The sequence below is a fragment of the Haematobia irritans genome, chromosome 1 (assembly GCF_050003625.1).
Source record: "Haematobia irritans isolate KBUSLIRL chromosome 1, ASM5000362v1, whole genome shotgun sequence".
Taxonomy (NCBI): domain Eukaryota; kingdom Metazoa; phylum Arthropoda; class Insecta; order Diptera; family Muscidae; genus Haematobia; species Haematobia irritans.
Genome location: NC_134397.1, coordinates 68,167,015 through 68,311,193, shown reverse-complemented (window position 1 = coordinate 68,311,193; position 144,179 = coordinate 68,167,015). Strand labels below are relative to the sequence as shown.

General features: G+C 33.7%; 4 protein-coding genes and 2 long non-coding RNA genes across 9 annotated transcripts; 2 read left to right on the top strand and 4 right to left on the bottom strand.

Moving 5' to 3' along the window:
* Nucleotides 1–12,250: 12,250 nt before the first annotated feature.
* Nucleotides 12,251–16,794, top strand: LOC142225697 (uncharacterized). Its single transcript, XM_075295541.1, has 2 exons — nt 12,251–12,345; nt 15,957–16,794. Exons 1-2 carry the CDS (start codon nt 12,251–12,253, stop codon nt 16,792–16,794), a joined length of 933 nt encoding a protein of 310 aa, XP_075151656.1.
* A 3,725-nt stretch (nt 16,795–20,519) lies between these two features.
* Nucleotides 20,520–21,741, bottom strand: LOC142238933 (uncharacterized). Its single transcript, XR_012722868.1, has 3 exons — nt 21,409–21,741; nt 21,013–21,344; nt 20,520–20,948 (listed from the first exon to the last, which is right to left on the bottom strand). It is a non-coding gene; the product is annotated as an uncharacterized LOC142238933 (long non-coding RNA).
* Nucleotides 21,742–67,366: 45,625 nt separating this feature from the next.
* Nucleotides 67,367–68,616, bottom strand: RpS3 (ribosomal protein S3). Its single transcript, XM_075290686.1, has 2 exons — nt 68,477–68,616; nt 67,367–68,170 (listed from the first exon to the last, which is right to left on the bottom strand). Exons 1-2 carry the CDS (start codon nt 68,504–68,506, stop codon nt 67,469–67,471), a joined length of 732 nt encoding a protein of 243 aa, XP_075146801.1. The 5' UTR covers nt 68,507–68,616; the 3' UTR covers nt 67,367–67,468.
* A 12,127-nt stretch (nt 68,617–80,743) lies between these two features.
* LOC142238928 (uncharacterized) lies at nt 80,744–81,139 on the bottom strand. The gene is made up of 2 exons (XR_012722865.1): nt 81,015–81,139; nt 80,744–80,957 (listed from the first exon to the last, which is right to left on the bottom strand). It is a non-coding gene; the product is annotated as an uncharacterized LOC142238928 (long non-coding RNA).
* A 732-nt stretch (nt 81,140–81,871) lies between these two features.
* Nucleotides 81,872–102,897, top strand: Saf-B (Scaffold attachment factor B). 3 transcript variants are annotated; one of them, XM_075290682.1, is made up of 11 exons: nt 81,872–82,156; nt 82,217–82,427; nt 83,295–83,564; nt 83,741–83,811; nt 83,871–83,898; nt 95,694–95,820; nt 95,967–96,001; nt 97,975–98,935; nt 99,463–99,612; nt 101,510–101,947; nt 102,018–102,897. In XM_075290682.1, exons 1-11 carry the CDS (start codon nt 82,037–82,039, stop codon nt 102,370–102,372), a joined length of 2,766 nt encoding a protein of 921 aa, XP_075146797.1. In that variant the 5' UTR covers nt 81,872–82,036; the 3' UTR covers nt 102,373–102,897. The 3 variants fall into 3 exon arrangements, with proteins under 3 accessions (XP_075146797.1, XP_075146796.1, XP_075146798.1); XM_075290681.1 differs by having other exon boundaries at nt 83,738–83,811; XM_075290683.1 differs by having other exon boundaries at nt 81,873–82,156; nt 83,738–83,811; nt 101,528–101,947.
* On the bottom strand, nt 102,642–123,695 carry niki (nimA-like kinase). Of its 2 annotated transcripts, XM_075290685.1 has the most exons (15): nt 123,142–123,695; nt 122,895–123,083; nt 117,661–117,928; nt 117,383–117,451; nt 117,242–117,327; nt 116,985–117,179; nt 116,801–116,925; nt 114,088–114,205; nt 113,747–114,013; nt 113,342–113,510; nt 105,882–106,070; nt 105,690–105,815; nt 105,507–105,619; nt 105,290–105,445; nt 102,642–105,232 (listed from the first exon to the last, which is right to left on the bottom strand). In XM_075290685.1, the coding sequence occupies exons 1-14, from the start codon at nt 123,633–123,635 to the stop codon at nt 105,310–105,312; spliced, it is 2,544 nt and encodes an 847-aa protein (XP_075146800.1). In that variant the 5' UTR covers nt 123,636–123,695; the 3' UTR covers nt 102,642–105,232; nt 105,290–105,309. The 2 variants fall into 2 exon arrangements, with proteins under 2 accessions (XP_075146800.1, XP_075146799.1); XM_075290684.1 differs by having other exon boundaries at nt 102,642–105,445.
* Between the last annotated feature and the right edge of the window lie 20,484 nt (nt 123,696–144,179).

The window sequence follows — 144,179 nt, the reverse complement described above, 5'->3', positions numbered from 1 at the left end:
CAGAAAATTTGAATAAAATGTAAATTTGATTGTAAGATTGGTTGCTCAACTAAACTCATTACCATTCGGATAACTTGATTTTATAATGGATAATTGTCCACCGCCGAATAGACAAATTTATATCGGCTTAGCCATCAAGCCGCCGCCGAAGGCAAAGTTATTAACCATATTAAGAGCGTTTTCCCAAAAAGTTTTGAGTTAATATGTCATAGAATTTATATCTTTGAATTTATATCGTCCCTCTGTCAGCTTGCCCAGCTGAACCTATCCGATTCACCACCAGATAACTCTGGATACATCCCATCTTAGCACGGTTGTCACTCGAGCCAAAAATAATCCACCAAAATTTTGGGAAAATTCTACCAAAAAAAACTACCAAACAAAAAACCTTCTATAGAAAATTTTTTCAAAATTTTATTTCTATAGATAATTTTGTCAAAATCTTATTTCTATAGAAAATTTTGTCAAAATTTTATTTCTATAAAAATAAATATTTTATTTCTATAGAAATTTTTTGTCAAAATTTTATTTCTATACAAAATTTTGTCAAAATTTAACTTCTATAGAAAATTTTGTCAAAATTTTATTTCTATAGAAAACTTTGTTCAAATTTTATTTCTATAGAAAATTTTGTTAAAATTTTATTTCTATAGAAAATTTTATCAAAATTGTATTTCTATAGAAAATTTTGTCAAAATTTTATTTCTATAGAAAGTTTTGTCAAAATTTTATTTTTACAGAAAATTTTGCAAAATTTTATTTCTATAGAAAAGTTTGCCAAAATTTTATTTCTATAGAAAATTTTGTCAAAATTTCATTTCTATAGAAAAGTTTGTCAAAAGTTTACTTCTGTGGAAAATTTTGTCAACATTTTATTTCTATAGAAAATTTTGTCAAAATTTTACTTCTATAGAAAATTCTGTCAAAATTTTATTTCTATAGAAAGTTTTGTCAAAATGTTATTTCTATAGAAAATTTTGTTAAAATTTTATTTCTATAGAAAATTTTATCAAAATTTTATTTCTATAGAAAATTTTGTCAAAGTTTTATTTCTATAGAAAGTTTTGTCAAAATTTTGTTTCAATAGAAAATTTTATTTCTATAGAAAATTTTATCAAAATTTTATTTCTATAGAAAGTTTTGTCAAAATTTTATTTATATAGAAAATTTTGCAAAATTTTATTTCTATAGAATTTTTTGTAAAAATTTTATTTCTGTAATATTTTTTTTGCCAAAATTTTATTTCTATAGAATTTTTTGTCAAAATTTTATTTCTATAGCAAACTTTTTACTTCTATAGAAAATTTTGTCAAAATTTTATTTCTATGGAAAATTTTTTGTGGAGGAATATTTTGCAAAATCCACCAAAAACTCAAGAATTCTACCAATCTACCAAACAGTAAAAAATCTACCATTTTTGGTAGAATTCTGGAAATACCAAGCGCATAACAAAACAAATGGATAAAATCACAATAAACTGTTACAACAACAACAAAAACAACAAACTCCTTAAATTATATTTTATCTACATTTAAAGACATATATTTTTGTTAACAACGCAGTTGATCTCAACTCAATCATATGATACAATATCAATAGTTTGCCTTTCAGTATTAAAAAAAAATAGTTTGAAAAAATAATCAAGGATATAAATGTCAACAGAATTTTTTCACCACAAACTTGTTACACATTGCGATGTCCATGGACCTGATCACAGCAGCCATAGCAAACAGTGAGTGGTTGGTATTTATAATCGTTTCATAAGCCGGAAATTATTGAGCGGTGGTAATGATAGGGGGCCAAGGAAAGATTTGTTGAAAATATTTAATTATCTGAGAGACTACAATCAATTACCACCATCAAAAGTTGTTGTACTGCTGTATTAAATTGCTTCGCAAACTTCAACACATTTGAGAGCTTCGGTAAAACCGTGACTATGACTATGTTGCCAGCCAGCGAGCCTATAATGGGCGATATGCATTTCTTCCGGAGATAAGTGTTACCTGTGCTTGATCTTCCATATATCGCCTTATGAGCTGTGTGGTATAATTTTCCTAGCATATCCCTAAGAAGATCTATGCACATGAGATGGAGGATATTTCTCCTAGTTTCGTTTCGTTTGGTGTTAAATACATATTTATGGGTTGTAAAATAAAATAGAGTGTAAATTTAATATAATTCACCATGTGTGGGCTTTATTGAAGAATTTATTCATTTTTAGCTGTACATTGGTCTGTTGCATCCCAGGCGATGTTTGCTGCGAAGGCCATAGATTTTTCGCCTTAACACTTCACATTGGAATATTTGAATGATATCTATATAAAAGTACACAATTCAAAACTGAATTATATTATATTCAATTAAGCTAAACCAAATTTAATTATATCAAATTATGCTTAAAAACAAAAAATATATTTAAATTAAACTTAATAATTAATAATATACATTACAATGAATTAAAAATTATAAACATATTAAGTGTACTTAAATATTTATAAACTAATTTAAATTAACCAATTTTGAATTGAAAACAGAAATAAGACCGAATTAAATTAATTTAAATAAAAAACTAATTAAACCAAAACAAATTAAATTTAGTAAAGCTATTAAAGTAAATTCCATATAATATATATATATATATATATATATATATATATATATATATATATATATATATATATATATATATATATATATATATATATATATATATATATATATATATATATATATTGGAATATTTGAATGATATCTATATAAAAGTACAAAATTCAAAACTGAATTATATTATATTCAATTAAGCTAAACCAAATTTAATTATATCAAATTATGATTAAAAACAAAAAATATATTTAAATTAAACTTAATAATTAATAATATACATTACAATGATTTAAAAATTATAAACATATTAAGTGTCATTAAATATTTATAAACTAATTTAAATTAACCAATTTTGAATTGAAAACAGAAATAAGACCGAATTAAATTAATTTAAATAAAAAAATAATTAAACCAAAACAAATTAAATTTAGTAAAGCTATTAAAGTAAATTCCATATAATATATATATATATATATATATATATATATATATAGTATATATATATATATATATATATATATATATATATATATATATATATATATATATATATATATATAATATATATATATATATATATATATATATATATATATATATATATATATACATATATATATATATATATATATATATATATATATATATATATATATATATATATATATATATATATATATATATATATATATATATATATATATATATATATATATATATATATATATATATATATATATATATATATATATATATATATATATATATATATATATATATATATATATATATATATATATATATATATATATATATATATATATATATATATATATATATATATATATATATATATATATATATATATATATATATATATATATATATATATATATATATATATATATATATATATATATATATATATATATATATATATATATATATATATATATATATATATATATATATATATATATATATATATATATATATATATATATATATATATATATACATCGCGTATCAAATTTCAACCGAATCGGATGAAATTTGCTCTTCCAAAAGTCTAAAGTCAACTTTGGATATCGCTTTAGGGGCTACATATAATTATGGATCGTGAACCACTTTTTGCACGGTTATTAGAAAGCAAATACAAACATCACGTACAGAGAATGAAGCCGACCCATTTTTGTCGGCGGCGGCTGACATTAAATTTTTGCATCCGGCGGCGGCGGCTTGACGGCTAAGCCGATATAAATAAGTCTCTTCGGCGGCGGACAATTATCCATTATAAAATCAATTTGAAGTTATTCGAATGGTAATGAGATTAGTTGTACAACCAATCTTACAATCAAATTTACATTTCATTCAAATTTTCTGAGGTAAATTTTTGCAAAATTATTATAACACTTTGAAATAGATTGATTGGGGGTGAAAGGCTCAAAATTTTGACTAAAATTACTACAATTATTAATAAAGTTTTTTGATTTAAACTAATATTTTTGATTAATTGGCGGCTACATTTGAGTCGAGATGAGCCGACATATTCGGCGGCGGCGTCGACTGGCAAAAAATGGCCGGCGGCGACTGAAATCGGCGGCGCGACTCGGCGGCTTCATTCTCTGATCACGTACCAAATTTGCTCTAGCAAGATGATCAGTACGATAAATCTTAGGGTCGGTTCATATGGGATTTAATATGACATCGAAAATGTGGATCTACAAAGTGGTGCAGGGTATAATATTGTCGGCGCCGCCCGACTTTAGACTTTCCTTACTTGTTTTCAGTTAAAGTTAACCGGAGAGAAGATATTGACACTTTATTTTCTGTTAACTGTCAGTTAAAGCCTAACGGAGCCACATGAAAATAACCGTTAGTTCGATCACATCTAACTATTTTAAATTAAATTTAAGTTAATTAAAATAAAGGATATTCAAATAAATTTAATTTCATTGAGTTAAATTAATATAAAATAAATTAAATGAAATGAAATTAGTATATAAAAATTAAATTTAAGAAACTAGAATTGCATTAAAATTAATAATATTAGATTACACAGGATAAGATGAGTTTATATATAAAAGAAATTACAATAAATATATTACATTAATTTTAATTCTTTATAAAACTAAATTGTATTACAGTATACAATAATTACGCTTTGAGTTATAACAAACAAATTTTAAACAAAATTGCAGGTTATTGAGTAAAATGTAGCTAAATTAAATTCCTAAACGAGTTTTTTTTTCTTAGCTATTTTTAACCCTAATCGACCTAATGTGCAAACACCTCACATTTTGGTATCCTGCATTGCAAATGGGGCCTTTCCTAAGTCACTTCACAATTACTGTGGAAAATGACTGCAATAATTTGTCCGAACCACCAATCTAACAATCCGACCATATATTACTCCAACTAAAATATATCACTCATTCTCACTTTGTGCTAGTATCTACACATAGAAATTGAATATAAAACCTCTGTTCATCCATGGAAAATATGAGACAATCAATTTTTATATTGTGAGAATATTACTAAGGAGATTTATGACCAGAATCCTTACTGCAAATGTAGTGTAGTTGATATAAAAGCGATCGTAGAATTGTAGATGGCAATCATAAAGGAAGCTCTTGGCGAAAGACTTACACATTTCGTGGAGATAAATCAAACGACTTATGATAGAGCATGCTAACCACAGCAGTGGATTTTAATTGTACATTTATATGAAAGGTACATTTATCTTTGGACTTTCTCTGACATCTTGATGGGAAATGATGATGGGAACCATTTCGATTTCACAACGCAGAGATACAATTTTAGAGATAATATTCTTCAATGGCTGAAAATAAATTTGGGGTGAACATTAACTTTACTACAGAAAAGATTTTGTGCTTCACACAATTCTGTGGCATAAGGTATTATAACTTCAAGTAGCTTCGAATCGTTGTAACGCATCGATGTGTTTAACGTATATTTGATTCCATAATGTCTATACCAAACCAATTGTGTTTATCTACTAGTAAATAGGACCGAAGCTTATGTGCCTTACACTATGAAAATCTCTCGAATAATTTGCTTTCTGATAAGGATCATATATGTGTAAACGCATATCCATATCTATTTTAAATTGCTTTCTAAATTGAAAACAAGTGAGTAAAGTAGAAAGTCGGGCGGAGCCGACTATATCATACCCTAAACCACCCCTTCTGAATTAGTAAACATAAGCATTTATCACAATGGACTGAATAGTCTAAGTGAGCCTGAATCTTAATCGGGCTGCCACTTTGAACATCATTGAAAGAGGTTGGGGAGATAACCCGCATTTCCATATTTAAAATATTAAGGGATACATTTTTATGGGAGTTTATGTCGATCTGAAAAGAAATGCCTCATATTAGGAACTGTACTTGATTTTGCACCCGCAGAGTTAGTATGCCACTAGCATTAAGTCTATTATTAAAAACGAGGAAATCGTGTGGCTAATGTATCCAAATTCGGGCAATATATTCATGTAAGTACAATACGTAAGTCTGAATAAGATCGACCAATACATCTAACTCTGAGATTTGAGTATCATTGGTTAATAAATAAATAAGATTATTATGGCCAAATTTTATAGGAGTTATATCTAATTCTGAACAAATTTGTATAATATTTGGCAGGTTCGATTGTGTACCAGATAAGGTTACCTTGTGCTAAATTTGAGTGAGATCGGTTAATATATAAGACTATTATGGTCAAATGGGAGCTATTTCTATATCTGAACCGATTTGTATTATATTTTAAAGGTTTCGTTGATATTACCGAAGATTACCTTGTGCTAAATTTGAGTAAGATCTTTTAATAATAATCTTTTTAGGGAAAATTTGAGAAAATCGGGCGATATATAGGAGCCATATCTAAATCTGAACCGATTTGGATTATATTTTGCAGATTTGATTAATATTACAGGAGATTGCCTTGTGCTGAATTTGAGTGGGTCGGTTAATAAATAAAGCCACTATGGTATAGTTAGTACTAAACAAGATTAGAGTAAGCCAACTTTGAGTAAAATCGGTTGATAAATTAGGGACTTATAGCCAAATTTGGGGAAATCGGGCGATACCTATATATGGGAGCTATATCTAAATTTGGACCGATTTCGATGAAATTTTGCAAACTTAAAGGGTGGCAAATTATATCACCGTGGTACAATGGTTAGCATGCCCGCCTTGCATACATAAGGTCGTGGGTTCGATTCCTGCCTCGACCGAACATCAAAAAGTTTTTCAGCGGTGGATTATCCCACCCAGAGATGGTCTGTATCAAACTTTTTAAGGTTTGCGATTGTCGCAAAGTTGTAAACGTCACATACACGTCGTAAATGTAGAAAACGTAGCAAACGTCGCAAACTCCAACTCCAGACCCTTCAGCTAGACAGCGAATGATATCCAAGATGATGATATATGTGAAGAAGTTTCAATGCTCAGGAATGTTCATAAAATTATTAACGAGTTTAAAAAAACTTGAGAATAGAGTTATTTCAATTAGAGACTCGAAGCCAAAACTGCTTGATGGTACACACGCAAAAAAATAATTCTTTCCTCCCAAACAAAATTTTAGACAAACAAAGTTCGTTTCTCATTTGCTTTTCGCTGTAAGGAAGTGTATTTGGAAGAAAAGTATATACTTTTTGTGATAAACGTTTATTCTTTTCTAGGATGTAAAAGCAATTTCATAAAGACAAACTCAAAAAAAATAAAAACATTGTTTTCTTGCTAATTGCATTTTCCCTCACATCTTTCTCACATCGTCGAGGTTTTTTAGTTCTTAACACCTTTTCCTGTAATACCAACAATGTCGAAGAAATTATACGATTTTATAAATTTTTAAAATTTGTTTACCTTTCGCCTGGACGGAGAACCACGGACCATGCACTTTGTAAGGCAACACACTAACCACTGAGCTATGTACCTGTTATGGTCATCAATAGATAAATATCCATATAAGTTATATTTATATAGCATAGCTTGCGGCGCCTACGAACCGAATAAACAAAGTTTATTTAACAGAAACAAACATTTAGTTTGGCACCGTGGAGCAGTGGTTGCTACGTCCGACTTGCATGCCAAGTATCGTGGGTTCGATCCCTGCTTCGACCAAAGTTTTTTTTTTTACATATATTCCAGATATGTCCGGAAGATTCCGAAAAAATGTTCAAAATTACATTGTAGTATATTAAATTTTGAACTGTAAAATGTGTCTTATTAAAGATCTAAAGTCAGAAAAGAACAGTGTTTGATATAAACGAAATGGACTGTGTTGTTGTTTCAAAAATAACTTTTTTTATTGAAAAAATAAATATTTTGTAACAAACGAATTTTTTTGGTGATAAAAGTTTAAAATTTTCGAAGCAATTCAAAAAACTCTAACAAAAGAAAAACGTTTTCGGTACACGTTTTCCAAACGTTTTTTTTTTTTCTTTGCGTGCAGTAAGCGTGACGGTAGGTACTCGCTCCTAGTTAACCTTTCACAAATTACTGCAAAAACTGGAAGGAAGGAAAACTATTTAAGTCTTTCATAAGTAATTGCTGTTTAGAGAGAATTTTATAAAATCACTTTTTTGTTTAATAGAGTCAATTTCCATACTAATTAAAATTTTCAAAATTGTACACTGAAAAAACAGTGAACCCACCAGGAAGAAAACTTTCGGTTAATTTTAGAAAATTTTGAATATTTGTAGAAAATTTTAACTAAACAGTATTACAAACGTTGGCATCACGCCGATGTCATAAAAATAAGTACATATTTTTCGACAAATTCAAGAAAATTTATTAGACATAACTAAGTTTTTTCACTTGCTAAAGAAAGTTTTGTAGTTTGAAGGAAAAACTTGGTGTTCAAAATTGCAAGAATGTCTTTAGTGACATACGAAGTTCATGATGGACGTATTTTTGGTAAAATTTACAAATTTAAAGAAATTCTGAACTATTTTGTGGAAGACACGAATTTAGTTCATCTTTATGCTTCATTGGAGTATATTTTTTCCTCGGGTTTAGTTAATTTAACTAACGTACACAAAAAATTATTAGAGTAAAGAAAACTTTCTCGAAACATAAGAATTCCATGAACTAAAATAAAGTTAAATTGGCTTTAGTGAAATAGAGAGTTCACTTTTTTTTTGAGTGTAGCTAAATAGTCATTCGTTTCTGCAACTAAAGCTTGGATGGACATTGTGGACCACGAAAACCAAGAATAGTTTGAAGTTGTGAATGAGAGATGTAAATCTAGTAGAGTTTTGAATAAATACAATATGAAGCATTTTTTGCATACACGCAAAAAAAAGCGTTTGGAAAGAGGTACCGAAAACGTTTTTCTTTTGTTAGTGTTTTTTGAATTGCTTCGAAAATTTTAAACTTTTATTACCAAAAAAATTCGTTTGTTACAAAATTTTTATTTTTTTTTTCAATAAAAAAACACAGTCCATTTCGTTTATATCAAGCACTGTTCTTTTCTGACTTTAAGTTTTAATAAGACACATTTTACAGTTCGTAGTAAAAATTTAACATTGTAGTAAATTATATTACAAACAGACTTCCTTACAGCGAAAAGCAAATGAGAAACGAACTTTGTTTGTCTAAAATTTCGTTTGAGAGGAAAGAATTATTTTTTGCGTGTACCTTTTATCGGGGAGCTTAACTAAATTAGATTAAAAAATATTCACAATCTCTTTAATTCAAAATTAGGTTTTCTACACTAGGTTTACTACTTTTGCGACATACGTATTATACCGTCGTAAACGTATGTCGCAAAAGTCACAGTTTGCGACAGGCCAACCTTGATCCCACCTCAGTAATGCTGGTGACATTTCTGAGGGTTTCAAAGCTTCTCTAAGTGGTTTCACTGCAATATGGACCGCCGTTAGGACTCGGCTATAAATAGGAGCTCCTTGAGCTTAACATGGAATGGGGCAGCACTCAGTGATAAGAGAGAAGTTCACCAATGTGGGATCACAATCGACTGAATAGTCTAAGTGAGCCTGATATATCGGGCTGCCACCTAACCTAACCTAGATTACTTTGTGGCAAATCTGACGCCGATCGGTTAGTAAATGAGCGCAATCTGACCCCATTTATCGAAATCGGGGATACCTATATATGGAAGCTATATCTAAATTTAATCCGATTTTCTCGTTCTTGTACCAAAACAAACGCCATATACCAAATTTCATCAAAATCGTTTAATAATTGCGACCGGAATCCTGCGAACAACAAATAAATGGACAGACGGACGGACACCAAGGGATAGATAGACTCAGGAGGTGATTCTGAGTCGATCGGTATATATTTTATGGGGTCTAAAATCAATATTTCTGGGTTTGTTCGAATTGGTATGCGTCCGTCTGTCCATGTATTTGTTGTTCGCAAGCTTCCAGTCGCAATTATTAACCGATTTTGAAGATTTATATAGCTCCCATTTATGAATTGATTGTTTATAAACTAACAAATCGGTTCACATATAGATAAAGCTCCCATACAATAAAAAAAGAAAAACCAATGCTTTTGTCTTTACACTAATAATTTGGCATTGATTCCTAGCCAAAAAAGTGGAGAATTGAAATAAGGATAACTTTTCTTGTTTAAAGTTTAAGTCGAATAGCAATAAGAACAAAGCAACTTTATTGAAAAATGTTTCGACTTTTGGACAAGGAAACAAACTTTATATCAGAGAAATGCGTCTTCTATGCTAAGCATGAGCAATATTTTTTTCAGTGTAAACAAACCGATCTTGGAGAGTATATAAATTATCTGTATAGCTTCTTAAAACCGATTCCAAGTAAAAACAATTTTTTTTCATAATTACGCATGTGTATGGTATTTTCTCATTGAAAAAAGAAAACCATTGGACTTCATTCATAAATGTATTTACATATGCCCAAATAACATGTATGTATATTTTAATGTATTTATGTACATCATAATAGTTATATGCAAAATCGTGCATTGCTTTGCTAGAAAAAAAATCCTCTAAAAATTTGGATTGTCTTTTGTCGAAAAATAGCATCTAATTGAACACGATTCTAAAACAGCAAAACAAAACAAATGCAACTTATGCAACAAATTTTTATGGCATATTGGGCTAAACACATGCATATGGGTCATTCAATCATCGCTAATTGAAAATTAAGAAGTTTCTGTTTTACTTTAAATTGAAATTTGGATTCATATTTGATATCTGTTCGTGAATAGCTTTGTTAATATATTCCAAAAAGTAAAAGTAGGAAATGAAATCTTTATCCTAATTTAAATTCAGTAGAACCTTCTCTAAATATGTACCCTCACCCTCAAAAAAATCGCTTCTCTAACATATGTTCCAAACATATTTTGCAGGAAGCACATATATTATTGGACATTGCCGAAACATTATTATGTTTGTTTTATGTGAACATATTATATGTTTGGAAGCATTTTGAAGAATTTTCTTCCAAGAAGATTGTGCTCATTCGCTCACATAATTTTCACTTCCACGAAATTTTTAGTTCTTGGCACCTTTTTCTGTAATACAAATAATATTGAAGAAATTATTCAATTTTATAATTTTTTTAAATTTTACCTTTCGCCTGGACGGAGAATCGAACCGGGAACCATGCAATTTGTTAGCTAACACACTACCACTGCACATTGGGGTATTTCATACCGATTTGTGTGATTAATTCAAAAATTCAAATCGAAGATACCCATTCATCATGGGTACCGTTCGAAAGAGAACAAAATTCTGCATCACTGTGTGAAAAAATAATTGGGAAAAAGCCAATGGTATATGTGCACTGCGATTGCAAATTTGACGTTTTCTTTACTTTGGTGCGCGCATTGTAAAAAACACAAGTGTTTTCATATTTAAAAGTGATTTTTCTTAAAAAATTAAACAAGTATAATTTTTGTTAACAATGGAACTTTCAACCTCAGGTATTTTTTCAAGTTTTAATGGAATATATTAGTACAATAAGTGTCTGTTTGTATTTTTAATAATTTTTTCCGTACAGGCGTATAAAATGTGTGTTTTTAGGTATATATGTAGGCATATAGTTGTGAATACCACTGAATTCAGTGGAAATGCATTTTTTTTCTTGAAACAGCAAATGTAAGTGATATGTTAACGAAAAAAAATTTTGCCCATACTTGCCCCTGTTAAAAAAATAATTTTTTTTTGTATGCCCATACAACTGAAAAAATGCAAGTAAAAACAGAAATAATATGTGTACGTCAAGTTAGTGTTACTGTTGTTGTAATTGAAATCGAAATAGAGAAGTTTCGACAATTTGCTTTAAGTACTGGCAGATTGTTTGTTAAAAAATATCCTTGGTATTGTATACCTCCAACGCTGCATAAATATTGTATACATGGACCGCAAATAGTGTCTAATGCATTGTTGCCAATAGGTCAATTGTCCGAAGAGGCTCAGGAGGCCCGAAACAAATACTTCAAACGTTTCAGGGAGGATTTTGCGCGAAAATGTAGTAGGCAGAAGGCTAACGAGGAAATTTTTAATAGATTTTTAATCACTTCAGATCCTTTAATATGTTCTCTAAGAAAGCTTCCAAAGAAAAAATTTCAAAATTTGCCTATTGCAGCTGTGTAGCTCCTCAAACCCCCAAAAGAGGATAATGTTGTATCTAATAACTGATGATATGGAAGATAATGATGATTTTGAAAACAAAGAAGAAAAAGATGATGATGATGTTTTTGCTAATGACTCAATGTCAGATGACTAATAATATAAAAAACTAAAAAGAAAATTTAACAACCGTTTCTTATTTTTGTATTGGATATGTATTTCATTTATTTTAACCCTTTCACTACCGAAATAAACCTAATGTTAAAAACTTTAATTTTTCTTCTGTTTTTACTTGTACTAACAGCATGTAGAACAAAAATTGCCATTTTGAAAACCTACTTCAAATACTTCAAGAGCTATATGAGCTTGTTTTGAAAATTTGATTCTTGAATTTTGACCAAGTGGCCTTACGAAAATAAGCGCTATTTGGCCTATAATGTCCTTCAAAGTGTGAGCAAAAGTACAAAAAAGAACCCGAAAAAGTGTCAGCTATAGTTTTCGTATGAATATCCATTTACTAGAAACATACAGTAGTCTCTAATTTTCGTATTTTTCGTTTATTTCTAAAAAAGTTTACAAAAATGTATTTTGGACCTCACCAATATGGAAAATATTTATAGGTTATTTAGATTAAAGCCTCTACTTTAAAATAACATCGAGAGATAAATCAAAACTAAGTGGAAAAATAGAATTTGGTGTCTTTTTCGAATGTCCTTCAAAGTGGACATCGGTAGTGAAAGGGTTAAGGAAAAAAAAAATAAAGTTACATTAAAGTAAATGATTTTATGACGTTTCTTGTATCTAATAACTGTTTCCTAACTAAAAAAAATATATATTGCGTTATTGAGAAGCTTGGCTGATTTAATCACACTTTTGGGTGTCAATTACCCCAGTGTGCACTGGGCTACGTAGCTGTTATAGTCACCAATAGACAATTATCGTTATAAGTTACATTTGTGTTATATAGCATAGTTTGCAGCGCCTACGAGCCCATGCAAACATAACATTATTTAACAGAAACATACATTTGTTGGTCACGTGGAGCAGTGGTTAGCATACGTTCCGATTTCTTTTAACGAACCAAGAAAAAATTGTGTCCATAATGCCAAAATGATAAACAAAACACATGTCCACACATACATAAAATGCTGCTCTCAAGGCGAAAACACATGCTGTTTTTTTTTTTTCAAATTTTGGTTCTTGGTTCCGAATGTCTAACAATTCTCTTTACTCCGAATACTCATTCTAATATTCAAATTAAATAATATTTAGACTTAAGCATATCAAATTTTTGGCCTCATCATAAAACAGTTTTCCGATACAACATACACTGAAAAAACAGTGAACCCACCATGAAGAAAACTTTTGGTTAATTTTAGAAAATTTTGAATATTTGTAGAAAATTTTAACAAAACAGTATTACAAACGTTGGCATCACGCCGAGGTCATAAAAATAAGTAAATATTTTTCGACAAATTCAAGAAAATTTATTAGACATAACTAAGATTTTTCACTTGTTAAAGAAAATTTTGTAGTTTGAAGGAAAAACTTGGAGTTCAAAATTGCAAGAATGTCTTTAGTGACATACGAAGTTTATGATGGATGCATTTTTAGTAAAATTTACAAATTTAAAGAAATTCTGAACTATTTTGTGGAAGGCACGAATTTAGTTAATCTTTATGCTTCATTTGAGTATATTTTTTTCCTCGGTTTTAGTTTATTTAACTAACGTACACAAAAAATTATTAGAGTAAAGGAAACTTTCTCCAAACATAATAATTCCATGAACTAAAATAAAGTTAAATTGGCTTTAGTGAAATAGAGAGTTCACTTTTTTTTGAGTGTACAAGCGGTTTCACAGAAATTGCTCTCTTTTCATTCTCTCCCTGTGTTATGATGATATCTTTCGTCAACCCTCCCGGTTTCCATCTCTATTTCTTTCCATACACTCTCTCTCTCTCTCTCTGCCGCTCTCTGAATAAAATATCACAACATATATATGTTTACTCGAAATTTGTAAATTTATATATGTTTACATTCACACATATTATGAGCAAATTCCAGTTTTTATACCTTCCACCATGGGATGAGGGGTATACTAGCTATGTCATTCCGTTTGTAACACGTCGAGATGTTGGCATCAGATCCCGTAAAGGATATATATTGTGGGTTGTGGAGAAATTCTGAGTCGATCCAGAGATGTCCTTCCGTCCGGTGAAATAACTTCATTCTCCGAACGAAACAAGCTATCGACTTGAAACTCTGTACAAGTAGTTGTCATTGATGTAGGTCAGATGGTATTGTAAATGGGCCATATCGGACAACCTTCAGGTATGGCTCCATATACACCGACCCCCAGATTTGAGCCGGAGCTTCTTGGAAGAGCAACTTTCATCCGATCCCTTTGAAATTCGGTACGTGATGTTAGTATATGGCTTTTAATAACCATGCCAAAATTGGTCCATACCGGTCCATAATTACATATAACCCCTATATAAACCAATTGGAAGAATTGATTTCGTGATTTAAAGCAAAACATATTTTTATACCCTCCACCATAGGACATCGAAATATTTCTCTAAGACCCCATAAAGTATATAAATCCCGGGTCGTGGTGAAATTCTGAGTCGATCTGAGCATGTCCGTCCGTCTGTTGAAATCACGCTAACTTCCGAACGAAACAAGCTATCGACTTGAAACTTTGCACAAGTAGTTGTTATTGATGTAGGTCGGATGGTATGCAAATGGGCTATATCGGTCCACTTTTACGTATAGCCCCCATATAAACGGACCCCCAAATTTGGCTTGCGAATCCTCTAAGAGAAGCAAATTTCATCCGATCCGGCTGAAATTTGGTACATGGTGTTAGTATATGCTCTCTAACAACCATGCAAAAATTAGTCCACATCGGTCCATAATTATATATAGCCCCCATATAAACCGATCCCCCGATTTGGCTTGCGGAGCCTCTAAGAGAAGCAAATTTCATCCGATCCGCCTGAAATTTGGTACATGGTGTTAATATATGGTCTCAAACACAACGGTAAAAGAAGGAAGAATCATTTTCCAAATTGTTGGCTAGTGGAGGAAGTGGTTTTGAACTATTGGTTTCTAAATTAGTTATTTGCAAACCAAACAACTAATTTAGAAACCAATAGTTCAAATCCACTTCCTCGACTAGCCAACAATTTGGAAAATGATTCTCCCTTCTGTTACCGTTGTGTTGATCAATATGAAGTTCTAAAATGTTTCCTTTCAATAAAGTCGAACGCAGAAGGAACTTAATCCAAAATTTATTAAACTAATGCTACCAATTTGTCTTCCATACTTTACACGGTACTTACCAAATCAATTTTTCCGGGAGCATGGAAATACACCAAAATTATTCCTATACCAAAAGCAAACCACGAATTCCGTCCAATTTCTATCTTGCCATATCTTTCGAAGGTTTTGGAAAAACTCATGTTTAATCAAATGAACACCTACATAAAATCTCATAACTTACTTACAGACCGACAATCCGGATTTAGAGAGCAAAGGAATTGTACTACTGTTCTTACAGACGTGGTCGAGTACCTACGATCAAAAATGGATGAATCTATTATGACTTCATACCTCAGTGAGAGGAAGCAATCCGTCTGTGTAAATGACGCAAAATCAAGTATACTGCCTACGCAAAGAGGTATTCCACAAGGATCTATCTTAGGTCCCCTTCTATTTTGTATTTACATCAATGACCTGCCTAATGTGTAAAGATTTTGTAATATACATCTCTATGCCGATGACGTCAAAATTTATGCTAGTGCATATATGAGGAATTTAACCGAGTGCGTCAATGATATAAACCATGATCTGGAAAGAATAGAAAACTGGGCCGCGCGAAATGAATTGAAAATAAATCCTTCCAAGTCGAAATGTCTGGTAATACACAAGAGTGGTATAAACCTTTCGCAGGAACTACATATTCATATAAAACACACCGCAATAAACATTGTTTCATCCGCCACAAACCTCGGTATAACGTTCAACGACCGTCTAACCTGGACTAATCATATACAACACAACATTGCCAAAACCTATGGTATGCTTCGTAACTTATGGGCTGTACAATCTTCAACACCTCTTCAAATCAGAATGCTATTAGCAAAAACGTACCTAATTCCCGATCTTCTACATGGAGTAGAAATATTTGCAAATTGTAATAGAGCCGATATGCAAAGACTAAACGTAGTTTACAACTCCATTGCACGATATGTCTTCAAGAAGAGACGTTACGATCGAATATCTGCATTCGCTTATCAGCTTCTTGACATGAGCCTGGAGAACCTAATCAAGTATAAATGTCTCGTTTTTCTTCAAAAAATTATCTATACCGCTGAACCAAAATATGTATATGAGAGATTGCAGTTTTCAAGATCCAATCGCGGAAAAAGAATAACTCAATTGCGATATAAATACACCAGGTCTGAACAACAGTTTCTAATACCCTCAATCCGCCTTTGGAACAATCTCCCAACTAAATTACAACTAGTCAGCAACACACTACAATTCAAAAAAGAGCTTAAAGAATTTTATATATTACATAATGAATAATTTGTCGAATTCATAATAAAAATTTTGTATTATTTAATATGTATACATTTTTATGTCTCAGAAATATTAAAATCATTGTTTCAACAGTTTTATACAAATCATGAACATACATGTAACTAAAAGTATATAACCTAGTGCTATAATTTATAAGATTTAATATCTTGTTGTGCTAGGCTGTTATAACCACAAATAAATAAATAAATAAAAAAAATGACCATGCAAAAATTGGTCCACATCGGTCCATAATTATATATAGCCCCCATATAAACCGATCACCAGATTTGACCTCCGGAGCCTCTTGGAAGACCAAAATTCATCTGATTCAGTTGAAATTTGGTACGTGGTGTTAATATATGGCCTCAAACACCCATGCAAAAATTGGTCGAAATAGGTCCATAATTATATATAGCCCCCATATAAACCGATCCCCAGATTTGACCTCCGGAGCCTCTTGGAAGAGCAAAATTCATCCGATTCGGTTGAAATTTGGTACCTGAAGTTAGTATATGGTATCCAACAACAATGCAGGAATTGGTTCATAGCAGTCCATAATTATATATAGCCCCCATATAAACCAATCCCCAGATTTGACCTCCGGTGCCTTTTGGAGAAGCAAAAGTCATCCGATCTGGTTCAAATTTGGTACGTGGTGGTAGTATATGATATTTAACAACTATGCCAAAAATGGTCCATATCAGTCCATAATCATATATATTTAGCTCCCATATAAACCGATCCCGCGATTTGGTTTTGGAGCCTCTTGGAGGAGCAAATTTCATACGAGTCAGTTGAAATTTGGTACATTGTGCTGGTATATGGCCGTTAACAACCATGCCTAACTAGGTCCATATCGGTCTATAGTTATATATAGCCCTCAGATAAATCGAACCCCAATCACATAAAAATTTGTCCATATCAAGTTCATAATTGTATATAGGCCCCATATAAGCGACCCCCAATTCTGGCTCTCTACGTATTGTCTAATACATACCACGTATGCACTAACTCACAATTTAGAAAACGATGTTAAGAAGTTTTAAGATACCGCAACCCAAGGAATTCGATTGTCGATGACAGTCTTTCGTAGAAGTTTCTACGCAATCCATGGTGGAGGGTACATAAGATTCGGCCTGGCCGAACTTACGGCCGTATATACTTGTTTATGTATAACACCCACAAAAAATCTGAAGAATACAAAATACAAGAAAAATATTCATATTGAAATATTCAAATGAAATGTCTCATATATGTATCATATTGATATGTGTCTCAGCAGAAGATGATCTTACAATTGTTCAAACAGAAAAAAGCTCTATTATTATGTGTTTATGTGATTACATTAACATTTGTAAAGAATTTCTTACAAAGAAAAAGATCAGACATTATAGCTTTTGAATTTTGACCAACATCACTGTCCTCATCGTCATCATCATCATCATAATCAGTTAGGTGTACTCATTCGCATATAAAGTTTAAACTAAGATTTCATAATGCAGCAGACTGCAGCCGTCACTACTGCAAATAAGCAGAGTAATAGACGTCCAAAGTACTCAGTCAGACGAGTCACTCGTGCTAAGAGTAGTCAGTCGAATTCGAGGACTTGTAACGGCAAACATGGTAAAATGTCATAAATGTTTAAGAAATATAAGGAAAAAAATTAAAATATGAACTCTAAACGAGATGTGACATAAGCACTCCAAGTCTCTTTTAGGCCACCTAGAAATTCGACAGCATGCTTGTACCGCTCTTGTTTGCTTTGTTCACCTCGAAACAAAATATTAGTTGAAATGATCAAATAAAAAATCACTAAATAAAATCAGTATCCTAACTAAAATTTAAAATTTTAACATACACTGAAAAAACAGTGAACCCACCAGGAAGAAAAATTTTGGTTAATTTTAGAAAATTTTGAATATTTTAGAAAATTTTAACTAAACAGTATTACAAACGTTGGCATCACGCCGATGTCATAAAAATAAGTAAATATTTTTCGACAAATTCAAGAAAATTTATTAGACATAATTAAGTTTTTTCACTTGTTAAAGAAAATTTTGTAGTTTGAAGGACAAAATTTTAGTTCAAAATTGCAAGAATGTCTTTAGTGACATACGAAGTTCATGATGAACGCATTTGTAGTAAAATTTACAAATTTAAAGAAATATTTAACTATTTTGTAGAATACACGAATTTAGTTAATCTTTATCCTTCATTTGTGTATATTTTTTCCTCGGTTTTAGTTAATTTAACTAACGTACACAAAAAATTATTAGGGTAGAGGAAATTTTCTCCAAACATAATAATTCCATGAACTAAAATAAAGTTAAATTGGCTTTAGTGAAATAGAGAGTTCACTTTGTTTTTAGTGTAAAGTGTAAATAAAAACAAGAAAGTAAAGTAGATAGTCGGGCGGGGCCGACTATATCATACCCTAAACCACCCCTACTGAATTAGTAAACATAAGCATTTGTTGGGTAACTTTGATATAGATATGGGAGATAAACCGCAGTTGCATATTTAAGAAAATTAAGGGGTACATGTTTATGGGTGCTTTGTATCAATCTGACTATAGCTCATAGTCAGTGTTGCCAGGGAAAATGTTCGGTTTACCCTACAAGGACAGAAAAAGTTTCCTACTTTCTCATACATTCCCAAACAATTTTCCCTACAATATTTTTCGTTAAATTTAAACAAATTTTACAAAACAAAAATGGTTCTAAGTACTTTATTATCTTAAAACATCAATATGCAGCGTATCTAACTTAGAATATAAATTTATATTACTCCACGGTTGCCACAGTTGGTAGAATTCTACCCAAAATAGTATTTTTTTTTTGTTAAATCTATAAATATTAAATTTTGGAAAAAGTTTCTATAAACAAATTTTTGTGAGAAATTTTTCTATAGAAATAAAATTTTGACAATAAATTCTATAGAAATAAAATTTTGAGAAAAAATTCCATAGAAATAAAATATTGGGAAAATTTTTTATAGAAATAATATTTTGAAAAAATTTCTGTAGAAATATAATTTTGACAAAATTTTCTATAGAAATAAAATGTTCACTCAAAAAAAAAGTGAACTCTCTATTTCACTACTAAAGCCAATTTAAGTTTCTTTTAGTTTATGGAATTATTATGTTTGGAAAAAGTTTCCTTTACTTTAGTAATTTTTTGTTTGCGTTAGTTAAATTAACTAAAACCGAGGAAAAAATATACTGAAATGAAGCATAAAGATTAAATAAATTCGTGTCTTCCACAAAATAGTTCAGAATTTCTTTAAATTTGTAAATTTTACCAAAAAGGCGTCCATCATGAACTTCGTATGTCACTACCCAATAAACACAAACGTTTGAAAAATACTAAAATTCAATAATTTTTCAAACATTTTTTCAAAGGATTAGGGTAATATTCAAGTTGAGAAATTGTTGAGAAAATCGCGTTCTCAACAAAAAACAGACATTACCCTCAACAGTAAAATTCAACACAATAGCAATAATTTCTCAATTGTAATCCTCAAATTGAAATGCATCGCTACTCAATAATTTCTCAAACAGTTTTCAATGTGAGAAAAATAAAAAACTAGCATTGTTGCGAATACTTTCAAACCACAATTTGTATGAAAGTCAATCCTAGTTCCAACTGAAAGTCAATACTAAATTTCTAGGGATTTTGTAAATTTTATTATTTTTTCGCTAACAAATATAATAATCTTAAAAATAACATTAATAATATATGAAAATAATAATATTATACCAATCAAAATGTAATTATCTTATTAAACGTATTAATAAATAAAACTATGAATACAACTTTAAATATCTTAAACATTTTTACATGTATAATTCCATTTCCTCCATAATGTTGGTGTCATTAATATGCTGGCAATTTGAAATATTTACTATCGAGGAACTTGCTGGCTTGTGTGTTAGAATAGATTCCAGCAAGAGGAAATCACAAAATATCAAACTGATGACGGTATGTAAATTGATGTAATGCACATTTTCATCCAGAAGTTCTTGATATAGGAATTGTTGCACTTTGTTTTAAGTGGTTGCACTTTGTAAGTTTTCTGAAAACTTTTCTTTGTTGTTTCCTTCATCGGTTTTTCATCGGCCAACATCTTCCAAGAATATACCATTCAATGATTTTAGTTTTCTGCAAAACAATCGAGTTTTGTGATTTCCATTATGTTTTCATTTCACTTTTTATTTTGACTTACCAACTTGTATTTCTTCCAACTGACCACGTACTTCGTGATTTCCTCAAGAACGTTGGTGTTACAAAATTGTTGTTATTAAAATACTGGCAATTTTCAGGAACTTGATGACCAGATAATTGGAATAAATTTCCAGCAATTTCAATTCACAAAATAACAAATTAAACCGATGATGCACATTTTCATCCAGAAGTTCTTGATATAGGAATTGTTGCACTTTGTTTTAGTTGGTTGCACTTTGTAAGTTTTCTGAAAACTTTTCTTTGTTGTTTCCTTCATCGGTTTTTCATCGGCCAACATCTTCCAAGAATATACCATTCAATGATTTTAGTTTTCTGCAAAACAATCGAGTTTTGTGATTTCCATTATGTTTTCATTTCACTTTTTATTTTGACTTACCAATTTGTATTTCTTCCAACTGACCAGGTACTTCGTGATTTCCTCAAGAACGTTGGTATTACAAAATTGTTGTATTAAAATACTGGCAATTTTCAGGAACTTGATGGCCAGATAATTGGAATAAATTTCCAGCAATTTCAATTCACAAAATAACAAATTAAACCGATGATGCGATATAAATTAAACTATCGATGTGATGCGAATTATCATCCAGTAGTTGTTGATATGGAAAAGCATAAATACCAAGTTTTTTTGGTTGCACTTTGATTTATGGAAACTTTCTCTTCTCGATAAGCCACTACCATTTTTCATCGGCCAGCCTCTTAATGTGTCCAAGAATCAGCATCCAAATATTTTAGTTGTCTGCAAAGAGATTTGAGTTTAGTGACTTCCTTCAAGTTTTCATTTCGTGTTTTAGTTTTACTTACCAATTATTATAAGCAATTTCAATTGATTATTAAAAAATTTCCACATTTTTGTATTTCTTCCACGAAATACAGGGTAGTGTAGGGTAGTGTTTTGTCAAAGTTTTCTCCAATTATCTTCAACACATTTTCAAAGTTTTCGTCAACATTTTGCCAAATTGGTTGTAATTCGCAAACAATTTGAAGATGAATTGAAGATGAGCTTTTTCAAGTCAAGTTGAATTTATGTTGAAAATGATATTTACCCTCAAACTGAAGAGGTGTTGCATTTGAAAAACGCTCATCCTGTGTTTATTGGGTAAAGACATTCTTGCAATTTTGAACTCCAAGTTTTTCCTTCAAACTACAAAAGTTTCTTTAAGAAGTGAAAAAACTTAGTTATGTTCAGGGATCCGGAGCGGTCCATTTTTTTCGCTCCGCTCCGCTCCCGCTCCGGAGAAAAAAAAACCGCTCCGCTCCTCGCTCCGCTCCGAGAAAAAAAAAATTGCTCCGCTCCGCTCCACGCTCCGCTCCGCTCCTCTTCGAGAAAATTATAGTACAAACATTGTATTATTTGTTCAATTGAGTTTTATTTTATTTAGAAAAATCGGGCGGTACATATATGGGAGCTATAGCTAAATCTGAACCGATTTCGATGATTTTTTGCACATATAGTTAGTGCTATAGAAGATTACATTTCGCCAACTTTGAGTAAGATCGGTTGATAAATAAGGGTTTTATGACCTAATTTGACAAAATCGGGCGATACATATATATGGGACCTATATGTAAATCTGAACCGATTTCGATGAAATTTTCAGACTTAAAGGGTGATACAGAAGATTATTTTGTGCTAAATTTGACGACGATCGGTTAGTAAAAAAAGTGCAACGTGAACCCATTTGTCGAAATCGGGCAATACATATATATGGGAGCTATATCTAAATTTGATCCGATTTCTTCCAAATTCAATAACGTTCGTCCTTGTGCCCAAAAAAACTCCCTGTACCAAATTTCATCAAAATCTGTTAATAATTGCGACCGAAATCCTGTGAACAACAAATACATGGACAGACGGACGCCAAGCGCTAGATCGACTCAGGAGGTGATTCTGAGTCGATCGGTATATATTTTATGGGGTCTAAAATCAATATTTCTTGTAGGCACATTTTTTGGCAGATCAAACTTATTATACCCTAACCACTATGTGGTTTAGGGTATAATGACTTTAAAACAATGTGTTGAAATATTTTATTAATTTTGAAGATTTTTTCAGAAATATTAAATCCATTTTGACTTCATTAAAACGAAATTTGCATTCATGTTAGGATACACATTTTTATGTCGAATCACTTAGCTATAAGGACAAACAGACTTCATTGAAAAGTTTAGAGACTTTTAGACAAGGAAAAACTTTTTTTCAGAGAAATACGTCTTCTATTCTAAGCAAAATTCATATTCGTATTTTAAGCATGTGAAATATTTGGCCTCCCGACAATATTCTTTGCTACTACTATTTAATATGTGATAGAAACCAAATTTATGAAAATGGACCAAAATGGACCAAATTTTGTTTGGTGTGACCATCGGACCAAATATAAAAATTAGAAATCTTTTGGACCAATTTTGGTCCGATCGGACCAAAACGGCAACGCTGATTGGAATTGAAAGTCTATACACAGAGTAGAAGTAACTACTCTCCGAAAGTTTTTTTTTGTTTTGCAACAGACGTAGAGAAGAGGTTTTGTTATATTTGTAATGTGTGTGTGTGTGTGTATATTTATGTTTGCAACAACCTCCATCGACATCAGTCCGTGGTATACCTACGAATATTCTTACTCAGATCTAGTGTTACCTAATTTCGCTTTTTTCCCTTTATTGTATAATAAATGTATATGCGCACATTTTTCAACCAAAATTGAAACTATCCATAATTTTAATTAAATTTTCGAGAACTAATATCAGAAATAAGAGAATGCTAGGATATAGTACAATAGTAAAGCAAATGTGAATGAAAAAAAGCATGCCCGGTTCCAAAGATTTTGTCTTTACTTTAATTCCGAGCCAAAGAAGCGGAGAATACAAGTAAGGATACTTTAAAGACGTAATTCTCTTTTAAATTTGGGGGTTATGTACTTGCTTCTAGGAAGCAAATGTTAATTTTTCATTTTTTTTTTAGATTTTTTTCGTCAGTTGTTATCAAAATCCTTTAAAAACGAGTTAACGAGTTATTTTTTTTTCCATATTAAGACTATTCCATATTCCATATTAAGTAAAAAGCGTCTTTAAAATAAAGTGTTGAAAAACATGTCTTATTTTTTAACGATTTTTTGCTTTGTAGGCAAGATGCAAAAAGGAAACAAATTTAAAGACAATTTTATTAATTTTAAAGAATTTTTCTTAATTATTAAAGTCACGTTGACCTTACCTCAAAAATTTTATCTTTCATGTTATGATACACATTTTTAAGTAAAATCACTTAATTATAAGGACATTACAACTTCATTCAAAAGTTTATTGCCTTTTGGACAAGAAAAAAACTTTATTTTAGAGAAATGCGTCTTCCATGTTAAGCAAAATTTGCATTCTTATTCTAAGGACATGGAATCTTTGACTTCACGACAATATTTTTTTCAGTGTAGAAAACTAAAAAATTAAATATAAATAAGATCGTTTAATTGCATTTATTTGACGTTCATTACAAACATCTTTGTAGTAATACGGGATGAAATTGATCGAAAGTACTGTTGTTACTTTTACAACATATACTAGATATATGTTTTGACATTTGCCGTTTTTGAAAACAATTACTAAAAAACACGTTGTGTTTTCCCCAATGTACGTACGTACAAAAATACATATCGTACATTTTAAACGTTTACTCACACTACGCTAAGTACTAGCTAAATTTGAAATTACCTACACAGTGTAATTTCAAAGTTACACATTTCATTCAAGTAATATTTTATTCGGAGCGGAGCGGTTTTTCATTTGGAAACCGCTCCGCTCCCGCTCCGCTCCGGATTTTAGAAATACCGCTCCCGCTCCGCTCCCGCTCCGGCAAAAAAAGGGCTTGCTCCGCTCCGCTCCACGCTCCGCTCCGGATCCCTGGTTATGTTATGTCTAATAAATTTTCTTGTATTTGTCGAGAAATATTTACTTATTTTTATGACATCGGTGTGATGCCAACGTTTATAATACTGTTTAGTTAAAATTTTCTACAAATATTCAAAATTTTCTAAAATTAACCGAAAGTTTTCTTCTTGGTGGGTTCACTGTTTTTTCAGTGCATAGAAATACAATTTTGGGAAAATTTTTTATAGAAATAATATTTTGAAAAAATTTCTGTACAAATATAATTTTGACAAAATTTTCTATAGAAATAAAATGTTCACTCAAAAAAAAGTGAACTCTCTATTTCACTACTAAAGCCAATTTAAGTTTATTTTAGTTTATGGAATTATTATGTTTGGAAAAAGTTTCCTTTACTTTAGTAATTTTTTGTTTGCGTTAGTTAAATTAACTAAAACCGAGGAAAAAATATACTGAAATGAAGCATAAAGATTAACTAAATTCGTGTCTTCCACAAAATAGTTCAGAATTTCTTTAAATTTGTAAATTTTACCTAAAAGGCGTCCATCATGAACTTCGTATGTCATTAAAGACATTCTTGCAATTTTGAACTCCAAGTTTTTCCTTCAAACTACAAAAGTTTCTTTAAGAAGTGAAAAAACTTAGTTATGTTATGTCTAAGAAATGTTCTTGAATTTGTCGAAAAATATTTACTTATTTTTATGACATCGGCGTGATGCTAACGTTTGTAATACTGTTTAGTAAAAATTTTCTACAAATATTAAAAATTTTCTAAAATTAACCGAAAGTTTTCTTCCTGGTGGGTTCACTGTTTTTTCAGTGTTGACAAAATATTCTATAGGAATAAAGTTTTGACAAAAATTTCTATAGAAATATTTGTTTGGTAGATTTGTGGTAATCTTCAAATTTTGTTAGACTTTTTTTGGTAACTGTTGTTACAACACATTGTTAAAGATCAAGCCTTGCCGGCTTCTAATTTCCTCCTCTAGAGCCACCAAAGTGTAAAAATTATTACAAATTGTGTTGAGTGAAAATGTCCCTACTGTGGCCCTACGTTCCTACAAGTCGCTAAATATTAGAAAAACCTACATATAGGGAATTTCCCCTACTTCTAGCAACACTGACTGTAGTTGATATTGCACCTACGGGGTTAGCATGTCACTAATATTGAGCCCATTATTAAAAAAGAGAAAATCGCTCAATTAGTGTGGGTAATAAATCCAAATTTGTAAAAATCGAACAATATTCTTATGTAAGAGCTACAAGTACGTATAAATACGATCGGCTAGTACATCAAAATTTGAAATTTGAGTAAAATTACACTCAAAAAAAAGTGAACTCTCTATTTCACTAAAGCCAATTTAACTTTATTTTAGTTCATGGAATTATTATGTTTAGAGAAAGTTTTCTTTACTCTAATAATTTTTTATGTACGTTAGTTAAATTAACTAAACCCGAGGAAAAAAATATACTCCAATGAAGCATAAAGATGAACTAAATTCGTGTCTTCCACAAAATAGTTCAGAATTTCTTTAAATTTGTAAATTTTACTAAAAATGCGTCCATCATGAACTTCGTATGTCACTAAAGACATTCTTGCAATTTTGAACACCAAGTTTTTCCTTCAAACTACAAAATTTTCTTTAACAAGTGAAAAAACTTAGTTATGTCTAATAAATTTTCTTGAATTTGTCGAAAAATATGTACTTATTTTTTTGACATCGGCTTGATCCCAACGTTTGTAATACTGTTTAGTTAAAATTTTCTACAAATATTCAAAATTTTCTAAAATTAACCGAAAGTTTTCTTCCTGGTGGGTTCACTGTTTTTTCAGTGTAGTTAATAAATAAGAGGACAATGTTTGGGAAAATCGAGCGATGCATATATATGGAAGCTATATCTAAATCTGAACCAATTTGCATAATATTTGGTTACCTTGTGAAAGATTTGAGTAAGATCAGTTAAGAAATGAGGCCTGTATGGTCAAACATAAAGTTATTAGGGCGAATTTTTCAAAATCGGGCGATACATATATGGGAGTTATATCTACATCTGAACCGATTTGGATGAAATTTTGCAGACTTGAAGAGCGATGGAAAATATTTGAGTAAGATCGGTTAATAAATAAGGGTTCTATGGCCAAATTTGGGAAAATCGGGATATACATATATATGGGAGCTATATCTAAATCTGAACCGATTTCGATGATTTTTTTGCACATATAGTTAGTGCTATAGAAGATTACATTTAGCCAACTTTGAATAAGATCGGTTGATAAATAAGGGTTTTATGGCCAAATTTAGAAAAATAGAGCGGTACATATATATGGGAGCTATAGCTAAATCTGAACCGATTTCGATGATTTTTTGCACATACAGTTAGTGCTATAGAAGATTACATTTAGCCAACTTTGAGTAAGATCGGTTGATAAATAAGGGTTTTGTGGCCAAATTTGGGAAAATCGGGCGACCGATTCGGATGAAATTTTGCAGACTTGAAGAGCGATGGAAAATATTACCTTTTGTCACATTTGGTGACGATCCGTTTGAAAAAAAGCGCAACGTGACCCCAATTGTTGAAATCGGGCGATACATATATATGGGAGCTATATCTAAATTTGATCCGATTTCTTCCAAATTCAATAGCGTTCGTCCTTGTGCCCAAAAAACTCCCTGTACCAAACTTCATCAAAATCGATGCGGTTGCGACCAGAATCCTGTGAACAACAAATACATGAACAGACGGACGGACGGACACCAAGCGCTAGATCGACTCAGGAGGTGATTCTGAGTCGATCGGTATATATTTTATGGGGTATAAAATCAATATTTCTGGTAGGCACATTTTTTGGCAGATCAAACTTATTATAAAAACGCATAAAATTCAGAAAAATACATGAAATCTTTATTTGAATCGATAGTACGGCCCATATACTTTAATGCTGGAAGATTATTTCATGCAAATATCATTAGCGTAGCTTGACAATTTTCCTAGGGGGGGCTATAGCCCCCCTAGCTAATAATTTATATTTCATTTATTTATATTTCAATTAATGTTTTATTTCATAAAAATGAATTAAAAAATTAGACATCAAAATAACTCGAAAATTAATTTATAATAATGCAACTAAAAGTAGTTCCACACATTTCCCAGCAACAAAATTTCGAAGTTCTTCCAAAGGCACAACTTTAAAAGCACTTCCAGAAGATGTACTCCCAATGATGTTCTTTATTTTAACTACTCAGGAAGTTCTTTAAATTCAATTTTTTATAATTTGGTTTTTTCATACTTCCAATGGGAAATTTTAACTTTTTTGTTTCAAATACCTTAAACACGAAGTAAGAATTCATAAAATGGTACAAATAATTTAAATTTTGTCGAAAAAAAAATTCTAAATCCAATCTGAAAAACTTGTGAATTTTTAAAAATATTTGAGGTCAAACGTTCCGACAAGCATTAGAATCCATTAAAAATTATAAAAATTATTTATTTGACAAAATATAACAGAATTTTTTAATATACATTCAAAACATTGAATTCGGATCACACCTAAAGAAGTGATGCAAATTCAGTACAACGGCTGTTGGAATGGAGGACTTCCGTCCTATGACAAGCCCATGTTAAATTCATCGCTTCTTCGCCAATTTTGCACCACTTCCGGATCCAAAAAGATAATTTTCATTACTTTTTTGGCGACGCTTTTTTGGCTGGGCTTGTTTTTATAAAAATGGAAAATCGTAAATAGGTTTTCAAATTCTGGGGGGGGGGGCTAAAATTTTTCTGGGGGGTCTAAGCCCCCTCCCCAGAGGCCTTCCTACGCTTATGGCAAATATTGACCTCGACTGCGACTCAAAGTATCCATCCGCTTAGTCCAATTTTGGCATGTTTCAAATGCTGCAGTATTTCCTTCCAATGCGGGCTTGCCTCAATAAACATGAATGTTTTCTATCACATGAGCTTTTTCTATCACAATGGACTGAATACTCTAAGTGAGCCTGAAATAAAATCGTTCTGCCACCCTAGACTTTTGTTTGGCAGCCCGCACCCAGAAAAGGAATATGATCACCTCAAACATGTTTTAAGAGCAAAATGTTATTTTTGGGTGGTGACCATGTAACATGGTTTTCGCAACCATGCTATTTTCTCGGAAATCATGTATCTGATTACGGCAAGCAGGTTATATATGACGAGAAAATAACATTTTAATGACAAACATGTTACATGGTCACCATACAAAAATAAAATTTTGCTCTTGAAACATGTTTGAGGTGATCATATTCCTTCTCTGCGTGCGATTTTAATCGCATAATATCGGTGGTCAATTGCTGCTTTAGTTCAAATTGATCTTTTCTGTACGGTCATTGGACTCTACACCCACAATTAGTTCATAAAATTTTTGAGACACACTTTGGATAAGGAAAATTTCGAAAAAATAATAAAATTTAACTACACACAAATATAGTTTTGAATAAAAATAAGTTAAATTTAGCATTGGTTTAGCTACTGATTTTTCTATCATTATGTTTAATTTTTTGTTGTTTTTTTAACGATAACCACTAGAAAAGAAAAACTATTCCACTATGGGTCAATTGGAGACCATAGTATCCAGATTAGACTTCTTATGCCAAATTCGGTCCGAAATGTCTGTACTCACCCTTAAGCTTACATACAAAAATTGACCCATGTCGACATAATAAGAGTTTGGTACGCAATCCATGGTGATGGGCATGACCGAACTTTCATTCGTCTATACTGTTTGAGTATTCAACTCAATCTTTCAGTTGAGCAATTTTTACTAGTATGTTTTGCCCACTAATCAAACAAATGAACTAATATTTCTATTCGAGTGTATTCGTATCCTCAATATAGGCTGTCGTTCAACACTTGTAGTCACAGCTATGTTCACACACATTAAACATAACCAAAATAACTACAGAAAAAAGACAAAACAAAGAAAACAATACATTATTTTTAAAAATAAATTATCACAATAAAATGCATTTAAGCTTTATTGGATTTGTTCCTATATTGGTTCAATGGCTTTTATTTGGTCTTTGTGCCAAACGAATACGTTTTTACGATAACTCTAAAAGAAATGTTGCAATTTTTTTGTTTTGTTGTTCAACATAGTGACGATGTTGCATCAACATTAACGTTGCTTGACACTGGCAACCTTGCGCTACATTTCGTTCGTAGACGCGACAAAACCAAGTGGACGAGCGAGAAGCACAAAAAACCTGGCCTGCATTTGGAATTTAATGGCAACCAAAATTGTTATTTTGAGGATATTAAGTGAGTCAGTCAGTTAATGGTGTACCATCGATATTTGTAGCATCTCCGCGTTTGTACCAACCACCACTTACTGAATATGGCTCTTGTTTTTGAGATTGCTTTTTTTAAGCGAAACATTTTTTTGATGTTTTTCAAATGTAATGTTTACATGGCAATAAAATAATAATTGGATTTCAATTCAAAACTATTTTTTGGCAGTATTTTGATGTTAATGGTGATGTTCTTACACATTTATAAAATGATATTAACCCTTAGGGGGTCGTACGTTAATAAAATCGTGTAATATCGGACGTAGAGCAATATCTGTCGGTAATTCGATTCTGGTTTTTCAAGATAAATGCAACTTTTGGAAAAGGAAATCGTGGAATATTACATACAGGGTGCGTGATATATATTACAACCAATTTTCGATTGCTATCATTCTCAAACCGCTCGTCTGACATACATAAGCGTAGGAAGGCCTCTGGGGAGGGGGCTTAGACCCCCCCAGAAAAATTGTAGCCCCCCCCCAGAATTTGAAACTCTATTTATGATTTTCCATTTTTCAATAAATGTCAATAGTTTTTTTAATTTTTATAAAAATTAAACAAGTATATACAATCGCACAAATTTCCGCTAAAGACTTTCATGAACAATCGAATTACTTGGGTTGTGGTAGCAGTTGCCGATGGCAATGTTTGAAGTCAGATATTTATGAAATAAAGCTGTGGTTGAACTTATGATTGATTTAGTTTAGTCAGTTTATGATTGATTTAGTTTAGTCAATTTAATTAAAAAATAGTAACTGATATTAAAACTATTCTTTCATAAATTAATATCTTAATAATGCTGCGAAAAAGCGTTCCCAAAAAAGTAGTGAAAATGTTCTTTTTTGGTCTAGAAGTGGTGCAAAATTGGCGGAGAAGCAATGAATGTAATATGAGCTTGTCATAGGACAAATGTCCACCGTTTCAACAGCCGTTGCAATGAATTTGCATCACTTCTTAAGGTGAGATCCGAATTCAGTGTTTTGAATGTGAATTAAAAAATGTTTTCCCAAATAAATAATTTTTATATTGTTTTTTATGATTTTTAATGCATTCTGACGCTTGTTTGAAACGTTTTTCCTGGAATAATTTCCAAAATTATCGATTTTTCTATAATAGATTTGGCAGTTTTGTGGCAAAATTTGAATAATTTGTACCAATTTATTTATTCTTACTCTTTTTTTAAACTGTTTGAAAAAAAAGAAAACAAAAAATTACACATTAAAATATGAAAAAAAAAATAAGTAAAAAAACTTCCTGTGTAGTTAAAATAATTGAGGACATTTTTGGAAGTACTTTTAAAGTTGTTCCTTTAGAACAACTCACAATTTTTTTGCTGGGAAAAGTGTGGAACTACTTTTAGTTGCTTTATTATAAATTGTTTGTCGAGTTATTTTGATGTCTAATTTTTTATTCAATTTTATGAAATAAAACATTAATTGAACCTATAAGTTCAGTCTATAAATTTTAGCTAGGGGGCTATAGCCCCCCCCCTAGGAAAATTGTCTAGCTACGCTAATGCTGACATATTTATTCCAGTGACAGTTCATTTTATTGTTTACGAGGCGTTCTGGTCTATTTAATTCACAGTTTTTCGTAATTAAATTCAAGCGCGATAGATTTATATTTGGTCTGAAAACCACAAGTGGCTATCGTTAGAGCCATCCAGCATTTAAATATGAATAAATCTTCTGCTTTTCCGTTTTTAGTGGTTTTTTATCTTAAATTAAAAAAAAAACACGTTTCCTTCAACATCCCAGTAAAAAAAGCGTCACCAAAAAAGTAATGAAAATGTTCTTTTTGGATCCGGAAGTGGTGCCAAATTGACTCAGAAGCGATGAATTTAACATGGGCTTGTCATAGGACGGATGTCCAACATTTCACAGCCGCTGCACTGAATTTGCAGCACTTCTTAAGGTGTTAGGTGAATCCAGTGTTTTGGATGTGAATTAAGAATTTTTGTGATATTTTGACAAATAAATAATTTTTAAAATTGTTTATGATTTTTAATGCATTATAACGCTTGTCTGGAGCGTTTGTCATCAAATATTTTCAAAAATTTGCAATTTTTCTAGAAAGGATTTAACATTTTTTTTTCGGCTAAATTTAAATAATTTGTACCATTTTATTAATTCTTAATATGTTTTTAACCTATTTGAAATAAATAAAAATACATTTCCCTTTAAAAATATAAAAAAAAATTAACTCAAATGAACTTCCTGTGCAGTTAAAATAAAGAACATCTTAGGGAGAGCATTTTTGGAAGTTCTTTTAAAGTTGTGCCTTGAGAAGAACTTCCAAGATTTTTTGCTGGAATTGAATAATTGGTAATAACTTTATTGACATGTAAAAATACTTCCAAAGCAATTCGGCCATGACTATCAATTGAAGGAACGCAGAAGGAACGAAATAATGTTTGTAAATAAAGTAAATAGATTGACACAACTGTGATTTCATTGCAAATGCAGAATTTTCATTACAACAATCGATTTTCAATCAATATCTTCTGTGTGTATCGGTTATGATTCGGAGGATAGAATTTATTGCCAACCTCCGTTTGGCAGTTGCAGCTACTACCAATTGGCAGTTGTGTCTCCCAAATAATTCGGTCTTGCCAATCGAATGACGGCAGGGCCGAAACTTGGTACGTAATGTTAGTTTATGCCCTCTATTAACCATACAAAAATGTTTCCACATTGGTCCATAACAATATATAGCCCCCATATAAACCAAACCCCAAATTTGACCAACGAAGCCTCTTCGGTTGAAATTTGGCTCTCTAATAGATATAGGCATTCATAACTTTTTATTTTAGTAGAACTTTCTACGCAATCCATTATACCTACATAAGATAGGTATAATGGCAGCCCGTTATTTCAGATTCAATAAGACTATTCAGTCCATTGTGATATCACGGGGTTTGACACTAAAAAATATAAAGTGTCCACAGGGAATGGACCAAAATACCAAAGAGCCTTTCGTGTCAAAAGACCAGCCGTTTTTCATTGTTCGAGCCGTTTTTTCATATATTGCTAGAAACCTTTATACTGGGAAAAGAAAATTTCAAAAAATGTTCGCTGGTCTATAATTTCGTTTTTTGAGAGAAAAGTTTTATTTTAACGGGTAAACCATTATCTTATTGTCATTAGCAAAATTTAACTACTTCCTGAAAATATTAACTAAAAACTTTTAGATTTATATTTTATAATTTTTTTCACTACAATTTTCCATATCGGTCCACTTTTAGGGACCTCCAGATTTTGCTTGCGGACCCCGTTGACGGAGCAAATTTCATCCGATCCGGTTGAAATTTGGTACGTGGTGTTAGTATATGGTGCCTAACATTCATGCGAAAAGTGGTTCATATCGGTTATTAATTAGATATAGCCCTCATATAAACCGATCCCCAGATATTGCTAGCGGGCCCTCTGGAAGGAGCAAATTTCATCCGATTCGTTTGAAATTTGGTACGAAATTTGGTTACGTGATATTAAAGATTAAGCAACCTAAATCTTAGGATGCAAAAATTACAAAATATTAAGGACACATTTCTTAAAAAAATGAAATTTTAATTAAAGTAAAGTTTATAATCTTTGCTTCAAAAATTTTTTTCATTAAATTTAGGACACAATTTTTTTCCATTGTCTTTGAACTAAGGCTAATTTTCCTTAAAGTAAAGATACACATTTTTGATTTAAAGAAATTGTCCTTAAATTAACTGAAATATTGAAACTTTAGATTTAAGATAAAAACGCTTAATATATAGGATAAGACTTATTTTGAGGATTTAGCGTCTTTGATTTAAAGTTTTTTTTTTTTGAAATTAAGAAAACATTTTTTACTTTGAAGAATCCGTTATAATTTGGATTTTTAAATTGGCATTTGTTTGTACGTGAGTACCTTTATTAATAAATCGCGAAAAGAGAATGAAAATTTGATAAATGAGATCTGTATTCTAATTTTAATTTTATTGGTCCTAGGTTTAAAGCCAGATAGGTCGCTAAAAAATGTCCTTATTCTAAAGAAGCTGCATCTTTGGCTCGGAATCAATACCAAAATCCTTAAGGGAAGGTCAAAATCTTTGGACCCAAGTAAACTTTTTTTTGAGTGTATTTAGATATGAAATCTGCCTTATTTGTCTAACATATACCCCATATACTTACAATTTAGAAGACAATGTTAAGAATATTAAAGATGCATTGCCATCGGTAAGTGTTGCCATAACCCAAGTAATTCGATTGTGGATTACAGCCTTTAGTAAAAGTTTCTACGAAATCCATGGTGGAGGGTACATAAGATTCGGCTCGGCCGAACTTACGGCCGTATATACTTGTTTTAAATTTAAATTTTTAAGCAAATTTAGATACGATTTTTCTTCCATGATTTCAGTGAAAGGTTAAAACTGAAATCACTTTTTAGACACAATTTTTCATCCATGATTCCACTGAAAGGTTAAAACTGAAATCACTTTTCAGACAACTCTGATATAAGAGTATTTGGATCGCCTCATCAAATCAATATCGTCTTTACGTATGGACGTTAAGAATATTAAAGATGCCTTGCCATCGGTAAGTGTTGCCACAACCCAAGTAATTCGATTGTGGATTACAGCCTTTAGTAAAAGTTTCTACGCAATCCATGGTTTAGGGTACATAAGATTCGGCCCGGTCGAACTTACGGCCGTATATACTTGTTTTAAATTTAAATTTTTAAGCAAATTTGAATAAAATTTTTCTTCCGTGATTCCACTGAAAGTTTAAATCTGAAATCACTTTTTAGACACAATTTTTGGATACAATTTTTCATCCATGATTCCACTGAAAGGTTAAAACTGAAATCACTTTTTAGATAACTCTTATATAAGAGTATTTAGATCGCCTCATCAATATCGTCTTTACGTATGGACGAATAGTACATACAAATACATGTAATGCAAGCACATTCAAATAAAAAATCATTTTATGTTCACAAATATAAAATAGACGAACTAGGACAGATTTCGGCTATCGAAGAAGACAATTACATTACACATATGCATCAATTCACAACTGTATATCGACTAATTCAGTGCTTTTGTTGGTCTAAGCTGTTGAAGATACTTTGTATTTCCATATGAAAAGATTTTAAATAAAGTAAGATTTTAGTTTAGTCAATAAGACCTATTCCTAAGTGGAGGAATCGCTAATGTGCGATTAATAAATTTAAATGCTTGTCACAGTTGATTATATCAATCTCTTGGAAAATTTTATTCGAATTTAGGTTAGATTTAGTTAAATCGTTTGTTTATTCAAGGTTAATAATATTATTCAATGATTATGGTTCCATACACGCAAAGGAAAAACAGATTGATAAACCTGTGTCGGTTACACTTTTTTGAATTTCTTCGAAAATATCAAGCGGTTATCACCAACACAAATGTTTTGTTACAACATTTTTATTTTTGTAATAAAATCAATTTTCTCATTGTAATTAGAGGGCCAAATTTAAACCTGAACGTAATTTATTCCTCCATAACCATCTATAAGTCATATTTTGGGGGTCGGTTTATATGGGGCTATATAAAGGATGGTTAAAATTTCAAGGGGCGATGTTGATTTTGAATAAAACACAAACTATTTAGGAAATTATTGTAATTTTATTTTATTATGATATATTGGTATTACTCAATTATGGGTGGAACAAAATATCGGCCAAATGGGCGCCGCGACCTCGGTGGCACACCTTCATCCGATGGTCCAAATTTTCGATGACGCTGAGGCATAATGGAGGTTATATGCCGTTAATGTGCCGAATTATCTCATCCTTTAGCTCTTGAATTGTTGCTGGCTTATCGACGTACACCTTTTCTTTCAGATAACCGCAAAGAAAAAAGTCCAACGGTGTCAAATCACATGATCTTGGCGGCCAATTGACATCGCCATTACGTGAGATAACATGGCCATTGAATTTGTTGCGCAAAAGAACCATTGTTTCGTTAGCTGTGTGGCAAGTGGCACCGTCCTGCTGAAACCACATATCGTCCACATCCATATCTTCCAATTCGGGCCATAAAAAGTTCGTTATCATCTCACGATAGGCAGTTACTGTGAATGGTGTTTCACAGTAACTGCCTGACCGGCCTCATTTTGGAAAAAATACGGCCCGATGATGCCGCCAGCCCATAAATCGCACCAAACAGTCACTCTTTGTGGGTGCATTGGTTTTTCGACAATCACTCTTGGATTCTCATTCGCCCAAATGCGGCAATTCTATTTATCGATGATGATTTTCTTCGAAAATTGATCATCCACTGTTGCCATTTCTTGGAACCATTTAACACGTTGTTGGATTGTGTATCTCTCCATGGTTCAAATTGAGTAAGTCTGAAATAGAGAAATGTCAAATAAAATTCGGAAAAAAACTTGGTGTTTAGGTGTGGTTCACATTCAACATCGGCCCTTACAATTTAACCACCCTTTATAATAATGAACCGAAGTGCAATTTTTAGATAATTAGAAAGCATATACTGATATCACTTTCTCTCCAATCGGATGAAATTTGATTTTCCAGGAGTTGTAAAAATTATATATTTGGAACTCAAATTTTTAGCACATTATATTTAAGTGCAAATATATAATGTTCATAAACAAGTATAACATGTTTGGGACACATATGTAATTATGTTAGAACATATTATGTTTGGAACATCAAATGTTATTAAATATCATATCTCCGAATGCAAACATATATTAATTTAAAAATTTCGTATAAACATATATATGTTTAGAAACGTCAGAGAGAGAGCGATTGAAAAAAGTTAGGAGAATATTTATTTTCCATTTCTTCGTAGATAATTGATTACATTAGTCCACAGAGTGACGCCTTTTCAATTTATTGAACAGTTCTCACTTCAGCTATTCAAATGCACAGTCTAAAAGTTCATCAACCTACACAATAAAAGTATAGATTGCTAAAATGATTCGAAACTGGAATTAACCATTTGGGCCCTAAAAACTGATATGCTTGGGATGAGCCATAGCAAACAATTTTTTGTTCGAAAAAATTCTGAAAATATATATGCTTAGGTTAGGTATAGTGGCAGCCCGATATTTCAGGCTCACTTAGACTATTCAGTCCATTGTGATACAACAGTGGTAAACTTCTCTCTTATCGCTGAGTGCTACCAGATTCTATTTTAAGCTCAATGACAAGGGACCTCCTTTTTATAACCGAATCCGAACGGCTTTCCACATTGCAGGGAAACCACTTGGAGAAGCTTTGAAACACTAGAATATGTTTGGGATTATATGTTACAGAGGGGATTATTTTTGAGGGTGCATGCACGATCAAAAACTAACAGCCTCTCTTATCTAACATAGACTCCACAGGAACTAACTAAGAGTTTGGACAATGTTAAGAAGAAGATGTGTTGGCATCGGCAATTGTTGCCTTAGCACATGTAATTCAATTGTGGCTGACAGTCTTTATGAGAACTTTGTACCCAGTACAAGCTGGTGAGTACATAAAAGTAGGACTTGTCTATACACCTGTTTGAGTGCTAATATGACTTAGATATTGTTACAGTCTTATAATAGTAGAATTAAAATGAATACAATTAAATTAATATGCATTTTAAGTGAAATAAAGCATTAAGTTTGTTAAATTTCAATCAAAAATGTGACTTTTGATACCAAAAAATTTAGCTTTTTTCTAGCTTTTTTAGCTTATGGAAATTTTTTCTGTTAAAATTCTTAAATAAATGTTTGTTGAAACTATAAATTTTTGGATCAAATTAAAAAGGATTAAAATAGTTATAGAAAGTTATTGAAACATAGTATAACGATTTAAAATAGTTTCGTTTTTACTTAAAAAATTAGTTGAATTTTGCAGTCAACATCAATTAAAAATTTAATTGAATCAATTAAAAAATTAATTGAAATTTGCTAATGAAATCAATTAATTTTTTAATCAAGTATTTTTTGATTCCCAATTAAAACTGTGATTGATACTATCATTTTCGTGATTGAAGACATTTCAATTAAAAAATTAATTGGATCAATTATTTTATGATTGAATCTGAAAAAAAAATTTTTTCGGACAAGTCGGACTTACTGCTGTATTACTTGTTTCCAAATAAACGTTTCTACGGCGAAAAGAAAAAGGGAAAAGTTTTCATTTGTCTACAATTTCGTTTGAGAGAAACGACATTTTTTTGTATAAGTGATTCTTATATACTGGAGGTCATAGGACCAATATTTATAGTAGCCATATTTACCATGACTTCAAAGTCACTTAAATTATAAAGGCTACACAAATTACTTATACAATTATTTCATTTCAGGTAATATAATTTCAACTAACATAACCCCATGGGAGACATATGGATGTCAGCTTCAGTTCGGTTGATGAGCTGGGATTTTGGAAATGTTGTAAATATTACGTTTACATATTTCATCATAAAATAGTAATTCGGACTGATTTGGTCGTAAATTGGTTCGTGCACTTCAAATGGCATCATATATCACCTTGTTAGCATCCTAATCGTTATCAGTAACGTCAGCATTGCCGTCATCGTCATTCCCACCATCATCATCATCATTCTCATTGTCATTATCCAATATTATTATGGCAAAATGGTTTTAAAAGCATACTGCTAGCTAACATTTTTGGCCCATAATGGTTAACATGTGTTGTTACCATTATATTAAATCGTATTTAAACTTTATTGTTCAACTGCTTCATAAACAATTGCCAGTTGAGTGGCAACTACAAGAGTGGTCTTCTCCACATAAGTACCTAGCAGCGATTCATCTTGCACAGGCTCCATCCATACTACTTGAATATGCATGCAGAGTAATATTGCCCCATACACGTGGTGGTTTGTGGTGGCGGTGGTTAATAAACAATGACGCCTGCAAGTCTACAATGCTAGGAAATTTACAACTAATGCAGTAATGTACACAGGCCCAATAGGTGCTACAAGCAAGACCCAACACCATCGGCAATAACAGCACCATGAATCAAACTATGCAAGTCCTTCCTTATTTGGTAGAACCCGCATATGTACATGTACTGTCCCCAATATTACCCACATTGCTAGAATATGAACGAACTATGGACGGACAGACAGACCGACCGACCGATCGATTGTGATCATAGATATTAAATACAACGATCATTAACAGCAGTCACCACTCAGTCAATACAACATAACACCCAAATAGGAAATCCTCCCACATTGGTGTTGAAATCTGCACACAGAGACAGATCAGTGTATAATAGAATATGTACGGAAAACGATTGTAGCTCACAGACATAACGACGCCTTTTGTTTGAGAGATCATGAGCAGTTTTAAGTAGACTATAATAACTAACTGCCTTTTTATAGCCTCTACCATAGTATAAGGGGTATACTAACATTGTCATTCCGTTTGTGAAACATCGAAATATTGGTCAGACCTAAGTTGTCCAAAACCGATACCGGTTAAATGAATTGAATTAGGTTGAAGAGAGGGGTCGGATCTCTCCTTCTCATGTCATATGACATATACTTAACCCATATTCTCATAGCGTCGTCATATGACGACAGAAACATTGGCATGTTCAATGCACCAGTGTACCGTAATCGCTGCACAGAAAAAAAATAAAAAAACAACAAGGGTATTCTTTGTTAATTGCGACACCCATTTTCCGGAAACCTGAACCCGATATTTTCATATATATACTAAAGGTAGCCTATACATGCTGTGAACCAAACATTATTATAATCGGATGATTATTTTATAACTCGGGAGAATACGGGTTAAGCCAGCAATCGGCTTGATGTGCGCTCTGGTTTATTATTATAGTCCCATGCTTATTTCAAGAATTCTGTTTCCATTAAATTAATTTGTTTCCATTTTACTCCCTTCAATCGGTTTAAATTTGGAATGTTTTCGAGTGCCAAATGTTGGGACCTATATCTTGTAAACAACCCGTAACCGAATAGTGAAAAATTGGCATTTTCGATTAATCACGAAAACCGGGTTTTGACCATCGGTTAACGAAATTTTAGTTAAAAGAAATTTCGCTTCGTTGCAAAGCCCTATCGTTGAGGGCTTCTGATAAACGAACCGACGTTCTCCTCCACTGACGATCATCAACGAACCGAATTGCTCATCAACTACCGATTATTGACTAAACGACGTTCTCCTCCAATACCGATTATAAACTAACCGAACATCGATGAACCGACGTTCTTATCACTACTGATCATCAAGAAACCGAATTTCTCATCGACTGCCAAACATCAACGAACCGCATCTCACATCAAATACCAATCATGAAGCAACTGAAAAATGGGAGTATTTACAATTTGCCGATTATCTACCAACCGAATTCCTTCTCGATCTCAGCGAAGATATCAATTCCCGATTAAGACCGGTACTACGTTCGGTTTTCGAGTTGAAAATCACATTATTTTCGCAATTACTTTTTTTGAAATAATCAAAATTATACATGAAAATAAACTTATTCCTGTTAAATCTTGATGAAATCTCGATGAAGAAAAAAATGCGCATCAATTGAGTTAACTTGTCTGCTTTAAATTTAGCTATTTTAATAAAGTAACCACGACATCCTGAATGCCTCACGGTAACTCCATTGTTACACGAGCTGTGTGGCATGCAAGTCAAGCCCAGCAAAAAAATTGGAAGTTCATCCTAAGTCACTACTTTCAATGTACCTACAAAAAAGCTCTTCTGGAGATGTACATAATTTTCACATTTTTTGAGGATCATCTGTCTCACGCAATTTTTGCAATAAACCCCCTTTTTCTGGAGGTTCAAGTATAAATCACTTTAGGATTCAGTAAATTTTACAAATTTATTGTAATAATTGGTTGGTAGTTTCGCTGCGAGTAGAGGATGCTGATGGAGAATGTGGTAGTTCCGAAACGGCTATACATCCAACCATCTTGCAGTCTAAAGGGTTTTGCGAACATAAATTTGACAAACATACTTTTTCTCTGTTATTTGAACTACTCTTGTAGTTTAGTCAACGTTTGGTTTTAAGCTGTGATCACAACAACAATAACAAATTAAAAATTTCAAAATTTTACTGTGTATAAAACACAGTAAAGATAGATAATATGAAAATTTCAAAAAATATGTGAAACGTGGAATTTGCGACAAAATATTTGCTAGAATTATTCATAACGTCTTTATATAGAGTTAAAACAAAAAAAAAAGATTTTTTGTTCAATTTTTTCTTTATTTCTTTATCCTATTCCATATTATGGACGGAAAATACAATTTTTAAGAAAGTACAAAAAAAGTATTTTTTTGAGCGAAAAAGTACTTTTCACTAAATTTTAACAAAAATTCCCTTAGAAGATTATTGTCAAGAGCATCTTTAGACCCAATTTTGTTTGTCAACTCCTCAATTTAAATTATTTTTGTTTTGTTTTATATCTATTTACAAAGATTACAGTAGTATTGTAATCACGGTTTGGTAGATTGGTAGAATTCATGGTATTTCATAAATTTTCTGAAGATAAATAAAAATAATTTTTTGAAGAAATTTTCTATAGAAATAAAATTTTGACTTTCTATTGATATAAAATTTTGATAAAATTTTTTATAAAAATCAAATTTAACAAACTTTTCAACAGAAATAAAAGTTTGACTAAATATGCTATAGAAATAAAATTTTGACAAAATTTTCATCAGAAATAAAATTTTGACAAAATTTTCTATAGAAATAAAATTTTGACAAATTTTTCTATAGAAATAAAATTTTGACAAAAGTTTCTATAGAAATAAAATTTTGACAAAATTTTCTATGGAAATAAAATTTTGACAACATTTTCTATGGAAATAAAATTTTGACAAAATTTTCTACCGAAATAAAGTTTTGACAAAACTTACTATAGATATAAAATTTTCAACAGAAATAAAAGTTTGACTAAATATTCTATAGAAATAAAATTTTGACAAAATTTTCATCAGAAATAAAATTTAAACAAAAATTCTATAAAAATAAAATGTTGACAAATTTTTCTATAGAACTAAAATTTTGACAAAATGTTTTATAGAAATAAAATTTTGACAAAATTTTCTAGAGAAATAAAATGTTGACAAAATTTTTAATAGAAATAAACTTTGACAAAATTTCCTATAAAAAAACCAGTAAGGAAAGTCTAAAGTCGGGCGGGGCCGACTATATTATACCCTTTACCACTTTGTAGATCTAAATTTTCGATACCATATCACATCCGTCAAATGTGTTTGGGGCTATATATAAAGGTTTGTCCCAAATACATACATTTAAATATCACTCGATCTGGAAGAATTTGATAGACTTCTACAAAATCTATAGACTCAAAATTTAAGTCGGCTAATGCACTAGGGTGGAACACAATGTTAGTAAAAAATATGGGAAACATTTAAATCTGAAGCAATTTTAAGGAAACTTTGCAAAAGTTTATTTATGATTTATCGCTTGATATATATGTATTAGAAGTTTAGGAAAATTAGAGTCATTTTTACAACTTTGCGACTAAGCAGTGGCGATTTTACAAGGAAATTGTTGGTATTTTGACCATTTTTGTCGAAATCAGAAAAACATATATATGGGAGCTATATCTAAATCTGAACCGATTTCAACCAAATTTGGCACGCATAGCAACAATGCTAATTATACTCTCTGTGCAAAATTTCAACTAAATCGGAGTTAAAAATTGGCCTCTGTGGTCATATGAGTGTAAATCGGGCGAAAGCTATATATGGGAGATATATCTAAATCTGAACCGATTTCAACCAAATTTGGCACGCATAGCTACAATGCTAATTCTACTCCCTGTGCAAAATTTCAACTAAATCGGAGCAAAAAATTGGCCTATGTGGTCATATGAGTGTAAATCGGGCGAAAGCAATATATGGGAGATATATCCAAATCTGAACCGATTTCAACCAAATTTGGCACGCATAGTTTCAATGCTAATTCTACTCCCTGTGCAAAATTTCAACTAAATCGGAGTTAAAAATTGGCCTCTGTGGTCATATGAGTGTAAATCGGGCGAAAGCTATATATGGGAGATATATCCAAATCTGAACCGATGTCAACCAAATTTGGCACGCATAGTTACAATGCTAATTCTACTCCCTGTGCAAAATTTCAACCAAATCGGAGTTAAAAATTGGCCTCTTTGGGCAAATGAGTGTAAATCGGGCGAAAGCTATATATGACAGCTATATCTAAATCTGAACCGATTCGGCTGGTATTTTGCAAGTTTTTCGAGACCCATAAAATATTCGGATGTACGGAATTTGAGGAAGATCGGTTGATATACACGCCAATTATGACCAGATCGGTGAAAAATATATATGGCAGCTATATCTAAATCTGAACCGATTTTTTCCAAAATCAATAGGGATCGTCTTTGAGCCGAAACAGGACCCTATACCAAATTTTAGGACAATCGGACTAAAACTGCGAGCTGTACTTTGCACACAAAAATACATCAACAGACAGACAGACAGACGGACAGACAGACGGACAGACAGACAGACGGACGGACAGACAGACGGACATCGCTAAATCGACTCAGAATTTAATTTTAAGCCGATCCGTATACTAAAAGGTTGGTCTATGATTACTCCTTCTTGGCGTTACATACAAATGCACAAACTTATTATACCCTGTACCACAGTAGTGGTGAAGGGTATAATGACAAAATTTTCTATAGAAATAAAATTTTGACAAAATGTTTTATAGAAATAAAATTTTGACAAAATTTTCTAGAGAAATAAAATGTTGACAAAATTTTCTATAGAAATAAAATTTTGACAAAATATTCTATAGAAATAAAATTTTGACAAAATTTTCTATAGATATAAAATTTTGATAAAATGTTCTATAAAAATAAAATTTAACAAACTTTTCAACAGAAATAAAAGTTTGACTAAATATTCTATAGAAATAAAATTTTGACAAAATTTTCATCAGAAATAAAATGTTGACAAAATTTTCTATAGAAATAAAATGTTGACAAAATTTTCTATAGAAATAAAATTTTTACAAAATTTTCTATAGATATAAAATTTTGACAAAAAAAAATAAAATTTTTACAAAATTTTCCAAAAGAAAAAAATTAACTAAATTTTCTGTAGAAATAAAATTTTGACAAAATTTTCTATAGAAATAAAATTTTAACAAAATTTTCTATAGAAATAAAATGTTGACAAAATTTTCTACCGAAATAAAGCTTCGACAAAACTTTCTATAGATATAAAATTTTGATAAAATTTTCTATAAAAATAAAATTTAACAAAATTTTCAACAGAAATAAAAGTTTGACAAAATGTTCATCAGAAATAAAATGTTGACAAAATTTTCTATAGAAATAAAATTTTGACAAATTTTCTATAGATATAAAATTTTTACAAAATTTTCCAAAAGAAAAAAAATTAACTAAATTTTCTGTAGAAATAAAATTTTGACAACATTTTTGCTAAATAATATTTTTTCGTAGTTTTAATAAGTCTGTTAAAGACTTCAAAATATTAAAATATTTTGTGAAAACTAGTGTACAATAAATCTGATATCGGCACAAAAATGATTACACAAAAGGTACCAAATCATTTGCGGGGGTACTACTGACCAGTGTGTAAAAGTATCGAAAAAAGTACTATAGTACTGCATTTTCCATCCATGTTCCATAATACCATTATGGGAAAACATTAACATTTATATATATACTTATATGTTCTTGCTCAATTACCATCGTCATAACAAGCAAGCATATTCAAGTGATACATAAAATAAATTTGTTGGTTCAACTTAATGTAACGAAATTTTATTAAACGACATTTAAATGTAATTCGACGCCAACAACGTCATTAATGTCATTCAAACATTTACGATCTATTTTGAAATTCATTTATGCGCAATTTTAACACAATACTCATCTTGGTATCTTTTCCTCCACCAAATACGAAATACATTTAATCGGTCGTCCGTCCATCCTTTTATGCGCAACCAAAACTGGAATATAGACCAAAATTATCTTAACCCAAGCTTTGGTCCAATTAATCCCTGCTCGCATGAAGTTTAGAAGTTCAGGTATTAAAAGGCAACGTTATCACACATTACCTATGAAGAAACTATGTATGTATGTTGGGATCTATAAACTTCCCAACATTGAGGATGTTTCTCGAGAGGATAACTTTTCATAGAAAATATACGGAGGCAGGCAAGTGAAGAGAAAAAGTCATCTTATAGGTATATTTTATGTGATTTTCGTGAGTTAAATGCATTTTGCATGATTTTCAAAGGTAACATTGATAGCGAAAATTGCATAGAGATGGACGGACATTGCAACTTTTTACCAAAATCATTCGTATGTTGTTTTTTTTTTTTTGGGAGACGCGTAAGGTGTATTGTGAAATTGTTAATCTACGAGCAACGTAATGTATAAGAATTCCCATATGGAGCCTGAAATCTTTAAAATTAATTTCAGTATTTAACAGTGTACAGACTGTATATTCGGCCGTGGCGAATATTAAGTACCCTTTACCAACGATCGTGTACAAAAAGATTTCTGTAAGACACTATCTCGTACAAGCAGTTTATGAACCTCTTTAAGCTTATGAGTCCAAAAGTAAACAGTTTCAAGATCCAAAAAGTACAAAAGTTGCTCCCGCAAGAAGCACTTCCAAGCAATTGATCGTCTGTTTTTTCGGAAAAACTGGATATGTCGCAATCGTCGCCACATCCAATTTGCCAAAAAGCTTGACATTGACCAAAAAACTTGATTTGGTATATATTAGGCAAAGAATGCATATTAAAAACCTATATAATAGAGTTCTTGACCGTTATGAAAAAGAGAACCAGAAGTGAAATATGGGGCGATATACAATAATGAACTTATAATGTCCAATTTTTGTGTGATTAGTACCAATTTCTGAAATGAAATTTGCTTATCCTGGAAGAAGTAAAATCTCGGGATCGGTACCAAACTTCAACCAGATCTGATGAAATTTGTTCCTCCTAGAGTCTCCGCATTCCAAACCTGGGGGCCGGTTTATATGGGGGCTATACGTAAACGTGGCCCATTTGCAATACCATCCGACCTAAATCACCGTCCGACCTAAACCATTGCACCACCGTGGTGCAATGGTTAGCATGCCCGCCTTGTATACACATGGCCGCCTTGAGCTTAACATGGAATCGGGCAGCACTCAGTGATAAGAGAGAAGTTCACCAATGTGGTACCACAACGGACTGAATAGTCTAAGCGAGCCTGATACATCGTGACAGTTGACCCACATCATCAATGTTTCCGAACAACAACTGATTTTGGAAGGCCTTCGCGAAATTCGCCTTGAAGTGAACGAACGAATTCACCAAACCATCGATAAACACTGGCTCTGTACAGTGTTCATCGCCAAATATCAAATTAAGTTCATCCATGCACTGTTGTTGAGTTAATCCACATCGAAAGTTTTAAGATTTAATTCAATTTTTTGCGCGATATGAATCTTTTAAGTTGCTGTAAACAACACAAGTAGCATTTATATATCGAATTCTTCTGAGTACGTATAACCTGAAAAATGCCCAATTCCGAAATGTAAGGAAATACACACCGAAAAACCAATGAACCCTCCTGGGAAGAAACTTAGTGAATTTTAGAAAAAAAAAAATAGTTAAATTTAAAAAAATTTTAACTAAACTGTATTAGAAACGCAAATGTCATGCGGTTTTAACAAAATAAGTAAATAATTTTCGACAAATTCAAGAAATTTGATTATACTAAATTATTATTTTTCACTTATTAAAGAAAATTTCGTAGTTTGAAGGAAAAAATTGGAGTTCAAAATTGCAAAAATTTCTTTAGTGCCATACGAAGATGGCCATATTATTGGTAAAATTTACAAATTTTAAGAAATTCTGAACTATTTTGTGGGAGACACGAATTTGGTTAATCTTTATACTTAATTTGTGTATAATTTTTATACCCTGCGCCACACTGTGGAACAGGGTATTATAAGTTAGTGCATATGTTTGCAACACCCAGAAGGAGACGAGATAGACACATGGTGTCTTTGGGAAAAATGCTCAGGGTGGGCTCTTGAGTCGATATAGCGATGTCCGTCTGTCCGTGAACACATTTTTGTAATCAAAGTCCAGGTCGCAGTTTTAGTCCAATTGACTTCAAATTTGGCACAAGTATGTGTTTTGGCTCAGAATAGATCCCTATTGATTTTGGAAGAAATCGGTTTAGATTTAGATATAGCTCCCATATATATTTCGCCCGATATGAACTTATATGGCCCCAGCAGCCAGAGTTTTACCCTAATTTGGTTGAAATTTTGCACCAGGAGTACAATTAGTAGTGTAGTCAAGTATGCCAAATTTTATTGAAATCTACACTCATATGACCACAGAGGCTAATTTTTTGGTCCGATTTAGTTGAAATTTTGCACAGGGAGTAGAATTAGCATTATAGCTATGCGTGCCAAATCTGGTTGAAATCGGTTCAGATTTAGATATATCTCCCATATATAGCTTTCGCCCGATTTACACTCATATGACCACAGAGGCCAATTTTTAACTCCGATTTAATTGAAATTTTGCACATGGAGTAGAATTAGCATTGTTGCTATGCGTGCCAAATTTGGTTGAAATCGGTTCAGATTTAGATATAGCTCCCATATATATGTTTTTCTGATATCGACAAAAATGGTCAAAATACCAACATTTTCCTTGTAAAATCGCCACTGCTTATTCGAAAAGTTGTAAAAATGACTCTAATTTTCCTAAACTTCTAATATATATATAGAGCGATAAATCATAAATAAACTTTTTCGAAGTTTCCTTAAAATTGCTTCAGATTTAAACGTTTCCCATATTTATACCCTGCTCCACACTGTGGAACAGGGTATTATAAGTTAGTGCATATGTTTTTTTTACTAACATTGTGTTCCACCCTAGTGCATTAGCCGACTTAAATTTTGAGTCTATAGATTTTGTAGAAGTCTATCAAATTCTTCCAGATCGAGAGATATTTAAATGTATGTATTTTGGACAAACCTTTATATATAGCCCCCAACACATTTGACAGATGTGATATGGTATCGAAAATTTAGATCTACAAAGTGGTGCAGGGTATAATAAAGTCGGCCCGTGAACACATTTTTGTAATCAAAGTCCAGGTCGCAGTTTTAGTCCAATTGACTTCAAATTTGGCACAAGTATGTGTTTTGGCTCAGAATAGATCCCTATTGATTTTGGAAGAAATCGGTTCAGATTTAGATATAGCTCCCATATATATTTCGCCCGATATGAACTTATATGGCCCCAGCAGCCAGAGTTTTACCCTAATTTGGTTGAAATTTTGCACCAGGAGTACAATTAGTACTCCTTGACTAGTATGCCAAATTTTATTGAAATCGGTTCAGATTTAGATATAGCTCCCATATATATATCTTTCGCCCGATTTACACTCATATGACCACAGAGGCTAATTTTTTGGTCCGATTTAGTTGAAATTTTGCACAGGGAGTAGAATGAGCATTATAGCTATGCGTGCCAAATCTGGTTGAAATCGGTTCAGATTTAGATATATCTTCCATATATAGCTTTCGCCCGATTTACACTCATATGACCACAGAGGCCAATTTTTAACTCCGATTTAATTGAAATTTTGCACAGGGAGTAGAATTAGCATTGTTGCTATGCGTGCCAAATTTGGATGAAATCGGTTCAGATTTAGGAGACGCGTAAGGTGTAAGGTGTATTGTGAAATTGTTAATCTACGAGCAACGTAATGTATAAGAATTCCCATATGGAGCCTGAAATCTTTAAAATTAATTTCAGTATTTAACAGTGTACAGACTGTATATTCGGCCGTGGCGAATATTAAGTACCCTTTACCAACGATCGTGTACAAAAAGATTTCTGTAAGACACTATCTCGTACAAGCAGTTTATGAACCTCTTTAAGCTTATGAGTCCAAAAGTAAACAGTTTCAAGATCCAAAAAGTACAAAAGTTGCTCCCGCAAGAAGCACTTCCAAGCAATTGATCGTCTGTTTTTTCGGAAAAACTGGATATGTCGCAATCGTCGCCACATCCAATTTGCCAAAAAGCTTGACATTGACCAAAAAACTTGATTTGGTATATATTAGGCAAAGAATGCATATTAAAAACCTATATAATAGAGTTCTTGACCGTTATGAAAAAGAGAACCAGAAGTGAAATATGGGGCGATATACAATAATGAACTTATAATGTCCAATTTTTGTGTGATTAGTACCAATTTCTGAAATGAAATTTGCTTATCCTGGAAGAAGTAAAATCTCGGGATCGGTACCAAACTTCAACCAGATCTGATGAAATTTGTTCCTCCTAGAGTCTCCGCATTCCAAACCTGGGGGCCGGTTTATATGGGGGCTATACGTAAACGTGGCCCATTTGCAATACCATCCGACCTAAATCACCGTCCGACCTAAACCATTGCACCACCGTGGTGCAATGGTTAGCATGCCCGCCTTGTATACACATGGCCGCCTTGAGCTTAACATGGAATCGGGCAGCACTCAGTGATAAGAGAGAAGTTCACCAATGTGGTACCACAACGGACTGAATAGTCTAAGCGAGCCTGATACATCGTGACAGTTGACCCACATCATCAATGTTTCCGAACAACAACTGATTTTGGAAGGCCTTCGCGAAATTCGCCTTGAAGTGAACGAACGAATTCACCAAACCATCGATAAACACTGGCTCTGTACAGTGTTCATCGCCAAATATCAAATTAAGTTCATCCATGCACTGTTGTTGAGTTAATCCACATCGAAAGTTTTAAGATTTAATTCAATTTTTTGCGCGATATGAATCTTTTAAGTTGCTGTAAACAACACAAGTAGCATTTATATATCGAATTCTTCTGAGTACGTATAACCTGAAAAATGCCCAATTCCGAAATGTAAGGAAATACACATCGAAAAACCAATGAACCCACCTGGGAAGAAACTTAGTGAATTTTAGAAAAAAAAAATAGTTAAATTTTAGAAAATTTTAACTAAACTGTATTAGAAACGCAAATGTCATGCGGTTTTAAAAAAATAAGTAAATAATTTTCGACAAATTCAAGAAAATTGATTATACTAAATTATTATTTTTCACTTATTAAAGAAAATTTCGTAGTTTGAAGGAAAAAATTGGAGTTCAAAATTGCAAAAATTTCTTTAGTGCCATACGAAGATGGCCATATTATTGGTAAAATTTACAAATTTTAAGAAATTCTGAACTATTTTGTGGGAGACACGAATTTGGTTAATCTTTATACTTAATTTGTGTATAATTTTTATACCCTGCGCCACACTGTGGAACAGGGTATTATAAGTTAGTGCATATGTTTGCAACACCCAGAAGGAGACGAGATAGACACATGGTGTCTTTGGGAAAAATGCTCAGGGTGGGCTCTTGAGTCGATATAGCGATGTCCGTCTGTCCGTGAACACATTTTTGTAATCAAAGTCCAGGTCGCAGTTTTAGTCCAATTGACTTCAAATTTGGCACAAGTATGTGTTTTAGCTCAGAATAGATCCCTATTGATTTTGGAAGAAATCGGTTCAGATTTAGATATAGCTCCCATATATATTTCGCCCGATATGAACTTATATGGCCCCAGCAGCCAGAGTTTTACCCTAATTTGGTTGAAATTTTGCACCAGGAGTACAATTAGTAGTGTAGTCAAGTATGCCAAATTTTATTGAAATCGGTTCAGATTTAGATATAGCTCCCATATATATCTTTCGCCCGATTTACACTCATATGACCACAGAGGCTAATTTTTTGGTCCGATTTAGTTGAAATTTTGCACAGGGAGTAGAATGAGCATTATAGCTATGCGTGCCAAATCTGGTTGAAATCGGTTCAGATTTAGATATATCTCCCATATATAGCTTTCGCCCGATTTACTCTCATATGACCACAGAGGCCAATTTTTAACTCCGATTTAATTGAAATTTTGCACAGGGAGTAGAATTAGCATTGTTGCTATGCGTGCCAAATTTGGTTGAAATCGGTTGAGATTTAGATATAGCTCCCATATATATGTTTTTCTGATTTCGACAAAAATGGTCAAAATAAAAACATTTTCCTTGTAAAATCGCCACTGCTTATTCGAAAAGTTGTAAAAATGACTCTAATTTTCCTAAACTTCTAATACATATATATCGAGCGATAAATCATAAATAAACTTTTTCGAAGTTTCCTTAAAATTGCTTCAGATTTAAACGTTTCCCATATTTATACCCTGCTCCACACTGTGGAACAGGGTATTATAAGTTAGTGCATATGTTTTTTTTACTAACATTGTGTTCCACCCTAGTGCATTAGCCGACTTAAATTTTGAGTCTATAGATTTTGTAGAAGTCTATCAAATTCTTCCAGATCGAGAGATATTTAAATGTATGTATTTTGGACAAACCTTTATATATAGCCCCCAACACATTTGACAGATGTCATATGGTATCGAAAATATAGATCTACAAAGTGGTGCAGGGTATAATAAAGTCGGCCCCGACCGGTTCACTTTTTTTGAGTGTAAATAGGCAACCTTCGTATATATTTGTTTTAATGTAGTGTCATGATGCAAACTGAATGACAAACTTATTCGCCTCCACCATTTGCTTGGTAGCGAATCGAAGGACGGATTTGCTTCGTCTTACCTTTATACACCATATTGTGCGAATTTTTTCTCAAGATTTGTTTTGAATCCAATCTTTTTTTTTTTAAATTGCTCTTGTTTTCAATGTTTGCAATGCTCACGTTTTAATAGAGGTTTGTTACAATTTTAGTATTCAGTTTCAAACATACTTGGTTTTCCAATTCTCCTTTGATTATGGGAACTAGGGACTTCTATTTGGGAGCAACTGAGGAACTCTTGCATGCAATTGCAACAGGTGTCATTTAAAAGAAATTTCTTGTGAAAAGATGACTCCAAAAACAAATCCTGTGTAAGATTGAGTCCGCACAGACAACATTTAGCACCAAATAAGCTATTCAATTAACCCAAATGATAACGATAATTGTTTTAGGTTATTACGAATATATCATTGCATAAGTTTATTTATTTAGTTGTTACAAATTTCAAATTAATCTGAAGGTAGATAAACTTGGGTAGTTTCAATAATATTTATTAGACGTAATTAATTGTTTCACTTGTTAAGGCAATTTTATAGAAATCATTATTTCGCACATAGAAAGCGCTGTTTATTTAGGTAGCAGATAGCGCTATTTAACAGGGAGCGATATTGATTTAAGCTTTTACACCCAAACACACACACACACACATCTAGCCCTTTATTGAAAAAAAGAAGAAGAATGCCCTTTTATTTATTTTAGAATATAATTTGGTTATGGAAAAATACAATACAAATTTAAACTAACTTATAATACCCTGTTCCACAGTGTGGAGCAGAGTATAAAAATAAACTTCACTATATCAAACCAATATTTTATTTATATTTACTCAATACTTATTTTATTTCCCATACATAATTCACATTCAAATATACATATGTGTGTATCTGTGTATGTGCACATACACAGACACACACAACCATGGTTGCTGCTTTCTATTACAAAATTAACATGTTATTTTTCCTTGGGCAAGTGATCTGCTACTACTTTGATCGTTTGTATATTTTCGGAACAAAAATATGATCCGTGTTTGCATTATACGAGTACTTGTATTGTTTAAAGCAACTAAAGGATCAATCTCGCCCAAAAAAAAAATTAATTAAATCGTAAAATCGTTAAACATTTTCGTGTGATTATTTATTACAGTGGGTGGATGAACTTACTCCGATATTTTGAGATGAAACTCCGTACAGTGTTGATCAATGATATGGTGAATTCATCGATGGTATGATGGGCTCCATGAAAAAGTCCCCAAAATCGATAACGAAATAAGTTCCCAAAATTGCGGACTTATTTCATTATGAAATAAATCTCAAAATATTGTATGACATTATACCCCAAAAAATGAAATAAATCCCTAAAACGAAATGTATAAATCCCTAAAATGAAACATATCCCCATTATTTTGGAGACTTATTTCTTAAAAACACCCAGCAAAAACTGTGTGCATGTCATTCCGTTTGTAACACATCAAATTGTGGTATAAGACCACATAAAGTATATATATTCTGGGTCGTGGTGACCATCTGAGTCGATCTAGCGATGTCCATCCGTCTGTGGAAATCACGCTAACGAAACAAGCTATCGACTGGAAACTTGGCATAAGTAGTTGTTATTGATGTAGGTCGGATGGTAATGCAAATGGGCCATATCGGCCCACTTTTACGTATAGCCTCCATATAAACGGACCCCCAGATTTGGCTTGTGAAGCCTCTTAGAGAAGCAAATTTTTTCCGATCCGTTTGTAATGTGGTACGTGGTGTTAGCATATGGTCTCTCTTTAATCTATTTAGTATATGGTCTCTATTTAATATATTTTCATCTATTTAATACAGTTTTGTGGCACTAACATTCTGGAGGAAATCGAATTCTCTGTGTAAAAGTGTTTAAAAATAATTTTTGAGATATTTTAAGCTTTGTTGATGTTTCTATTTTTTGATAAGTTTAATAAGTTAATTATTTTTTGATTAGTATTGAAATGTATGATATATTTCGCTTAGTTTTGATATTATTATCTACTTATTTTTTTGTCGAAAATTAATAAATTATACAAACGCCCTAGAATTTTGGTTTTGACTTTCTGTTAGAAGTGGGGTTAGCAATTTTAGTTGAAAAATACTCGAAACAATGTTAATCTCACATGCGTTTCATTTTGAAGATAACAGTCAGTGTTGCCAGGTGATTTTTGAATCTTCCCCCCAAATCTTAAGAAAAAAACCCCTAAATTGGTCTAGAGTTTTTTCAAAAACCCCCAAAAATTTAAGACTGTAAAAAATTTCGTGAAAAAATCCTGTAGTTATACATTTTTATTTTTATTTTAAAAATTTAATTGAATAAAAAATATATAATAATACGATATCTATTTAAAAAAGCAGGTAAAACAAAATAATTTAATGTATAAATATTTTAAATCAAATTTAAAAAAATCGGTTTACAAAGTAAAAAAAATAAACGAAATTCAGTAAATGTATGCATTATTAAAATTTTAAATCGTTTGTCGTTACAGTCTACAAATTGCAGGTGTTAGATTATGAGACCCATACACTCAAAAAAAAGTGAACTCTCTATTTCACTAAAGCCAATTTAACTTTATTTTAGTTCATGGAATTATTATGTTTGGAGAAAGTTTCCTTTTCGCTGATAATTTTTTGCGTACGTTAGTTAAATTAACTAAAAAATGGGGAAAAAAATATACACAAATTAAGTAAAAAGTTTTACTAAATTCGTATTTCTCACAAAATAGTTCATTATTTCTTTAAATTTGTAAATTTTATTACAAATGTGCCCATCATGTCACTAAAGACATTCTTGCAATTTTGAACTCCAATTTTTTCTTTCAAACTACAAAATTTTCTTTAACAAGTGAAAAAATTAATTATGTCTAATAAATTTTCTTGAATTTGCCGAAAAATATTTACTTATTTTTGTGATATCGGCGCGATGTCACCGTTTGTAATACTGTTTAGTTAAAATTTTCTAAAAATATTAAAAAATTTCTAAAAATAACTAAATGTTTTCTTAGGTGGCAGGCCGATGTATCAGGCTCACTTAGACTATTCAGTCCATTGTGATACCACAATGGTGAACTTCTCTCTTATCACTGAGTGCTGCCCGAATCCATGTTAAACTCACTGACATGGGACCTCTTTTTTATAGCCGGGTCCGAACGGCATTCCACATTGTAGTGAAACCACTTAGAGAAGTTTTGAAACACTCAGAAATGTCGCCAACATTAATGAGGTGCGATAATCCAGCGCTGAACCATTGCACCACGGTGGCTCCCTAAGACCCATAATTGACTGAAAATTTAACTCTAAAAATGCTTTCAGCTGCTAATTTTTTTAACTGTGTCAAATATTAAAAAATTAAATTGAAAAGAAGCAATTGAAAAGGATAATGAAAATAATGGTAAAGCTTACTTGCTTATATTTAGGAACTTGGGTTGATTTCCTGCATCTTTCTCCCCCAATTTCATGTCAGTCTAATGGTGATTTCGATTGGTAAAAAATATGTTGCATATGTTACACCTTACCCCCATAAATCGAAAATTTTTGTTCGATTGGAAAATTCGGTGCAGCCTACCCAAAATGTGCCCGCTCGATTGATGGAGTGTTACCCATCGCAAGAGCAAAAGTGTAACCGATTTTATACCGTAGCTGGTCTGCGGTGCAGAGGGTTACACTTTCAATCAGATGTTGAAGACGCTTTTATTCTTCGACCTAAATAATAGCGTTGTTGCAAATACAAAAGAAAGTGCGTGACGCGTATATTGTGGTTGGTTTTCGATTTCTTCAACACAGCTGATTAATTTACCAAGAAGAAGCATATCAGTTGTTTAGTGCCGCGACAACAAAATTCGATATTAAATATTTTTAATATAACAGCAAAATGCAAAAAGCACATGTGTTTTTCTTTTTTTGCCAACACTATTGAAGATGCGCTATTGGAGAGTAGTTCTTCTGACGACGAGGAAGAAGTTACAACATCATTGCTTGGACGAAATGACCAACGGCGAGTTAAAAACTTTGTTGAGGATGTAATTTGTACTCTGAAGTAGAAGTAAGATCATTAAAATAAAATATATAAAATCAAAAGTTTTAAAAATTTCCCTTAGTTCAAGAAAAATTTGCGTGGTAGTCGAGATGCCAATAATAGTTGTTAATAATAATCGGAATATTTCCGCCAAATTTCTTTTGTTTTGATTTTATATCAGTCTTGCACCTGTTTTGTTAGTTTTCACACGCAAACGGTGTTGTCATTGCAAGGGGTTTCGGCAACACTGTGGTAATACCATAAAATGTTGTACCATTTGTATGCAATCACCATAAGATATTTTTTACCCCCAAAAATCCCCCTAAATAAATGTTACCCCTAAAAATCCCCCTAAACGTGCTCATGTGTTGAATTATACTGTTGAGGGTAATGTCTGTTTTTTGTTGAATTGCTTCATGAAGAGTAGATGTATACAAAACATTCAAATGGAAAACAACAACAAAACATAAAGCTTACAACTAGAGTAGTATCACTACGTTCGTCTGTTACTTTTATTGAGTGACATCTCAACCTTGAATAATTATTTTCTATTGAATAAAAGAAAGATCGAATAAAATCAAAATTTCTAATAAACGTAAAAACCCTATTTCTCTTTCTATTCTTAAATACAGCCATAGTTTCATTGTATAGGAACTGTGTAAATTTCAATGAACGTCTCATAATTTAGCTCCATCTGTTTTTCTTTATGGTTATCGTGAGTTTACTGTGTCCCCAACTAACTCCATCTGTATAATATTATTGATATACATCCCTGGTATTGACAAAATTGCATACAACACTTACGGCAAATGGCTCCATCTATTTTTCATTATTATAATGGTTTAAGAAGTTTACCATATCGTCCTCATTTCATTTATCGCCATCTGTTTCTCGTTGTTATATCATTTAGGTATGTGTGACTCTGCTAAATTATCAATGTTGCCATCTCAGAAAACTTTTACCATATAAAGTGGTTTATATGAAGATGCCGCGTTTGCATTGCAGCCAAAATTAAATAAACGTCGCTATTGCATATCTTCACACAATGAAATAATTTCTGAACTTGTTCTCAACAGTTTTGCCAATGAAGACATTTCCGCGATAATAACACAGACCATCCCAATATACACAAATGTTTGAAAAATACTCAATTTCAACAATTTTTCAAACATTTTTTCAAAGGATTAGTGTAATATACAAGTTGAGAAATTGTTGAGAAAATCGCGTTCTCAACAAAAAACAGACATTACCCTCAACAGTAAAATTCAACACATTAGAAATAATTTCTCAAGTGTTATCCTCAAATTGAAATATATCGCTACTCAATAATTTCTCAAACAAATTTCGATGAGAGCCAAATTAAAAATTAACATCGTTACAAATATTTCTCAACCAAAATTTGTATGAATGATATCCCCATTTCAAATTGAAAGTCAAAGCCAAAATTCTATGAATTTTGTATAATTTATTAATTTACGTCAAAATAAAATATATAATAATACACTACACTACAATATGTTTAATAATATTAATATGTTTAATAATCTTATTAAACATATCAACAAATAAGAACAAAACAACAAACAACAATGTTTAAATATTTTAAACATTATTTTTAAACACTTTTGCATTGATAATTCGATTTCCTTCCTTTTGGCGTCATAAAACAGCATTAAAATTTATTAATATGCGCGCAATTTTAAATTAGAACGTGCTGGACCGCTTGTTAGAATAGGAATTCACAAAATATCCATTTTAAACTTATAATAGGATGTAAATTAAATTGACGATGTGATGCACATTTTCATCCAGAAGTTGTTGAATTTAACAATTTGTTGTTTTTAACAATTTTAATTGGTTGCACTTTGAAATGTTTCTGGAAACTTTTTCTTGTCGATAAGCCACTCATTTTTCATTGGCCAGCTTCTTAATGTTGCAAGAATGTAGCACCCAAAGATTTTAGTTTTCTGCAAAGAGATTTAAATTTAGTGACTTCGCTAAAGTGTCGATTTAATTTTTCATATAGACTTACCAATTATTATAAACTATTGAAGCAGTTCCAGTTAATTGTCCAACATTTTTTCATCGGTCAGCTTTTTAATGTTTTCTGCAAAGAGATATACATTTAGTGACTTCCTTAAAGTTTTATTTCAGTTTTTTTTTATTTTCTCTTAACCATTATTATAAACTATTTGGAGTAAATTCAGTTATTTGTCTAAAATTTTCCAATTTTTTTATTTCTTCCAATTGACCACGAACTTCGTTGCACAAATAAGTATTGAAAACCACATGGTTTTTTCATTGCATTTTAGGGTAGTGTTTTGTCAAAGTTTTCCCATATTATCTTCAACACCTTTTCAAAGATTTCATCAACATTTTGGCAAATTAGAAGTAATTCGCAAACAACTTGAAGATGTATTGAAGATGAGCTGTTTCAAGTCAAGTTGAATTTATGTTGAAAATTATATTTACCCTCAAACTGAAAAGTTGTTGCATTTGAAAAACGCTCATCCTGTGTTTATTGGGCATTTGTTTGTTTGCAAAGACTATAATGCAATTTCTATAATTTGGGCATTACTTGTTCCTGCGATATGACCCCTATGACTCTTCAATATATTAGCAACGGCAATTCTGGTTGATTATTACAATTTATTAAATTTTGTGGCATACTTATTGGCTCTTATTTTAACTCAATTTGCTATGGAGTGTGTCTTCGATAAGCACACCTTAGTGTTGTATTTGGTGGCAATTAGTGTCGTTTAAGATGTTTTTTATTTTGGTATTAGCGTATACAATGTTAACACCTACATACTTACTGATACTTATTTTTAATTATCTATTATTTCAAACTAAATACGCTAAATAGTAGGACTAAGTCAACACCAAACAAAATAAAGCAACTAAAAGCTAATATCCAATATTAGCAAAACACCATTTTGAGGCAAAAAGATTTTATTGTTTGTTTGAAAACCAATTTATTTTTGTAAAACTTGATTGAACTTGATCGAACACATTAAGAATTTTGCTTTATGTACCTCGAAGCTAAATTTAGTACTGCAATAAAGTAACCGGGAAATTAAGCTAAAGATGCAGTTCAGTATAATAATAATGTTCTAGAATTTGGAGCACAAACTCTGGTGAATACAGATTTACAAAAATCTTTCTAATTGACATATTATTTGCATACACAGTTTGCCCAGTATATCTTGACAATAAATTAGAATGCAACTCTGCATTTCGTTTTCACTCATACGTTTCGTCTGGAATACAGTCGACTCCGCTTTAGCGCAATGCGCTTTACTGAAAAACCTCGGATAACTGAAATCGATCGCATTCCCCAGTTGTTTTTTCTGTCCATTTCATTTAAATTACTCCGCTTTAGTGAAACTCCGCTTAACTGAAAAAATCGGATTACTGAAAAGTTTTTTGTGTTCAAATGAGTTTCGTCACATTAGTATGACTTCGCTTTACTGAAAATGCCACATTCTCGCTATTGAGAGAGAGTACATTTTCTTCTCCGTATTGAGAACGCTTTATTTCAAGTGAAGATGGCACTTTCAAAACAGTTTAAATCACTCTGTAAATAAAATCAACTGAAAGGTAAAATTGTAAAGGGTGATTCTTTTGAGGTTAGGATTTTCATGCATTAGTATTTGACAGATCACGTGGGATTTCAGACATGGTGTCAAAGAGAAAGATGCTCAGTATGCTTTGACATTTCATCATGAATAGACTTACTAACGAGCAACGCTTGCAAATCATTGAATTTTATTACCAAAATCAGTGGCAGAAAATCCGCTTTTTTATCGACAAATTTTGTTCAGCGATGAGGCTCATTTCTGGTTGAATGGCTACGTAAATAAGCAAAATTGCCGCATTTGGAGTGAAGAGCAACCAGAAGCCGTTCAAGAACTGCCCATGCATCCCGAAAAATGCACTGTTTGGTGTGGTTTGTACGCTGGTGGAATCATTGGACCGTATTTTTTCAAAGATGCTGTTGGACGCAACGTTACGGTGAATGGCGATCGCTATCGTTCGATGCTAACAAACTTTTTGTTGCCAAAAATGGAAGAACTGAACTTGGTTGACATGTGGTTTCAACAAGATGGCGCTACATGCCACACAGCTCGCGATTCTATGGCCATTTTGAGGGAAAACTTCGGAGAACAATTCATCTCAAGAAATGGACCGGTAAGTTGGCCACCAAGATCATGCGATTTGACGCCTTTAGACTATTTTTTGTGGGGCTACGTTAAGTCTAAAGTCTACAGAAATAAGCCAGCAACTATTCCAGCTTTGGAAGACAACATTTCCGAAGAAATTCGGGCTATTCCGGCCGAAATGCTCGAAAAAGTTGCCCAAAATTGGACTTTCCGAATGGACCACCTAAGACGCAGCCGCGGTCAACATTTAAATGAAATTATCTTCAAAAAGTAAATGTCATGGACCAATCTAACGTTTCAAATAAAGAACCGATGAGATTTTGCAAATTTTATGCGTTTTTTTTTAAAAAAAAGTTATCAAGCTCTTAACAAATCACCCTTTAGATGGCACACACACGGAATCAAACACCTTGTTTTTATTATTTTATGTACATAGCATTGGTCATAAGTTCGGTTAACTGAAATTGAGTGGATTTTTTTCCAGTTATAAGGAGTCCGCTTTACTGAAACTTTTTCAGTTATCCGAAGTTCGCATTACTGGAAGTTTTTTTCAGTTATCCGTAGTCCGCTTTAGCAAAAACTTCGGATAACTGAAATTAAATGGCTGCATTTTTAACGTTTCAGTAAAGCGGAGTCGACTGTAAAATGAACTCTTGTTTACAAAACAAAACGACATCTAGTGGTTTAAATTATCCCTACTGGAAATTTCCAAATAATTAATCTTTACGATTTACATCTTTGGTGGTGGACAATAAAAAAGTGAACCAACTAGGAGAGTTCATTTTAACCCTCGAATGCCCAATCCCGCCTTTAGGCGGGCTTCATTAAATCAGGAAGTTTTCAGTAAAACACACCTTTACACAACATAAATGGTTAAAATAAAAAGAAAACTTAGTTAAAACTGTTCAAGAGGCCTTGCAGCATATACTGAATTTTACCGTATAAATTTTTCTTGTTTAGTTTTCATGCTTTGGTGTCGTTAACATGGAATATTTAATCACCTGGCAAAAAAATTGGGGCATTAGAGGGTTAATAGTTAAGTTAATTTTAGAAAATTTTAGGTATACAGTATGGCAAACGCCGATATCTCAAAACTAACTAAATTTTTTCGACAAATTCAATAAAATTTCGACAAATTCAATAAAATTTATTGTATAAATTTCGAAGTTTTAAAGAATTCAAAATTGTAAAAATATCTTTAGCGCCATACAAAGATCTGGTAAAATCTAGAAATTTTAAGAAATTCTATTTTGTGAAAAATTAGAATTTAGTAAATCTTTAAACTTCATTTGTAAAAATGTTGCCCCTTTTTTTGGTTAATTTAATTTACCTAAATAATTTCCTTAAATTAAAATTGAGTTAAATTTGCTATAGTGGCCTAGAGGTTTACTAATTCTGATTTTGAGTGAAGTATCAAAAATGGGCCGATATAAATTATGCTATTTGCTATATTTATTATGTGCTTAGCATTTTCTAGTGTTCCAAACCATCTCAAATTGGTTTCACCGCAATGCGAGGGCCTTTCAGACTGGACTATAAAAAGGAGGTCCCTTGCTCATTGATAAGGGAGAAGTTCCACACTTTGGATAGAAATTGAGTCTTTATCTATATGGAGGCTATTTATATTCGGCGTAACACTTAGTGGATCGAAATAACCTTTCATTCTATAATTTCAGGTAAATATAATGGAAATTGCAACTCACATGGGACCGAAATGTTTCGAAGGTCCGTCCGTGTTGAAGCCATATAAAAATAAATATTAAATACACTTGGTAAGATTCGTTGTGGTCCCAAGATAAACATACATTCGAAACTTTAGGTAATATGTGCTGTAGACCGAGAAGGGCCCAATTTTACATATTTCATTATGGATCACAACTGTAACTGTGAATTGAAAGTTTATCATATATCTCAACATTGTCCTATATTTTCGATATGGAGAGTGGCAAATGCTTAATTCCATTAGATTGAAGGAATCTAATTTGTGTAAATAGGTATGTATGTATTTATTTACAAAATTATGAAATGTTTTTAAAAATTTAATTTGGCCGGTATCGGACTTGAACAAAAATTTTTAGACTCCGACACCACAGCCCTGGTGTATACTTTCCACTAACTCTTGAAATTTATGTTACAGTTAAAATTTAGAAACGTCCCCGATTTTTGAGAATCTACAAGTTTATCTTATTTACAGTAAATTTTGTGTGTGGTTTGAAGAAGATTTCGCAGTCATCAATTTTATTGATATAACTCCCATATAGAAATATAAAAGGGGACTGTTGTTTGTAAATCTTGGTTGGTCGGAGAAAATTTCAATTTGTTTATATATATTATGTTGAATGTGAACCACACCTAAACGCCAAGTTTTTTCCGAATTTTATTTGACATTTCTCTATTTCAGACTTACTCAATTTGAACCATGGAAGTCGTGAATGGGCAGAATGGTTCCAAGAAATGGCAACAATGGATGATCAATTTTCGAGAAAATCATCTTCAAGAAAATCATCTTCAGTGATGAACTTTTTATGGCCCGAATTGGAAGATATGGATGTGGATGATATGTGGTTTCAGCAGGACGGTGCCACTTGCCACACAGCTAACGAAACAATGGCTCTTTTGCGCAACAAATTCAATGGCCGTGTTATCTCACGTAATGGCGATGTCAATTGGCCGCCAAGATCATGTGATTTGACACCGTTGGACTTTTTCCTTTGGGGTTATTTGAAAGAAAAAGTGTACGTCGATAAGTCAGCAACAATTCAAGAGCTAAAGGATGAGATAATTCGGCACATTAACGGCATAGAACCTCCATTATGCCTCAGCGTCATCGAAAATTTGGACCATCGGATGAAGGTGTGCCACCGAGGTCGCGGCGCCCATTTGGCCGATATTTTGTTCCATACATAATTGAGTAATACCAATATATCATAATAAAATAAAATTACAATAATTTCCTAAATAGCTTGTGTTTTATTCAAAATCAACATCGGCCCTTGAAATTTTAACCACCCTTTATATTGGGATTGCAAATTAAAAATGTGCGATTTTTCAAATGTTTGAAAATTTATTACGAAAAAAAATGTAACAGACACTCAAAACATTTTGTTATCCGCAAAAGCAGTTTTGTCTGCTTATCTTTTGTCTACTTATATAAAGTCATATATTAACAAGTTAAAGTGGATTTTGGAAGTGTCATCTATATAAAACGATGTGAACCAATTTCCGCATGGTAATTACAAGTTCACATTTCAATGGAGATATTTCAGGTCAATGGAGATATATGTAATTATGGACCTATCGGTTTATATGGAGGCCATATATAATTATGGACCGATATGGATCAATTTTTACATGGTTGTGAGTGCACATATTCTAACATCACGTACCAAATTTCAAGCCCATCGGTTCAAATTTGCTCTTCCAGGAGGCTCCGTAATGCAAATCTGGGGATAGTTTTATACGGGCGCTCTATATATAAAAATAAAGCCATATGGACTCATTTATGAATGTTTGTTATAGGGCATATACTAACATCAAGTGCCAAATTTCAACCAGATCGGATGATATTTACTCTTCCAAGAGGTTCCGCAATACAAATCTGGGAAAAGTAGTCTGATATTGTCCAATTTGCAATACCATCCGATCTACATCAATAACAATTACTTATACCATGCTTCAATTCGATAGCTCGTTTTGTTCGGAAGTTAGCGTCAATTCCACAGAGGGCCGGACGAATCGACACAGAATTTCTCCACGACCCAGAATATATATACTTTATGGGATCTTATACCAATATTTCGATGTGTTACATATGGAATGACAAAGCTAGTATACCCCCATGCTATGGGCGACTTGTTTACAAATGCTGATTTTTCCGCAATGTGTTTGCTGCTAAAAAATATCAGATTGGTTGCTGTTTGTCTACTGAAAAACGAACTTTTTCTATGATTGTAGATGAAAAAGTCATTACGCTTCACCACTACTATGGTACATACATGGTATAATAAATTTGTACATTTGTATATCACGCTAAAAAGGAGCAGTATAACACCCATCGTTTAGAATTAAATTCATAGTCGATTTAGCGATGTCCGTCTGTCTGTCTATTTGTTTGTTCATGTATTTCAAATTTTGCAAAAGGTAATGCTGATAGTGCCGTCAAGTTTGTCAAATTTTGTTCAAATCGGTTCAGATTTAGATAGAGCTCCCATATATACATATTTTTATACCCTTCACCACTACTGTGGTACAGGGTATTATAAGTTTGAGCATTTGTATGTAACGCCAAGAAATAGTGGTCATAGACCCATCTTTTAGTATACCGATCGGCTTAGAATTAAATTCTGAGTCGATTTAGCGATGTCCGTCTGTCTGTCCGTCCGTCTGTCTGTATATGTAATTTTGTGCACAAAGTACAGATCGCAATTTAAGTCCGATCGTCCTCAAATTTGGCATAGGGCCGTTTCTTGGGACAGAGACAATCTCTATTGGTTTTGGAAAAAATCGGTTCAGATTTAGATATAGCTGCCATATATATTTATCCCCGATTTGGCCATAGTTAGCGTGTTTATCAACCGATTTTCTTGAAATACCGTACATCCAAATATTTTATGAATCTCGAAAATCTTGCAAAATATCAGCCAAATCGGTTCAGATTTAGATATAGCTCCCATATATATCTTTCGTCCGATTTAGACTCATATGACCACAGAGGCCAAAGTTTACTACCGATCTTCGTGAAATTTTGCACAGAGGATAGAATTGACATTCTACCACTGCTTGGTAAATTTGATTGAAATCGGTTCAAATTTAGATATAGCTCCCATATATATCTTTCGTCCGATTTGAACTTATATGGCCACAAAAGCCAGAGTTTTGCCGTGATTTGCTTCAAATTTTGCACAAGGGGCACGTTTAATAGTATCGTTAAGTGTGTCAACTTTTGTTAAAATTGGTTCAGATTTAGATATATCTCACATATATATCTTTCGCCCGATTTGGACTTATATGGTCTCAAAAGCCACAGTTTTACCCTGACTTAAGGTGAGTACTATGTTCAGTTTTTTCACCAAACCCCTAAAGTAAAAGTACAAAAATATTTATGAAGACGATTATATTTTAATCAAGTCTTGCCAAATAATGAATGGAAAAGATCTAAGGAATTGATTGCAAATACTTTTATATTTCTAAATTAATTAATTAAGAAAAGTAACCTTGAAAACAAGCTGACTTTCAGCTTGAAAACTGAACATAGTACTCAGCTTTACTTCAAATTTTGTACAAGCGGTACTTTTAACGATACTATTGTATGTGCCAAATATGGTCAAAATCTATTCAGATTTGGATATAGCTCCCATATATATCTTTCGTCTGATTTGAATTTATATGGCCTCAAAAACCAGGGTTTTGCCGTAATTTGCTTCAAATTTCGCACAAGGAGTAAATTTAGTTGAAATCGGTTCATATTTAGATATGGCTCCCATATATATATTCCGTCCGATTTGCACTCATACGACCAGTTATTCTCCGTTTTACGCGAAAATTCGCATAGATAGCAGAATTATTATTCTAACTATACATGTCAAATTTGGTCAAAATCGGTTCAGATTATATATAGCTCCCATATATACGTTCACCAGAGTTGGGGAAATATGGTTGACTGCTCCACATTTTAGACCCATTTTCAATGGAAGTTTCCTCCAATTAACTGGATAGCGTTAGCCGATTTAAATTTTAATTCTAGAGATTTTGTAGAAGTAAAAAAAATTGTCTCCTTTATGTTATATACACTCATAGAAAAAAGTCTGCTAAAAACAGCAGTCGATGTATGCTTTTATATTTTTGTACTTCAGGGCCAAATGAACAACAATTTATAAAATTTTTAGGTTATAAATTTTTCCCCAAAGCATATTTAAGAATCAAAAGTAGTTTTTGGTATATTTTTGCACTGTAATATACTTACAAGCTCCTAAATACGATCAGCAAACATTTTGTTTGCTGTTATGCCTCACTTCGATAAATATTCAGATTTTTGGTCAAATACTATAGATGTTCATAAAATATTGTTTTAATTATGTTAGGATAGCTCCTATGTTGACATTTTTATTTGTTTTAGCCAAAATAAAACACGTTTTAGTGTAATCGAGCTTCAAAAATAGCAGGAAATGTTTGCTATTTCAGCAAACACCGACTGCTGTCCCTTTTTCAGCAGACTTTCTGCTGTTTTAGCAGACTTTTCTGCTGTCCCTACTAACAAATTTCTTTGGGTGTAGCTTCCAGCAAATGTGAAGTAGTTGAGATGGTAACACAAATTTTGGCATACATAGGGGTGAAGGGTATAATATAGTCGGCCCCGCCCGACTTTACACTTTACTTACTTGTTTAATGTATGATATATCTCCTATATATTATGGCAAAAAATTTCATATTTTATTGCAATTGACTCAAAATTTTACATTCTATTTAGGTGTGTCGAATTTTATCCAAATCGGTTCAGATTTAAATAAAGCCCCCGATTTGGCCAAATATTGTCCCAAACCCCACAATTGACCCATATCTTTGTAAATAGCAAAAATTGTAAATGTGCCTCATATTTACCTATACCTCAAATGCATGGCATCCCCCGATAAAACATACATGAACTTTTACGAATTTGCTTAAATACAGCTTTAGCTTGAAATATTACCCATATTATGTTTGACGAATGTTGGGCTCTAAGGCTTTAAATTTTAAAGAAATGTAAAAAAAATACCCAAATCGTTTCAGATTTAAATAAATGGATATCGGGATTTAAACCTTTATATCGCTCCGAACAAATTTGAAGGATTTGAGATGGTATCAAAGTTCTTGGTCTACAAAGTGGCGAAGGTTATAATTAAGTCGACCCGTACAAATTTGAAGGATTTGAGATGGTATTAAAATTCTAGGTCTACAAAGTGGCGAAGATTACAATTAAGTCGACTCGTCCATTTTTTTAATAAAGAAAAACGATATTTGTATAATTAGTAGTTGTTTTTGTTTCGCGAACCCAATTGTGGAAAGTTTCGCTATTTCTTTTCTTAGCATTCAATGGCGTCTAAAGTGATAATCAAAAATAAAATCTTAGTCAAATAATTAAGATAAAGAATGTAGACCTTTTAAAAGATAGACTATATTCCAATTTCATAAAATGATAATTGAGATGTAATTCTTTTTCCAGTAAGATTTATTTTTGAATTCCCTTTGATGAATAGAAAAACTTTTCGTTTTTTGTAATGTTATCTTTTTAAATAAAAATGTTTCATTTTTGCATGTTTTATTTTTTGAAATATTCAAAAAAACATCACTGATCCTCACATATTTCACATACAATAGTTAATTATCTGTATGAATATTCCTATTTAATGAGCCGCAGCTTCATCACCAATGGGTACACGGGCGGCAACGGGCATTTTGTATTCTGTTTCAGGTGTTTCATAGATCTTCTCTTCCTTAGGCTCAACAACAGAAACATTATCGGGCAAGGGTTTCTTGGGACCGATCTTGTTCTTAGGATCGTAGGGCAACATAATTTTAACCTTAATGCCCAAAACACCTTGGCGCAACAATACGTGGCGGGTGGCGGTTTCGACGTAGTCATTGCATGGATCACCAGAGTGGATCATGAGACCATCGACGAATTTCATCGACTTGGCACGTTGACCACGCAATTTGCCAGAGACAACGACTTCACAACCCTTGGCACCGGATTCCATGATGAAACGCAAAACACCATAGCAGGCACGACGGACAGCCAAACCACCGGTCAACTTGTAACGGAGAGATTCAGCTTGAGCGATAGCGCACAGACCACGGGTAGCAACCTTTTCAGCGTACAATTCAATACGGCCGGGTTCGAAATTGAAACGTTTTTGGACCATAGCGGTCAATTCACGAATGCGACGACCCTTTTCACCCAAAACCTGTTGGGTCTTGGTAGCCATGATGATGATTTCAGTACGGGCGGGGGTGACACGGACCTCAACACCAGAGTAACCATCCTCAGCGAGCTCACGAGTCAAGAACTCGTTCAATTCAGCTTTGAACATGCCATCGGCAACGAACTAGAAAACGCAAAATACACATTATTATTAGAATACACAATGTTCATGTTCTATATTTAAGAAGCGTTTACTACACACTAATGTTCTCGCATTTCCTAATAAATGGAATCCAATTTGTTTAATACAATTAGAGAAACATACACACGTATTTTCGGGTTGGACACTAAGCAAATTTGAGGTTAGTTTACATTGCACTGTTTATATGCCAATTTGCATACATTTCCCATCATGATATCGCATATATCGATGGACTATTGGATAATCCGTATCCATATGTAAAATTTGAGGTAAAATTTCTAAAATTACCTTGCGTTTTTTCGAAATTGTGAGGCTCATATTTATTTCATACGACTCGCAGAGAACGTGGTCAGAAAAAGAAAGAAAGAGCAATATGGCCGCCAAACGTCATCGTAAAAAGTGCAACCAAGTTCTAAAAAGTATCGATAAATTGTGCCCAGGGATGTTACACATAGTTTGCAAGAAAAATAAATGAGCCGGATTAGAAAAACGAACGGCGTTTATTTCTAAATGTAACAGAAAAAAACCGAATTAAAAAAACTGGCTCCGTTTATTACTAAATGGATATAATAGTAAACATAATAATATAATAGGCAAATAATTTGAGCTATCGGTACTGATTGTGGTACAAAATTTTGCATTTCTTCCAAGAAATGATTTTCGTTGTGATATTTATTTTATAAATCAATTATAATGCAACTATGGCATTCTTTATATATTAATTATAATAACCCAAAACAAATTTTCAGAAAGTTTGTATTCCTTAAAATGGATTATTAAAGAAAAGTAATAATAAAAAAATGTCGATTTTAGCGGATAAACTTGAACTTAATACGCACCTTTAGCGCTAAACTCGTATTTTTTTGATAACTGTTGCGGCACGGTTGGCTGAGTTAAGTTTACATAAAACACAAAATGTTTAAGAGCACTCCAATATCAATATATTAACTATTTATTAAAGCTAATTAAAATTAAATCTTCGCCGCCACTTCTGAGAAATCTCACCACGTCGAAAATAATCGCATACGACATCAAAAAATCGTCGGAAAAGCGCCGTAACTACCCTGCCAGCATTTCAAAGATCCATTTCATCCTCATCGCTACCACAAACCCGTAAGTGACACTGCAACAATCGCCAGCTGTGATGTTGAAATTGCTCTTGTAAAAAATAGTGATGGTAAAATTCTTTCATGTACATTTCGTACTTTTTGATTCGCTTTTGATTCACTTTTGCGCCTTGCAGACTTTAAGTTTTTCCGGACGAAAGTGGTCGTGTCGAATATATCCCATATATTAGCCACATTATAAGCTAAGTACGAATGCATAATCGATACTGCTGCATTCATGCCAGCATTTCAAAGTTCCATTTCATCCTCATCGCCACCACCCTGCCAGCATTTCAAAGTTCCATTTCAACCTCATCGCTACCACAGACTCGTAAGTGAAACTGTAATACGGTATTCTCACCAAGCATGTTTTGGGGTTTGAAATGTTTTCCCTTTATAAGCACTTCAAAACGATTCGTTTACGTCATACTAAAAAACGAGTTCAAAACACAAGTTTTCCTCCAAAACACGTCAATTTTAGAATGTGAACCCACCTAATTTGGAATATACCCCGAATAACATACCCTATTACAAATATATGTCAAGATATTGAATTAAGTTTCATAGAAAAAAAAGATTAAACAAAGGTTGCATATATGTGAATTTCGAGTAAATGTGAATTTCTAGTTTCCATTGTAACTGTCAAACTAAAACATCTCAGCCCGGTGCGAACGGTGAAATGTTTTGGAAAAACGAATGAGGAAAACGAGTCGGTGGGAACATAGCATAAGTAGTAAGTAAGTAAGTAAGTATTTTTTTATTGAGTCTTCTTCTTGTTTGTGATACAATGAGTAAGGAGCGAATGTATATTTTTAATACTTAGAACTATTGTTGTCTTATTCTAATACACGATGGTTAAGTACGTTAGCTACTTGCTTGCAATGGCTACTAGTGAACGTATAAAGAAGATACGTAGCAAAACAAATGTAGGAAAAGGCTTGCTCGCGGCCTATATCGATTGATGGTAATGCAAGAGAGATTACCGATAATAAATAAATAACAAAAATAAATGAATAACTTAAAACGAGATAACAATTAGACTGTTAAATATATGACTAACAGTGTGTAAAATATGCAGAATGATATCACAGTGGTATTTGTGTTGAGTTATAAAACGGATGCTCAGTTGAAGCTTTTATAAGTTGAAGGGTTTTACTTGGATAAAAATCACAGTTTCGAATGCAAGTGTAAATGGCTTGCTACGGAGAAAATATCAGGTACATTTTGTGCGATTTTAGGTGACGTATAGATTATTATACATAATTATAACAATATGCTACAATGAATTATAGTAATAATGACATACGGGTAAGAGTAGTATGAATTATGTAGAATATAAAAAAAAGTGTACAATAATGTAAGAATTTAACCTCTGTGCGTTCTAGGAATCTTGTGATAGAATCGCTGCGTATCGGGATGGTCTGGATTATCAAGTGTGTTCTCATTGATTATGGCGATTGATGACAAGTAGGTCGAACCAGACCAATGTGTATGATTTTCCAAGTTGTAGATTTCTTTTAAAAGGTCATTTTCATGAGTGGCAAGTTTCTGCACGAACGTCGTATGAAGGTTAAACGCATATTCACTGAAAGGCTTAACTTCCGAGACCTCGTATATGTGTTTATTGGAGAATTTTTTGTTCCGAGAAGCATAGTGTTTATTTATGCATCTCCGCAGTATTTTACGTTCAAAGATTTCCAATTCTTTTATCACTATCGGCGAGATGGTGAACCAAATTGGAAATCCATAAGTAAGCAGCGGTCTGATGGCCACTTTATACAGCAGTAATTTAGTCTTTTGTGGTAAGTATCTGCTATTCATGATGTATGAAAATGATCCTAAAACTCGTTTTGCCTTTTGTAGTGAATTCCGGCCGTGATCATTGAATTTAAGAAGATTGTTGAAATTGACCCCGAGATATTTTATAGTCTCCATAAATGGGATTTCAGTGTCCTCAAGAAACAATTGCAGTATTTTACTTTGCGGGACGACTGATCTATGACATTTTCCTGAAGCATTCCTGATGCAGATAGCTTGTGATTTGGCTGCGTTTATTTTGATGCCCCATGTTTGGTAGAATTCATTTATGAGGCTAAGATGTGACTCAGCTTTATGTAAGGCATCAATCGGCGACAGACTATGCGCGTATATCAAGCAATCGTCGGCGTAAAGGATAGCCTGAGAGTCAGCTGTGATATGAGGGAAGTCATTGAGGAAAATGTTGAATAGATAGGGTGCTAGGACACTGCCCTGGGGGACTCCACTATTGATAGAACCCATTGCGGATGATTCATTTTCGATGAATACTGAGAATTGGCGATCTGTTAAAAAACTCTCAATTAATTTGACCAGGTGAGGTGGTGTTCCCAGTTCTACCAGTTTATACAGGATGCCTTTATGACATGCTGAGTCGAATGCCTTTTCAATATCCAAGGATATTGCTACGGTGCAAGTTTTGTTTCGCAAGTTAGCGACAATGTCGTTGTGAAACTTGATAAGAGCGTGTTGCGTTCCGTGCGTCTTTTTGAAACCAAATTGGAAATCAGAGATGGGTTCTACAATGAAATTGTTTTCCAGTTTTTCTTTTATGACATTTTCAAAAATTTTCCCCACGTTAGACAATAACGATATTGGACGGAAATCGCAGAGGTTGATACTATCTGGTTTTTTCTTTATCGGTAGTATTTTAGCTTTTTTCCAGTCATTAGGGAAATAGCAATTATTTATACAGTTGTTGAAAATGACCGCCAACAGGTTTGCTGTCGATTCGGGAAATTTTTTAAGAATGTAATTTGAAATTCCATCCATGCCAGATGATTTTTTGTTGTTTATGAATTGGATAATATTTTAAGGGTGTGAAGTTAAAGTTGTTTTTTAAAGTTGTTTTTAGCCAAGACACAAACCACCAGAAAAATTTTTAATTTTCACTTTTCAGCGAAAATTCGCACAAAATCAAACGAATTTCATCTTGATTTGTTGCTGTTTGACTAAAAGCAATAAAATATGAACACATTTTGTTAATTATTTTATATTTAGACCTTTAAACTATAGGGAGTTAAAACCGAAAAATACGACTAAACTGTTCAAAGCTGATTTTGGCTATTTCTGATAGACGATAATGAACCAAAGGGGGTACACGTTGGTTACCCCAACTGAGGAGCGTACCCCAGTGAAAAGCCCATGGGCGTACGTAACCTGTGAGAGGAGAAATCAGGGGGGGGATGTTCAAATCAACTTTATGTCTATTTTTGAACGCATTATGAATACAATTTCTTTTAAATTTTAAAACCAGTAGACAGCCCAGACTGAGTAGAAAGCTACAGTTGCATTTCCATAACCGTAGCGTATTAAAATTTTAAAAGGGGGGCTAAGTAATTTTAGTAAAAATTTCGATATGGATTTTCGCCTATTTACACCTCACGACAACGAACTAAAGTGGGTATACGTAGGTAGCTGCACTCTTGGAGCATCCCCCAGTGAAAGCCCCATGGGCGTAGCTCATCTGTGAACGGAGAAAAGTCAAAGGGGGTAAAAGTACTTTTTGTTACAATTTCAACTATTTTCAACACCGATTTTCACCTATTTACATCCCACGACAACAAACTAAAGTGGGTATACGTAGGTAGCTGCACCCTTAGAGCATCCCCCAGTGAAAGCCCCATGGGCGTAGCTCATCTGTGAACGGAGAAAACACAATGGGGGTAAATGTTATATTTGTCACAATTTCAACACTGATTTTCGCCTATTTACACCTCACGACAACGAACTAAAGTGGGTATACGTAGGTAGCTGCACTCTTGGAGCATCCCCCAGTGAAAGCCCCATGGGCGTAGCTCATCTGTGAACGGAGAAAAGTCAAAGGGGGTAAAAGTACTTTTTGTTACAATTTCAACTATTTTCAACACCGATTTTCACCTATTTACATCCCACGACAACAAACTAAAGTGGGTATACGTAGGTAGCTGCACCCCTAGAGCATCCCCCAGTGAAAGCCCCATGGGCGTAGCTCATCTGTGAACGGAGAAAAGTCAAAGGGGGTAAAAGTACTTTTTGTTACAATTTCAACTATTTTCAACACCGATTTTCACCTATTTACACCCCACGACAACGAACTAAAGTGGGTATACGTAAGTAGCTGCACCCTTAGAGCATCCCCCAGTGAAAGCCCCATGGGCGTAGCTCATCTGTGAACGGAGAAAACACAATGGGGGTAAATGTTATATTTGTCACAATTTCAACACTGATTTTCGCCTAGTTACACCCCACGACAACGAACTAAAGTGGGTATACGTAGATAGCTGCACTCTTGGAGCATCCCCCAGTGAAAGCCCCATGGGCGTAGCTCATCTGTGAACGGAGAAAAGTCAATGGGGGTAAAAGTACTTTTTGTTACAATTTCAACTATTTTCAACACCGATTTCCAAGGGTGCAGCTACCTACTAGAGGTGTGCACGTGAGTAATATTTTACTCACGCTCACGCACACTCACGACGGAAAAATCTTACTCACGCACACTCACGCACGATATTGTTTGGTAGGACTCACGCTCACGCACACTCACGAAAAGAAAATTTGTATTCACGCACACTCACTCACGAAAATGTCGTGACTCACGAAAAATATCGTGACTCACGAAAAATGTCGTGACTCACGAACAATTTTTTGAGTAATTTACCTTAGCGACGCGTCTGAAAACATGAGCATTATTAAAATCGAGAGCGTTATTACACTCTTAACATCCCAGGTGTCACTAAAATTGTAAATGAATTTAACTCTTAAGCGTTTTATGTTGGTGAGCAGGATTATTTTCGTGAGCGTAAATCTTTACTCACGCACACTCACGAAGATAATATTTTCGTGACTCACGCTCACGCACGACATTTTGGTTTGTTAATCACGCTCACGCACACTCACGCCGTTGCCATGAGCGTGACTCACGACTCACGCGTGAGTCACGAAAATTTTCGTGAGTCACGACAATTTCGTGTCACGTGCACACCTCTACTACCTACGTATACCCACTTTAGTTCGTTGTCGTGGGGTGTAAATAGGTGAAAATCGGTGTTGAAAATAGTTGAAATTGTAACAAAAAGTACTTTTACCCCCTTTGACTTTTCTCCGTTCACAGATGAGTTACGCCCATGGGTCTTTCACTGGGGGATGCTCTAGGAGTGCAGCTACCTACGTATACTCACTTTAGTTCGTTGTCGTGGGGTGTAAATAGGTGAAAATCGGTGTTGAAAATAGTTGAAATTGTAACAAAAAGTACTTTTACCCCCATTGACTTTTCTCCGTTCACAGATGAGCTACGCCCATGGGGCTTTCACTGGGGGATGCTCCAAGAGTGCAGCTATCTACGTATACCCACTTTAGTTCGTTGTCGTGGGGTGTAACTAGGCGAAAATCAGTGTTGAAATTGTGACAAATATAACATTTACCCCCATTGTGTTTTCTCCGTTCGCAGATGAGCTACGCCCATGGGGCTTTCACTGGGGGATGCTCTAAGGGCGCAGCTACCTACGTATACCCACTTTAGTTCGTTGTCGTGGGGTGTAAATAGGTGAAAATCGGTGTTGAAAATAGTTGAAATTGTAACAAAAAGTACTTTTACCCCCTTTGACTTTTCTCCGTTCACAGATGAGCTACGCCCATGGGTCTTTCACTGGGGGATGCTCTAGGGGTGCAGCTACCTACGTATACTCACTTTAGTTCGTTGTCGTGGGGTGTAAATAGGTGAAAATCGGTGTTGAAAATAGTTGAAATTGTAACAAAAAGTACTTTTACCCCCATTGACTTTTCTCCGTTCACAGATGAGCTACGCCCATGGGGCTTTCACTGGGGGATGCTCCAAGAGTGCAGCTATCTACGTATACCCACTTTAGTTCGTTGTCGTGGGGTGTAACTAGGCGAAAATCAGTGTTGAAATTGTGACAAATATAACATTTACCCCCATTGTGTTTTCTCCGTTCGCAGATGAGCTACGCCCATGGGGCTTTCACTGGGGGATGCTCTAAGGGCGCAGCTACCTACGTATACCCACTTTAGTTCGTTGTCGTGGGGTGTAAATAGGTGAAAATCGGTGTTGAAAATAGTTGAAATTGTAACAAAAAGTACTTTTACCCCCTTTGACTTTTCTCCGTTCACAGATGAGCTACGCCCATGGGTCTTTCACTGGGGGATGCTCTAGGGGTGCAGCTACCTACGTATACCCACTTTAGTTCGTTGTCGTGGGGTGTAACTAGGCGAAAATCAGTGTTGAAATTGTGACAAATATAACATTTACCCCCATTGTGTTTTCTCCGTTCACAGATGAGCTACGCCCATGGGGCTTTCACTGGGGGATGCTCTAAGGGTGCAGCTACCTACGTATACCCACTTTAGTTTGTTGTCGTGGGATGTAAATAGGTGAAAATCGGTGTTGAAAATAGTTGAAATTGTAACAAAAAGTACTTTTACCCCCTTTGACTTTTCTCCGTTCACAGATGAGCTACGCCCATGGGGCTTTCACTGGGGGATGCTCCAAGAGTGCAGCTACCTACGTATACCCACTTTAGTTCGTTGTCGTGAGGTGTAAATAGGCGAAAATCAGTGTTGAAATTGTGACAAATATAACATTTACCCCCATTGTGTTTTCTCCGTTCACAGATGAGCTACGCCCATGGGGCTTTCACTGGGGGATGCTCTAAGGGTGCAGCTACCTACGTATACCCACTTTAGTTTGTTGTCGTGGGATGTAAATAGGTGAAAATCGGTGTTGAAAATAGTTGAAATTGTAACAAAAAGTACTTTTACCCCCTTTGACTTTTCTCCGTTCACAGATGAGCTACGCCCATGGGGCTTTCACTGGGGGATGCTCCAAGAGTGCAGCTACCTACGTATACCCACTTTAGTTCGTTGTCGTGAGGTGTAAATAGGCGAAAATCCATATCGAAATTTTTACTAAAATTACTTAGCCCCCCTTTTAAAATTTTAATACGCTACGGTTATGGAAATGCAACTGTAGCTTTCTACTCAGTCTGGGCTGTCTACTGGTTTTAAAATTTAAAAGAAATTGTATTCATAATGCGTTCAAAAATAGACATAAAGTTGATTTGAACATCCCCCCCCCCTGATTTCTCCTCTCACAGGTTACGTACGCCCATGGGCTTTTCACTGGGGTACGCTCCTCAGTTGGGGTAACCAACGTGTACCCCCTTTGGTTCATTATCGTCTATCAGAAATAGCCAAAATCAGCTTTGAACAGTTTAGTCGTATTTTTCGGTTTTAACTCCCTATAGTTTAAAGGTCTAAATATAAAATAATTAACAAAATGTGTTCATATTTTATTGCTTTTAGTCAAACAGCAACAAATCAAGATGAAATTCGTTTGATTTTGTGCGAATTTTCGCTGAAAAGTGAAAATTAAAAATTTTTCTGGTGGTTTGTGTCTTGGCTAAAAACAACTTTAAAAAACAACTTTAACTTCACACCCTTTAATATTTTTAATCTTTTCAGAAGTTGTAAAATTTTGCGAATCCGTATTAGAAAGTGCTGTAAAGCTTTCATTGAACGAGTATATATGGCGTGGAATGGGCTCGATGCATGAAGTCACTCTAGAAACAAGGTCAGGAACCGGGTGTTGCGGAATTGTTTCCCGGAAAACTTCGGAATAAAAATTTTTGAAGTGATCAGCTATATCAATGGCGTTGGTAATGGTGCAATCATTGTGCGTTATCTTATTGCAGAAGGGGTGTTTATTTTTCTCAATTACTTGGTAAATTTGTTTGAAGGCGGAAGGACCAGGGTTTATTTTTCCCAGTGTATTTTTGAATTTGTTAGCTTGTTCAATAGCTACTGACTCTTTTATTATTATTTTCAGTAGTTGAATTTGTTTGGACAAAATTTTATACTCACTGGATGTCCTGTTTCCAGCACGATGAAACATTTTTTTAAGGTCTTTCTGCCAGGAGTACTTCAATCTAAAGAGTTTTTTTGTCCTTTCGGAGAGGGGAAATTTTCCATCCTTAATTTCAATTTGCTGTGAATGGGTATTATGGATTGCGCTGAAAGATAAGTTGAAATCAGATATTAATTCATCAATTTCATGATTTTGGAGGTTATTATTTGTTATAGGAGTTAGCCTGCAGATGGCGTCATCAATATCGTCACGAAAATTGTCCCAGTTTGTGGCAGCGTATGAAGTAACAATTCTAGGTGATCTCATAAGCGGTCCGGCCTGATGAAGCTGCAAATCCATTTTGATCGGGAAATGATCAGAAAATGTTGGGAGAGTTTGAATTTTGTAGTTTTGGTTTATGATGTCTATGAGCTGTGTGCTGACAAGGAAATGATCAAGAAATGAGCTGCCATTTGGATAAGATGGAGATGTATCACAAATGCGTATAATATCGAGCACATTATTACCAAGCCAAGAATGAAGTGTCCTGCCGTTTGAGTTCTCGTTAGAGTCACCCCAAGATGTATTTTTTGAGTTTAAGTCACCCCCTAGGACGAAGGCATCAAAAGTTTTGCAAAATTGCAAAAGTTTTTCAAGGTCAGATTCTAATATTTGTGAGGGATGGTTACATGGGATATAAACGGAGCCAAAGAGATATCGCTTGCGTATTCCAGATGTTATGAAATCAATTTGAACAAGGCAAGTATTCATTCCAATGTTGTTGAGATATACTCTACTGAAATTAATGCAATTTTTGATAACAACAGCTGTGCCAACAGGTGAGTTATCGGTTATTATATTGTATCCATTGATTCTAATTTTTCTATTTCTTCGCAGGTGACACTCCTGGATGAATCCGATGTCTATCTTGTTATGGAGCAACAAGCTTGCCAGGTCTAACTGTCGACTAGTGTCATTAAGAGACCTTACGTTGAATGTTATTAATTTAATGTATCTATGGATCATTATTAATATGTTTAATTTTATTAAATAGACGCTTAAACTCAGTTTTTGCGTCAGACTTTGACATACTTTTGTAGTTTTTTAAGAATAAGTTTATTTCCTGTTCCAGCGTAAGTTCTTCAGGATCCATAAAGTAACTTGCTAGTTCCATGAATTGATCTATGATGCTTTTTGGTGCATATTGGATGGGGTGCATTTTAGTGGATTGTTGTTGAAAAAGATTAGAAAAAGTTCGTCCAGGAGATACTAGTGACGAAGTTATGGCACGGTTTACGTTGTTTCTGGCAGCTGCCTTTTCTTCTATGGCTTTGTTTATTCTTTGCTTTCGTATGGCCACATACTTTTTGTATGTAGGACAACCTCTCCAATTGGCTGGGTGACCAGCTTCACCACAATTATTACAGAAAGGGTCCGTCTGATCCTCTCTGGAACGGAGACACTCACCTGGTTCATGGTCGAGATTACATTTGACGCACCTGTAAGGGGAATTGCAATTCTTCGAGATATGACCCCACCTTTGGCATCTGCGGCATTGAATGTCCGTTTCTTTTTTCTTGGGGACTTCCCATTTAATAATTTGATTCAGAATGCCTCTGATGTTGGAAATATGAGAAATGTCCTTTCCTGGGGTCAGAGTTACCAGAAATAGGCCAGTGTCGAAATTTTTTTTGATGGAACTAGATGTTTTAAATTTGGTGACATCTGCTATTGTGTTTGGAACTTCTTTATTTAATTCCGCTTTAATGTCATCTATCGCAGTATTGGCAAATAGTCCCCTTAGAACTACAGAAGTTTGTTTGAATTCCTTTGGCGTAAATGAGTGAGAATGTATTTTCTTCTCACGTAAAATTGACATCATAGATGCGTGAACTGCTGGGTCAGAAAAATAGATTTTGCTTTTATTTTTGTTTATATTTTTTACTTTAAATGAGAAAATGGGAATTGTTGCTTTCAGCTTATCGACAAGTGTGGCAATGTTCACATTATAAAGGAAAATTGGAGGGCACCATTTTACTTTAGAATTGTTTTTGTTCTCGTTACTTTGTTGAGGTTTCTGTTTTTTTTCTGGCTCACAGCGGCCGATGTCAATATCTGCCAGAACACCTAGTATGCCGAATCTATTCTGGTCTGCGGGGTTGTGGTTCGCCAATCTCTCAGAAAGGTCAGGAATTGAAATGTTTATCGGTGATAATGCACTTTCAAGTCGCTGGCGCTTGCGGTCATTAGGGTTAATTATTGTTTTTGTTTTGGATTCAGCTTTTTCATTGTTCACAGCCGGCGGGTGATGACGAGAAGTTGAAGCTTCAACCTCTACAACATCAAATTCCATATCTTGGGGTAAAGGACCAGGCATCATAGATGCAGTTGTATGCAAATAGGATGCCTGAGATGTTATTTGTTATGTATTAAATACAATTAAACTTGGAATGAAAAATTCGCACAAAAAATACACGTCTGTTTAGTACCAGTGTTGCCAATCGGGAACATAGCATAACAATCGCCAACTGTGATAGTATTTTGCCTTTTTGACTTTCCAAATGGAATAAAGAGATAGTTTTTCAAATATTTTTCCAGACACGCTGCCTCCATTGGAATAAAAGCACTGGCTGATAGACGCTACAACATGTAACTTGTAACTCAACATCAATCTTTTATTAATGCATAAAAATATGTTAAATGTGATGTAATAGTCGTATAAATGTTATATTTATGATAATTTATAACAGCCGTATTCATAAAAAGTTAATTGACGTTTATGAACGATTGATAAATTATTTCGTGAAAAATAGCATTCATAAACGATTAATAGCTTACCAAACCTTTAACAAGTCTTTGGTAAATTGTAAAAATTTATTGTAGGATGTACCCTTCTTTAACTCTTTGATAAAATTGCAAAATGCTTTTTTGGGCAATACCTATTAATGTATCGCTGTTTTATGCTATTTTGTATATCATTATATGCCAATGCATATAATGATATACAAAAAATGATATATAAAAACCCTATTTTTATACCATTTTTCAAAATACTAATCCAAATAAGAGAACTGCAGAAATAGACGTACAAAATGCGTTCCTACTAATATTATGTAAATTTAACGTCATCTTAAACTTCCTTTTGTTACTTTAATGAAAAATGCGTCGAAAATTAGCTCGAGAAATTAAATAGATGAATTCCATTAGATTAGTGATGTGTTTTTAATAACAATAGACTTTATATTCGAATACAATCCGGTTCGATTAATACTAATATTGATACTAACATATTGACTAATTATAAAATGATTGTATATTCCCTGCCAACATTTTTTGAATTTGGGGACTCTTTTGAGAATCCCCACTACGTCGAAAACAATCATATCCGACATCAAAAACTCGTCGGAAAAGCGCCGTCACTATTGAGAAGTTGTACCACGCCAAGTTACTACAAAATTGTTTCGCATGAGTGCAATTATTAGGTGCCTTTATAGATCAATTTAGAACGACGCCAATAAGGGACCCTCCAAACAATCAGAAAAAGTGCATTTTAAGATAGTTGTAAAAGAATCATTGTGGTCGAGTAAAACACGTTTGTTTAGATATTTATTAATTTGATTAAACATTTACAAATTCTTAAAAATATAACATTTATACCACTATCACATTACATTTAACATAATTTTTGGCATTAATGATGATGTTGAGTTACAAGTAGCGAGTTACATGTTGCTGCGTCTATCAACCAGTGTTTTTATTCCATGGAGGCAGCGTGTCTGTAAAATATCTGAAAAACAATCACTTTATTCCATTTGGAAAATCACCAAATTGTTCACCAATATACCTTTCACAATTTTAAGCGTATAATCTATGTTTTCAGAACTTTATTTTCGTTTTTATTTAATTAAAGTATAACAAGCTGGTTGCGCTTGGCGTTTCACAAAAAAAATGGCTTTTTTAACAGTAGGGATGGCAAATTACTTGCATGTACTTTTTGATGTACCTTTTCATGATGGTTGAAGTGACATTTACGAGTCTGTGGTAACGATGAGGTTGAAATGGAACTTTGAAATGCTGGCAGGGATTGTGAGTAATACATTCTGTATAAATTAATTTAGCCTGGAAAATTATGTTTCGCCAGAAAATCATTAAAATGTTGAGACTTTAGTTTTATTAAGATCAACCGGTTATAATTCGATCTTCATCACTACGATGAAAATGACAAGATGTAACGACATGTGTTGCCACCTGATCACTAAAAACGCATGATAACTATAATAGTGTTATTAATGATTAATGAAAATATGATCCGTGCTTGCGTTATAACCCCACAAATAGTTTTAATAAATAATTTTTTTTCTTAATTCACATTGCGAATGGCGCCATGCTATAAACGTCAGTTTTTCAACTCGAAAAAAAATAAAGTACCACAATAGGAAAAAATTTCGCTAGTTTTTCGCATTTTTTTGGTTTTCGCAGTGTAAATCGAACATAGAACCAGCCTTTACACGTTTTTACTATATAAGAATTTTACTGGAAAAGTTCGCAAACAGACCTAATATGGATCGCTTCGATTTTTTGATGTATTGGTCCTTATAGGTTTTATAGATTTATTGTGCAATAAAATGTCAGAGTTGCAATTAGAACTGTCAAGGTTTGACAAATTCCTGTTCTACATACTTCTAATTTGGTACGCCATTTTGCACTTTTACTTCATTCGGCGTGTTGTTAGCATATACACATTTTATCACTGAGTTAACGAGGAAAATTATTAAAAATAAAAATAAAACACTATAGAAATTACACCAAACCAAACAATTCAATTACTAGACGGATATAATATTATAGAAACACATAACAAAAAGCATGTCTGATACAGGGAAGAAGTTAGCAGAATTACGTGTGTGTGATCTCAAGGATGAATTGGAAAAAAGAAAATTAGACACTGTAGGCTCCAAAGCGTCATTAATAGAGAGATTGGAGAAGGTAATAAATAAAATAAACACTAAAAAAATATTTCTCAATATATTAATACTTCTCGTCTAGGCTTTAAAGAGGGAGGGGCATGACCCAGCCAAATATATGTTCGGTGGTAATCAAAAAACGGGAACCCCTAAGAAACCCGTAGCACAGAAGACTACAGTTGCAAAGGATAGTTCCGCTAAACCAAAGACAGTAGAGAAACCAAAAGTTGCAGAAAAGAAGCAAGAACCAGCAAAGAAACCGGAACCCGAACCAGAGCCAGAACCCGAACCAGGTAAGAAGTCTCATATAATTATAAACAGTGAGCAGCAAAAGTCATCTTGCCAATGGCAATTTCTCAAAATACCCTTAAACAAATTTGTATGCCCTGTTGCCCTAAAATCATAACAAAAAAACTTTCCTTCATATTTCAAACGAAAACAAATTATTTTGATTCTTTTATTTCGAAATAATAAAAGTAGGAGCAGTTTCAGAGGCGATATCATTTTTTTTATCGAATTAGTGTCCCCGTTCGGGAACAAATGTCCCACTACGCGATAGTGTTCTCGGGGAATCGAATCAGTGACTAAAAGTAGTCATAAAAGCTATAGTTATTAAAAAAAAAATAAAAATAATGATCGGATACACCGAGCATTGGACTCGGAACCTTTCGTTTTCAAGTCAGAAAACTTCCATGCCAGAAAATTTCCTGGCGATTCGAAGTAGTGGCATTTGCGAAAGACGATAAAACAAACACCCAATCAATAAGTACTAAAAATTTGCCTTAGTGTGTTTTCAGACATTACCACTAGCACTATGGGTAACATGATTTATTCTGCTCACTGTACATACAATGTAAATCCTAAAATATTTTTTAGTTAAATTTTATTTATCAAAGAAAATTGTATAAACACAATTGGAAAATTCAGTGTATATAGCATTTTCAAAACCACTATATAATATATATAAAAATACACTAGCACCCAAAAGGGAAATTGATGCAAAGTGTCACTGACAGAAATATCACAGGACTGGTACTCCAATACATCGCAATGTTTAAAAGCCGTTTTTTCATATTAACGTTTTGGAACTAAAAACTATTTAGCAAAAAGTCATATTCAAAGTTTACATGTGTTCAATGTTTTATCTTTTCAAAAAACAGAGGAGGAAATTGCAGAGGATGAGGAGGCAGAAAACGAAGGAGAAGAAGAGAACATGGAGGACACCAATGATCATAATGAGACTGATGATATGGAAACTGATCAAGTTGGTGAGGTAGATGATGAATGTCATGAGAATGGAGAAGATGAAGAAGCTGCCTACGACGAAGAAGAGGAATATGAGGAGGAACATGCAGAAGTTGAGGGCAACGGCGACGAGCATGAGGCTACAGAAGAAACTTTTGAAGAAGACGAAGCCAATGCAGATACAGGTAAATATTGCGAAGTTGTTCACGATCTTCTTACGACGATGTACATGAAACGATGGTTTGACGGGTAAAAAGGTCCCTAATAAAAAACAAATCGTTCCATGGAGTATGTCATAATGAAGCATAATGTCCAGCATTCTAAAGACACCATAGACTAATAATATTTTTTTATAAAGAAGGAAATAATGAGAACGAAGAAGGAATAAATTTGACAATAGGAGAGGACGAGCAACAACTTCTACATGATGAGGTAATTTTGATCGAAAATCTTTAAATTCAGTAAATTTAATCTTTCATATTACATTTCAGGCACCTGACGACAAAGACAAATCCACGGGTAAGTTAATGCGTCAATTTGAATACATTTATCCTAAGGTCAAAGGATTAAGTTAATTTCATAGGGTGGAAATTTAAACCCACAATAATTATAGAAAATCTGAAAGTATTGAGGATATAGGCTTCGAGACTTTTTTCGGCTATTCGTATATATTATATATATTTATTTGAACAGTTTGTATATTGGGCAGCACTCATTGATCAGGTACATGCTTTAGAGCGATCCATAAACTTTTTGCGTTAAATTACATACATCAAGCTTCTGTTCGTATTCAAACTTATTCAATGGATTCCAAATACACAGAAAAAAAAAAAATTTACGAAAATTTTTCCAATTAAAATTTTAATTGAATTTTAAAAAATATTCAGTTAAAAATTTAATTGAATCATTAAATTTTTTAATTGAAACAAAAATCAATCACAAAAATTAATAGTATCAGTTAATTTTTTAATTGACTTTCAATTAATTTTTTAATTGATACTATCATTTCATTGATTGAAGATTAAAAAATTAATTGGATCAATTAATTTCGTGATTGAATCGGAAAAATTTTTTGTGTGTAGTTTTGTTGGATATCTTTAGTATTTGAGGAATCGAATTAGTGTTCATTTTTTGGCAATGTTTCAATTTACAATCCTGTGGCTGCTGCATATTTGATATCTTTGATTATTTTATCTAGACGCGACCTTACATTTATGAACTGTCAGAAAATACAATAAATTAAAAATTTAAAAAATAGTAATTTGCCAAAGTCTACAAAATCTAACAAAACTATGAAAACAATTCTTTCTAAGTAAAGAGTAGAACTCCACCGAATTCGTTTTTCGGGTAAAAGGGCAATATTCCGCCGAAGAACAAATCCAATTCTCCCAATTTCTTTATAAATGCATAATTTTATAACTTTCGGCATATTTCCTGTAACCTAATTTATTGAACGAAAACGTGAAACTTGTTTTAATAATACACCATATAAAACAAATGAAATCGCCCACCGTGAGGGCCTCGTTCCCGTAACGTAGGGACAGCGAGCGTACACGCCATGATCCGGACCATGGCAGAGAAGGACTCATCAGCCGGATATAAAGTTCACTCGCGGTAACGTCAACTATAAAAACCACGAGAGTTTACGTTAGTGAAAATGTCCACGTTTGCGAACTTTGAATTTCAGAACAAAACATTGCCATATTCAGGAGTTTTACACTTTCTAGCGCGATATTCTTTTATCTTTGTTATTAGTAATATTAAAAACTTAAAATATAAATTTAATTTCATGAAAAAATTAAAAAAAAACGATCGGAAATTATCAGATCGGAAATTATTAGCTTGCTACAATGTGTATGCTTTGTTAGTATACTTCACAAATAATAAATTTGAGTAGATGGTACACTCTTAAAATCTCTTTACCTACACCAATGTCACTAATAAAATATATTTGAATATAAACAAGGGCCTGTTCGAAAACGAAATTTTTCTGCTATGGTGAGATATCAATTTTATAAAAAAATAGCTATTTTTCTGTATCTCAAAAAAAAAAAATATTTTTTTGATGTAATCAAAACTTATCAAGCCATGTGATGTCGTAAATGTCAAGAAGTTTCAACAAATTTCAAATTTCTTAGCCCCCCATGGCTAGTGAATTCTCACGTCAATTTATGCCATTTTTTGTTTACCAATGCTAGCCAAATGTTTCATTTTCGACTATTAAAACTTTGCCAGCGAAGAAAACATTGTAATCAGCTGATAACTTGAATATACCTTCCTACATATGCCTTGATACTCTTTAGTACTTGCAGCATTCAAAATTGGCAATTCAGAATTTTTATTTAGATATATCGGAAATAATGGGTTTCTTATTTTTCGCTCATAGTTGCGTGGATGGCTAACACTAGTAAAATGAATGTTGTAAAATCTTAGCCTCTTCGGAGAAAAACAAAAAAAAAATGGCTATCGAAAAACAAACGGGTATACCACATTTGCTGCACTCACCCTACATAATATTTTCTGTCACGAGAAAATTAGGATTTACCGAAAATTTAAGTACCATACGGGGGTACTTACCATACTGGGTTACGTACCGTAAATACCGGAATAGGGCAAAGGCTGTAATACGCAAGGCAAAGAGGTTGCACTACTCAACTTTGTTTGGGACTTTAGACTCTTCTGGCATATGGAAAGTCTTGCGTAGTTCTGGGTGTATTTCTGATCACTCTGTGGAGACTAATTTTGATGTAGAAAGTACTAGCGTAACCCGGCCCGCTTCGCTGCGCCTTCCGAAGCGTATTTGGAGGAACATTTTGCGTTAACTTAGTCAACTATATCCTTCGTGCTGAAAACAAATTCGAAAAGATTTGAATTCTTTTAAACAAATCGGACTACTTGATTTTTCGTTTATAGGTACAAATACGGCGGGAGAGGGTGTACCTTCTTCTATATTTCTTGTGAATTTTAAGTGTGGTTTGTCAAGGAAAGGTATCCTTCTCCTCAACATATCTGAAAATTAAGCATTATATTATAATAACATACAAAGAATTACTGTTTCCCATCCAATAAATCGGAAAAGGCAAAAGTAGTAAAAAATTTTTATTTCAATTTTCCCCTTCCCCAACCAGATATCGAAAAATCATATATTAATCTAAAAATCATGTATAAATTTCATCACCTCCTCCCACGTTCCCTGTAAATTTCAAGTAGATCGGAGATGTTTAATTTTTGCTCTATTGTTTTAAAGGGACGTCACTTTCCCCGATACAATATCGACAAACACCGGAGTGAATAGCACCCCTAACCTTCCCTGAAAATTATTGAAACTTTCCTTCAAGTGTGGGGCAATGAAGGTTGCCTCTTCATTTATAACCTTTTCCCCCGCTTCCTTTGTAAATTTCAAGAAAACTTAAATTTTTTTATATTTCATGTTAGCCTGATACCGAAACAGGCAATTGACGTCCAAATGCATTATATCTAATTATACAATTATTTTTCGAGCTTTATGGACAGATATAGATTAAGGAACATGGTTAATAGAGCCATTTTTTTTTGCAGTTTTAGAGGAGGACCTCCTCCCCGACCAAATGTCGAAAAGCGTATCTTTTGTAAACGTCCCAGAAAATGTCAAGCAAATTATAAGCCTAAAGGGCGGCCTCTCTTCCGTCCAAAAATCACAAAATCAGGTATCAACTATTACGGTTGACAGAGGTTACGATCTCTCCCCAGTCCTCTGTAAATTACAAGTAACTCGGTAAAGTTTAATTGTTTCTCTGTATGTACTTAAGAGAAGCGGATGTCTCCCTATGCACTTTTATTTTTATTAAAAAATCAGGAACCTGATATAAATTTCATAACCTCACCCATTTTTCCGTAAAATTTCAGTCGGGGGAGTTTAGTTTTGTTTTCACTGTACTTTAAAAAAAAAGTCGGGCAAAGGGGTGGCCCCCTCCCCGACCAAATATCGAAAAATAATGTAGCGGATTTTTGTCTAGATGCCAACCCCAACATTCAATGAAAATTTCATGCAAATCTCATAATTTTGTTCCAAGTTTCAAAAAGTAAGGCAAGGGGGAGGTTCCCCTGCCCGTCCGCATATGAAATCATCAGGTACCCCATATTAATTCCATAACCTCACCGCATGTTCTTTTTAAATCTCAGATAATTTAGAGAATTTTAGTTTCTTCACTGTACTTTAAAAAAAGTCGAACAAAGGGGAGGTCCCCCTCCGCGGATCTTTGTCTAGTTGCCAACCCCAACCTTCAATGAAAATTTCAAGCAAATCGGTCAACTTTGGTCCAATTTTGAAAAAGTCCGACAAAGGGGAGGTCCCCCTCCGCGACCAGGTGTCAAAAAATGAGGTACCCTATTTTAACCACATGAACGTCCCCTATGATCTCTGAAAGTTTCAAGTAAATCGGTTCAGCCGTTTCGGAGCCAACTCGGTTCATACAAACAAACAAACAAACAAATAAACAAACATAGATTGAATTTTATATATATATATATATATATAGATTAATGCCTTTTTCGCCAACGGTGCATTTCCTGTCAGCCGGGTTGAAGAATTCGATTTTGATCATTTCCATGAGTCTGATTCGACATTTTCTTTTCGTTGTGTCGATGAGGTTGAGTTTCTTGAGGCTATGGGGAAAGTTAAATCTAAATCGGTTGTTGTTGTTGTTGTAACAGTTTATTGTGATCTCATCCATTTCATGTTATACGCTTGGTACATCAGCTTGTTGGCAGATCAAGGAACTCTGCGACTAAGATGGGGTGTGTCCAGAGTGATCTGGTGGTAAGTCGGGTTGGTTTGGCTGGGCAAGAGAAAAGATGACGCGTGTCGTGTGGCCCTTGGTTGCAAATTGGACAAACGTCAGCTACGCTGCTATCAATCACCGATAAGTAGGAATTGAGGCGGCTGCACTTGCCTGATCTTAATTGGGCCAAAACTACCCTAGTCTGCCGTGGGAGGTCTCTTTCCTCCGGTGCTATGGGCGGTGGTCGGACTCCAAGAACAGGATTAACCTTGTAGCTTCTCACCGCTTCAGCTACAGTATCCTCATGAATCCTGTTCAAACCTGCCTGGTACGCTGCTTGATCTAGAGGCTCTCTTTTATAGCGCTGGATCTCGCGCTCTAGATTATGTATATCAACCCTTACGTTCCTGGGTGGTGGTTGTGTATCCATAAGATGGTGGTTTGGATGATTACTGCGATAACAACCCAGGAGATACTGCTTTGACAACATGTAGTTGTGTCTTCGCACAGGGATGATCTTTGTCTCCACATAAAGGTGATCCAGGGGTGTGCTGCGGAGACACCCAGTCGCAGTTCTAAGAGCAGCGTTCTGGCAGGTTTGTATGTTATTCCACTGCGTATCACTGGTCTGCGGTGTCCACACTGGCGCTGCATAGTTTACCACTGACCGGCCAATTGCCTTATAAGTAGTTAGCAAGGTTTCTTTGTCCGCACCCCAAGTACTGCCGGCTAGTGACTTGAGGACCTTGTTTCTACCACGGAGCTTATTACAAATTGCAGTGGCATGGGCAGATGACCTAAAAAGGCTGTCGAATGTGACCCCAAGAATCTTGGGGTAATTTGTGGTCGGAATTATTACTCCATCGACTCTGATATTCAACTGCCTGCGCACTTCTGCCGTCCATGTAGTAAATAGTGTGGCTGAGGATTTGGTGGGGGATATCCTCAAGTTTCTCGCAGTGAAATAACTGGTAAGATTAGCTATGTAGACGTTCAACCGATCGCAAATGTCATCAACATTGGGCCCAGATGCCAAGATTGTACAGTCATCCGCATATGATACAATCTCGACGCCGTCAGGAGGGGGTGGAATCGAGGACATGTAGAGGTTAAACAGTGCCGGAGATATCACCCCACCTTGGGGAACTCCCTGTTTAACTCTACGCGGTCTTGACTTTCTGTCCCTGAATTCCACGTACGACTGGCGTCCACACATATAATTCAGCACCCAACGCTTCGCTCCTGCCGGTAGGGACGTATTCTCGATGTCCTCAAATAATGTGGCATGGTTGACCGTATCGAATGCTTTCGATAGGTCAAGCGCCACGAGGACCGTCCTGTGACACGGCCTGGGCTGGTTAAGTCCCTTATTAATATGTGTCGAAATGGCATGTAAGGCTGTTGTCGTACTATGTACCTTACGGAATCCATGTTGATGGTGGGCAGCTGGAAAATTCTCCACAAGGCTGGGGAGGAGTAATGCCTCAAGTGTCTTGGCTACTGGCGACAGAAGGGATATCGGTCTGTACGATTCACCTTTGCTCGAATCTTTGCCCGGTTTCAGTAGTGGAATCACCCTTCCCATTTTCCAGACATCGGGTATAATGTGTGATTCCAAAGACAAATTGACGAGTCTGGTCAGGTACTCAACTCCCAGTATTCCCAGATGCTTCAGCATTAGCATTGAAATTCCGTCAGGGCCCAGCGCCTTAGATGGTTTCGCGCTGTTGATGACATTGGTAACTTCGACTGCAGTAAATTGTGGTGTGTCATCGGCTCGGAGACCACGTACACGACGGGTGGCTCTCCTTTTCGCTCTATCACTCTCGGGATGCTCGACAAACTGTCGGTTGAAGTATTTGGCGCACCTCTTCGGATCAGTCACAGTCACGTCGCCAAATGTGACTGAAATCCCATCATCCCTTGTGGAGGGGTTCGAGAGGGCTCTAACTGTTGACCACAATTTACCAGTTCCTGTTCCTAAGTTACATTGCTTCAGGTGCTCTAACCAAGTGTTCCGCTTGTGCTCGTCGACTATCTTACTAATCTCTAGATTTAGTTCTCTGATTCTAGGATCAGCAGGGTTAGCACGACGGCGTTCATCACGCTCGTCTGCGAGTCCCGCCGCTTCGGCTGGGAAGTTGGGCCTCACCTGGGCAATTCGACCAGCGGGTATGAAGCGAGCGGCTGCTGCGTTGATGATGTCCCGGAACTCCCTCTGGGCAACATGAACATGTGAGGGGGACGGGAGCTCACTGAAGCGGCGATCGGTGTATTCTCTGAAGCCTTCCCAGTTGGCTTTCTTTTGATTAATAAACGTCCGGCGTTCAGAGGTTATGAAATCGGAGGGTCGGTTGATGGTGAGAATTATGGGGAGGTGGTCCGAACCCAATGAAATGACGGGTTGCCAGGAGACGTCATTTATCAGACCAGGCGATGCTAACGATAAGTCTGGCGAACTGCTGCAGTCACCCATAATTCTCGTGGGGGCCTCTTCGTTCACCGTGCAAAATGTGGAGTCGTCTATCTGCTCTGCCAAAGCTATGCCCCTCTGGTCATTACCCAGGAGAGAATGCCAAAGTTCATGGTGGGCATTAAAATCTCCTAGAACCAATCGGTTATGCCCGCTCAACAACCACTCAATGTTTGGGCTATAACCAGGAGCACAGCTACCAACCGGCGGTATGTACACATTGTATAGCTCTATCTCGGCAGCCCCACACTTAACTGCTACCCCCATACATTCCATGTACGGGTCATTAGTGTCTAGCACAAGCGTGATAGGTCTATACTGCACGGAACGGTGTAATATGAAAGCCAGGCCACCACCTCCATTTCTTGTGCGATCCTTCCGTAGGACATTGTACCCATCACAATGTCGTAGGCTGCAGGTGGGATTCAGCTTTGTTTCCTGGATCGCCGCGACCCTTATCCTTTTCCGATTCATAAAGTCTACGATCTCACTAATCTTACCACGGAGCCCGTTGCAATTAAATTGCAAAAATGATGCACTCTCCGGAACTGGTACAACAATATTCGGTGTAAGATGCTGCGGCGGAGAATATTGTTGTGCGGGAGAAGTCGGTGGGGTCACATAATCAGATGACCCACTGCTGCTGTCATTGGCACAGCATCCTGCCACGAAGTCAGTTTGACTATACTCCCGCAGCGATGTTAGGCCGGAGCAATTCCGGAAGTGCACCCATTCCATGCACCGGTTACACCTCACCGAAACCGAGCGATGGTGAATTCGATTTCGGCAGACGGCACAGTATCATGGTCCGGGGTTTTCCTCTATCCCGGCTCGGACCAAAAGCAGACGGAGAAGGCTCCCCGGGATGCACCTTCTCCAACACGAAAAAATGGACGAGACAACACGTACACTGAGGTGGCAGCCGCTGGCCGATGGCTGGTATCCATCGGGTCAATCCGGTGCGTAGAACCCGCCGCCGTGGGATCTAAATCGGTAGGGGTGGATGGTGTGCCCATCCATTTTTTTAAAATTATTTTTCCATTTGTGTCTGGCATTGTCTTGGATTTGGTAAACTGCATTCTGACGACATCTACATTTCCTACCGCTTGAAAGAAAGCTCGTGTAGTACCTATACCCAAATGTCGTGTTATTTCTGAACCTGGTGATTTGCGTCCTATTTCTATTCTACCTGCTGCTTCTAAAACTGTTGAGCATATCATGAAGGGGCATATACTCGAGGCTACTTCTAGTCTTATTCATGAATTTCAATATGCGTTTCGCCAGGGTCTAAATACGACCCATTTGTTGTTATCATTGACTGATCATGCCCGTTCGGATATTAACAATGGTCGTTTGAGTACTCTTGTGTCTCTTGACCTTTGACTCCGTGAGTTATGCAAGATTGATTGCTAAACTTGGTAGTCAATTTAGTTTTTCGTTATCGGCTTGTAGGTTGATTTATTCATATTTAAGGCATAGGGAACAATTTTTTGCTTTAAATGGTTCTGAATTTGGCTTTCTTCCACTGTCTTCTGGTTTACCTCAGGGTTCGGTTTTAGGACCACTCTAGTTCATTCTGTATGTGAATGATGTCCATTGTTACACGAATTCGAGTTTGTGTAGGACGTTCGTTTTTGCGGATGACATTTTCTTACTATTTAGTGATTTTGGTTCTTTGGCTGGGAACTTTGAGGGTGAGATTAATGCTGGTTTAGATCGATTTATGCGCTGGGCCTTGGTTAATGAGGAGTAGTCACTCTCAATTGCCGCAATTGCTCCTTGGGAATGAGAGGATTGAGTTTGTTGATAGACACCGTTGTTGGGGTGTCGTGCTCGACTCTGAGCTTTCGTTCCAGTTCCATATTGATGCACTGTCTGGAAGGATTTGGTCTACTTTACGCAGTATTTATTCATCGGGTTTATATTTGCCTCTCTATGTCAGGCTTAAATTGGCACATTCGATCTTGATGTCTCAAGTTCTTTACGGCCTTGAAATTATCTCAGGGTGCTCTGCACAACTTTTTACGAAGCTCAGACGCATAGTGAATGCGATTGTTCGCTTTGCTTACAATGTTCGAAGGAGGGATTCGATTTCTGGCTACGTGAGGAGTTTCCTTGGCCTCTCTCCGTAATTTTGTTGACTATCGAAATCTTATTTTATTTCATAAGGTTATATATTCTTCTAGTCCGTTAACTTTATGTTCTTTCTTCTCCTTTTCGCGTTCGTCAAGAAACCCACAATTGGTTCTTCCCCGCATTAGGAGAAGTAATTTCGCTAGGTCTTTCTTAGTGAGAATTGTGCGTTGTTGGAATGGGTTGCCGCTTGAATTGCGGATATTTTCCCAGTGTAATAACTCCTTTCGTTTGAAACTTACGCATTATATGGATTCGAACTTACCTTATTAATTCCGATATTATTATTCTTTATTTGTATTTGTCTACCTCGTACTGGGACTAATATAAATTTATTTTATATTTCCAAAAACTGAAAATTTATAGTTAGGCTGGGGAGCCGATCAGATAAACTAAATAGTACTACGGAAAATTATTAAAAATTAAAAAACAAAAGATATGTTCATATTTTGTATTTATTTTTTTTTTATTTTTTTATTTTACATACTCTCTTGACAGTAAAACCTAATTGGAACTACAGATTTACTGAATTATTGAAATATTGGTCAACACATTTTCAAATTTGTTTCCTTCAGGACTGGGCTTTGGGATAAGTCCAAGCAATATCCTAAAGTATAAATTTAACCCGCCATGGTTAAAGTGATTGGCCTCTTTCGTACGTATGGACATGTCCCAATACAAAAATCAATCAAATTGGGACAGGCCCTTACACATCATTTCCCATTGGGAATGTATTGCCACACATTTAGTTGTTTCTGAAAACTCATATATTGTTGTTGAAACTAGCATAACCTCACGTAAAACCAAGCTCCGGTTTGGTTAAACGGCCTCAACACGCCGAAGGCAGATAAATAACAGATTTTCGATTAATGGCCAAATATCGAAGCCAATTCTCGGGTCGAGCTTTAGTCTGTACCAATATAAGCCACACTTACCAAATAGAAAGCATAACATCGGGCTTCCTGATTGACTATTTTCTGATATCGACACCTCGGTTATTTGGGCACCGTGGTCAGTTTATTTGCCCTAATGTATCGAAACATGCATTTATTTTTATTTCAGTTGAAGTTGCGGCTCGCCGAAATCCGCAATTTTTCGAGTACGTGGATTGTGAGCGCTTTGATACCAATGAGTTAGATTCACTCATGCAATTGGCGGGCTTTGCGGGCATATATGAATCTTCAGACGTGGACTTCCAACTCAATGTTTTGATGAATGGAATTAATGTCGTCCTCTCTGTCTTTAACTCCCTAGAGGTTCGGTACCACCCGTCATTGGCAGATTCTGCCTATAGGGCATTCCATCGCGAGAGGAATGAGGAGAATTGGCGGGTATTTTGTAGGACCCGCAATCGTGCGAATACTGCCAAGAGAAGGATGAAATGCAAATCCCATGCTTCAATGTTTCGCGAATGCTCGAGTTCGAAAGCGATGTGGAATGTAATCAGGGGGGATGGACTAATAAGTGATGATGGTTTTCGTTCTGATCATACTACGGTGGATGATGTTAATGATTTGAATTCGGCTTATGTGCGTAACCAGTTGGGTCCTACTGTGGAAGGAGATCGAACGTTTCCGATTGATTTTGTGGAAACCGGATTTTCCTTCAGTTGCATTTCATCCGATTATCTTATTATGGCTTTCGAGCAAATTAAGTCTAATGCACCAGGCTGTGACGGGTACCCTTTGAAATTTTTTAAGATAATTTTTCCTCATCTGTCGAGGTACTTTCTTCATGTAGTTAATACTATTATTATGACGTCTTCCTTTCCAAGTGGTTGGAAAATCGGCAAGGTTGTACCGATCAGGAAAAAGTCCGATCCCACATCTTTGGATATGTATCGGCCAATATCATTGCTGCCCATATTGTCGAAGGTGGTCGAATATGTTTTAAAGAGACAAATGTCGGAATATTTGGAGCTTAACAACATGCTCAGCGACGTCCAATGTGGTTTTAGGAGTCACAGAAGTTCTGCGATGTTGTCAGTAGGTCTGACTGATTTCATCAAAAGCAATTTTGTGAACCATAGGACCTTGTCTCGACCTTGTAAAGGCATTTGATCGATTAGACCACGGTATTTTGATACGGAAGCTTCATTCCATTTATGGCTTTTCTTCAAACGCATGTAGGCTCATTAATTCATATTTGGCGTCAGTATGTCCAAGATAAAGATTTAGCTTCTGATGTCCTCCCTGTGAGAAGCGGTGTTCCCCAGGGATCGGTCCTCGACCCATTATTATTCATTACATTAATTAATGGCTTGTTTGATCATGCCATTTTCGTATGCGGATGATATTCAATTGCTTTTTAGCGGTGAGAGCCACTTTGCCGACGTGTTGCAGGCGAAGATTGACCATGTCATGAACCTGGTATTGTCATAGATGACTTCGAACAGATTGTCGGTGAACCCGACAAAAACTAAGGCAGTCCTGTTTTCCCCTAGTAGTTCTGAGGATATTAATTTGTTATATGACTCCCAGACGATTAATTTTGTTCAGAGCACAAAGTGCTTAGGTGTCACTATAGATAATAGGCTATCTTTTTCTACGCATATTGACAACGTGGTTGCCCACACCCACCTTGCCCTTCGTCACCTGTATAACACAGAGTTAGTACTAGCTTTTCATGTTAGGAGAATGTTAGTCCACGCTTTGATAATGCCTCATTTTCTGTACTCCATTGAGGTGTTTTGTGGTACTTGAAGGGAGAATATGAAACCTCTTGCGCTTGCTTCTCTGTAAAATAATAATTAAAACATTTTTAATTTGATAGTCCGTTGAATAAAGATTAACAATTTTAATAATTGTTTTTAGATCAAAAAATATTGTGTTGAATTGTTTCTATAATATTTGACGTATTCATGTAAAATAATTAAATTAATACATTAGTCATTATTTATTGTTTTTTTTTTTTTAGAAAATATTAACAAGAGTTTTTTTCCGTTTTAGCGTCCGAGAAAAAATCCACAAAAGACACAAAATCGGAAAAGTCTGGGAAAGATGATAAAAAATCTAGTCATAAAGATGATAAAGGAAAGAAAAAGGATGACAAGACCAGTGACAAAAAACAAGAAAGGTAATGGAAAACAAAAAAAAAAATATAAAGCTCTAAAGCCCTATAATTCATTTACCGAACATATATAAATTTAGAATAATTTCAAATAGCTTCAATTAAACTGTGGCAGACAAAATTTCATCATTTTTTGTATTCATTTCTTTCAGCGATAAATCGAAATCCGGACAAAAGGACGATAAAGGTAACTTTTTACACAGGTCAAACAAAATTATTGAATGTGTTTAAAAGAAAACATACATTTTTGGATATTCAACATATGATTCATAAAAAAAGTGACATCCAGTGTTAAGAAACAGCAAAAATATGGACTTCGATTCTTAAATACAAGAAAGTGTGAATTTATACGAGAAAACATATTATGGACTGGTATTGGATAGGAAAGGATAAAACAGTAAATCTTTGCGGATCAAAAACTAAAAAGATGCATCGATTAAATACTTGATGTCGGAGACTATACCAATTTAAATGTAATGGCATTACGAATGCTCAATACCGTTGTGGACTTTTTGGAGCATTTGGATATTTTTATTAACCCAAGAATCGGCAGTATTTCTTCTTTGGAATATTGCTATCTTATTTGCTGCACTTCTATTTTCAGGTTATTATTGAGTTATCAGAAAGCACGTCTCGCAGAAAAAATTAATAGTTTCCAACAACTTCACAAATGCAATCTCAGGATATAGTATACAACAAGAACCATACTTGATGATTGGAGCGCAAACAACAATTATTTGAAATATTGAAGTAAGATACGAAATAGTCCAATAGGTATACAAACCTATGTAAGTTTTGAAAGCGATTATGGAGCTTGAGCCAGGATACAATCGACGATCGTTACAGTTTACTACTGTGTTCTATACTTTTGGAATAATTGATAATTGATTCATTTCTATTACCTTTGTATGTGCTATCAATTCTTACATAAAGAATAATAATAGTTTCCACAGACATGTCTGGATGGAAAAGATTGACATTCTTTCTAAACGAACCAATATCACTTGTTAGATCAATAACAAGAGACCTACTTTTTCTTCTGTAGTTTCAGCAGTTTGGTTGGTAGTATGCGACACCACATATAAGACAATTGTATACGTCTTCAATATCTAAATAACAGTTGTGCCGTTGTTAACCGGAGAATAGTTTTCATTTCTCATCAGTATCGCTGACTTCAACAAAATTGATCGCAATTGGACGAAACGATTTCTTGCTTGGGACAATATAAAGCTGAAACGTTTGAAATGATGACTTCTGGATATAAAACACTTAAAACCCTACAAAACATTTTTAATATGCAATAGGATGTAGGACCCATCGTAACAATTTCTAAGGAGCGGATTTTTTAACCAATGTGGTTATCTACAAGGACAATAAAATACTTTATATTTGGATAACACTTTGGATGTTCTATAGTTGTTGAATGAGGACGATTTTATCAATATAATTGTCTTAAGTTAATAAATTACCCGGTATGGTGGATCTACCGTTACTGCCCCACGACTGTGACAAGAGAAAGCCCTAAGAATTCTAGATTTACAACAGCAGAATAATGATTGTACTAAATTATAGTCGATTGGTAACATTTTCAGGGACCTAAAATAAAGGGCTGTGACACTTGTAAAAACAGGATTGGGACATGAGAAAGCCCTAAGGATAACAAACTTTCAACAAAAACTGTAGAGTAATGGTATTTCTACATTATGGTCCATTGATACAGTTTTTCCTGAAATTGAACTTCTTTATTTATGGCTGCTATATAGAGAAACATTGTTCCAGAAATAGCTACAAGGAGTTAACATATATAGCTCATCATCATTCGAACCCCCTCCTCCAGAGCCGATGTGCAGGCGCATAATGACCATCCATGTTCCGTAAATTCACACTTTCTTGTTAAGAATTTTGTTGTTATTTTCTAAAGAAAGAAATTTCTCAAATGTGCTTAGTTGTAGTTTTTAAATGCAACCTAAACAACACAAGTGATCAGTGCGAAAAAAATGCAGTGAAAAAAATTAAAAGAGAATTTCTATTTTAATTCCAAAGAAGAAAAGAAAATAAAAAATAAAAATAATAATAAACATTTCAGTACAACACATTTTTATGTATATAACTCAACCTTCTTCTCTCTCTACTCTGTTATTATTTATATGGAAATTCCAGAGAAATCATCAAACAACTCTTCGTCATCTAATGGCGCAAACACGAAAACAGCAGGTGGCAGCAAAACATCATCATCCTCTTCGGCAAATGCATCACGTAATCTTTGGGTGTCCGGCTTATCATCTTCTACACGGGCGAGTGATTTGAAAACGATTTTCTCCAAATATGGTAAAGTAATTGGAGCAAAAGTTGTTACCAATACTCGTACACCGGGTACTCGTTGCTATGGCTATGTAACCATGTCTTCGTCCAGTGATGCCAGTCGCTGTATAGATCATCTGCATCGTACCGAATTACATGGCCGTATTATTTCTGTAGAGCGAACCAAAAATGAAATTGGTGGAAGTGGTGGTGCTGCAAATGCTAAAGAAGGTGGCGGCAAATCTTCTGGTTCAACACGTTCTGAATCCAAGAAGGATGATATTAAGAAATCTTCTAACAGCGGTAAGGAAAAATCCATCACTGGCGGCGACACAGGTAAAAAAGACGATAGTGACTCGAAGAAAGACGACAATGATAAATCATCTCGTTCCAAAGACGACAAGGGCAAAGAAACCATCAGGAGCGACAAGGCTCGCTCTGAATCATCATCGGCGAGACGGCGCCCATTGCATACCAACGATAGCCGTTATAATTATCATCAACGCCAGAGGGAAAATCGAGAACGTATGCGTCAACGAGAAATCCTTTCGTATAAGAAAATACGTGAAGAACGAGAACGTCAACGCTTGCGAGAACGTGAACGAGAGCTGCGTGAAGAGGAACGCCGTCGTCGTGAAATAAGAGAACGTCAACGCCAGGAAGAAACCCGTCTAGCAGAAGAGCGTAGAAAATTGGCCTTAGAACGTGAACGATTGGAGCGTGAGAAGGCTGAACTCTTGCGTTTAGAACGTGAACGCCAGAAGTTGGAACGTGAGAAACTTGAATTGGAACGTCTTGAGATAAAGCGCCAACAGATGAAGTATGCTATGTTTAAAAACTTACAAAGAAAAAAATTATAGGCGTGTTACCAGTGCACTCTACATTAAAGTATGAGTAGCGTAATAATTTGTTGGGAAATCCTCATAAACTCTTTCGGAAACGCAGTTCTTCCAAAAATATTTCTGATTTTCGAATACAGTGTTATCCAACGCTGCGTGAATGCCAAGATAATGTCTAATTACTTAAGCTCAAACGAAACCATCACATTCTTGTTCGTTGACCTATCAAACCAATCATCATTTTTTTCATAAAATATACCCCAATCTCCGTACGGTATTAAATGAGCTTTAAGTATGCTTTATGTTGTATATATAGATTTATTCGAAAAACAACCCACCGGTGTTTGTGAAAGAGATAAAATGAAAAGATTCATATTTTATTCTTAGTTGGGGGTATTCTTCCCTTAAACGCTATTACTTAATAATTAATAATGTTTTTTGTTTTGTTTCGCCATTTTCTTTCTCCCAAAATTTCGCCATTCTGCTCTTTTTGGATGATCATTTGAAGAATTATGGAAACTCGTGATGACCCTATTAAACGTTTGAGCAAACGTGATGATCACTATCCAGTTGATCGTAAACGTACTTCTACTTCGGATCGTTATGAAGCACCACCCCCGCCAAGGTTTGATTCTACTTTGGACACTACATCAAGAAGGTAAGTTAGCTTTTGTTGTATCCACTTTTCATCTATACTTCATTTGGACAGTGCATTGAAAATTGGAATGATTCATGGGATTATAGGATCATATATGCCGTAATCACAGCAAGAAGTCTGCATTTTGTATTAATGAATATTTGTATTAACGAGATAGTAACGCGATAACGGTTTATCAATCCGGCTCATGTTAGTATTTTTAATATTTAGTGACATTTTTGAGCTCTTTTGTTGAAGAATTCCCGAGGAAAATAATTTTTACCACGATGGATCGAAGATAGGGTGGGGAGAGGGTGGTATAGGGCGTATATATGATGTAACTAGGGGTGTGCACGTGAGCAATGTTTTACTCAAGCATACTCACGACGGAAAAATCTTACGCACGATATAGTTTGGTAGGACTCACGCACACTCACGAAAAGAAAATTTGTACTCACGCTCGAAAATGTCGTGACACGAAAAATACCGTGACACGCGAAAAATATCGTAACTCACGAATACTTTAATGATTTAAATCGAGAGCGTTTTTAAACTCTTAACATCCCAGATGTCACTAAAATTGCAAATGAATTCAACTCGTATGCATTTTATGTCCGTGGGCGGGATTATTTTTGTGAGCGTATTTTTCTGAAATTCTTTACTCACTCACACTCACGAAGAAATTATTTCCGTGATTCACGCACGACATTTGATTTGTTAATCACGCTCACGCACACTCACGCCGTTGTCATAATTGTGAGTCACGACAATTTCGTGTCACATGCACACCTCTAGATGGAACCATACAAATTTCTATTTGCCAAACATTTTAATCCTCCACAAATGAATTTTTGTATTACGGTATGAGATAGTGTGTGGTCAGTCAGTAGTAACAACGCTTCACCAATTTCTGCTTATGATAATATTCATAATTTTTAATCTTGCTTTTAAGTTGATGAGTTCGTTACCTGCAAGTGTTGAGTTAGGGACCGTGGGAATCGGACGGTTGAGGGCAGATCTGTGTGGAATAGTAACAGAAGAAGATTATGACGCTTCAACAATGCATTGAAATTATTAACAATCTCTAAAATAGTGTGAAAATCTGTATGGCGAATCTAAATGACAATCGTATAGGCATCTTGACTAAAGAGGTCCATTCCTCCGAGCATCTGGGATTCGGAAACCACATCTAGGATTCGGAAACCTTAAGTGTTATTGTTTCGAACCCTCTCCATCCTAAACGTGTGACAGTTTGCTACGGTTTATGATCCGGCGAGACCATTGGACCTTACCATCGAAATATGATTAATGATGTTTTGTGGTGTAATTTCGAAGGTGTTTACCGCAGCAAAGTTGACTTTCAAAATGACGGCGCTACGTTCCACACAAACAATGGAACCATTGTTTCTTACGGGACCAGAAGAAGATAAATATTTTTATGATCTAATTTCGATGGTGTTTACCTGGACAAGATTTGATTTCAAATTTACGGTGCTACGTGCTACACAAGTGAAGAAATCATTGTTCTGTTACGGAAACGGGGAACGTTAGTTGAATAACAAAATAACAACTCTTATTGGAAATCTCTTTATATCCTTTAAAACTCGAAAAGGAACTTTTAAATCACTTGACTTCATCTGTGATATTTAACAAGTACTAGGGGAGTGAAATAGGTCTATGTACAAACTTTTTTTTAGTGATGAATATCAGAATGTCGCCATAAGAGTTCTTCCAACGCAAAACGCATGCCAAAACAACTAGTGACAGCTTGTGTGATTATAATTGTAATGTTGTTACACCTTGAAGTTTTTCTAAAGTTATCATCATTGTGACAAAATCATCATTGGTATATGGATCGTTTTTATGTTTTTCTCTGCACTGAATGGATAATTTTCAATAATAAATCTTTTACAAAAAGCGACTTCTTTTTCTCCAGCACACATAAACGCGATGACTATGGAACATCTTCATCCAGCAAACGTATAGATGACTATTCCTCGTCATCGTCAAAACGAATGGATTATGGCAGCAGTTCTAGTGGTACCAAACGATCTGCAGTTGATGATTTCCCCGATATACCTACCAAACGCAGTACTGATGATTATACCAAACGCAGTGGAGATTATATGGCTTCCTCTTCTTCGAAGCGGGGATTAGATGATTATTCGTCCGGTGGTAAAAGCGGTCGTGACGACTATAAGCGTGAAGTGGAGATTCGCCATTTACCAACTACAAGTGGTGGTGGAAGTAGTTCTTATCATTCCAGCAGTTCGATGCATAAAACTGGCAGTGGAGGTAGTGGCCGTTATGAAGATCGTACAACATCTCACAGTTACAGACGCGTCGATGATATGGGGTATGTTAATATAGAGTTGAAATGTGAAGATCATACGCTAACTCATTCTTACTATTTGTCGGTGTTATAGAGGCAGTAAACGCTATGATAGCTCAGGTGGATTTGGCGGAGGATCCGGTGGCAATAGCAGTGGGTGGGCTCCCTCATCATCGACTCACATGGGTGGCAGTGGAGTGGGTTCATCCATGAAGTACTCTAGTAATGGCATGTCCTCAACTATGCATTCTGGTTCTGGTTGGCCAAAAACTAGTACATCGGATGACAACAGCTGGCGTGCAATACCGTCGACACAAGATCGCTATGATCGCACCTATAATGAACGTGGAAGTGGTGGATATGGCGGAGGTAGCAGTGGTGGAGCCGGCATGTATAACAGTGGTCGCTCGGGGCAAGATCGTTATGGTCCTGTTTCGTCGCGTTATTAAAGGAAGATCGAGGTCAAGCCAGGTCGTATACATACTGTATACGTTAAACAAACAAAACACACATCTTCGGTCTCTGGTACTAAGACAATTTAATGACTATTATTATTACTTATTTTTTGTTTGTTTTATTTTAGCACTCTATTTTTAATATTAGCACTGTTTCTCTGTGTCTAGTGCTTAGTTAGAATAGTTAGTGATCTGCCTCCTGATCGAATATTGAAATCAGTTTTATTTTGTTACAACAAAATGCTAAAAAAAACAACATGGTATAATTTTTTATTATTTTTATTTAATTGTTTTATTATTATAGTTAGTTTTTTTTTTGCGTAAATTTCATTAATTGGAGTTACAAAAATTACTACAAACACCTACAAGTCTTATATATAGTATATACGTATGTACATTTATAGTATCTAGATAATAAGCGCAGTACATTAATCATGTGTATTGCTAATAAACATAAATCATAAATGTTAAAAAAAACGGAATAAATCAATAAAATCTAATTCATATAAGTTGACATTACCAGATGTCTTTGATTTTGATGATAGGTTGTAAGATCGGTAAAAAATGTGGAACCTTTTATCTGGATGTGGGGGATTCAAATTTTGGCATACCTCTGGCATCATTACTGTTCGGCACAATCATTCATTTATTATTTATCCATAGGGGTCAACAAAACTTTTGTGCTGGTAAACAATTTATTACAATATTCAATTGAGAATCCTCTTCTCAATCACGATTGCCATTCGATACAAAAATTTTAAGAAAATTCTACCAAAAATTATCAAATTTAAATTACCTAATTTTGAAGTTTTTGGTTAGTTGGTATGAAAAAGATGCATTCTTTCAAAAAATATATATTAGAATTTTTTCATCAACTTAATTTTTTGGTGAATATAAGTATCCCTTGAATTGTCGACATTTTAAAAGTTATTTATAGTTTGTATATAAGAAAAAAATACTAGATCTACAAAAAGGGAAAATATACAATGTGGTATCTCAATAGACATCGATAGTCTGCGGTTATATAAAAGTGCCCTGAACATAAACAATGTTTTAAAAATATTGACTTAATAGTTCCATAATTGACAAGCAGCCTCATGAAACATTTCGGGAATACAAGACTTCTGAACGTACAAATGGAATATCCTGATTTCTCTGTACTGAAATTCTTCACGAATTTTATACATAGATTCTATAGAAGTGTTATTGAAGTACCTCTTAGATGAAGGGGAATATTTTGCAAAATCTACCAAATCAGCAATAATTCTACCAATATAACAAGCAGTACAATTTTTGGTAATATTCATCAACTGTGACCATGGGTCCAAATCGTCGGTCAGCGGCTGCCAAATCAATCGCGTCAGCCTTTCCGTGTCGCAGGAGGACTATTCCGTGCAGCCTCCTATGGTCAGGGCCGGGATAGAACAGAGGCCGAACCCTGGTACTGTTCGGTGTTTTGAAACCAAGTTTACGATCGTTCGGTTTCAGTGAGATTTAATCGGTGCCTGAAGCGGGTGTGCACTTCCGGAACTGTTCCGGCCTAACATCGCTGTGGGAGTGTAGTTTCACTGACTACGTGGCAGGATGCTGACGTGATCCCTTTGCTACCCTCCTCCACATAGTATTTTCCGCTTCAACATCTGACACCAAATATTCTGCTGCCAGTCCGAAAGGTGCATAATTTTTGCAATAATTTAATTGTAATGGGCTCCGAGATAAGATAGGTGAGATGGAATTAAACACTATGATGGAAACAATATGCAAACCCACCGATTGGTAGCTGAAAGGCTGTTGTGCGGGCATAGCCGAGGGTAATGACCAGGGTAGTGTTTGCGTCATCGTCTGGTCTGATAAATGACGTGACCTTACAATTCATTCACTGGGATCAGACAACCTCCCTATAATTGTCTCCATTGACCAACTCTATGATTTCATAACCTCAGAACGCCAGAAAATTATCAACCAAAAGAAAACCTACTGGGACAGCTTCAGAGACGACACCGATCGCCGCTTCAAGGAGCTCCTCTCCCTCAGAGCAGCACCTCGTTTGGATATGTGAGGGCCCAGCAGTAGCAGCGGGACTCCAGGACGAGCGTTAGAACTGTTTGGTGGCGAATATCCTGAAGTTTCTCGCAGTATAATAACTGATGATATCAACAATACAGATATTTAACCGATCGCAGATGTCATCAATAAGAGGCACGGATGTCCTGATTCATATACCCCTATCTTCAGGTTGTTATCGCTTGAACCATCCTAATCACCATCTTGTGGATAAAAAAACATCGTCATTTTCTATAGCGCGAGATCCAACTTTACAAAGGTGAGCCTGCGATGGCGATACTGTAGCCCAATCTGTGAGAAGCTAATCCTTTCTTTTGAGCCCAACATCGCCCAGTACACAAGTGGAAAGAGACCACCCACGGCAAACCACGATAGTTTTGGACCAACCAAGATCAGGCAAGTGCAGTCGCCTCATTTCCTATTTATCACTGAGTGAAAGCAGAGTAACTGGCGTATGTCTGACACAAGCAAGTTTACCAATAGAACATAAAATTGATGATAACACGCCACGCTGTCATAACAATATTCCGATATTAAAAATTTTAGGTTGAAGTAACCTATGATTGAATCAATTGAATTCCTCTTGTTACCTAAAAACTCCTACAATTTTCTTCAACGTAAAATTGTGTTTAGTACAATTCCAAAGTATTGACCATGACCTTAGTATGCAAAGCGGTCATACTCATCCCTGCACAACGACGGTTGCCTTTTTCAACATAAAAAACAACAAAAATTCATCCAGAACATTCAGTATTTGTCATCTTAGATGTTGTTTGTAAGAGATATTCATCTGTTGAAGGAATGATTTTGAATGCATTGGATTAGTTTGATAGTAATTTACACGTACTATTAAAATTAAAGGCCACTTTATGCTAAATCATCTATCGAAGTAATTAAGGGCGTAGTTGTATCCACCAAAACCAAAACACTGTGGGGTAAAGGAAAAATGTCATTTACCACCACATAGAAACCTTTGTCTAATTGCTCGGGAGATGAGTATAGACTAAAAATTAAATAGATATTATTAAAATTAATTAACAAAATGATAGTTATGTATAACTTACGCCAGTAGATCTTGGGGATCCAAAACTATTTCGGATTTATAAACAGATGCCAAGAAATTTGTAAATGCAGCTGTGTTATTACCAAGTTCCGAGTCTAAATGTTGATTTTGTATCTAAAAACACATTTATTTTTTTAGTATTTATTTAATGAACGTATTTTTTGTTTGCATAGTGTATATAAACCTCAGTTTCTTGTACATCCGTTGAACTTCCTTCTGCCATATCCGGTATACCATTACGAGTTCCCCAAAATGTTATCACATTATTATCCGAACAGACTACCGAACATAAGTCGTTGCATTTACATTTCTAAATTTGGAAATAAAAGGAATATTGAATGCGAACGAGAGTTTTTTTATTTGATATGGAACTTACCAAAATATATCGATCTTTTACCAATTCAACTAGAGTTACAGGATCTAGTGTATTATTGCAGTGACCCACTCCACGTTGACCGGCTGAATTGGATCCCATTGTAAAAACATAACCACCTTCTACCAAAACTATGGTATGCGTTGAAGAGAAACTAGCTTCCAATATATGGTATGGTAATTGTAGTTTTTTCTGCATGGATAACACAAAATGATGTTATTAAAAAAAATCATACATTATACGAACACAGGACATTGATGGTGACATTGAATCCGAATGTATCATTTCTATACCTATATGTCATAGGATATGGGGTAAAATAACTTTGTCATATGTCAAAAGTTACATTTCACTAAAAGTTTAAATGATCCCTGTCTATATACAGAAAAAAAAATATTTTTTATTTTTAATCACAAAATTAATTGATCCAATTAATTTTTAATTGAAATGTCTTCAATCACAGAAATAAAAGTATCAATCACCACAAAAATATTTTTTCCAATTTTTTCCAAAAAATGATTTAAGGTTTTTGTGATTGATTTTTATTTCAATTAAAAAATTTGTTTTTTTTATTAAATTTTGATTAAATATTTTTAAAATTTTAAATTGGGAAACATTTTGGTGGCTTTTTTCTTTGTATGTCAGATATACTGAAAATGGTATATGATACATGCAGAAAAATTGATGAAATTCAAAAACAACTTAATGGTCACTGTGAGATTAAAAACCCCGGAACTCTCAAATATTTATCCTTATTCCTATTGTCACCTTCGCCTTTGATTTTCCATCACCAATTTGAATACGTACAAAAACATTTATTTTAATTGCTTGATACGTGAAAATGTGGAAAGGCAGTAAACGGGTCGAAAACTAACAAGTGAGTAAAGTAGAAAGTCGGGCGGGGCCGACTATATCATACCCTAATCATACCCTTAGTAAACATAACCATTTGTGGGGTATTATTGGTATAGGTTTGGAGTATAAACGGCATTTCCATACACGCAGAGAAGAAACATGATTGCCACAATCATATTCGAAGAGCAAAATAATATGATAGCAGCTATTTTTGCGGCGACCATGTAACATTTTAACCTGCAACCATGTTGGCTCAGTGAACATGGTTCTAAGAAAAATACAATTGTCCTCATCTAAAATGTTATTATATTGATAAAAAGAATTTTGTTTCCATTAAAAGACAATGGTCACGATCTAAAATGTTATGTTATTCGTCAAAAATGTTTTTCTTCTAGTTAAAAGAACATGGTCACAACCTAAAATGTTTTGATTTTTATGAAAAAACTTTTTTCGTCGTCGAAAAAAGGACGCCACTTGAGAAAAGAAAACACAAAATCAACTTTATTTATTTGTTTTTATTTATTTATAAACTAATTCATTGTTTCTTTGTATTTATAATGTTGTGCAAGCAAACTTCACATATTTTTACACACTCTAGTTTGGTTCAATTTCAACAATAAGAAATCATTCCATATTTACTTCGTGCCCATCAAATCTACAAACACAGACATCATATAACTGCAAATAAAAATAAATTATACCATATGTCAAAATGCAGAACAAAAACCAGGTACATTTGTTTCAATTACACTTCCCTTTTTTGTATTCACATAAAACCACGTGCCATTTCTGAATAAATAAATTAACACAAAACACAATAATTCCGTATTCTCCGTCCATTCCAAGAAACAATCAACACACGACTGACGCGCAAAATGAAAATCGTGTGTACCTGCTCAATGTTTTTATAAAATTCTTGTCGCTGCAAAAAAATTAGAAAATTAAATGGTCACGAAAACAATGTACATGGTCTTTATGGCCATGTAATGGTTGTAGACATGTCTATACGTAAACTATAAAAATATTTTTTTCTCTGCAAAAAAGTAAAAAAATTGAATGGTCAGATACATGATTTTCCTGACCATATAATGGTCTCAAATTCTATCATTTAAATAATAGAACATGTTTGCGGCATTTGAGAACCATTTAAATGCTTATTGCCAACATATATTTTTCTCCGCTCGAAAATTATTTGTACAAAGACAAAATACATGGTTTTCGCGACAATTACATACTCTAAATAAGCATTAAATGGATGCGGCAACCATGTCCAAACATGTTTTTTCTGTGCGTGTACGTGGTTTAGGGTATAAAAAGAGGAAATCGCTCAGTTAGTGTGGTAATAAATCAAAAATTCTGAAAATAGGGCAATGTAAGTCCCTATGTAAGTCTATATATGATCGGCTAATACATGTACAATTGAAATTTGAGCAACATTGGTAAATAAATAAGAGTACAATTGCCAAATTTAGGGAAATCGTTCGATGCATATATATGGGAGCTATATTCAAATCTGAACTGATTTGGATTATATTTTCCAGATTTCGTTTATACCAAAGAAGGTTATCTTGTGCTAAATTAGAGTAAATAGGGCTATTATGGTCAGAAATAAAGTTATAAGGGGAACATTTTTGAAAAACGGGCGATACATATATATGTGAACTATATCTAAAACTGAAGCGATTTGCTAAATTTGAGTAAGATCGGTTAATAAATGAGACCACTAGGTCAAAAATAACGTTATAAGGGGAAAATTTTTCAAAAACGGGCGCTACATATATGGGAGCTATATCTGATCCGATTTGGATGATATTTTGCACATAGAGTCACTGCTAAAGAAGATTAGAATAAGCCAAATTTGAGTAAGATCGGTTGATAAATAATGGTTTTATAGCCAAAGTGAAAATCGGGCGATACATATATATATGGGAGCTATAGCTAAATCTGAACCGATTTCGATGATTTTTTGCACACATAGTAAGTACTATAGATAATTAGATTTGGCCAACTTTGAGTTAGATCGAATGATAAATAAGGGACTTATGGCCAAATTTGGACAAATCGGGCGATACATATATATGGGAGCTATAATTAAATTTGAACCGATTTCGATAAAATTTGGCACAATTAAAGGGTGGTCAATTGGATTACTTTGTGACAAATTCGACGTCGATCGGTTAGTAAATGAGCGCAATCTGCCTCCATTTATCGAAATCGGGCGATGCATATATATGGGAGCTATATCTAAATTTGATCCCATTTTTTCCAAATTCAATAGCGTTCGTCCTTGTGCCAAAAAAGCGTCACATACCAAATTTCATTCAAATCGGTTAATAATTGCGACCGGAATCCTGCGAACAACAAATACATGGACGGACGGACAGACAGACGGACGGACGTACGGATACCAAGCGCTAGATCGACTCAGGAGGTGATCGGAGTCGATCGGTATATATTTTATGGGGCTAAAATCAATATTTATTGTAGGCACATATTTTGGCAGATCAAAGTTATTATATCCTGACCACTATGTTGTTTAGGGTATAAAAATGGCGTCGACACTGGGATTAACAACAGAAACCATAAATTAACCTCGGCCGATAAAAACTGAAATATCGATTTCAGAGAAAGAGGAATCTAAATTTCATTTATAAAACAAAACAAAAACAACAAGTATATACGGCAGTATGTTCGGCCAGGCCGAATGTTATTACCCTCCACCATGAACTGCGTAAAAACTGTCGCCTTTAGTAGAAGTTGGGTTGTGCTAACACTTGCTGATATCAAGGGATCTTAAAACTTTTTAACATTGTCGTCTATATTGGAATTTACACCGTATGGGGTTAGACATAAAGGCATATAAAATATCTATATAAGGCAATACAGTTCTTGACCGGTATATACAGAGGAGTCTGTAAATAATTACGAACCTATATGAATCAATTTTCCCATGCTAATTGGAAGGCCAAATTTCAACGAGATCGAAAGAAATTAGCATCTCCAAGTAGCTCCGAAGATCAAATCTGGGTATCGGTTTCTATGTGAGCTATATACAATTATGGACCAATTATGACAGGGTTGTTGTAGGCTATAGACTAAAACCACCTATTAATTTTCAACCTGTTCGGATGAAATTTGTTTCTCTGACAGGATCCGCAAACAAATGTTGAGGGGTCGGTTTATATGACGACCAATTGCATGAGTGTTAGAGGTTATGTAGTAACACTACCTACCAAATAAACACCGGGTCGGATGAAAAATGCAATAACAACAAGTTGTGCCAAGTTTGAAGCTTGTTTCGTTCGGAAGTTAGCATGATTTTAACAGACGGACCCAGTCCGTATATATACTTTATGGGGCCTGAGACCAATATTTCGATGTGTTGCAAATGGATTGAGAAACTTAATATACCTCCATCCTATGGTGGTGGGTATACAAATCTGAAATAACAGGTTGGCTGATAAGTCCCCGGTCGCTAGTATTAAATGCATATTTTTATATAGTATCAACCTTCAAATGATTCGTGTCAAAATTTGACGTCTTTAAGTCAATTAGTTTGTGAGATAGAGCGTCTTTTGTGAAGCAACTTTTGTTATTGTGAAAAAAATGGGATTTAGATTAATATTTATCAAGTATAATTAATAAGTTTTATAGGAATTCTTCTCTATCTTCGATACTATACTCTAATCGTCAGTGCTATAATATGCAGATAAAGTAGCTTTATTTGTATGGGGTTAATAACATGTCTTTCAAATAGGATTTTTGTTGAAATTGATTTTAATCTGGAATCTCATACTGTAGTATTAATAATAACTTAAATGTAGTAATAACTCAATTCTCTCAACTATACACACTTTTAAGCATAAACGTTTTGTGATCTATTATATGATCCAATAACAATTGTAATAGTTAGAATTTATAGTATGTGTATGTGCTTTTTTATGTTTACAGTTATCAAAGCTAAGCTCAGTTTTATATTTTAACCTAAAAGTATCTCAAAGTAATTTGGAATTAATGCTTAATAAAGATATCTACAATAATACAACTTTATTTGATATTTTTACAATGTATTTGAGTTAAGAACTTCTTTCGACTTTATCCACATTTCGAAATATTGACCTTAAACTTTTTTTCAATATTTATAAAAGTAGACAAAGGCCAAATTTATTTTATGTATTTTTATTTCAACATAGCCTCATAGAGGCCCTATGGCCAGTGCTATTTTTAGAATTATCGACACTGGACTTCTGTAATTATTGAAATCTATCTCTGACGACTCGATTAAGAAAATCGACGTTTTGAGATTTTAAAATTTCAAAAAGTCGTTATTGGATCATTGATGTAGAGCTTCGGCCACGCTCACACTTATTTTTCTAAATCGCCATTTTTCACGATTACTTTTGTTTAATAATCCATTTTAAAGAATATAAACTTTATAAAAAGTTGCTTAGGGCTATTCCCCATCAAGTTATAATAAAATGTGCATCAAAGATGTATAATTTTATACTTTTTACTGATTTATTTTTTATAAACTCGAATTTAATACCCACTTTTAAGGTGGGTATTAAGCTCGAGTTTAGCCGCTAAAATCGCCATTTTTCACGATTACTTTTCTTTAATTATACATTTTATGGAATATAAAGTTTATGAAAATTTGCTTTGGCTATTCCCCATCAAGTTATAATTAGCAACACTTTAGCGGTTACTTAGTACTTAGTACTCACCTTTAAGGTTAATTTTGTTCGGTTTTGTGTAACATCAAAATTTATTTTGCCATTTTGACTAGATTTCAAAGTGCCGACTTCGATTTTCGTATCCTTACTACATAACAGGTTGGCTGATAAGTCCCCGGTCTGACACATAGATGAAGTCGCAGTATTAAATGCATATTATTTTTATATAACATAGTACCAACCTTCAAATGATTCGTGTCAAAATTTGACGTCTGTAAGTCAATTAGTTTGTGAGGTAGAGCGTCTTTTGTGAAGCAACTTTTGTTATTGTGAAAAAAATGGAAAAAAGGAATTTCGTGTTTTGATCAAATACTGTTTTCTGAAGGTAAAAATACGGTGGAAGCAAAAACTTGGCTTGATAATGAGTTTCCGGATTCTGCCCCAGGGAAATCAAGAATAATTGATTGGTATGCAAAATTCAAGCGTGGTGAAATGAGCACGGTGGACGGTGAACGCAGTGGACGCCCGAAAGAGGTGGTTACTGACGAAAACATCAAAAAAATCCACAAAATGATTTTGAATGACCGTAAAATGAAGTTGATCGAGATAGCAGAGGCCTTAAAAATATCAAAGGAACATGTTGGTCATATCATTCATCAATATTTGGATATGCGGAAGCTCTGTGCAAAATGGGTGCCGCGCGAGCTTACATTTGACCAAAAACAACAACGTGTTGATGATTCTGAGCGGTGTTTGCAGCTGTTAACTCGTAATACACCCGAGTTTTTCCGTCGATATGTAACAATGGATGAAACATGGCTCCATCACTACACTCCTGAGTCCAATCGACAGTCGGCTGAGTGGACAGCGACCGGTGAACCGTCTCCGAAGCGTGGAAAGACTCAAAAGTCCGCTGGCTAAGTAATGGCCTCTGTTTTTTGGGATGCGCATGGAATAATTTTTATCGATTATCTTGAGAAGGGAAAAACCATCAACAGTGACTATTATATGGTGTTATTGGAGCGTTTGAAGGTCGAAATCGCGGCAAAACGGCCCCATATGAAGAAGAAAAAAGTGTTGTTTCACCAAGACAACGCACCGTGCCACAAGTCATTGAGAACGATGGCAAAAATTCATGAATTGGGCTTCGAATTGCTTCCCCCACCCACCGTATTCTCCAGATCTGGCCCCCAGCGACTTTTTCTTGTTCTCAGACCTCAAAAGGATGCTCGCAGGGATGCTCATTTGGCTGCAATGAAGAGGTGATCGCCGAAACTGAGGCCTATTTTGAGGCAAAACCGAAGGAGTACTACCAAAATGGTATCAAAAAATTGGAAGGTCGTTATAATCGTTGTATCGCTCTTGAAGGGAACTATGTCGAATTTTGACAAAAAAAAATGTGTTTTTCTTTGTTAGACCGGGGACTTATCAGCCAACCTGTTATTGATGTAGTGTACATAAAATATTTTTATGTCAATAGAGTTGTTATCATACGATGTGAATTCGGTACTTCGACTCTTGCCATGTGTGTTCAGCTCAAGTTTGTTTGATATAAAAGATGAGCTGAAATACTTGAATAATATAGATTTTTTACATTGTTATACTTTTTCTAAATTTTCTCGAAAGTCCAAAGGAAATCAAGTGGATACGACAATTGCAATTTAAAGTGAATGGAGGCGGAGGAGCGTTGGACACTGAATATTCACTTAGGTTTTTCTAATTGAATTTAATTACAGTTGTTTTAACATCGTTTGTTTTGAAAAAGGAAAGAAAAGTCGAGTTTTTGATTCTCATTACAATTCCTAAATCATTCTAAATTGCTTTTAGTGAGATACAATGTCCAAAAGTGTTTTACTTTTTTGTATAAGATGATCTAATTAAAATCAACATACTCGAATTGTAAATATTTAGCATTTAATTGTTTGTATTGCTTACCAATGCCATTATTCTTGATGATTTTTCAAATCCCAATTTATTGTAATCATTATTGCCGCATACATACATTTCTCCATTTTCAAAAAGCACCGCTGATGTATCAGGACCACAAAAGATATGTTTAGCCTTAGCCTTCACATGTGCCAGTAAAATTTTCTGTGGTGTTTTCCTTTAATAGAATTAAATTGCAATCTGTTTAGCTTAAGCATTACGTATACACAGAGAAAAAATATGATAACCTTAAATATGTAATATGAACATGTAATATGAAAACAATATTTTTGCGACAAAAATGTTCCATGCTCCCCGTCCAAACAAAAAAAAAATATATATATACATATATTATGCTCTTGAAACATGTTACGATGTGGTGATATTCCTCCTCTGCGTGTATATTTCACTTACTGTTGCGTCTGTAAACTGCCCAAACCCAAAGCGCCCTGAACATTTGTTCCCCATGTGTAAACAGCCCCATCAACGCTTAGAGCAAGGACGTGATTTGTGCCAGATTTTATCTCCTTTATATGTACATTCTCCAATTTCTCTATAACTTTTGGACTATGATAGGTTTTATTGTCATCGTGACCTAATGCATATTTGCTATTGTCTCCACATGAAAGTATCGAACCCGTTTGAGTTAGAAGTATTGTAAAACCTTCACCAGCGCTGGCACTGTTGGAAGATATATGGATATAAATCAAAATGTCTGACCCAAAGTTTTCTCTATATATGGTAAGGAAACTTACCTTATTATATGATAGTTGCGAACGCTTTCCATACGACTGGGGTAGTGCTTCCAAGCCTCTAAAGAACTTAAACCCAATTGACCATGCGTTCCTTCTCCCCAAGTGTAAACAGATCCATCTATGAATTGATGAAAACATGTAAGATACTATACTATATTGAAATTAAATTATTGGTAACTCTAAATAAAAAAATATCTCTTTTGGTCTGGTTTATTGCTTCATATACCATAAATAAGACTTCACTTAAAAATAGGTTGCTCCGACCTAAAGATTTTTACCTTAATTTAAGTACTTTCATATTGATACCGTATTTCAGAAGGAACGGATGAAAAGTAAGTTTTCAGGACGCTCAAGGTGCCAATTCTGGGACCGGATTCTATGGAGGCTATACCTAATTATTGTCCGATATTATAGATCTATCTAAAGATGGCTACTAAGTTCAGTTTTCGTGTTGAAAAATGGGTTGTTTTCGCCGCTACTTTTTTGAATCAACGAATTTAGACATATCAAATCGATGTCGCTAAGTCTAAAAAGTGAATTTTACAGGAAACAAGTTCAAAGTTTCGTTTTTTGAAATTTCTCAAAACCCGTATAAAATAGAAATTGCCTTATTTTCGGCCTTAAAATCATATTTTTTATAATTTTTTTTTTAGTATGTACGAACTCTAAATAGTGATAATAGCACATGGCTAAAAATGACTTAGACCACTTTAGACCGAACAAAGCTTTTTGGCCTTTTTGGATTGGACATTTTGTAAAACTTTGGTCACAGGCTAAGTACAATATTAACCATAACTTTTGATAGAAATGTCCAATAAATTCGAACTTTTGACAGGATGCAATTCACATCAATCCGAATAAAAAACAGCGAACTCCATCAAAACATGCTAAGCCGACTTAGCGTACTCTGGAATGAGGACATCGAAATGTTACGCAGTCAATGCCTTGGATCTTTTCCATCCATAATTGGACAAGAGTTGATAAAAATATGATCGTCATCACATATATTTTTGCATTTCTAGTGTTTTTAATTATTTCACTGTCGGAAGACAAAGTCAAAGTCAACCGCAAGGTTAAAATCCAAGTATGGCTTTTAGTTTACATTGCTGTCGCCGTTATATGGTGGAGATTACTCGTATATTAAATCGACAGCTAATTGACTTAGTATGATTAATTATATCAATTAATTTTTTAATTAACAAATTTAAAATTTTCAAACATTGACTTAATTAAATTAATGTTCTTCATTAAAAAGTTAATTGTATCAATTAATTTATTAATTGACAAATTATTCAAGATTAATCAACTTTTTAATTGGAAATATTTCCGTGATATTTTTTTCTGTGTAGAATATTTTCTAAGACTGGTTTAAAAGAACTTAGAAGTGGAATAAACTTGATGGAGGATCCCGGAAAGCTGTCAAAAAGAAATGTTTGTGGAAAAATTTCTAAGTTTTGTTTGCTGAGATATAAAGTTTTTTTCCTTGTCTAAAAGTCGATAAACTTTTCAATGATGTCATTTTGTCCTTATATTTAAGTGATTCGACTTAAAACTGGGGATTCTTTATATGAAAGAAAATGTTGTTTGACTACGGTCAACTTGGCTTTAAATTCTGAAAAAAATTATCTTTAAATTTGTTGTGCATTTTATCTTGAGTACAAAGCAAAAAAGCCTTCGAATATAGGATATGTCTTTAAATACTTAATTTTAATGACGATTTTTTACTTGTCTACACGCAAAAAAATAATTGTTTCCTCCCAAATGAAATTTTAGACAAACAAAGCGTTCTTATCTCCTCTTTCTGTAATACAAACAATGTATAAGAAATTATTCGATTTTATATTTTTTTTTTTTAATTTTACCATTCGTCTGGACGGAGAATCGAACCGCGGACCATACAATTTGTAAGCGAACACACTATCCACTGGGCTACGTAGTTGTTATTGGCATCAACAGTTAAACTATTATATTTATATAGCATCGTTTTCGGCGCCCACGAGTCGATTAGACAAACTTTATTTAACAGAAGCATACATTTAGTTGGGCACTGGGGAGCAATGGTTAGTACATCCTCCTTGCATACCAAGGGTTCTGGGTTCGATCCCTGTTTCGACAGAACAAAAAGCTTTTTTGGTTTTTTTTTACATATTTGCAGATATGTTCGGAAGATTCCGAAAAGATGTTCAACATTAAATACTACTATATTAACTTGTTACTATGAAACTGTAAAAGGTGTCTTATTAAAGACTTAAAGTTGGAAAAGAAAAATGCTTGATATAAACGAAATGTATAGGAGGTTCAAAATAATTCGTTTTTTATTGAAAAAAAAATTGTAACAAACGAATTTTTTTGGTGATAAAATTTTCTAAGAAATTGAAAGAACTCTAACAAAAGAAAAACGTTTTCGGTACACGTTTTCCAAGCGTTTTTTTTTCTTTGCGTGTACTTGAAGTGTAGTCTGAATTTGGAAGTATAAGTTTTTATTAACACTTTTTTAAAGGACTTGAAGTTGATTGCACATGAAGAAAAAACTGAAAAAACGAATTAATGAAAATTTATTTGCTAGAATCAAGTACGAAAAACTCAAATTGTGTCTTAAAAGTATTCTTACTTCAATTCGGTGCTTCTTTGGCTCGGAATCAATACCAAAACCATTAGTGTAAAGACAAAATGTTAGAAACAGTTCATGCTTTTTTTCAGTGCACTTACTTACCACTATTAACGACCACAAAATGGGTTTCACTCGTTGCTACCGATAATATACATGCTTTTGGTGGTAAATGTATAGGAGTCATACTAAAACTATTTCCAAACGATTTCAATTGATATAAAACAGATCTGAAAAATAGAAGTTTCATCAAAAGATTTTCAACAAGACTTGAGTATAAATTAATTACCTTAATTCGACTGTTTCATTGGGTGGAACGGTTTCAGCATTCATTATTTCTTTGGTCTCTGTTTGAGCAGTTGCCAAATCAACTATAGTGGATCGACGAGAACTATCTTCCAAGAGGGGTTCCTCATGAAGTGATAGAAGTTTAGAACTATTCGAGGACATAACTGTTGAACTTACATCATCTTCATAGTGATGTCTGCAATTATAATAAAACATTATTAGGATAAAATATTTAGTATTTAAATTAAATTAGTATACCCTTTGTGTTTGCTCAAATTACGAAATATCAAAGGAATCCAATATTCTAAAATTTCCGAAGCTTTGGGTCGTCTCGATGGATCAACCTGTAAATGAAGGGCAATATATTATGAAATATTTCTAATCATCATGATTTTATACCTGTAGCAAATTGTTGAGTAAGCTTTTTAATGCCGATGAATAACCCTTTGGTAATGGTGTATAAGATCCCTAAAATTTCAACGATAAAATTAAATCAATAGTTTTGTATAGATTAAGGTATCGGTACAAAGTTGCCGTGTTTCGCAGGGGAAAATATTGCATTAATGCTTTAGAATAATCCCTCCAAGTTATGTTAGATGTCTTTAGTCTTATTTTTCACAAATTCCCCAATGTGAAACACGAACTTAGCCCCGACATTTTGGTGCAATTATAATTACCGCCATAATTTTTCCCACCAGTTCCGATAAATTTGATGCTGCAAATGTTTTTCTCAAACAACACATTTCTCCCAGTATACAACCTAAAGCCCAGATATCACTTTTATGATCGTACTCCTTGCCTTCACACATTTCGGGGCTGAAGTAGTACGGTGTTCCCAAAACTGTCTGAGCGTGTATTTTGGTATTCATTATTTTCGATATACCAAAATCTCCTATTTTCACAATACCTCGTCTATTTAGAAATACATTGGCAGTCTTTAAGTCTCTGTTAGGAAGAATAGTGGTAATTCATTATTACAATTTCTGGATATGTACATAGAAAAAAATATCACCAATATTTTTCCGAATAAAATTTAAATTGAATTAAAAAAATGTTAAATTAAAAATTAAAAGATTGAACGTTTCATTTAATTTTAAGATATTCTTTTCAAAACAAAAACGTTTTTCTTTATATTAAAGAAAATTAGCTTTACTTCAAAGGCGCGCGACTTTAACAGAGGAATGTAAATTTCAAAGATAAGTGCCCTAAATTGAAAGATATAATATTTTAAAACAAAAAATATAAACTTTTTAATTAAGAATGACTATTCTTTCGTATTGGGAGAATATTTTATAATCTTTGATTTAAACATTTCCTTATTTAAGTTTAGGACATGTTTTTGAAGTAAGGCGAATGTTCCTTAAAGTGAAGAAAACCATTTTTGATTTATAGAAATAATAATATATAACATATGGGATTTTTGGATTAGAGATAAAAAGCTTCAAATATAGACCAAGACTTATATTAGGATTTTGTTTAATTTAATTTTTTTATTATATTAAGAAAATATTTATTATTTTGAAGTATCTGTTATAATTTGGATTTTTGAACTGAAATTTATTTGTACATAAATAACTTTGAAAATTTGATAGTCAGGTCTGTATCCTAATTTTAAATTTATAGAGCCTTTGTATAAAGACAAATAACTCCCTACAACTGTCGTTATTTTAAAGAAGACGGATCTTTGGTTCCGAATCAATACCAAAATCCTTAAGGGAAGGTCAACATATTTGGATACGAGTAACCTTTTTTTTGAGTATAGGTTTTAAAATAGTCCATATAAAGATGATACACTCTAAAAAAAGGGAACCCACTAGGAAGAAAAAAATTCGGTTAATTTAAGAAATTTTGTATCTAAACTGCATTGCAAACACCGATATCACATAAATAAAAAAAATATATTTCAAAAAAAAAATTATTAGACGTAATTAATTTTTTACTTAAAACAAAATGTATAGTTATATAATAAAAGTTAAAAATTAGAAAAGTGTCTTTAGCCATACAAAGTTTAAGACTTGTGGTAAAATTTGCACACTTTAAGAAATTCTGAACTATTTTATACAATATCTTCTGATCTAACGTACACAAAATATTATTAAAGTCAAGTAAACTTTCTCATATTGGAGAAATTTAAGCTAAAACATAATAATTTCCATGAGCTAAAATAAAATTAAATTTACACTGAAAAAAAAGCATGCCCGGTTCCAACGATTTTGTATTGATTCAGAGCCAAAGAAGCGGAGAATACAAGTAAGGATACTTTTAAGACACAATTCTCTTTTAAATTTGGGTTTTGGGTACTTGGTTCTAGTAATCAAATTTTAATTTTCCGCTTTTTCAGCTTTTTCTCTTCATATGCTATCAAAGTCCTTTAAAACGAGTTAACGACAATTTTATTTTCCAAATTCTCGACTACCAGTAGAAATTATGCTATGTTTCAAGTAAAAAACGTCTTTAAAATAAAGAGTTGAAAAACATGTCCTATATTTGAACGATTTTTCGCTTTCTAGTCAAGATACAAAAAGACAACAAATTTAAAGACAATTTCATTAAATTGAAAGAATTTTTCTGAATTATTAAAGTCAAGTTGACCTTAGCCCAAATAAATTTTCTTTCATGTTATGATACCCATTTTTAAGCCAAATCACTTAATTATAAGGACAATACGACTTCATTGAAAAGTTTATCGACTTTTGGGCAAGGCAAAAAACTTTATATTAGAGAAATACGTCTTCTATGCTAAGCAAAATATGCATTCGTATTTTAAAGACATGAAATCTTTGACCTAATGACAATATTTTTTTCAGTGTAGAGCACGCAGGGATCAAGTCGGTCGGTCTAAATTCATAACACGATATAGTCAATTTTTTTCGATCTTGAATGCGTTTCACACACAGATAAGGAATATGATCACCTTAAATAAGTTTCAAAAGACATTTTGCTTTTTGGCCAAGCATAAACAAGCTTGCCAAAATCAGATACACAATTTCCGAGAAAATAACATGGTTGCGGCTAACATATTTCCATTTTTTAACATTATGGTGATCAAATTCCTTTTATGTGTATACTTAGCTTAGCGACTTTAGCTCTATGATAATAATGAAAATTGAATTCAGTGATGCCAATTCGGCGCTTTTAGCACCAAATTTAGCGCTTTTTAATTTCCAAAAGCAACAAATTGCATTTTTAGTGCCTTTTGAAAAAAGCACCAACATAGTGCTTTCAGGCGTTCTCATTTGGTGTTTTTTTTTTTTTATTATTGAACAGTATCGAGTTTAAATGGCGACATCTTTTCATACAAAAATTCTGATTCGATTGTCAAAAGCTTAAGAAACTAAACTTTATTGCTAAATATAGAATTTTATTGTTATGAAGGTGCACTGTCAGAAAAATATGTTTTTCATGTGTTCCGATATAAACAAAATGTGTTTCGGGCACGATTTTAAACCACAATATATTTAAGTGCGAACATGTAATGTTCCTAAACTAACACTAAATGTTTGGGACATCTATGTTAATATGTTAGAATATATTATGTTTGGGGCATGCATGTTTCATAAAAATAATATGTGTGAATGTAAACATATATAAATTAACAAATTTCGAGTAAACATATATATGTTGTGATATTTTATTCAGAGAGCGAATAAAATGAAATGAAACCGCTTGTATGTTGTTTCGGAAAACTGTTTTATGATAAGGCTAAAAATTTGATATGCTTAAGTCTAAATATTATTTAATTTGAATAAAGAGAATAGACATTCGGAACCAAGAGAATAGACATTTGAAAAACAAACTGCATATGTTTCCGCCTTGAGAGCAGCATTTTATGCATGTGTGAACATGTGTTTTGTTTATCATTTTGGCATTATGGGCACAATTTTTAGTTAAAATAAATCAGGGGTCTTCATAAAAATAACGAAAGGGCACTATACTCTTTTTAGAGTTGGGACAGCAAAATGAAATAAGGAGGAAATAGTGAAAAATTACACAGTAAAATGTAAAAAAACTAACTTTAGTTCCTCTTTATTAAAAAGTAGTCCACGAGGAGTTGACGGACACCATCAAATATAAAAGCGGGCATTAAGTTCGAGTTTTACAGCTAAAACAATTTAAAAAGTTTATTTTCTTTAAAATGAATTATTAAAGAAAAATAAAAGGAATTTTAGAGCGATGGTGTTAAATGCTAGTAAAAAACTGTTCACTCCTAAATACATTTATGTTTATATTATAAAATTATGTATGTATGTTTATACTCGACTCCACGTTCTTCTTTTGTTAGTTTTTGAATTCCTTCCAAATTTAAAGTTTTGTACAAAAACAGTTTTTTATTAAAAAATTGTTATTTTTGCAATAAAAAATAATATTTTATCCAAAAATCAGTCAATTTCGTTTATATCAAGCACTGTTACTGACTATAAATCTTTAATAACACACATTTCGAAGTTTCATTTAAAAAAATTTAATATAGTATAAATATAAATGTGTAAATTAAAAAAAAAAAAAAAAATGTTCGGTCGGAGCAGGGATTGAACCCACGACCCTTTGTATGCAAGGCAGACATGCTAACCACTGCTCCACGTGGCAAACAAATGTATGTTTCTGTTAAATAATGTTATGTTTGCATGGGCTCGTGGGCGCTGCAAACTATGCTATATAAATGTACCTTAAAACGATAATTATCTACTGGTGACTATAACAGCTACGTAGCCCAGTGGATAGTGTGTTGGCTTACAAACTGTATGGTCCTCGGTTCGATTCTCCGTGCAGGCGAAAGGTAAAATTTATAAAAGTGAATAATTTCTTCAACATTATTTGTATTACAGAAAAAGGTGCCAATAACTAAAAAATTTCGTGGAAGTGAAAATTACGAGTATGTTGAATGAATGAGCACAATCGTGTTTGGGAAAAATTCTTCCAAGCATATAATATTTTTGGCTCAAAATGCTTCCAAACATATAATATGTTCACATAAAACAAACATATTAATGTTTCGGCAGTATGCAATAATATATGTGCTTCCTGCAAAATATGTTTGGAACATATGTTAAAGAAGCGATTTTTTTTTGAGGGTGTGGCATTGATCCTGTTTTTTTAATCAATATTGTTATTTAGGGTATTCTTTTTTAGCGACGAATGCAGAATTTCTGAATTGGCTAAAGATGCCATTAAAAACGTTTGTATTAAATTCACAAAAGCATTCACAATTAAAATAAGGGAGTCTATTCCAAAAATAAATATTTCCAAATTTAATGTAGAGAAATTTATTTTCTCGTCTGAAAAAGACCTATTTTGAAATTTGAAAGTCATTACTGATCAAAATGAATTGAATGAAAGTAAAATAACCGTTAACAATTATAAAGCTGTGCATTTGGATAGATAAAATTACCCAAAAGTTCTACAATACATCTTTGGATTTTTTAGTAGTACATTGAATTTTAACTGGCTGGAGTAGTTTTTATGGTGGGAACCGGTACGTTAGAATTTATAATATATTTTTGTTTTTTTTTTTTGCCCTTCGGGAGTTGACATCACTGAATTGAACTACACACAAAAAAATTTTTTTCTAATTCAATTACGAAATTAATTGATCCAATTAATTTTTTAATTGAAATGTCTTCAATCACAGAAATGATAGTATCAATTAAAAAATTAATTGACAGTCAATTAAAAAATTAATTGATCCAATTAAATATTTAATTGATACTATTAATTTGTGTGATTGATTTTTATTTCAATTAAAAAATTTGTTGAATCAATTAAATTTTTAATTGAATATTTTTTAAAACTCAATTAAGATTTTAATTGGAAAAATTTTCGTGAAATTTTTTTCTGTGTAGGAAAGATTTTTTGCTTCGGTAGTCAAAGTCCTCGAAACTCTAAAATCTGATTTGGAAACCAATACACTTACCGATGTAAAATATTTTCCGAATGCATATAATTTATAGCACTGGATATTTGTTCAAATACATTGACAATATAACGTTCAGGAAAATAATCCCTCATGACTCGTTCTCCAATGATTTGTGCTAGAGTGCCACCATCAGCATATTCCATTTCAATTAGAAGAGTATTATCCTTAATAAAGCTACCCAAATAACTGAAAAATATTTAAAAAAATTAGAGGCTATATGATGGTCAATATTATCAAAAAATACCTGATAATATTAGGATGATGAAGTTTCGAAAATACATCCACTTCATTCATAGCTAAATCTCTTTCGGACGGTGTTAAATCACTTAAATTGATTTGCTTAAAAACTATATGATGGTTATCGCTTTTTCTCCGATATAAAACCGCAATACCAAATGACCCTTGGCCGACGACTTTAATTTTTTCATAATTACTTAACTCTGTGCCAGCAATACTAAATGACCTCTGGGTAATATCAGAATTTGCCACGGAACCGGGTGCTTGCAATACCACAACATCGGCCTCGGCCGAATCTAAAGTTTGTTCTTCACTTAGCGAAAGATTATTTGTAGATGATGATATGGAAAAAACTGTGGGTTTTAAAAATCCATTGAAAGTACTACGTTTTTTAGACTTTGCCGCCAAAACAATGGACGACGATGTACTGGATGTGGATGAATCAGAAATTCGACCATTGAAAATGGGTAAAGATGATGCTTTTGCCTTTAGTTTTTGCATTTTCAATTACAACTTTTTATGGAATTCATTTAAAACCGTGACTGTAGGTGAACCTTTTGGGTATAAGAGTCGTGTAGGCAATAAAAAAATGTATAAGGATATCCACAAATGGTGGTCATTTTAATAGCTAGAAATTTGGTTGCTGGGCAACAATGCAACTGGTGAATGTGTGCACTATTTGTGGTTATTTTTATTTTACTTTTATATACAGTTACGTATTTGTTTGGAAAAGTAATGAATGCGAGAATTGCTAGCGTACAATATGTACCGTTCCAGGGTAAAAATGGAAATTGACTTTCACCTTATTTAAAATATACACTCAAAAACGAAGGTATTAAGTTTTATTTTAATTTTATTGTAATTCATAGAAATTATAAGTTTTTGTCCAAATTTCTCTAATAATGAAATTCATGGAAATTATTATGTTTTATTTAAAATTTCTTTAATATGTGGAAATTTCCTTGTTTTATTTTTTGTGAAAATTAACCTGACGAAAATTAACCTGAAAATGGGAACGATTTACTGAATTCATATTTCCCACAAAACATTTCAGAATTTCAGAAAAACAAGTTTTTAATTAGTTAAAAGTTCCGTTCGTATGTCGCTTTTTGGTCCAATCAACTTCAAAATTTAGCACAAGTACCTATTTTGGATCATCGATTTTCGTATTTGGAACAATTAATAACACTAACATCCTTTCAGAAAATACCGTTATTTGGAAGAATTTGTAATTTTTATACCCACCACCATAGAATGGTGACGGGGGTATAATAAGTTTGTCATTCCGTTTGTAACGCATCGAAATATCGATTTCCGACTATATAAAGTATATATATTCTTGATCAGGGAGAAATTCTAAGACGATATAACGATGTCCGTCTGTCCGTCTGTCTGTCTGTCTGTCTGTCTGTCTGTCTGTCTGTCTGTTGTAATCACGCTACAGTCTTCAATAATGAAGCAATCGTGCTGAAATTTTGCACAAACTCGTCTTTTGTCTGCAGGCAGGTCAAGTTCGATGATGGGCTGTATCGGTCCAGGTTTTGATATAGTCCCCATATAAACCGACCTCCCGATTTGGGGTCTTGGGCTTATAGAAACCGTAGTTTTTATCCAATTTGCCTGAAATTTGAAATCTGGAGGTATTTTGTGACCGTAAAGAGGTGTGCCAAAAATGGTGAGTATCGGTCCACGTTTTGGCATAGCCCCCATACAGACCGATCTCCCGATTTTACTTCTTGGGCTTATAGAAACCGCAGTTTTTTTCAATTTACCTGAAATTGGAAATCTAGAGGTATTGTAGGACCACAAATACGTGTGCCACAAATTGTGAGTATCGGTCCATATTTTGGTATAGCCCCCATATAAACCGATCTCCCGATTTTACTTCTTGGGCTTATAGAAACCGCAGTTTTTATTCAATTTACCTGAAAATGGAAATCTAGAGGTATTGTAGGACCACAAATACGTGTGCCAAAAATTGTGAGTATCGGTCCATATTTTGGTATAGCCCCCATAAAGACCCATCTCCCGATTTTACTTCTTTGGCTTATAGAAATCGCAGTTTTTATTCAATTTACCGGAAATTGGAAATCTAGAGGTATTGTAGGACCACAAATACGTGTGCCAAAAATTGTGAGTATCGGTCCATGTTTTGGTATGTTCCCCATATAAAACGACCTCCCGATTTGGGGTCTTGGGCTTCTAGAAACCTTATTTTTTATCCAATTTGTCTGAAATTGGAAATCTAGAGGTATTTTAGGACCATAAAGAAGTGTGCTGAAAATGGTGAGGATCGGTCCATATTTTGGTATAGCCCCCATATAGACCGATTTCCCGATTTTACTTCTTGGGCTTCTAGAATCCGAAGTTTTTATCCTATTTGCCTGAAATTGGAAATCTAGAGGTATTTTCGGGTCATAAAGAGGTGTGCCGAAAACGGTGAGTATCGGTCCATATTTTAGTATAGCCCCCATAAGAACGATCTCCCGATTTAACTCCTTGGGTTTCTAGAAACCGTAGTTTTTATCTGATTTGCCTGAAATTGTAAATATTCTGGTATTTTAGGCTCACAAAAACGTGTATCGGATTAGGTTTTTATAGGTCCATTTGGTAATGCCTCCATATAGACCGACTTCACTTCTTGAGGGTGTAGAAGGCGCACTGATGATGAAAATTGCTTGAAACTCAATGTAAAATTTCCATATTTTACTTCTACAGATTTAAGATTTAAAATCAAGACGTTATTTTATAATTTTCTTGCACACTTACAAGAGATGTTAATGATTCCTCTAAAACTCAAACAAAAATGGTTCTTATAAATCCAGAATCTGATATAGTCCTCATGGATGAAATCTTTAAATTTATCTTCGGGAAGTGTCCTCAAGTCCTCAAGCCCTCCTGAAATTTCAAAGGAAACCCTAATATTTGGTTCATGGTGGTGGGTATTTAAGATTCGGCCCGGCCGAACTTACTGCTGTATATACTTGTTTGAAGATTCCATTGGTTTCGTTGCTTGGTAGTACATAATTTTATGTCTTCCGTGGATATATCCACTACAGCAAAACTAAAAGCGCAAAAAAAGTTATTTGAACTTCATGGAAATCTTGGTCGATCTAAGTTTTTATATTTCTATACATGTTCCAGATGCATCGGCTCCTGCAATTTGGCAAAATGTGCCTCAATTTGGACCAAGTTTGAAACGCTAACTTCCGAACGAAACAAGCTATCGACTTGAAACTTGGCACAAGTAGTTGTTATTGATGTAGGTCGGATGGTATTGCAAATGGGCCATATCGGTCCACTTTTACGTACAGCCCCCGTATAAACGGACCCCCAAATTTGGCTTTCAGACGCTCTAAGAGAAGCAAATTTCATCCGATCCGGCTGAAATTTGGTACATAGTGTTAGTATATGGTCTCTAACAACCATGCAAAAATTGGTCCACATCGGTCCATAATTATATATAGCCCCCATATAAACCGATCTTCGGATTTGGTTTTCGGAGCCTCAAAGAGAAGCAAATTTCATCCGATACGGCTGAAATTTGGTACATTGTGTTAGTATATGGTCATTAACAATCATGCAAAAATTGGTCCACATCGGTCCATAATTATATATAGCCCCCATATAAACCGATCTCAAGATTTGGCTTGCGGAGCCTCTAAGAGAAGAAAATTTCATCCGATCCGGCTGAAATTTGGTACATGGTGTTAGTATATGGTCTCTAACAACTATGCAAAAATTGGTCCACATCGGTCAATAATTATATACAGCCCAGATATAAATCGATCCCCCGATTTGGCTTGCTGAGCCTCTAAAAGAAGCAAATTTTATCCGATCCGGCTGAATTTTGGTACATGGTGTTGGTATATGGTCTCTAATAACCATGCAAAAATTGGTCAAAATCGGTCCATATAAACCGATCCCCAGATTTGACCTCCGGAACCCCTTGGAAGAGCAAAATTCATCCGATTCGGTTGAAATTTTGTACGTGATGTTAGTATATGGTATCCAACAACCATGCATGAATTGGTTCATATCAGTCCATAATTATATATAGCCCCCATATAAACCGATCCCCAGATTTGACCTCCGGTGACTTTTGGAGAAGCAAAATTCATCCGATCTGATTGAAATTTGGTACGTGGTTTTACTATATGATATTTAATAACCATGCCAAAAGTGGTCCATATCAGTCCATAATCATATATAGCCCCCATATAAACCGATCCCGAGATTTGGTTTTGGAACCTCTTTGAGGAGCAAATTTCATCCGAGTCAGTTGAAATTTGGTACATTGTGCTAGTATATGACCGTTAACAACCATTCCTAACTAGGCCCGTATCGGTCTAACTAGGCCCGTATCGGCCGTATCAGCAGATTCTTTTATAGCCGTTCGGCGTAACGGGGTTCGGACTCGGCTATAAAAAGGAGGTCCCTTGTCATTGAGCTTAACATGGAATCGGGCAGCACTCAGTGATAAGAGAGATGTTCACCAATGTGGTATCACAATGGACTGAATATTCTAAGTGAGGCTGATACATCGGGCTGCCCTGCCGCCTAACCTAACCTAACCTACGTCTATAGAAAATTTTGTCAAAATTTTATTTCTATAGAAAATTTTGTCCAAATTTTATTTCTATAAAAAATGTTGTCCAAATTTTTTTTCTATAGAAAATGTTTATTTTTTTTTTGTCCAAATTTTACTTCTATAGAAAATGTTGTCAAACTTTTATTTTTATAGGAAATTTTGTCAAACTTAATTATATACGTATTTAATCGGCCTTTTTTAGTTTAATATATACCACGTATGGACTACCTTGCAATTTAGAAGACGGTTTTAGGAAGTTTTAAGATACCTTGCCACCGGCAAGTTTTACAGTCTTCAGTAGAAGTTTCTACGCAATCCATGGTAGAGGGTACATAAGCTTCGGTCTGGCCGAACTTACGGCCGTATATACCTGTGTTTTTGTTTGTTTTATATTTGAATGGAATCACTCATATCAATACCTAACTTTGTACTGTTTTATATCTCTATTACATCGTAGAACCAATAAAAATGTTCACATACCACTATTTTTAAAGTCAAAGTTGTTGAATAAGTTCGTTGAACTTAATTATTACAGGACTTCTTTTGTGTAGTATAGAACCATATCGATGTGATGTTCAATTTGGTCACGACATGTGTGATTTTGTAGTCTTTGATTTAGTTGATAAAACTTGAGTTTAGTTGTTTTACGGTAATTTTCGTAATTCATTTACACTGAAAGGAATAATCTAAGCACCTTATATTAAAAAACATATATGTATTCATTTATTAAAAAAATTTACAACAAAAAGCTTTTCATAGTTCAATTATATATACTGCTTTTGTCGTGCTGGTTTTTTAATATATTAAATAAAAAAATATACCTAAACAATGGACACAAAGTAAAAAACGGAAATCGATACAATTTATATCACGTCAGAAATTATACATGAATGTTAAATTCATGACGAATAGATAAATTTATGAAATAAAATAAGATTTCGATAGTCAACAAACTTACGGTTGGGATTTTCGGATAAACCGAAAACCAACTTTTCAAGAAACCGGTTATTTGGACACACTAGTATATTTCCCATCCCTGCACGGATGAAAGACTGTTTTTCATATGTTTGGCTATAAACATTATATGTTTGGAACACAAATTTTTAAACACAATATTTTTGAGTGCAAGCATATAATGTTCATAAACTACCATAACATGTTTGGGACATATATGTTAATATGTTAGAACATATTATGTTTGGGACATAAAATGTTTGTAAATATAATATGCTTGGATGCAAACATATATTAATTTAGAAATAGCCTATAAACATATATGTGTTTAGTAGCTTGGAGCGCTATTTAACAGGGAGCGATATTGAATTAAGTTGGTGGTTGTTGCTTGTTATTACAAAATTAACATTTTATTTTTCCTTGGGCAATTGATCAGCTACTTCTTTGATCCTTACAAACTGTGTAGTCCGCTGTTCGAATCCCCGTCCGGCAAAAGGTAAAATTAAAATAAAAAATCATACAATTGAATAATTTCTTCTACAATGTTTGTATTACAGAAAAAGGTGCTAAGAACTAAAATATCTCGTGGAAGTGAGAAAGATGTGGGGGAATATACAATTGGGCAGAAACAAAATTTTGAGCATTCAGGTCGAAAACCTATGTTGTTAGCACCTATATTACCTGTTTATTTTCATAATTCATTATGATTGTAAATATATAAATAAATAAATAAAATTTTGAGCACAATATTGTTTGGGAGAATTTTTTAAGCATATAATATTTTTGGGTGCAAACTGCTTCCAAACATATTATATGTTCACATAATAACATATTGTTTTTTGGAAGACAACATTATTGAATTTGGATGCAAAAATACAAAATGTTTGGAACTTACACTACCCAAACATATATTGTTTAGACCAATATGCTTTCAAACATATATATTGGAAGAGATCAAACATATAAATGTTTGGGCAATACCCAAAGATATATATATGCTTGAAGCAAAATATGTTTGGGAGTATATGTTACAGAAGCGATTTTTTGTGAGCGTGTGTGAACCTTCTTCCTAGAAGTTGGTACGAAAGTAAAAGATCGTTCAGTAGGGAAGATAAGTAGGACCATTTCGTATAAACATCGGCGGCTGAGATTTTTTCTATTTTCAAATTTTTATTCATTAAATTTTTATTTGAGTAAGTTGAAGCAACACACCAATATTATAAATCCATAACTTTGATAGTTCTTGAGACATGGCATAATCTATACTTGTCGGTCGAGTTAGAATTTATATTACTATTGTTACTTTTTGAAGGTCTTTGTTATCCAGTACACAAAAAATAGATTTAAAGGCGAATAGCGTTGCTACGGGACCGATGCAGAACTAGTCCCTAGCGCATAATGACCACTCTCATTTCTGGTCCGGTCATGTTTACACCATTGGTGGTGTAAATTTACACTTTAGGAAACGAATTGGACTCATTCCTAGGACAGTTAATTATGATCCAATAAAATTATAATATTCAGAGTTTAGAGAAATCAATCATTATATTGTAATTTAAAAATTGCGTTAAACTGGAGCATCGGCACCAGTCCTGCTATAGTTCTATCAATGCAAATTTGAACCAATTTCCCGTAGTGATCTTGAAATTACCGTGTTTTCTCAGCATGATATTATATACTTACTTTTCATAGAATTAAAAATGCTTTGTTATATGTTTCAATTTTTGTAATTTAATTTACATTTATATAGAAAACATATACATATGATTTTATGTATATATATGGGTATTAGAATTGCAGTGTCATTCTAAAATGTTCACCAATTTGGTTAGAGTTTCAATTCTCTTCTACGATGGTATTTTTATTAATTTATTTTTTTTTAACAACGTAAACACAACGTAAAAACTTTAATCAAAATAAAAATGAATTCAGGTATGTTAAGAAAATGATTGCGTTTTAAATTAAAATATTAATTATTTGAAATAAAATATTAATAAAATTAAAAAATTTTTTCAAATAAAACCATAATCGAAAAAAAAAAATTTTGGAATATAGTGTCTATATATACATACTAAAATCATACTATAATGACAATCATACTATAATGAGAAAAAACCCCTAAAACGTATGAAAATTATTTCATCTAAAGGTGAAATAATTATTAATAAATAAATAATAACCCTATAAATAAATATTCCAAGTGCCGAAGAAATCAATTGATTAAAAAATCAAGAATATTTTTTAATTTGCAATTAATTCTTTGATTGTAGTAATTCCAATTAATAAATTAATTGGATCAGTTAATTTCTTGATTGAATTAGAGAAAAAAACTATTTTTCTGTGTGTCTTGTTTTTTTTTTACTTGATTCCATTTAGTTTCTTAAAACGCAATTAATACCCACATTATATCTATAATTTTTGCTTTATTTTAAGTTTGCTGTTTTTGTTTTTCATTTATAGAGTTAATAAAAACCTCACTTATAAGTAATACGTGCCATGTATGTATATGTATTTTTTCATATGGAAATTTCAATTTTATTTTCTCAAATAAAAATAAAACAAAAACGTGCGTCTAACACGTCTTCATACAAACTCTAGCTCGACTTCCATTAAAAAAATGTATTTAATTAATTGTTTAATTGACAATAAAATTATATTTTGCATATTATTTATATACATATTGAAATGGAAGGGCTTTTTGTGAAACAATAAATATCATATAACATTAGAAATATTTATTTATGATTTTTACAAATAATACATTTAGCAAATATATAGTTAAAAGTAAATATTACCTAATAATGTAATGCAAATCAAATAAAATGTCTGAACGCAACCATGACGACTGACACTTGCACAACCATATCTCTGTCTAATAATACAAGGGAACAATGGTTCTGTTGATTAAGAACTGAATATCGTTTTTAAGGTTATTTGGGACGCTGAATCCAAATCTGCACTTGGTTTTTTTATTAACTCGACTTTTCGAGATATATCCTTATATTCGCTTTAAGCCTCGCTTATGTATATTGTTTTTAAATTTTGCAAGTCATTTTAGAGATATCATTTGGATCATAGTCCTCTTATCCCATCGCTGTTACTAAACCAGGAACATCTGAACAATAAACAAATTCATCGTCTTCGGAAAAGAATGGAAGTAAGTTTTTGTTTTCCATAAAGGAACAATAAAATTTATAGGCGTTATGAGTTTGCTACCGCAACCATAAAAATAAAATAATCTGTTTTTATACCCACCACCATAGAATGGTGACGGGGGTATAATAAGTTTGTCATTCCGTTTGTAACGCATCGAAATATCGATTTCCGACTATATAAAGTATATATATTCTTGATCAGGGAGAAATTCTAAGACGATATAACGATGTCCGTCTGTCCGTCTGTCTGTCTGTCTGTCTGTCTGTCTGTTGTAATCACGCTACAGTCTTCAATAATGAAGCAATCGTGCTGAAATTTTGCACAAACTCGTCTTTTGTCTGCAGGCAGGTCAAGTTCGATGATGGGCTGTATCGGTCCAGGTTTTGATATAGTCCCCATATAAACCGACCTCCCGATTTGGGGTCTTGGGCTTATAGAAACCGTAGTTTTTATCCAATTTGCCTGAAATTTGAAATCTGGAGGTATTTTGTGACCGTAAAGAGGTGTGCCAAAAATGGTGAGTATCGGTCCACGTTTTGGCATAGCCCCCATACAGACCGATCTCCCGATTTTACTTCTTGGGCTTATAGAAACCGCAGTTTTTTTCAATTTACCTGAAATTGGAAATCTAGAGGTATTGTAGGACCACAAATACGTGTGCCACAAATTGTGAGTATCGGTCCATATTTTGGTATAGCCCCCATATAAACCGATCTCCCGATTTTACTTCTTGGGCTTATAGAAACCGCAGTTTTTATTCAATTTACCTGAAAATGGAAATCTAGAGGTATTGTAGGACCACAAATACGTGTGCCAAAAATTGTGAGTATCGGTCCATATTTTGGTATAGCCCCCATAAAGACCCATCTCCCGATTTTACTTCTTTGGCTTATAGAAATCGCAGTTTTTATTCAATTTACCGGAAATTGGAAATCTAGAGGTATTGTAGGACCACAAATACGTGTGCCAAAAATTGTGAGTATCGGTCCATGTTTTGGTATGTTCCCCATATAAAACGACCTCCCGATTTGGGGTCTTGGGCTTCTAGAAACCTTATTTTTTATCCAATTTGTCTGAAATTGGAAATCTAGAGGTATTTTAGGACCATAAAGAAGTGTGCTGAAAATGGTGAGGATCGGTCCATATTTTGGTATAGCCCCCATATAGACCGATTTCCCGATTTTACTTCTTGGGCTTCTAGAATCCGAAGTTTTTATCCTATTTGCCTGAAATTGGAAATCTAGAGGTATTTTCGGGTCATAAAGAGGTGTGCCGAAAACGGTGAGTATCGGTCCATATTTTAGTATAGCCCCCATAAGAACGATCTCCCGATTTAACTCCTTGGGTTTCTAGAAACCGTAGTTTTTATCTGATTTGCCTGAAATTGTAAATATTCTGGTATTTTAGGCTCACAAAAACGTGTATCGGATTAGGTTTTTATAGGTCCATTTGGTAATGCCTCCATATAGACCGACTTCACTTCTTGAGGGTGTAGAAGGCGCACTGATGATGAAAATTGCTTGAAACTCAATGTAAAATTTCCATATTTTACTTCTACAGATTTAAGATTTAAAATCAAGACGTTATTTTATAATTTTCTTGCACACTTACAAGAGATGTTAATGATTCCTCTAAAACTCAAACAAAAATGGTTCTTATAAATCCAGAATCTGATATAGTCCTCATGGATGAAATCTTTAAATTTATCTTCGGGAAGTGTCCTCAAGTCCTCAAGCCCTCCTGAAATTTCAAAGGAAACCCTAATATTTGGTTCATGGTGGTGGGTATTTAAGATTCGGCCCGGCCGAACTTACTGCTGTATATACTTGTTATTACCTAATATTTTTAATTTTTAGAATCATAAAAAACTAACTTATTACATACAAACACACATTACAAAATGTTATTTTTGTATGGAAATCGCGATCAATCATAAGTTGTGCACCGATTGTAATGAATTAAAGCCCATTTTGTTCGAAATATACACCCACACTGAAAAAAATATTGTCGTGAGGTCAAAGATTTCATGTCTTTAAAATACGAATACAAATTTTGCTTAGCATTGAAGACGCATTTCTCTAAAATAAAGTTATTTTCCTTGTCCAAAATTCGATAAACTTTTCAATGAAGTCGTATTGTCCTTATAATTAAGTGATTTGACTTAAAAATGGGTGTCTTAACATGAAAGAAAAAATGTATATGACCTTTATATAAAAATATATAAGGTCAACTTGACTTTAATAATTCAGAAAAATTCTTTAAATTTAATGAAATTGTCTTTAAATTTGTTGTCTTTTTGCATCTTGACTACAAAGCAAAAAATCGTTCAAATATAGGACATGTTTTTCAAAACTTTATTTTAAAGAAGTTTTTTACTTCAAACATAGCATAATTTCTACTGGAAGTCGAGTCCTAGGTTAGGTTAGGTTAGGTGGCAGCCCGATGTATCAGGCTCACTTAGACTATTCAGTCCATTGTGATACCACATTGGTGAACTTCTCTCTTATCACTGAGTGCTGCCCGATTCCATGTTAAGCTCAATGACAAGGGATCTCCTTTTTATAGCCGAGTCCGAACGGCGTTCAATAATGCAGTGAAACCATTTAGAGAAGTTTTGAAACCCTCAGAAATGTCACCAGCATTACTGAGGTGGGATAATCCACCGCTGAAAAACTTTTTGGTGTTCGGTCGAGGCAGGAATCGAACCCACGACCTTGTGTATGCAAGGCGGGCATGCTAACCATTGCACCACGGTGGCTCCCAAGTTGAGTCCTAATTTGGAAAATAAAGTTGCCGTTAACTCGTTTTTAAAGGACTTTGATAGCATATGAAGAAAAAAAGCTGAGAAGGCGAAAAATTAAAATTTGCTTCCTAGAAGCAAGTACACAAAACCTAAATTTAAAAGAGAATTGTGTCTTAAAAGTATCCTTACTTGTATTCTCCGCTTCTTTGGCTCGGAATCAATACCAAATTTTTTAAAGTAAAGACAAAATCTTTGGAACCGAGTATGCCTTTTTTTTAGTGCAGAGAAGAAATATGATCACCTCAAACATGTTTTAAGAGCAAAATGTTATTTTTGAGTGGTGACCATGTAACATGGTTTTCGCAACCGTGTTATTTTCTCGGAAATCATGTATCTGATTTCGGCAAGTAGGTTATATTTGACGAGAAAATAACATTTTAGTGACAAACATGTTAGATGGTCACCATACAAAAATAACATTTTGCTCTTGAAACATGTTTGAGGTGATCATATTCCTTCTCTGCGTGTATTTAACTAACTAACATATTTCTGGACCATTTTTTTAGGATTTTTAAAAGAACAAAAAATTTGTTTTTTTTGTTAAAAATTTAAATTTTTATCAAAACTTGAAAGATATCTCTAAAACTACTTGGAAAAGTGAAAAACAATGTAAGCACGGCTTAAAGAGAATATTGTTTAGAATTTTTGAATTTTTTTATGCCCTGTTCCTGTATATCGAACGAAAACCAGTTCGAAAGAAAGGCAGTCACTCGAATTCGAATGAATTTGGGTTTTTCTATTTTTGAAAGTTCGATTCGTTTGTATGAGAATACATTGATTATTAAAAATGAGTATTTTTAAAATTTTGGCCTGAGAATTCTTTCAAATGTTAACAATGCTTTTACTTTTTTCTTGACACTTATTGTATATGTTCGTTTATTACTCGACAACAAAATATGAAGTGACTTGCCTTTCGAAATAAAAGAACAAAAATCAATTTTCTTTCGTTTGGAATACGAAAGAAACCTTTCGTTCGATATACAGGAACAGGCCATTAATTTATGCCCTGTTCCTATATATCGAACGAAAACCAGTTCGAAAGAAAGGCAGTCACTCGAATTCGAATGAATTTGGGTTTTTCTATTTTTGAAAGTTCGATTCGTTTGTATGAGAATACATTGATTATTAAAAATGAGTATTTTTAAATTTTTGGCCTGAGAATTCATTCAAATGTTAACAATGCTTTTACTTTTTTCTTGACACTTATTGTATATGTTTGTTTATTACTCGACAACAAAATATGAAGTGACTTGCCTTTCGAAATAAAAGAACAAAAATCAAGATTCTTTCGTTTGGAATACGAAAGAAAGCTTTCGTTCGATATACAGGAACAGGCCATTAATATGGTGAACCGTTTTCAATATATGTAGCGGAAAAGCCTTAATTTTGAACATCACGGTATATCTCGAAAAATCGAGCTAATAGAAAAAAACCATGTGCAGATTTGGATTCAGCGACCTCATATTACTAAAAATTTGCTATAAATTTCAAATCAACACAAAAGAAGTTCAATTTTGTTCCCCTGTGTAATTGGAATTGATAGTTTGTCCAATAAACTCGACTGACGATATTATATGAGGGTAAACCCTGGTCAAATAGCACAGGACTACACCGCAAAAAAATTGAAGTACTTCCCAAACTGCCAGTTTGCAGTATGAATTATAGGCAGGATGGCAGATATGTCTATAGTACGGTTTAAAACTTCGTTAGCTAACGTTGCACTAACGGAGTTCCATGGGGGTTAAATTATTACTTTACTTCACAAGAAGTTCTATTGAGAATATATAAAATCCATTCGATCCATGATGTTATAACAAGGTGGTATCTCTGAAACAGGTGAATTCAATATTTAATAATTTTTTTTTTCCAAATGTCAATTCGACATTTTTTTTATTTTAAAATTAAGATAAAGTTTAACGAAATTTTTGTTAAACTTTATCTAACGGCAATGGTAAATTTCAACTAAAATATATAATAATTTCCGTTCAACTGAGAGTTGAAATTATTGACGTTTAGAGAAAAATAAGTATGTACGGCCCAAAGTTAGACCTGGCCGAATCTTATGTACCCTTCACCATGAACCGATATGGACCCATTTTTACATGTTTGTTAGAATACATATACTGAAATCCCATATCAAACCGCATCGGATGAAATACTCTCCTTGAATAGACTCCAGTCAAATCTGAAGATAGGTTTGTATGTGGCTATACAGCGTGGCTGATGTTTAAAAGTAAAAATGTCGGAAATAACGTCAAATTTTAGAATCAGCTTAGATTTGTTCAAATCATGGCCTTCAAAGCCATCACACACGTCACTGCACAAAAGTGGCGCTGCGGTATTTTGATCCATTCCCGGCGAAGCGCCGCACAGTAGTTCCAAAAATCGGTTCTGTAACATATGCTCCAAACACATTTTGCTTCAAGCGTATATATATTTTCAGAATTCGTCCAAATAAAATATTGTTTGTAATGTTTAAACATATTATGTTTCAACTTAGGCATACACTGGTAGAAAAATCTTTTAATGAAATTTTCTTTGTGTGTATATATTTTTAAGGCGCCAATTGGTTACTTCCATTATTTTACTTGCAGCATACTCTCTAGGTCTCTCTTTCTAAACACATATATGTTTATAGGCTATTTCTAAATTAATATATGTTTGCATTCAAGCATTTTATATTTACAAGCATTTTATGTCCCAAACATAATATGCTGTAACATATGAACATATATGTCCCAAATATGTTATGCTGGTTTATGAACTTTATATGCTTGCACTCAAAAATATTGTGTTAAAAAATTTGAGTTCCAAACATATAATTTTTACACCCGAACATATGAAAAACAGTCTTTTTCGTCCGTGTAGAGATGTCAACATAATTTTTTCTTTGTGTGAAAGGTTTCCTCTAAGTTTGAATGTTTGTGGATCCCGAGTGGGTCCACGGGCTGACCTATATATTTAGGTCCTACTTTTTTGAATCGGTGAGCTCTTGCAAATTTTGAAACTTTAATGCCCTTAGGTCAAGCTCATTTTTCAATATGTGTTGTATCCGGTCTCGTTATATGCTCTGATCACGAGCAAATTTTTCCACTGCGGCGTCGATTTTGATTAAATCGTCATTTGGACGGTATATAGCACTGCCAGTTACATAATAGTAACGAGCAATAGTACAAGAAACTAAAGATTTATTCACATTTAAATGCTGAAGGGCTCTAATGACAGTCAATTGCTTTTTTTCCAGCCACGTTTGAATTCCATCGCGAATACCTCTATTTCTGAATGCAATAAGCTTATAAAAAATAAAATGAACTGCAATAAATCTGTTAGCTATTGGACAAGCTGTTAAGAAATTTGAGTAATTAAAATCTTAATTTGTATGTTTAGTTACTAATTCTAACGAAAATTGCAAAACGATAATTGTATTCTCTAAAAAAAATATTGAAAAATAAATATATTATATGTATTTGCCTTATAGTCGTTGGGTTTGTAGTATATTTTTGAAAATGGATTTTTAAGTATAAATATATAATTATGTGTGAGTACATTAATTGTTTTTTTTTTTTTATAATAAAACAACTTTGACATTTTCTATATACAAAGCATGATTATATTACTTTTTGTCCGGGGGAGGGATTCTTGTAGGTTGGTCATATCAAAAGCATTTTGCTATAATACGAGATTCAAAATATGTATCTATTTCAAGTGGAAACTTGAAATATTGAATATATGTCTTAGTTCAAAATTATTTTTACTATGCTTGTTAACTATTAAAATAATGATTGTTTAAGCTCTAGTTTATAAGACTACTGCTTATGAGTTTATTGACAAAAAGAAATGCTCCTTAACATTAATTTTGTGTCTAAATTTAATTTATATCTACATAAAATTTGTCGTGCTATTTAGTTTTTGGTGAGCAAGTATTAATGGCTTTTTAATAACACTATGCAACAAAAAGGGTATGAAACAATTTTCTTTGGCCATATAAGCTCTTAAAAGAAAACTTCGGTTATCCAAAATTTCGTTCCTCAAATAAGAAGACTTTTTCTTTCAGTGTAGTTACAAACATACTTTTGAATTGCCTTTTGATAGGTTAAAGTGGCAGCCCGATTTATTTTCAGGCTCACTTAGACTATTCACTCCATTGTGGCCTTTTGATAGTTTTATTTGTGATATTCAAAGTAAACCACGAATACAGTGACATATATCTGTCATGGGAAACGAAAATTAACAAAAACCAATGAAGTTTCCTTTTTGGAAGTGTAATGTAAATGAGGTATAAAGTCGTTTCTTTCAGACCAAACCAACTTCATTAGGGTACAATGGACAACTTTACACTAAAAGATAAAACTCAGCAAAAAAAGAGCTTCAAAAAAAGTAGTTTGGATCCCCAATCTGTGATCCGGAAGTAGTGCAAACCTGGATCATCTCCAATGAATTTTACATGGGCTTGTCATAGGACGGAAGTACTCCCTTTTTGGATCCTTTGCATTGCTTTAGAAGTTGTGCCCTGGAAGTTAATTTGAATGAAGAAATTTAAAAAAGGAAAAAAAAAATCAACCAATTTCACTTTTTTTCATCCATATATCTTATTAACACTATTATTTTCCTATTATCCAATTTTTACAATTTGAAAAACTTTTTCGCTCCGAGCAGGGGTTGAACCTGGGTTTGCAGGCACCATAACAGAACGCCTTAGCACACTCAGCCACAAACGCCTTTGAAAGAATTTCCTTGTTGTGCCTTTGAAAGAACTTCCAATTTTTTTTGCTGGGATGTTATGCATCGTTTTTATTTTTTATTTTTGGCATATATTTTCCTATAAATATATTTCTTCTATTAAAAATCAACAAAAAAATTAAACATTCTCGTAATTTGCAAAACCTTCTCAAAAGAACTTCCGTTGAAGCGATAAAGTCAAACGGCACATGTTCAAATCTCTGCGGGAATGAAATTTATTTTTTTTATTATTATTTTTTTACTTTTTTATTAATTTTCCGTTTTATTTTTTTTTATACCCTCCATCATAGGATGGGGGTATATTAACTTTGTCATTCCGTTTGTAACACATAGAAATATTGCTCTAAGACCCCATAAAGTATATATATTCTGGGTCGTGGTGAAATTCTGTGTCGATCTAAGCATGTCCGTCCGTCTGTTGAAATCACGCTAACTTCTGAACGAAACAAGCTATCGACTTGAAACTTGGCACAAGTAGTTGTTATGGATGTAGGTCGGATGGTATTGAAAATGAGCCATATCGGTCCACTTTTACGTATAGCCCCCATATAAAGGGACCCTCAGATTTGGCTTGTGGAGCCTCTAACAGAAGCATTTTTCATCCGATCCTGCTGAAATTTGGTACATGGTGCTGGTATATGGTATCTAACAACCATGCAAAAATTGGTCCACATCGGTCCATAATTATATATAGCCCCCATATAAACCGATCTCCAGATTTGGCTTGCGGAGCCTAAAAGAGAAGCAAATTTCATCCGATCCGGCTGAAATTTGGTACATGGTGTTGGTATATGTTCTCTAACAACCATGCAAAAATTGGTTCACATCGGTCTATAATTATATATAGCCCCCATTCGGTTTATAATCAGATTTGGCTTGCGAAGTCTCCAAGAGAAGCAAATGTCATCCAATCCGGTTGTAATTTGGAACTTGGTGTTAGTATATGATCTTTAACAACCGTGCCAGAATTGGTCCATATCGGTCCATAATTATATATAGCCCCTATATAAAACATTCTCCAGATTTGACCTCCGGAGCCTCTTGGAGGAGCAAAATTCATCCGATCCAGTCGCTAACAACCATACCAAAATTGGTCCAATCACACAAAAATTGGTCCATATCGGTTCATAATCATGGTTGCCATTAGAGCCAAAAATAATCTACCAAAATTTTATTTCTATAGAAAATTTTGTCAAAATTTTATTTCTAGAGAAAATTTTGTTAAAATTTTATTCGGTTCATAATAAAATTTTCATCATTGTCAAAATTTTATTTCTATAGAAAATTTTGTCAAACTTTTATTTCTATAGAAAATTTTGTTCAAATTTTATTCGGTTCATAATCGAGCCAAAAATAATCTACCAAGATTTTATTTCTATAGAAAATTTTGTCAAAAGTTTATTTCTATAGAAAATTTTGTTAACATTTCATTTCTGTAGAAATTTTTGTCAAAATTTTCTTTCTATAGAAAATTTTGTCAAAATTTTTATTTCTATAGAAAATTTTGTGAAAATTTTATTTCTATAGAAAATTTTGTTAAAATTTTATTTCTGTAGAAAATTTTGTCAAAATTTTATGTCTACTTTGCCAAACTGAATTATATACGTATTGGATCGATCTTTTTTGATTTAATATATACCACGTATGGACTTACATACAATTTAGAAGATGGTGTTAGGAGGTTTTAAGATACCTTGCCATCGGCAAGCGTTACCGCAACTTAAGTAATTCGATTGTGGATGGCAGTGTTTAGATGAAGTTTCTACGCAATCCATGATACATAAGCTTCGGCCTGGCCGAACTTACGGCCGTATATACACACAAAAAAAAATTTTCTGATTCAATCACGAAATTAATTGATCCAATTAATTTTTTAATTGAAATGTCTTCAATCACAGAAATGATAGTATCAATTAAAAAATTAATTGAAGGTCAATTAAAAAATTAATTGATACTATTAATTTTTGTGATTGATTTTTGTTTCAATTAAAAAATTTGTTGATTCAATTAAATTTTTAATTGAATATTTTTTAAAACCCAATTAAAATTTTAATTGGAAAATTTTTCGTGAAATTTTTTTCTGTGTACTTGTTTTTTTTATTAGTTTTCTATTTTTTTGTAAACTTTAATTGTCCAAAATTTGCAATTTGCCTGATTGCGTTTTTTCTAACACTTGTCCACAAGGACTGCATTGGAAGTAGAAAAAAATTATTGGGGGATCCCAAGATGCGCTTTAGAAGAAATGTTTGTGCACTTGTCCAAAAGAACTGCATCAGAAGTGGAAAAAAATTATTGGGAGATCCCACGATGCGCTTTAGAAGAAATGTTTGTGGACTTGTCCAAAAGGACTGCATCGGAAGTTGAAAAAACTCGATGGGGGATTCTGGCATGGGCTTTAAAAGAAATGTTTGTGGAACAACTTCCAATTTTTTTTGCTGGGAATTGGGATTCGTTCATTAACTTTCATTTACAACAACGAAAATTTAACAAATTTGTACTTAAAATCGTAAATAGTATGAGCATTTTTCTTGTACCAATAAATGAAACTTTCGTTGGTTTAAAAATTCGTTTCGGATGAAAAAAATAATTTGTTTGTGTGTAGTGGAAAGGAGAACAGAGCACAAAAACTGTATTTTATGTGGCTTTGAAAAGGAAGCAAAGTCAATCAGCACTTACCTTGCCATGTCATAATTTAATAAATTGGATCCGATTCGTCTGCTTATGAATTTAACCATCTTCATAAGCAAACTAAAAGTATAAAATAGCAAAAAGTCGTGATACGGGAATGCAATCGAGTGTAAGCGGGTACATCATCTCGCGCAACAAAGCATCGCAAATTTCTGATCTGAATTATTTACGTATTTTTTTTTTTCAGGTGTCCGGTCGAAAATAAAACTCTTAGTACACTGAAACAAATATTATCGTGAGGCCAAAGATTTCATGTCCTGAAATACAAATACGAATTTTGCTTAGCATAGAAAATGTAACGTTTTTTTCTTGACCCAATACTAGGAATTTATGTGAAACAACACTGAAAGAATTATCTTCATAAGGAGAGCGATACATTTCGTTAAAATTATTTTTACTTTTTTATGAAAAACGTTCGATATTTTTATGAATACTTTACGTACTTTCGTGCTTTTTATGAACAATGTTTGTTTTTCATGAAAAAGTTCTATTTTATAAAAATTCCTCATTCTATACGGATTTTTTTAGAAACAATGTTTTCCGATAATCCTGATAATAGACATTCCTGGAAGCTTTAACTGCAATAGTAAATACAGCTAATTTTTGGTAACAAAGCAGTTGCCTTCAGTAATCGACATGATTAATTTCGTGTTATCTCGCATTCTAGAGCTGATTTCTCTCTCTATCGAACTGTTCATGCGGCTGTGATTTATTCTAAAAGTTGTAGAGATTTATGTCAAACTACACTGAAATAAATCTCTTCGTAAAAGGAACAAAAAATTTCGTTGGAAGAACAAAATTCGTCATTGTTTCACAAACAGAAACTCATTAATAGAATGAAATGTTAGGTTTTTTAACAAAATTTGTTCTTAATAATTTTAAAGGGTGATTTGTTAAGAGCTTGATAACTTTTTTTTTTAAAAAAACGCATAAAATTTGCAAAATCTCATCGGTTCTTTATTTGAAACGTTAGATTGGTCCATGACATTTACTTTTTGAAGATAATTTCATTTAAATGTTGACCGCGGCTGCGTCTTAGGTGGTCCATTCGGAAAGTCCAATTTTGGGAAACTTTTTCGAGCATTTCGGCCGGAATAGCCCGAATTTCTTCGGAAATGTTGTCTTCCAAAGCTGGAATAGTTGCTGGCTTATTTCTGTAGACTTTAGACTTGACGTAGCCCCACAAAAAATAGTCTAAAGGCGTCAAATCGCATGATCTTGGTGGCCAACTTACGGGTCCATTTCTTGAGATGAATTGTTCTCCGAAGTTTTCCCTCAAAATGGCCATAGAATCGCGAGCTGTGTGGCATGTAGCGCCATCTTGTTGAAACCACATGTCAACCAAGTTCAGTTCTTCCATTTTTGGCAACAAAAAGTTTTTTAGCATCGAACGATAGCGATCGCCATTCACCGTAACGTTGCGTCCAACAGCATCTTTGAAAAAATACGGTCCAATGATTCCACCAGCGTACAAACCACACCAAACAGTGCATTTTTCGGGATGCATGGGCAGTTCTTGAACGGCTTCTGGTTGCTCTTCACTCCAAATGCGGCAATTTTGCTTATTTACGTAGCCATTCAACCAGAAATGAGCCTCATCGCTGAACAAAATTTGTCGATAAACACATTTCGAACCGAACACTGATTTTGGTAATAAAATTCAATGATTTGCAAGCGTTGCTCGTTAGTAAGTCTATTCATGATGAAATGTCAAAGCATACTGAGCATCTTTCTCTTTGACACCATGTCTGAAATCCCACGTGATCTGTCAAATACTAATGCATGAAAATCTTAACCTCAAAAGAATCACCCTTTATTTTCATTGAATAATTTTCGATGTTGCGTAGGAAACTATTTCTGCCTTGTTCCTGTATATCGAACGAAACCCCATTCGAAAGAAAGGCAGTCACTCGAATTCGAATGAATTTGGGTTTTTATATTTTTGAAAGTTCGTTTCGCTTGTATAAGATCACATTGATTATCAAAAATGAGTATTTTCAAATTTTTGGCCTGAGAATTCATTCAAATGTTAACAAGGTTTTTACTTTTTTCTTGACACTTATTGTATATGGTCGTTTATTGCTCGATAACAAAAAATATGAAGTGACTTGCC

Bases quoted from the DNA above. Each gene is read 5' to 3' on its own strand.
- LOC142225697 (XM_075295541.1), top strand. From the start codon at position 12,251: ATGTTGTATCTAATAACTGATGATATGGAAGATAATGATGATTTTGAA. The intron at 12,346-15,956 runs GTCAGATGACTA...TAATGTGTAAAG, and splicing joins GTTTTTGCTAATGACTCAAT to ATTTTGTAATATACATCTCT.
- RpS3 (XM_075290686.1), bottom strand. From the start codon at position 68,506: ATGAGCCTCACAATTTCGAAAAAACGCAAG. The intron at 68,171-68,476 runs GTAATTTTAGAA...TGCGTTTTCTAG, and splicing joins CAATTTCGAAAAAACGCAAG to TTCGTTGCCGATGGCATGTT.
- Saf-B (XM_075290681.1), top strand. From the start codon at position 82,037: ATGTCTGATACAGGGAAGAAGTTAGCAGAATTACGTGTGTGTGATCTC. The intron at 83,899-95,693 runs GTAAGTTAATGC...TTTCCGTTTTAG, and splicing joins CGACAAAGACAAATCCACGG to CGTCCGAGAAAAAATCCACA. The intron at 101,948-102,017 runs GTATGTTAATAT...TCGGTGTTATAG, and splicing joins AGACGCGTCGATGATATGGG to AGGCAGTAAACGCTATGATA.
- niki (XM_075290684.1), bottom strand. From the start codon at position 123,635: ATGCAAAAACTAAAGGCAAAAGCATCATCTTTACCCATTTTCAATGGT. The intron at 117,180-117,241 runs GTATACTAATTT...TTATAATTGCAG, and splicing joins AATTTGAGCAAACACAAAGG to ACATCACTATGAAGATGATG. The intron at 116,926-116,984 runs GTAATTAATTTA...TCTATTTTTCAG, and splicing joins AATGAAACAGTCGAATTAAG to ATCTGTTTTATATCAATTGA.